At 50.2% G+C, this 113,617-nt stretch overlaps 8 protein-coding genes and 1 long non-coding RNA gene across 25 annotated transcripts; 5 read left to right on the top strand and 4 right to left on the bottom strand.

The window, feature by feature from the left end:
* Window positions 1-23,930: 23,930 nt before the first annotated feature.
* NFATC4 (nuclear factor of activated T cells 4) lies at window positions 23,931-33,297 on the bottom strand. Of its 4 annotated transcripts, XM_025296164.3 has the most exons (11): window positions 33,152-33,296; window positions 32,848-32,976; window positions 30,658-31,753; window positions 29,053-29,215; window positions 28,241-28,440; window positions 27,761-27,933; window positions 27,189-27,329; window positions 26,243-26,298; window positions 25,852-25,978; window positions 25,076-25,657; window positions 23,931-24,347 (listed from the first exon to the last, which is right to left on the bottom strand). In XM_025296164.3, exons 2-11 carry the CDS (start codon window positions 32,945-32,947, stop codon window positions 24,280-24,282), a joined length of 2,706 nt encoding a protein of 901 aa, XP_025151949.1. In that variant the 5' UTR covers window positions 32,948-32,976; window positions 33,152-33,296; the 3' UTR covers window positions 23,931-24,279. The 4 variants fall into 4 exon arrangements, with proteins under 4 accessions (XP_025151949.1, XP_044781277.1, XP_045018054.1 ...); XM_044925342.2 differs by lacking the exon at window positions 27,189-27,329 and having other exon boundaries at window positions 33,152-33,297; XM_045162119.1 differs by lacking the exon at window positions 33,152-33,296 and having other exon boundaries at window positions 32,848-33,138.
* Window positions 33,298-33,356: 59 nt separating this feature from the next.
* Window positions 33,357-35,702, top strand: LOC102404976. The gene is made up of 2 exons (XR_327800.4): window positions 33,357-34,625; window positions 34,708-35,702. It is a non-coding gene; the product is annotated as an uncharacterized LOC102404976 (long non-coding RNA).
* Window positions 35,703-57,298: 21,596 nt separating this feature from the next.
* Window positions 57,299-61,460, top strand: RIPK3 (receptor interacting serine/threonine kinase 3). Of its 3 annotated transcripts, XM_006061455.4 has the most exons (10): window positions 57,301-57,475; window positions 57,693-57,833; window positions 57,972-58,281; window positions 58,802-58,947; window positions 59,085-59,131; window positions 59,344-59,508; window positions 59,619-59,704; window positions 59,929-60,270; window positions 60,413-60,473; window positions 61,112-61,460. In XM_006061455.4, exons 1-10 carry the CDS (start codon window positions 57,456-57,458, stop codon window positions 61,306-61,308), a joined length of 1,515 nt encoding a protein of 504 aa, XP_006061517.1. In that variant the 5' UTR covers window positions 57,301-57,455; the 3' UTR covers window positions 61,309-61,460. The 3 variants fall into 3 exon arrangements, 2 of the variants coding, with proteins under 2 accessions (XP_006061519.1, XP_006061517.1); XM_006061457.4 differs by lacking the exon at window positions 59,929-60,270 and having other exon boundaries at window positions 57,300-57,475; XR_003112426.2 differs by lacking the exons at window positions 59,929-60,270; window positions 60,413-60,473; window positions 61,112-61,460 and having other exon boundaries at window positions 57,299-57,475; window positions 59,085-59,162.
* Window positions 61,461-61,577: 117 nt separating this feature from the next.
* ADCY4 (adenylate cyclase 4) lies at window positions 61,578-77,995 on the top strand. 6 transcript variants are annotated; one of them, XM_025296142.3, is made up of 27 exons: window positions 61,601-62,551; window positions 62,849-63,055; window positions 64,272-64,469; window positions 64,575-64,736; window positions 65,276-65,425; window positions 65,869-66,017; window positions 66,092-66,203; window positions 66,926-67,053; window positions 67,193-67,351; window positions 67,605-67,737; window positions 67,940-68,113; window positions 70,576-70,619; window positions 70,753-70,839; window positions 71,031-71,100; window positions 71,375-71,515; window positions 72,191-72,280; window positions 72,382-72,519; window positions 73,408-73,518; window positions 73,715-73,899; window positions 74,079-74,163; window positions 74,619-74,777; window positions 75,702-75,848; window positions 76,140-76,247; window positions 76,367-76,481; window positions 76,784-76,908; window positions 76,992-77,169; window positions 77,860-77,995. In XM_025296142.3, the coding sequence occupies exons 2-26, from the start codon at window positions 62,897-62,899 to the stop codon at window positions 77,142-77,144; spliced, it is 3,282 nt and encodes a 1,093-aa protein (XP_025151927.2). In that variant the 5' UTR covers window positions 61,601-62,551; window positions 62,849-62,896; the 3' UTR covers window positions 77,145-77,169; window positions 77,860-77,995. The 6 variants fall into 6 exon arrangements, 4 of the variants coding, with proteins under 4 accessions (XP_025151927.2, XP_025151925.2, XP_025151929.2 ...); XR_003112424.3 differs by having other exon boundaries at window positions 76,992-77,195; XM_025296140.3 differs by having other exon boundaries at window positions 76,992-77,995.
* A 566-nt stretch (window positions 77,996-78,561) lies between these two features.
* Window positions 78,562-85,168, bottom strand: LTB4R (leukotriene B4 receptor). Of its 4 annotated transcripts, XM_025296152.3 has the most exons (4): window positions 85,124-85,168; window positions 84,677-84,763; window positions 80,478-80,610; window positions 78,562-79,861 (listed from the first exon to the last, which is right to left on the bottom strand). In XM_025296152.3, the coding sequence occupies exon 4, from the start codon at window positions 79,844-79,846 to the stop codon at window positions 78,797-78,799; it is 1,050 nt and encodes a 349-aa protein (XP_025151937.2). In that variant the 5' UTR covers window positions 79,847-79,861; window positions 80,478-80,610; window positions 84,677-84,763; window positions 85,124-85,168; the 3' UTR covers window positions 78,562-78,796. The 4 variants fall into 4 exon arrangements, with proteins under 4 accessions (XP_025151937.2, XP_025151938.2, XP_025151939.2 ...); XM_025296153.3 differs by lacking the exons at window positions 84,677-84,763; window positions 85,124-85,168 and adding an exon at window positions 81,519-81,892; XM_025296154.3 differs by lacking the exons at window positions 80,478-80,610; window positions 84,677-84,763; window positions 85,124-85,168 and adding an exon at window positions 81,899-83,631.
* On the bottom strand, window positions 83,362-84,743 carry LTB4R2 (leukotriene B4 receptor 2). Its single transcript, XM_044925341.2, has one exon. It carries the CDS (start codon window positions 84,741-84,743, stop codon window positions 83,667-83,669), a length of 1,077 nt encoding a protein of 358 aa, XP_044781276.1. The 3' UTR covers window positions 83,362-83,666.
* Window positions 85,169-87,308: 2,140 nt separating the features above from the next.
* On the top strand, window positions 87,309-90,163 carry CIDEB (cell death inducing DFFA like effector b). 3 transcript variants are annotated; one of them, XM_006061443.4, is made up of 5 exons: window positions 87,312-87,465; window positions 87,830-87,974; window positions 88,857-89,006; window positions 89,241-89,431; window positions 89,605-90,163. In XM_006061443.4, exons 1-5 carry the CDS (start codon window positions 87,425-87,427, stop codon window positions 89,735-89,737), a joined length of 660 nt encoding a protein of 219 aa, XP_006061505.2. In that variant the 5' UTR covers window positions 87,312-87,424; the 3' UTR covers window positions 89,738-90,163. The 3 variants fall into 3 exon arrangements, with proteins under 3 accessions (XP_045018053.1, XP_006061505.2, XP_006061506.2); XM_006061444.4 differs by having other exon boundaries at window positions 87,353-87,495; XM_045162118.1 differs by lacking the exon at window positions 88,857-89,006 and having other exon boundaries at window positions 87,309-87,465.
* NOP9 (NOP9 nucleolar protein) lies at window positions 90,139-96,223 on the bottom strand. Its single transcript, XM_006061442.4, has 10 exons — window positions 95,736-96,223; window positions 95,116-95,565; window positions 94,061-94,171; window positions 93,682-93,823; window positions 92,801-92,993; window positions 92,058-92,198; window positions 91,536-91,661; window positions 91,129-91,365; window positions 90,758-90,863; window positions 90,139-90,420 (listed from the first exon to the last, which is right to left on the bottom strand). The coding sequence occupies exons 1-10, from the start codon at window positions 95,980-95,982 to the stop codon at window positions 90,263-90,265; spliced, it is 1,911 nt and encodes a 636-aa protein (XP_006061504.3). The 5' UTR covers window positions 95,983-96,223; the 3' UTR covers window positions 90,139-90,262.
* A 35-nt stretch (window positions 96,224-96,258) lies between these two features.
* On the top strand, window positions 96,259-104,974 carry DHRS1 (dehydrogenase/reductase 1). Of its 2 annotated transcripts, none has more exons than XM_006061440.4 (9): window positions 96,259-96,398; window positions 96,795-96,969; window positions 98,393-98,536; window positions 98,684-98,763; window positions 102,789-102,921; window positions 103,232-103,375; window positions 103,923-103,992; window positions 104,327-104,407; window positions 104,585-104,974. In XM_006061440.4, exons 2-9 carry the CDS (start codon window positions 96,820-96,822, stop codon window positions 104,719-104,721), a joined length of 939 nt encoding a protein of 312 aa, XP_006061502.2. In that variant the 5' UTR covers window positions 96,259-96,398; window positions 96,795-96,819; the 3' UTR covers window positions 104,722-104,974. The 2 variants fall into 2 exon arrangements, with proteins under 2 accessions (XP_006061502.2, XP_006061503.2); XM_006061441.4 differs by lacking the exon at window positions 102,789-102,921 and adding an exon at window positions 99,254-99,335.
* Window positions 104,975-113,617: the final 8,643 nt, after the last annotated feature.

The raw sequence follows: 113,617 nt of genomic DNA, 5'->3' as shown, positions 1-113,617 counted from the left end.
CTCCCCCGCTTCACCGCCGCGCCAGCCCCTCCAGGATGAACTTTAGCTGCGTCTGCCCGGGAGCTTAAAGGGGCGCGGAGGGAGGCGGCGGGGCGGGGGAAGGCGGGGAGGGACGGGCGGGGGCGGGGGTCCTGAAAACCTCTGCCTTCCACTCAAGTCTTGGGCCCAGAGCCAGAATCCGGGGGTCAAAGTTAATTTCCTTCCACATTCCCCTTTCCCCAGGGGGAGGGAGAGGAAGGAAGGGCACCCCGGTGGGGGAGAGGGGGCTTGGTTTCGGGCACCCGGCCTTTCTCTCCGTTCCTCCAGCTAGCCCTGCCGCCTCCTAGGCCTCCCAAGAGAACCGAGAGCCGCGCCCCTCCTTCCCTCGCAGGAAAGGGTTAAAGGAGAGCAGGGTGGGGAGCCTGGGAGGCTGGGGCCTGAGGAAAACTCCGGGCCGGAGACCGAGCAGGAAGGAGAGGGTAAAAGCACCGCCCCCACCCCCACCCCCCCTCCAAGTCTGGGGACAGCCTGGGGCTGGCAGGCAGCCCAGACCCTCCTGAAGCCCCCAGGGCTGGAGGGGCGGGGAGAGCGCCCGAGTTTTCGGGAGTTTTCAGACTTGCGCTGTTTATGAAAGCCTTTCTGAGCAAGTTTGAGCTAAGCCGAGAGGGGAAGCTTTAGGAAGGGAGTGAGGGTCTGGTTGCTGACAACCTCTGAGGGTTCCCTCAACCCCTGACCTGCCGCCAGTCAGCTGCTAGGCCTCGGTGGTCAGGAACCAGCTCTGAACTGGGGGGCTGCCGCCAACATCCTTCTCAGGAGGCATCAGGGGCACAAAGAACACCTTATGCAGCCCTGTGGCCTGAACAGAACCCGGCTCTGTGGAGGGCAGAGTTTGCATCCTGGGCCTCTGGGAACTTCCTTTTCCAACCCCAAACCCAGAGCCTCTGTCTGATAGGCGTGAGTGTACCTATGGGGACAAAGGGCAGTGGACTTTAGGCCTGCCTTGGGACATCTGGGCTGCAGGGGCCATGGCACATTTCTGTGCAGGCAAAGAGCCAGGGGCACCCCACTGCAAGGAAGGGGCAGGGGAGAGGGGCCCACACCCAGTCCTCTGGTCTGGATTCAGCCCCTCCTGTACCACACCTCCACTCCTACTTACCCTAGGTTGGAATCCAGAAAAGGGGATCTATGTCATCTCTGGCTCCGAGGCCTTCTGCTCTGCCAGGTCTGCTGTCCCTGGGCTGCCCCTCCAGAGCGCCTTGCAGCAGAAGACCCTCCAGTGGAGCTTCCGTCTTTCTCCATTCTTCCCACTTCTAACTGCTCTCCCTTTATCAGAAGAAGCCCCTGCTTCATTGTGCCTCAGTTTCTCCTCTGAAGCAAATGACAGCCTCATACCCATGCCCCACCCCTCCTTCCTTGAATAAACACTTATTTCTTGTTGCCCTCTTTCAACTGACTGTGAACTGCAGGCACAGTGACATCCTGAAGGAAAACTTTCAGGTTTAATCTTATGTTCAAAGGGGCCATGCAGAGGGTGGGACAAGGTCAAACTTAGGCATCAGGTACTTGATAAGTGGGTAAAAAGAGGGTAATTTATTTGAACTCTTGCATCTCCATTTCCTATAAAATAAGGATAATGATACCTATTAAATATTCATTAGAAGCACTGACGCTGAAGCTAAAACTCCAAAACTTTGGTCAGTCAGTTCAGTCGCTCAGTCGTGTCCAACTCTTTGCGACCCCATGAATCACAGCACGCAGGCCTCCCTGTCCATCACCAACTCCGAGAGTTTACCCAAACTCATGTCCATTGAGTCGGTGATGCCATCCAGCCATCTCATCCTCTGTTGTCCCCTTCTCCTCCTGCCGCCAATCCCTCGCAGCATCAGGGTCTTTTCCAATAAATCAACTCTTCGCATGAGGTGGCCAAAGTATTGGAGTTTCAGCTTCAGCGTCAGTCCTTCCAAAGAAATCCCAAGACTGATCTCCTTTAGAATGGACTGGTTGGATCTCCTTGCAGTCCAAGGGACTCTCAAGAGTCTTCTCCAACACCACAGCTCAAAAGCATCAATTCTTTGGGGCTCAGCTTTCTTCACAGTCCAACTCTCACATCCATACATGACCACTGGAAAAACCATAGCCTTGACTAGACAGACCTTTGTTGGCAAAGTAATGTCTCTGCTTTTGAATATGCTATCTAGGTTGGTCATAACTTTCCTTCCAAGGAGTAAGCGTCTTTTAATTTCATGGCTGCAATTATCATCTGCAGTGATTTTGGAGCCCCCCAAAATAAAGTCTGACACTGTTCCACTGTTTCCCCGTCTATTTCCCATACTTTGGTCACCTGATGCAAAAAAACTGACTCATTGGAAAAGACCCTGATCCTGGTAAAGATGGAGGGCAGAAGGAGAAAGGGGCAGCAGAGAAAGAGATGGTTAGATAGCATCACTAACTCGGTGGACATGAGTTTGAGCAAATTCCAGGAGATAGTGAAGGACAGGAAAGCCTGGGTCACAAAGAGTTGGACACAGGTTAGCGACTGAGCAGCAACAACCATGATACCTATGCCACGGATTGTAAATTAGATCACATGGGTACTGCACCTGGTACATGGCACTGTACCTGGCACCAAGTAGACACCCAGTTCATTTTCATTTTCCCTACCTTGATCTTGTCTCTTCTTCCACCTCACTTCTGGCCAGTACATCATAATACCTTCCCAGAGATCCCCTCCTTCCCAGCCTTTTTTTTGGCCACTCTCCCCGCATGGCATATGAGACCTTAGCTCCCCAGCCAAGGGTTGAATCTGTGCCCCCTTTGGCGGAGTGCAGGGTTTTAACCACTGAACTGCCAGGGAAGTCCCGTTCTATCCTTTTACGGCTCACTGCCACCACCCCTTCGCCTAGATCGGGCTTTCCCCATCCTGTAAAGCCATCCCCCACTCCTGTCTCTCCCCTAGATGTAGCCGATTTACTTATATAGCCTGGTTCTAGTCCCAACACGATGTGCCTTTAGTAGGTAACCAAGTCCCTTGATCGCTCCAGTCTTCCTCATCTAAATTCATTCATTGGGTCAAACACATTTACTCACTCAACTAATTCAACACATATTGATTGTCTACTATGAGCCGGGCCCTGGGAGTGTAGCATTGACTAAGAAAGATAGCTCCCTGCCCTCATGGTGAAGAAAGAAGAAAACAGCTGTGATTTCAGAAAATAAGAAATGCTCTGCTGGGAATAAGACAAGGTGTGATGGTGGAGAGTTCCCAAAGGGGTCCTCTCAGGCGAGATGATATTTCAGCTAGAGGGAGCTCAAGAGCACCGACACTGAGATGACAACTCACTAAGCTCGTCCCAATGTTTGACCTACATCTTTCTCCAACACAGGTACATTTAGTGGTTTCTTGCCTAAAATATTGGGTTAAACCTTGTTGCACTGGAAACCTTCCTCCTCTAAGCCTAAATCTACCGTCTCAACCTTCTACACAAGGATCCCAGCTCAAGTGCAAGTAGAATTAGATCTGTCTAGGCATGTCTGAGAACAGGATAGCACGCCCCGCCAGGAGGCCTCAGAGGAGAAGGCTGCCTTGGCTAAAGCAGGGGCCTGCCCTGTGAGACTGGCAGAGTAATAGAATCTTTCTTATACCTGCAAGGCTCTAGTGGGAAAAGAGGCTTGTCTCTCAAATACCTCCCTGCCTAGCTCAGATCTACACCTAGCCCAGTTCCTGGAGACGGAGGGTAGGGAGCCCTGAGACCCAGTCAGCCTGCTTGGGACCTTTGTGAGGGAGTGACCAAAAGGGAAGACAGGGTTCTCTTTAACTTTGCCAGAGTGCCTGAGCGGCTTGCACTCCTGGAAGGCTTCCTTCAGAGCAGAAATGACCTCCCAAAGGCACATGGAAGATCAGCACTTAAGGTGGTTCTAAATGAGCAGGTGGAGACAAGAGCTGAGGAAACTGGGGTTAAGCAGGGGCTCCCCATGTTGGTCAGGATCTGGGTAGGAAACACATGATCCCTTCAAAAGGGGAGGCTGAAGGAAGTTTTAAGAATGGGTCTTTTATGAGGATGTGGGCAGGATTAAGGAAAACCAGTAAGAGACTGGTAAGAAAACCAGTACTACTTTAGGGCTTGTTTAGGGAAAGCAGTTAAATACCTGGAAGACTGAAAGGGAGTAGGGGAACCAAACAACAGGCCAGAGCTGGAGCTGCCAAAGGCCACAAGATGTGATCTGTGGTCTTAGGGAAAGATGCAGAGCCACTGACAAGCTGGACCCATGGAAGGGAGCTCCTTTCAACATCCTGCCAGTAGTCAAGCATTGGCCAAACTCCATAAAAAACCAAAGGCGGTGGGGTCAAACCGGCCACTGACGTCAGCCTCCAGGACATAGGGAAGGTTGGAGAACAGCAAGGAGGGAGACTGGGAGGGACAGAGAACAGTCAGCATACACCATCATCCCTTAGCAACCACAAGCTAATGAGGTCCCAGGGCACTGAATTTATACTAATCTTCCCCTCACCAGCACTCTCTTAGGAACAGGGAAGAATATCCTTGTACTACTCAGAACTCAGGACTTAAAAAGACTTGTATACAAACCCCAGCTCTCTCACTGTATCAGTTTCTGAGGAGCTGCTGTTACAAATTACCCCAACTGGGAGGCTTGTTTTGCTGAAAGTTTTACTTTCTTTTTAGTTTTGAGGGATTCATTAGAAACGTTCATCACACACAATAAAAAATTTCAATATTTAATAGAGGATTATTATTTTAATTTCAATATATAGTCATTAAAAGAAGAGAAATAGAAACAATAGAGAAAAGTAACAACACATACATCACCAAATTATGTTGACCAACATCCAGACTTGAATAACTGGTAGGTCCCTCATTAACAGCAATCTGGAGTCCCAAATGGGAAAAGGTCACGAGACTTCTTAGACCCTAGGGGTTAGCCAGACCCTCAAGGGCTCAAGAAAATTCTGAGACCCACTCCCTTTCTTATCTAAAGTGCCATCTGACTTGTGCTTGCTGGCAAGCATGGAATCCAGGCAGGTCAGAAGCAGGTCAGAGGCCTGATTTCCTGCTTCTGAAGCCTGAACAAGACTTCCTCCATTTTAATTTCCCTAACATGGCTTAAAACAACAGATGTGTAGTCTCTCAAAGTTCTGGAAGCTGAAACTCCTGAAACAAAATATATAAGCTACTATATGTAACTGGTACATGAATAGACAAATTGTTCAATGGAACAATGGACTAAAAATCTAGAAAAGAAGAATCTAGACTACATCTCGGAATTTAGTATATAGCAAACATCCGCTGGATCATTGAAAAAGCAAGAGAGTTCCAGAAAAACATCTATTTCTGCTTTATCCACTATGCCAAAGCCTTTGACTGTATAGATCACAATAAACTGTGGAAAATTCTGAAAGAGATGGGAATACCAGAACACCTAACCTGCCTCTTGAGAAACCTACATGCAGGTCAGGAAGCAACAGTTAGAACTGGACATGGAACAACAGACTGGTTCCAAATAGGAAAAGGAGTATATCAAGGCTGTATATTGTCACCCTGTTTATTTAACTTCTATGCAGAGTACATCATGAAAAACTCTGGGCTGGAAGAAGCACAAGCTGGAATCAAGATTGCTGGGAGAAATATCAATAACCTCAGATATGCAGATGACACCACCCTTATGGCAGAAAGTGAAGAGGAACTAAAAAGCCTCTTGATGAAAGTGAAAGAGGAGAGTGTAAAAGTTGGCTTAAAGCTCAACATTTAGAAAACGAAGATCATGGCATCTGGTCCCATCACTTCATGGGAAATAGATGGGGAAACAGTGGAAACAGTGTCAGACTTTATTTTTTGGGGCTCCAAAATCACTGCAGATGGTGATTGCAGCCATGAAATTAAAAGATGCTTACTCCTTGGAAGGAAAGTTATGACCAACCTAGACAGCATATTGAAAAGCAGAGACATTACTTTGCCAACAAAGGTCTATCTAGTCAAGGCTATGGTTTTTCCAGTGGTCATGTATGGATGTGAGAGTTGGACTGTGAAGAAAGTTGAGCACTGAAGAACTGATGCTTTTGAGCTGTGGTGTTGGAGAAGACTCTTGAGAGTCCCTTGGACTGCAAGGAGATCCAACCAGTCCATCCTGAAGGAGATCAGCCCTGGGATTTCTTTGGAAGGAATGATGCTAAAGCTGAAACTCCAGTACTTTGGCCACCTCATGCGAACAGTTGACTCATTGGAAAAGACTCTGATGCTGGGAGGGATTGGGGGCAGGAGGAAGGGGATGACAGAGGATGAGATGGCTGGATGGCATCACCGACTCAATGGACGTGAGTTTGAGTGAACTCCAGGAGTTGGTAATGGACAGGGAGGCCTGGAGTGCTGCAATTCATGGGGTCGCAAAGAGTTGGACACGACTGAGCGACTGAACTGAACTGAACTGAACTGCAAGACAGCCTCTGAGTCAGTGGAGATACCGTGGATTTTTTAATAAATAATCTTGAGACAATGAGATAGCCTTCTGAGATAAAACAAAACCACACTTCATACAACAAAACAAATTCCTGAAGAATCAAATATTTAAATATCAAAATGACACTGACTTCCCCAGTGGTCCACTGGTTAAGAATCTGCCTGCCAATGCAGGGAACACGGTTTAATCCCTAGTCCAGGAGGATTTCACATGTCACGGGGTAACTAAGCCCATGGGCAATGACTACTAAGGCCCGCATGCCCAGAGCCTGCATATCACAACACGAGAACCACTGCAATGAGAAGCCAGAGCACTGCAACCAGAGAGTGGCCCCTGCTTGCCGCAACTAGAGAAAGCCCTCATGCAGCAGCAAAGTGCCATGCAGCCAAAAATAAAGAAAGAAATAAAACTTTAAAAAAACATCATGAAAATATTACAACAAACTATGGGAGAATTTTTGTTGTTGTTGTTATATTTGGGAGAAGCATGACTTTCTAAGAATGACACCACAGCAGAAGCCATTAAAAATTGTTTAATGCATTCAGTTACATAAATATAGAATTTTTTCCCATAGGAAAGTAAATACCCTAAGCAGAGTCAACAGACAACATGAAAAGCTGGAAAAACATATTTGCCAATTATGTCGCAGACCAAGACCTAGTTTCTTTGGTATTTAAACAGATCTTACAAATCAATAAGAATAAGTCTAACTCAACAGAAAAATGAACAAAGACTATAAAAAGTCCACAAAAGAGGAAATATAAATTGGTTCTTAAACATATTAAAAAGATGCTCCTCTTCACTCCAAATAAGAGAGGTGCAAATTAAAACCACAGCCAGACAGCATTTTTTCGTCTACTAAGTGGCAAGGATCAGCAATGTTTGTTAATACATGGGGTCAGCCACTTTTGTATCCTGCTGGTATGCCCTCACAGACTTCAAAGACAGCAATTGGTAATATCCATCAACTGACGGTGTTTTAACTGCATATAGTCTGTGTTCCACCAACTGCACTCTAAGATAGTATTTTACAAATATATTCTCACATGTGCTTTAAAAATATATATGACCAAAGATATTCTTTGCAGCATCGTTTGTTATGGCAGATTGGAAAAAATCTAAATGTGGACTCACACAATGAAATATTATCATTCAAAAAAAAGTGGAGAGTAGAATTAAGGTCAAAATGCAAAAGTAGGAAGTCAAGAGATACCTGGAGTAACATGCAAATTTGGCATTGGAATACAAAACAAAGCAGGTCAAAGGCTAACATGGTTTTGCCAAGAGAATGCACCGGTCATAGCAAACACCCTCTTCCAATAGCACAAGAGAAGACTCTACAAATTGACATCACCAGATGGTCAATCTGAAATCAGATTGATTATATTCTTTGCAGCCAAAGATGGAGAAGCTCTATACAGTCAGCAAAAACAAGACCGGGAGCTGACTGTAGCTCAGATCATGAACTCCTTATTGCCAAATTCAGACTTAAATTGAAGAAAGTAGGGAAAACCACTAGACCATTCAGGTATGACTTAAATCAAATACCTTATGATTACACAGTGGAAGTGACAGATTCAAGGGATTAGCTCTGATAGACAGAATGCCTGAAGAACTATGGACAGAGGTTCCTGACGTACAGGAGGCAGTGATCAAGACCATTCCCAGGAAAAAGAAATGCAAAAAGGCAAAATGGACGTTTGAGGAGACCTTACAAATAGCTGAGAAAAGAAAAGATGCAAAAGGCAAAGGAGAAAAGGAAGGATATACCCATTTGAATGCAGAGTTCCAAAGAATAGCAAGGAGAGATAAGAAAGCCTTCCTCAGTGATCAATGCAAAGAAATAGAGGAAAACAATAGAATGGGAAAGACTAGAGATCTCTTCAAGAAAATTAGAGATACCAAGGGAACATTCCATGCAAAGATGGGCTCAATAAAGGACAGAAATGGTATGGACCTAACAGAAGCAGAAGATATTAAGAAGAGGTGGCAAGAATACACAGAGGAACTATACAGAAAAGATCTTCATGACCCAGATAACCACGATGGTGTGATCACTGACCTAGAGCCACACATCCTGGAATGTGAAATCAAGTGGGCCTTAGGAAGCATCACTACGAACAAAGCTAGTGGAGGTGATGGAATTCCAGTTGAGCTATTTCAAATCCTGAAAGATGATGCTGTGAAAGCACTGCACTCAATATGCCAGCAAATTTGGAAAACTCAGCAGTGGCCACAGGACTGGAAAAGGTCAGTTTTCATTCCAATCCCAAAGAAAGGCAATGCCAAAGAATGCTCAAACTACCACACAATTGCACTCATCTCACACGCTAGTAAAGTAATGCTCAAAATTCTCCAAGCCAGGCTTCAACAATATGTGAAAAGTGAACTTCCAGATGTTCAAACTGGATTTAGAAAAGGCAGAGGAACCAGAGTTCAAATTGCCAACATCCATTGGATCAAGAGAGTTCCAGAAAAACATGTACTTCTGTTTTATTGACGATGCCAAAGCCTTTGACTGTGTGGATCACAACAAACTGTGGAAAATTCTTCAAGAAATGGGAATACCAGGCCACCTGACCTGCCTCCGGAGAAATCTGTATGCAGGTCAAGAAGTAACAGAACTAGACATGGAACAACAAACTGGTTCCAATTAGGAAAGGAGTACGTCAAGGCTGTATATTGTCACCCTGCTTATTTAACTTATATGCAGAATACATCATGAGAAATGCTGGGCTGGATGAAACACAAGCTGGAATCAAGATTGCTGGGAGAAATATCAATAAGTTCAGATATGCAGATGACACCACCCTTATGGCAGAAAGTGAAGAAGAACTAAAGAGCCTCTTGATGAAAGTGAAAGAGGAGAATGAAAAAGTTGGCTTAAAACTCAACATTCAGAAAACTAAGATCATGGCATCTGTTCCCATCACTTCATGGCAAATAGATTAGGAAACCGTGGAAACAGTGGCAGACTTTATTTTTGGGGCTCCAAAATCACTGCAGATGGTGATTGCAGCCATGAAATTAAAAGATGCTTGCTCCTTGGAAGAAAAGCTATGACCAACCTAGACAGCATATTCAAAAGCAGAGACATTACTTTGCCAACAAAGTCCAACTAGTCAAAGCTATGGTTTTTCTAGTAATCATGTATGGATGTGAGAGTTGGACTATAAATAAAGCTGAGCACTGAAGAATTGATGCTTTTGAACCGTGGTGTTGGAGAAGACTCTTGAGAGTCTCTTGGACTGCAAGGAGATCCAACCAGTCCATCCTAAAGGAAATCAGTCCTGAATATCCATTGGAAGGCCTGATGCTGAAGCTAAAACCCCAATACTTTGGCCACCTGATGCGAAGAACTGACTCACTGGAAAAGACCCTGATGCTGAGAAAGATTGAAGGCAAGAGGAGCAGGGGACGACAGAGGATGAGACGGTTGGATGGCATCACTGACACTATGGACATGGGTTTGAGTAAACTCCAGGAGTTGGTGATGGACAAGGAAGCCTGGCCTCCTGCAGCCCATGGGGTCACAAAGAGTTGGACCCGACTGAGCTACTGAACTGAACTGAACTGAGAATTAAGGTCCTCTATTTGTCCTAATACGGAACTATGTCCAAGACATCTGAGGATGAACTTTATAAAGCCAAGTTCAAGGGAAGGAGGGCTGAGGGTACCTTCAGATGCTGGCTGCCCCAATCCATCCGCCAACTACCCACACTCAAAGCTTCATTCACTGTGTCCCTAAGGGAACTGAGGCTTCTGGGCTCTTCCCTCACATAGGCCACTGCTAAGGCCCTGGGAAAGGCCCTGGCCAGGTGTGCTTAGGTCTTGTTTTTTTGTAAAATCTGCAAAAGATATTTAAACCCCAACTGATAAGACCACTGTGTCTTTCCTTTCAAACTTCCCTCCGTCACACCTTGTGACACCTTGTGTCAGGTGGCATCAGGGCAGCCAAATGCATTTGGGGTTCCTGGCCAGGTGGAAGGTGGGTTGGAGACACATTAATTACAGGTTGGTGGTATGGGTTTATATGGCCTTGAGTAACTTCCCCCACAGAACCAAGTTATTGCTTGGGGTCCCTGTGTCGAAATGGCTTCCAGAAATATTCCTGTTGCCCACCGTATCACCACATCCAGGCTGGTTACCCCAAGGTGTAGGTCACATGAACTGCACAGCAGTCAGTAAGAATTTTTAAATACCATGGTATTTTTCTGGATGTTACAGTGTTCGTGACATTTATGCTTTTCTTAACGTGTAATTTAGTTTGATTTTTCTATGCTTTATACCAAAAATAATAAACAAAATGCCAAATCCCTTGCTATCCTCTGTCTTTGGGGGAAAAAAATTGTCTACTGTCTGAAATGTCCCTTCTATTGGCTTAGACCTCAGGAGTCCAGCTAGCCTGATACTATCTGTTTGGACTCCCCCAAAAGGAAACTTTTATTAGTAGGAAACCCCTGTCCTCTATCTGATAATGGCCCTTTGTCTCTTCTACGGAGTTACCAAAGCCAAGTTTCTCATACCTAAAGCATTTGCTCCCTGTCTCTCCCCAGTTGTAAGACAAATTAACAAACTGTTTCCCGTGTTTCACTGCTGGCAAACATTCACGTAATACAGCCTTTCAGCGGGTGTTGGCATTTCTGTAGGACAGATTCCTAGAAATAGAATTGCTGTGTTAAAGGCTGTGCATGCTTAGGTTGTTCTCCAGAATTATGGTGCTCTCAGACCATGGAAAATTATATGGCCAATAAAAATAATGAGGGAGATGATTGACCAGTTCCCAAAGTTGGGGGAGCAGGGGACAGGCTGCAAAACAAGACATAGAACTTGATTTTAAAATGAGGGCAGTGGGGGTGGGTAGGCAGTGTTGGAAGAGAGTTCCACTTTCTGCTTGAGTCCTCTACATTTTAAAAATATTTTTTCATGAACAAGTATAGGCTCCCCAGGTGGCTCAGTGGTAAAGAATCTTCCTGCAATGTGGGAGTGTTGCAAGCGAAAGTGTTAGTTGCTCAGTCGTGTCCAACTCTTTTCCACCCCTTAAACTGTCGCCCTCCAGGCTCCTCTGTCCCTGAAACTCTCCAGGCAAGAAGACTGGAGTGGGCTGCCATTCCGTTCTCCAGGGGATCTTCCTGACTCAGGGATCAAACCCAAGTCTCCTGCATTGCAGGCAGATTCTTTACCATCTGAGCCACCAGGGAAGCCCTGGGTTTAATCCCTGGATTGGGAAGATCCCCTGGAGAAAGAAATGGCAACCCACTCCAGTATTCTTGCCTGGGAAATCCCACAGACAGAGGAGCCTGGTGGACTACATACAGTCCATGGGGTTGCAAAGAGTTAGACACGACTGAGCATGCACACACTGCCTTTAGAGTTTTTAATACTAACAGGAAGGAGGCATAGCTGATATTATACAAATACATCACTACTTAAAGAATAGATTCCATCTGTTATTGAGAATTTTCTCAGTGACATCTCTCTTGAACTCATTCCTGAAACAAAGACCAGCTTTAGGGTTTTAGGACTATTGTTTATCTTGGCTCAAGCTGGCAAAGAGAGTCTCTGTCCCCGACATCATTCCAGATAGGGCCATTTCTGCCTGCCTCAGTCCTGGCAGATTTCCAGCCCTCCCTAGAACAAGCCTGGGGCGGGGCTGACGAGGATCCGCTCCCTGGTTTCCCAGGGCCACCCGTGGACCCCTCCCACGTTTTCCTTGTATTTATGGCCATGAAACACTGGTGCACTTTGGGTAATTGTTGCAAAACACCAAGACCAGCAATATTTCAGAGCTCTGTGGGTGTGGGGCTGGGGCTTTGAGGCTGGGTGGAAGGATTTTTAGGGTGAGTAGCTATGGAGAGGCTGGAGGTCTGGTGAGGGAAACAGCACACTGGGTCCTGGGGCAAATGCGGACTTCCTGAAGGCCACTGATGGTGGGGGGCCCAGCTGCCCAAGCGGGGCTCCCGAGGTCAGAGGGCAGCACAAGTCAAACAAAGCAGGACAGGCTGTGGGGAGCTTTGGAGCAGGATCTCTAACAAGGCTATGACTAATTAAGGCTACTCCAAAGCTATGTCTACCTCCTGCTCCCTGGCCTCTCCCATCCAGCCTGTCATCAAGTCTGGTAGATGGATTTCTCTTCAACCAGTAAGTAGTGAGTGCCCACTGTGTGCCAAACGGTGGTCTAAGTACGAGAGGTGCATCAGTGATCATAGTCCCTGCTCTCATGGAGCCTATCTCTAGCACTGAACAAAAAGGACGACTTAAGTATTTCATTGTAATTGTATTAAGCGTTATGAAAGAAAGGAATGCTGTAAGTCCTGCAATTTCTTTAAGACATTAACTTTATTTGCCTGTGTTTCCTAAACTGACCTCAAAAATTAACACTCCCCCTTATTTTGAACATAGAGACTTTATTTTTAGAGTAGTTTTAGGTTCTTAGCAAAGTTGAGTGGAAAGTGCTGTAGAGTTCCCATTTGCCTCCTCCACTCACATATGTGCCACTATCAACATCCCACATCCGTGTGGTGCTTTTGTAACAATAGATGAATCAACACGGACACTTCAGTGCCAACCAAAGTCCACAGTTTACATTAGGGCCACATTAGGGCCCTATTTAAAATTGTATGTATACAATAATGTGATAACACTGAGACTCAGAGCTGCAGGCAGTAGGGAGCCTACAAGCTTTCTAAAAAGGAAGTGGCATGCTTACATTAGTGTTCTGCAAACAATTCATTCACTGCTTCTTCTTATCTGACCCATGAATGTGCCCTTATCTTCTGATATTTATTTGGTTTAGATGCCACAGACACCATTTGCCCAGGCTATGGAAGTGACCTTTACACTCGTCTGCCGGTCACCAGATGGTCCCACCACCTTCACCCCTGATTTGACTCGGAATCCAGATCTGTAGGTTACAGAAGAATGCCACTTTCTCTGTGGCATGAGTTTGCTCAGACATTTACAGTAACTCCTACCAATGGTTTTCCAATATTCTTATCCTTGGAACCCATTTGGTGATGGCAGCAGAATATAATGATTAAAAGCATAGGCTCTGATATTTGTAGTCCAGAGATGACATCCTAGCTCTAAGAATCCCAAATTCATCTTTAAAGAGACGATGATAATACTACTTGTCAAGGAGATGGGAGATTATGGGGCTTTAAAGGAGATAAAACACATAAGGTGCTTGCATGCATGCTGAGTCCCTTGAGTCGTGTCTGACTCTTTGTGACCCTATGGACTTGTGGCTCACTAGGCTCTTCTGTCCACAGGATTCTCCAAGCAAGAAAACTGGAGTGGATTCCCACACGCCTTTCCAGGGGCTCTTCCCCACCCAAGGACTGAACCTGTGTCTCTAACATCTTTTGCATTGGCAGGCAGTTTCTTTACCGCTAGTGCCACCTGGGAAGTCCAAAGTGCTTACTAGCATGTATAGTAAATATTTGACAATCATTAGCTCTTAGTGGTTTTGTTAATACTACTTCTCATAGTAAATCTTAAAGGAAGTCGAAAATATGAGATATAAAAATCAGTGCATATTATCTGAACATCATGATTCTACCCAGCTTACAGGACTAATCACTCAGCCCAATCTGATGTCCTTCCACTCCCAAATGCACTGTTCACCTTCACAACATTCAGACCATACTGATCATCCACTTTGCACAAAGATAACACAGACTCTGAATTTTTGTCCATGCTATTCTTTCACTTCCTCTACCTGTCAAAACCCTATCTGAAGTCTGAGGTCCCAATCAAATACAACTTCCCACTTCCTTCTGAAGGCTTCCCTGGTGGCTCAGATGGTAAAGAATCTGCTTGCAATATGGGAGACCTAGGTTCGATCCCTGGGTCGGGAAGATTCCCTGGAGGAGGGCGTGACAACCCACTCCAGTATTCTTGCCTGGAGAATCCCCATGGACAGAGGAGACTGGCAGGCTAAAGTCCATCGGGTCTCAAAAGAGTCAGGCATGACTGAGTGACTAAGCACAGCAGAGCAATGAACAATGAAGCCAGAGCAAATTTTTGTGACAGTGTCACATTTCGGAGAACAAGAGATCACCCTTTTGTTCTACTCTCTTGTACTACAACTTCAGGGAAACAATGCGGAGTCTTGATGGAGGCAGGAAATGGAGCATAGCCAGAGCCACTCAAAATTGAGTGACCCCCCCAAATCAGGTGAGGCAGTAGCCAGTGTGGTGCTAAGATGGAAGTGCTAACATTTTCAAAATGGAGAAAATAATACCAAAACAACCTAAAATGGCATTGGAGTTTAGCCTCTTTTGCCTTGGAAAAACCTTTCACGCTCTGTATCTTCACTCGTGTTAGGGGTGATAAGATGCTTCAGCACCTGGTTGAATCTAAGTGGTATGGCTTTGTAGCTTTCTTCCTCTGCCTGTCGCCACCATGAGGGATAAGGGATGAAGAAGACTTCTCTGAGACTGAGCAACATCCTTAAAGGACCTAAGAATGGATGCGGAGGGGGCACAGTGAAGGTTCAAAGCAAGTTCTGCCCCTTGTCTCTACAAACACCCAGCCTGTTTACCCATCCCCCCTCCACCCAATCAGGGAAGGACTGGGGGGTTGGGGGCAGGGCTTGGACACCCTGTATTTTATCTAGCAACCTTGAGAAGGAAGGTCACCTTCTGTAGCCTCCTCTGCACTCTGCCATTTGTTACATAAAGCTCTTCTTGTTGTTGCTGTTCAGTTGCTCAGTCGTGTCCAACTCTTTGTGACCCCATGGACTGCAGCACGCCAGGCTTCCCTGTCCTTCACCATCTCCCAGAGCTTGCTCCAACTCATGTCCATTGAGTTGGTGATGCCATCCAACCATCTCATCCTCTGTCATCCCCTTGTCCTCCTGCCTTCAATCTTTCCCAGCATCAGGGTCTTTTCTAATGAGTCAACTCTTCACATCACGTGGTCGAAGTATTGGAGTTTCAGCTTCAGCATCAGGCCTTCCAATGAATATTCAGGGTTGATTTCCTTTAAGATTGACTGGTTTGGTCTCCTTGCAGTCCACAGGACTCTAAAGAGTCTTCTCCAATACCACAGTTCAAAGCATCAATTCTTTGGTGCTCAGCCTTCTATATGGTCCAACTCTCACATCCATACATGACTACTGGAAAAACCATAGCTTCGACTATACAGACATTTTTAGGCAAGGTAGTATCTCTGTTTTTTAATATGCTGTCTAGGTTGGTCATAGTTTTTCTTCCAAGGAGCAAGCATCTTTTAATTTCATGGCTGTAGTCACCATCTGCAGTGATTTTTGAGCCCAAGAAAATAAAGGCTGTGACTGTTTCCACTGTTTCCCCATCTATATGCCAAGAAGTGATGGGACCAGATGCCATGATCTTTGTTTTTTGAATGTTGTTTTAAGCCAGCTTTTTCACTCTCCTCTTTCACTTTCATCAAGAGGCTCTTTAGTTCTTCTTCTCTTTCTGCCATAAGGGTGGTGTCATCTGCATATCTAAAGTTATTGATATTTCTCCTGGCAATCTTGATTCCAGCTTGTGTTTCATCCAGCCCAGCATTTCCCATGATAAACTCTACATATAAGTTAAATAAGCAGGGTGACAATATACAGCCTTGTCATACTCCTTTCTCAGTTTGGAACCAGTCAGTTGTTCCATGTCCAGTTCTAACTGTTGCTTCTTGACCTGCATACAGGTTTCTCAGGAGGCAGGTGAGATGGTCTGGTACTTCCATCATACCATAAAACTCTAGCACATTGGAACTGGAAGCAATCTCAGATACAGTTTGGACCAGCCCAACCTCTGCATTTCACTACTTAAAAAATGAGTGATATCCAAATGGGAGCATGAATCCCAGGGCCTTTGATTCCAAGTCTGAAGTTCAGTATCTGGACTGTCTGTCTGCCTCATGTGAAGGCAACCCCGCATGTTTACTTTTCATGTGATTTCACCCATGTGATAAGGAACCGGCTGCAGTATCGTGGAAAACTTTGCTGGACCTGGAGTTACAAGCTAACCTGCGAACCCCAGCTCTGTCCCTGGGGAGCTGTGTGACTCTCGACATTACTTAAGCCTCCTGTGTCTCGGTTTCCTCATCTATGAAATGGGAAATAGTAATAGAACAACTTCCCAGAATTGTTGGGAGAGGATTAAATGAGGTGGGCTTTTTGAGGGCTTGGTGAGATGCTTGGAGCAGAGTGAGCCATCCCCAGATGTTATCTACTTCTGTTGCTGCTGTTCTTGGTACATATTTCTGAACCTTGGTTGCAGCAAGCATGGAGTTAAAACACATAATGTATGCTCCTAACACGCATCACAAAAATGGCAGCTTTTATTATTCACTGTGCAAGGAGAGACGGAGTTATAAACACTGACCCTGCTCTTTAGGACCTTACAATCTAGTAGGAGAAAACAGGGAAAGCTCTCTTAAAAGAATACAATTAACAGGCAAATCTATGATTCCTAGGGGCCACATGACTGTAAATTCTTAGAAAGGGGACTTGATCTTCAAGGGATGGTCTGAGAAACCGAAGAAAATGATATAGCATGGGACGTTCGTAGGAACAGGAACAAGGTCTTGCTTTTTCTAACCTTCCTCCTCCCATCTGCCCACCCCACCCTCCCCCTTGTTACTGCTGCCCCCTGGTGTCTATCCCCTTCCTAGCGCTCCTGGACGCTGTTCCCTGGATCACTAGGAGGAAGGGGCCACCACCTGCCCCAGGGCACAGCCAAGCGGAACCGAAGATCGGCTAGGTCCTGCTGGGAAGGAAATGAAAAAAGTCAAAGTATTAGTTGCTCAGTCGTGTCCGACTCTTTGCGACCCTATGAACTGTAGCCTTGTCCATGGAATTCCCCAAGCAAGAATACTAGAGTGGGTAGCCATTCCTTTCCCCAGGGGATCTTTCCTACCCAGGGATCAAACCTGGGTCTCAACTCTTCACCATCTGAGCCACCAGGGAAACCCACTGGGAAGGAAGGGATCTCTTTTCTTCAGGTTCTCCAGCCTGGACCAGGACACAAATAGCAACTGCCTAGATGGAGGGGAGGGAAGAAACCAGGCATTTATGGTTCACTGGAGAGTGCATCCAAAGTGCCCGTGACACATCCAGTGGCTGCGAGACCTGGGAGCAGCAGACAAAGGGGCCGAGTCTCCAAAAGGGAGAAAATTGTGACACGTGAGAACAGGTTGCCCTCCCGCTACTAGAGCTTCAGCTTCCCTCCCTCACTGGCGTCAGTGTGTAAACATGCTTTTATTTTTCCTTATAACAAAGATAAACATCTCAACCCTTTTCAAGATTCATGGTTATATATTTTGTAGAATGCTTGCCAACTTGGGCTTGTTTGGTGCTTTCTTATGAATAGACTGAGGTTATGGGTTTGGAGAAAGAATATCACAGAGGTTATATGAGATTCTTAATGTATCATATCAGGGACCCCCTGATATCAGATGACTTATTGCTGGTGATGTTAACCTTGATTGCTTGGTTAGGGTGGTATTTGGCTGGTTTCTCTACCGTGAAGTTTTTAATTTTTCCCTTTCCATACTCTATTTGTTAGAAGCAAGTCACTAAGTCCAGACCATGTTCAAGGCAAGAGGTATTAAGCTCCATCTTCTAGAGCAAGGGGTATCAAAGAATTTGGGACAGTACATTAAAACCCTCACAGTAATTAGTAGGGCTAATTTTGGAGCAGATACTTTGAGGCTTTACAAATATCCTGGTCTCCCTGAAAGTTTTACCTACTGATTTTAGCACTCATCAATGGATCTTGCCTATAGCAATCATTACTATCATGGTCTAATGGTGATTTCCTATTTCCCTTATTCCTTCTACACATATTAAGAGAAATTTTTTCTGAAAAGATTGTCCCTTCTCTCAATTATTTATTCAGTCATTTATTTATAGCAGTGTGGACTTACAGAGATTTATTATTTGAATTATAATCTAATATTATCATTACTTTTTACATTGCTCAAATCTTTTCGGCTCCGGACACTGGAACATCATTTGAGTTGGCTCTTGTGTCTTTTGAATAGGTGCCTTGCCTTTTTGGCACTTACTTTCTGGCAATGTACATTGCTCCAGAGTTACGTTGTATTTTCCCTGTCCCAGTTCTAGAATTAGCCATTTTTCCAAAGAACCCTGGTTCCTTTTATTGGAGAATGGTATTTAGAAGCCAAAAGCTAGATGCTAGGTGTCTCCATTGCTAATGGAGTGCCACTCATTTTAGGCTTTCCTAGCAGACAAAGCTTCTGGAGAAGGCAATGGCACCCCACTCCAGTACTCTTGCCTGGAAAATCCTATGGATGGAGGAGCCTGGTGGGCTGCAGTCCATGGGGTCGCTAGAGTCGGACACGACTGAGTGACTTCACTTTCACTTTTCACTTTCATGCATTGGAGAAGGAAATGGCAACCCACTCCAGTGTTCTTGCCTGGAGAGTCCCAGGGACGGGGGAGCCTGGTGGGCTGCTGTCTATGGGGTCGCACAGAGTCGGACACGACTGAAGTGACTTAGCAGCAGCAGCAGCAGACAAAGCTAGCAAATATATGTATGTATATTAACCCCTATATACACACAATATCTATATTTATCTCTGCATCTATTTGTGTGTTTATGTGTGTGTACTATGTACACATATATCATAGAACTACCTATAGATTATTGGTCTATGTAGATATTTATATAGCTCTATTATATATATTCTATAACATGTATAATATTATGTTGATAGACATAGACATAGATATCTGTAAAGTGAGAATGAGTTCATTCTGATATCTCCAACTTGAATCCAGCACCACAAAGTTTATTCTGACCTTCCACCCCCCACATCAAACTAACCACCCCCTTCTTTCCCTGACAGTGAAAACCCTATCTCACTACAATTTATTTACTTACTGTTCAACACTAGTATACAGGTTAAGCAGTATCAGAATTGTTAACCTGTGACGCATTTACCAGCTATAACCTTTATGTATGATTCCTTTTGTCTTACAGTATCCAGTCCAAACACTGTTTTCCAAAACTACCTGTTTTAGCTCTTCCCCCACATTTTCCGTTTATATTCATAATACAGTTAGATTCATATATTACATTTTGCATTCTATTTAGGATTGAATGACTTTTAAAAGTTTTGATTACAATTAAGTTCTGTCTTTGTAGAGTTCTATAGATCTCGACATAGAAAAGTGGCATAGAGTCATGTATTCACCATCATGATAATCACCCAAAACAGTTCCATCACACTGAAAATTCCCATGTGCGATCCCTTTGCAGTCAACAACACTTTGTTCTCTAAGTATTCCCCCTGCAACCACTGATCTGTTTTCTCTCTATCATTTTGCTTCTTCCCGAGTGTCACATAAATAGAATCACACAAAATGTAGCCACTTGAGTCTGGCTCCTTTCACTTAGCAAAGTGCGTTTAATGGTTATGTATATCGTTGCATGAATCAGTTGTTCACTGATTTTTATTGCCGAGTAGTATTCCACTATATGGGGCTTCCCAGGCGGTGCTAGTGATAAAGAACCCACCTCAATGCAGGAGATGTAAGAGACACAGTTTCAGTCCCTGGGTTGGGAAGATCCCCTGGAGGAGGGCATGGCGACCCACTCCAGTATTCTTGCCTGGAGAATCCCATGGATGGAGGAGCCTGGCAGGCTGCAGTCCACAGAGTCACACAGAGTTGGCCACGACTGAAGCGACTTAGCACATATGCACGCATTCTGCCACATGGACATACTACACTTCATCTGTTTACCCACTGAAGAACATCTTGGTTGTTTCCAGTTTGGGTTGTTAATGAATAAAGCTGCTATACACATTTGGGAACAGACTTTTGTATGGACATATTTTTTTTGTTTACCAGGGTCAATATGTAGGGAAGAGATTGCTGGTGGTATTGCATGGAAAGTCTATGCTTAATCTTATAAGGAATACCCACACTGTTATGGCTTTAAGTCTTGTACAGTCAAGAGGTTCCTTCCCCATCTCCTTTTTTTCCCTTTTCTTTTCTTGAAATGTTTTGTGGAATCCACCAGACAATGATGCCATTAAAACCATCTTCCAAAAATACACCAAACCCCTGCACATTTCCCAAACTGCGTCTGGAGTTTCCCGGAGGTATGTGAGATGTTACTCCTCTGCAGCTTTCTTCCCGACACTTACCAGGTCTGGCAAGGGGTGCTCCAAGCAGAGCCCAAACCCACCTGGAAGCCTGCCCAGGGTGCCCTGCCCAGGTTGCCCTCCCCACGTGCCTTAGAGGCCCAGACATCCAGCCAGAGAAGGAGACTCGAAAGTTCTAGGGCAGCTCGTCCCGCACCAAAGCTCCAGGCTGCCTGGAGACCATCTCAGATTGTCCAGGGAGCAGGACAGAGCCGGGTGAGGGGAGTGGTGAGCTGCAACGGCAAGAATGTGTGTGCCTTTCCCCTCCCCCAGCACACCTTTCCGGGTGACCTTCCACCCAGAGTAGGCCAGACTAGATCTGTGAGAAGGGGGCAGGGAGCTGTTTTAGAGCCTGAAGTGGGAAGGAATGACCCTTAATTGACAAGCAACTCTAGTTCTCAAGCTTCCTTGTCCTGGAGAATCACCTAGGGTACTGTTTAAAATGCTGAAACTCAGGCCTGCCCCCAGAGAATACAACAGAGTAGGTCAGGGGTTGCCTAGGAATCTGTATGAAGAACAAAAATGAAAAAATAAATAAATAAAGCCAAAAACCCTCCCTAATGACTCAAACACAAGTGATCCTCAGACCACACTTGGAGAAACCCTGGCCAAGAAAATGTTTTCTGGCACCAACCGAAGATCCACCCTCCTTCTCCTCTCTCCCCCAACTCCAGCCTCAGGGAGTTGGATGTCTGTAGGAACCTGGGAAGAGACAATGACCCTGGGAGCTGACCTACTTTAGGATTCTAATGGGAAGAGGGGTTAGGCCTTTAAACTGTGGGCCCAGAGGGCAAAAGGGTGCCCTGGCAGAGCAGTCAAAAGGAAGCAGATGGAAGAACTGTAAGGCAAATCTACTGTACCAATCCCAACCTGTTGCTGTCGTGGTTTAGTCACTAAGTCGTGTCTCTTTGCAACCCCATGAACTGCAGCACACCAGACTTCCCTGTCCTTCACCATCTCCTGGAATTTGCTCAGATTCATGTCTATTGAGTCAGTGATGCTATCTAACCATCTCATCCTCTGCCACCCTCTTCTCCTTTTTGCCTTCAATCTTTCCCAGCATCAGGGTTTTTTCCAACTCATTGGAAAAGTATTGAAGTTTCAGCTTCAGCATCAGCCCTTCCAATGAGTATTCAGGGTTGATTTCCTTTAGGATTGACTGCTTTGATCTCCTTGCTGTCCAAGGGACTCTCAAGAGTGTTCTCCAGCACCACAGTTCGAAAGCATCAGTTCTTCAGTGCTCAGCCTTCTTTATGGTGCAACTTGCACATCCATACATGACTACTGGAAAAACCTAAGCCCAACCATCTAGTGGGAAAGAGCCCTTTACCTTTGGATAGGTTTCCCACTGTGGCTACAAAGCCCCTCAGAATCCAGCTGCTGCTTCCCCCTAGTCCTTACTCATGGCACCCCATTTCTAGAACTTCACCAGTTCTATGAGTGTGCCAAGGCCCTGATTTGTGGGCCCTCCCTCCAGATATAGTCCATTTGGGGGTACTGCCTGGGCCTGCCCTTGCCCCACTCTCAGCCCAGTCAACCCCCAGGTCATGCATGCTTCAGATCTCGGTCTAGAAGTCAACCCCAAAGTTCCCTCTGACCCCCACAGCTGGATGGAGCATCCCTACTCTCTGTATCCCATATTAAAATTATTTATCCCCCCCCCCACCCATCTGACATACTGTCTGTATAAAAAACCTTTACTGAGTTGAATTGTTGAGTTATAATGCACTGTTTTTAATCTGTCACCCCATGAGGCCACGGGGTCCTCCAGGACCCACTAGCTGGCATTTAGTAGCTGCTCAATAAATGCCTGGCAGTGAATGAATGGCAGTGCCCTGGCAGAGAGTAAAACAGTCTGCCTGGGGAGGCAATGAGCCCTCATCACTAAAGCCTTTCATTCACACAGGCTGATGCGTCCCCCGTCAGATCTCGCAGGGGGAGGTGAAGAGTGCTGGCTAGGACATGTGTGCCCTGGGTCCCTCCTGCTGTGGGAGCACAGGGTGACCACACTAGCCCTGCTGGAGGATACCTTTGAGGAGAGGCCACGCCCCAGCGAGCCAATCACCTGATGTCAGTCTGGTTCGCAGCAGTTTGTGTTCAGGAAGATAAAGCAAATTCATTGCAAATCAGCAATGACCAGACCAGAGGTCACCCTGGTTCTCTTGTCCTCCATTCCAGAGCCAGCTGCTGTCACACCCACCCCTGAACACATGGGGACTTGCAAAGCCTGTCTGGACACACTGGACACAGAGAGGCCCCACCAGCCTTGGGGCAAGGCAAGTTCCTAATACCTGAATATCTCTGGGGCGTGGCCCCTGCTGTGTGCCAGGCTCTCCCCAGCCCACTGGGACTTGGGCCCCCTAGGCTGTGAAGACAGGGGGCCATCCAGCTTTCCCAGGCTGGGCTTGTCAGTGGTGATAGCTGCACATATACAGCGGGCCGGAGTTCAGGCAAGGCCAGGGCTCCCAGGGAGCCGCTTAGCTTCCTTCAATCTACCTCTGAAGCATAGATCTTTCCCAAATGTCTTCACAGTCCCCAAAGAGGGCAGAATCCAGAGCATGGATGGGCCCAGGCCATTCCTCCCTCAGCCCCTACTCTGCTCCAGAGAAATAAGCTTCGGGGGCCTGACCCCCATGGGTTAGGACATCTGAGGGTGGGCTGGGGGCAGGAGCCCAGGAGTGTAGCGTTCAACCTGCTATTAATTAGCTGTGTTATAAAGGGCAAGTCCATTTCCCTCTCTGAACCTTTGAGTCCTGCTTGATAAATGAGGGAGAGGGACAGGTGTTTCCTGACCCTGGCTATGAATCAGAATCATCTCAGTGATAGTAAGAGAAAGTAACTTGAAAATACACAGATTTTCCCAGAGCTCCTAAAGGAATCTGAATCCCTAGGGAGGAGAGGTTTACAAGTTCTTGCTCCCAACCTTGCCCTGGTTGGTTAGGGGGAGGCTCTGTTGTTGGTATTGTTTAGTCCCTAAGCTGTGTCTGATGCTTTGCGACCCTATGGACTAGAGCCCGCCATGCTCCTCTGTCCATGGCATTTCCCAGGCAAGAAGATGGAAGTGGGTTGCCATTTCCTTCTCCAGGGGATCTTCTCAACCCAGGGATAGACCAGTGTCTCTTGTATTGACAGGCAGATTCTTTACCACTGCACCACCAAGGAAACCCCCTAAGGAGCCTCTGGGACCCTTCAAACCCTCCCCAGCCCCCTGCACCATGACTCTGGGATGCGGTCTTCCCAGCCACAGCCCACCCCTTACCAGGTTCTAAGCTTCCTCCAGCCAGGGCTAGAGTAAGCTGCCCCATATCTCTCTCTCCAACGAGTTCTGGAGCCGGAAGCACTAGTCAGCGAGCAGTTTATTAGCCATCAGCCTGTCCGGGCCTCCCCACGCCGAGGCCTGTACACAGTCTAGACATGGCCTTCACTCCCGGCAACTCTCCAGTCCTCGTGTGCAGGCCCCACCCAGAGTCCACCCCCACCCCAGTCCTCCACACTCTCCTGCTCCCACCCCTTCAAGGCAGCACCAGACCGGGGGCCACACCTCTGCTAGAGGAGGGGAGGGAGGGCAAGGGAGAGGAGGCGAGAGCTAGGGAAAATGGAACCAGATTGGCCCCCAAGCCTCTGGAACCACCACCCCAGGACAAGGGAAAATGGGTAGGGCTTGGGGGCAGGGTGCCAGGCGATGGTTCAGGCGGGAGGCTCTTCTCCAGGAGGTGCAGGGAAGCCACTCAGGTCTCGGCCAATGATCTCACTCACTGTAAAGGAGGGGCAGTTGAGAGACTGGGAGCAGGGCAGGTCGTCTCCTTTTCCAGAGACCCCCAATCCATTCCAGGCAGGCCTCCCTCTAGGATGCCTCTAGATTCCTCCTGCACTGGCTGGCTTCTCTTCCACAGGGCCTCAGTTTCCCCACTGTGTCCTAACACCTGCTCTCAATCAAATCTTGCTCAACTCTGTCCACGTGGGCTCTAGGGCCCTCATGCCAGCCCCTTCCTGCTGGCTCAGCCCGCACTGTCAGCAGGGCCGGAAGTGGGTGTAGCCGATGGGAAGAAGAAGAGTAGAAATAAGTGTCCTCATCGCCACTCAAGACCACAGTCACCATGTTTGGGGGCAGGTGAGACAAGGGAAAACTTGACTGAACACCAGCAAACCACTGCCCCTCTCTGAAACTCAGTGTCTGAATCTGCAAATTGAGGGAGCTAGATTGAATGGTCTTGCAAGTACTTCTAGCCCTGTGTCTTTGTGATCTGGGGTCGAGGGCCTAGGCAGGAGAAGGGTGGGGCAGGTACTCCCTGCCCCCTTCAGAATTAAGTTAACCGGAATCAGCTGGCCACACGCACCAGGCACTTGCCTCCTGAGGCCCTCCAACTGGCCCTGAGGGGCCATCGGGGCCCAGTCTCTGGAAAGCCAAATTCCAGCCCTCAGTAAACATGCAGAGCAATCTCTTGCACACACTCACACTCGCAGCCCCGGGTCCCACACCCACCTTCCTCCAGCGTGATACCCTGGATAGGGACACTGTCTCGGAAGCCGCTGCCGTAGCCACCCCTGGATTTCTCCTGCTCCGGAGCCCCCTCCCCAGGGCCGTAGCTTGGCCCTACCTCATTGTATCCCTCAGCAGGTGGGGGGTGAACACTGCCCTGGGGAGGGAACGGGCCTTCAAGTGGTGGGGAGGAAGGCATCGGGGGCCGGAAGGGGGAGGGAGGAGGGAACTGCAGCCCCAGGGGAAAGGGGGAGCCCCGTCCTCCATAGGGGTCACTAGGGAAGGGCCGGGGAAGGAGAGAGACTGGAGGTTGGCGGGCACAACCTGTGGCACCCCCAGTCTCAGGGAACATCCGCAGGCCGGGTCTGTAGGATGGTGGGGGCCCCGTCTGGGGGTACAGAGGGGGCGTGCCATAGCTGAAGCCTTCTGACAGGTAAGGAGTTTCATAAGCAGGGTCTTCATGGGGATAGGAGGGGTAGGGGGGCCTGGGTGGTGAGAAGTCCATGTCAGAGCCAAAGGGGGGGCCCGATGCTGAGGGGAAGCCCCGGAGAGATGCATCCGGCAGAGGCTCCTCCTTGAAGATCACTGGATGGAGGGGAAGCAGGAGGACATGCTGGTGAGAGGGCTGGCAGTCTCCCCACCACACACCCGCTGACCCCACCTCTCCAGCCCAGGTTTCATCCAGCCCTTAGCCCCTCCCCATGGGGCACTGCATTCCTCTGCCCCTGCCTTAGCCCCCACATCCCCACCCTGCCACCACAGGCTGAGCCAGAACGCACCAGGCAGGAACTTGAAACTCTGGGTAGGACTGCGCTTCCTCCGCCCATTGGAGACGTAAAAGTAGACCTGGACCGGCCGGGACACACGCTTGTTGCTGTACTCGGGGACGGTCAGGGTCAGAGTCACCTGGGGAGGAGCAGAGGATGAGGCAGGGAGCCCTCTGGGATCTAGGCTCAGCTCAAACGCCACCTCCTGGCTTTTTCCATTTGCAAAGGAGCAAAATTCATCCCCCAGAGGTGTCTCTGCTTCCAGAACGGCCAGGATGTCTCCTCTAGCAAAGAACAGGTCGCTTCTGGAGTCCACTCCCAAGGCAAGGGAGTCAGCTGAGAATTTCCTGACTTCTCCCACCCCATCCCAACCCCAGGGTGGAGACCCTAGGAACACGGGTACCTCATTGCTCTGCAACCGGTTCACTGTGGCCTCCTCCTCCCATTGCAACTTTCCATCTGTGCAGAAAGAACAGGGAGCTCCAGCCCAGCCCCACAGTCCCTGCCCACTGCCCAGGCCTCTGCCATTTCCCCTCTTGCTGAGCTAAGGCCACACTCGGAAGGTCCCAACAAAGCCTGGCTCACAGAGGAGCCCATTGCCTGTTTACTCAATCGAATGGAACAGGCTGGGTTTACAACTGTCTCCAAGATCTCAAGCCATCAGTTGAGCCAAGAGAAATGGCAGGACCAATCCAGGGACCAGAAAAAACTCCTGAGCCCTCCCACCCAACTCCAAACATCATCCCCTCGCATGATAGAGCTGGAAGGAAGTTCAAGGGTAGGAAAGGGTCTCAGCTTGAAGGGAGTCAATAAGACTCCAAGTCTCAGGACCCAGAACCTCTGACTCTGCTCTGATATGGTCCTAGGGTGCTAAACTTGAAGGCAGGGGCTGGGGCTCTGGGCAGGCAGGGTCAGGGGCGAGCTGAGCCTCAGGCTGGGGGGTGTACCTGGGCCCCTCAGTCTTCCCTTCTCACCCCTGCAGCTCTATGCTGGGTGCCTCACAGGCTCTTGTCATCATAGCTGTGCTGCCAGTCCTGAAACTCAGGAGGGGCTCAGGGTCTGGCAGTGAGGGCATAGTCCCCTCTTCCTTTCTCATCTTCCCTGTCCACATGAGGGTAAATTAGCTCACAGCTGACTCATCTTTAATAAAAAGAATGTGTATTTCTTACATTTATTCACCATCTTGAGCATTTCAGATGGCTGTCATATGCATGGGAAGCATACAGTGTAAGAGGAAGGGCAGTCTTTCCGTTCCATTTTACAGATAAGGAAATTGAGGCTCCACTTGCTAGTTCAGAGAGTGTTCATCCTCCCCGTTCCAAGCTCTTCCTCCCAGAATGGGTACTCACCAGGGCCCCTCTCGATGAACACCACCTTGGAGTCTGGCAGGAAATTGGAGCCAGTCAGCACGAGCTCCTCCCCTCCCCTGACAGAGCAGGCACTGGGGCTGTAGGCCTCCACCTGGGGCAGCTCCTGAGCTGATCGCTGGGCTGCAGAGCAGTGCAGGAAAGGCCTGGCTGGGCTGCTATGGAGAGGACAGGCTCCTGCGCCCCCACCCTGCCTAGGATAACTGCCACAGAGCCTGGAGGAGCCCTCCTCAGCGGCAGACACACAAGAAAAACAACAGTCTTCCTGGGGTCACACAGGCCAGGTAAGGAACCCCTCCTGGGAGGAGAGAGAGGCCAACAAGGGGCTGCCCAGGGGCAGATGGAGGCTAGGGTTGCTCTGGTCCAGCCTAGGGGCCGAATCTGCAGCCGGGGGAAAATAGAATACTTCCCCCAGCCCACCTACAATAGAAATAAAGACTGGGTCCCTTAGGGGACCAGCCAGTCACGGCACACTGCGGAGGCGATGGACAGACAGACACACAGACAAGAAGTTAGCCAGAGACAGAAGGATGGCACAGGGCCTCTTTGCTCACAGCACTCGATGGGTACCGATGCTGTCTGCACCGAGACAACCTTCCCGCTGCCTTGGGGCACGTGTACTCGGAACACCAGCCGCACGCGTGTGTTCTTGCGCCCGATGTCCGTCTCTCCCTTCCGCAGTTCAATATCTGAATTCCGCAGCTTCAGGATTCCGGCACAGTCAATGCTGAAGCCAAAGAACGGAAGGCAAGCCCTCCCATCTGAGGCCAGAAGGGGATGCCTCCCAAGAAGGGAGTCCCCATCCTCCATCCAAAGCCCTAAATGACCTTCTCTGGGAGATTATGGGGGTGGCTGTTTTAACCCAGAGTGCTCCCCACCCCCAAAGTCCTCCTCTAGATAGTGAGAGGGCCTGACACCTCCTAGGGATGATGTCTAACTCCTCTGGGGAGAGGAAGAGTTGGCCTAGCTTAGGCCCCATGGAAAAGGCTAGTCCTAAAGCCCGAAGACCAGAAGGAGGTGGGGTGAGAACCTACTTGGCTGCCATGTTGTTCTCAGGGAGCAGGGTCATCTCCAGCACCTTGGTGCCGCTGACTACGGCTTCGTAGCTGGCCGTGGCCACCATCTTGCCAGTGATGCGGTGCACCTGATAGAAAGCGTGGGGCCGCAGGTTCCTCTCGTCCGCCGTGCCGATGAACATCTGCAGGGTCAGGGGCTTCTCGCTGTAGCCCAGGAGCTGGTAGAGGGAGACGGAGGCCACCCAGCTGAAATCTCCCCTGTCTCATCCTTCACCCACCCCCAAGTTTTCAGTCCCCCCCACCCCTCCGCCTCCACCACTCCAGAGGAGTGAAAGATAAAGGACATCCTGGAAGGGATTCCCAGGGGAGATTGGGCACCAACTCTCCACCAGCTAGGGAGAAAACATGGCCTGGAGTTCACATGTTATTCTTGGAATGAGGCCCAAACTGGGCTGGGTGAAGGGGAAAATCTTCCAAGAGAGACTGGCCCAACTCGACAGAGACAACCTAACTCCCAGTGAACTTTGGCCTCAGCCTAACCCCTCCCCCACATCTGGCAGCCCACCATTTTCCAGAGTAGACAGGAGGCTGGTGTCCCATGGGATGAATGGAGTGGGGGTGGAGGGACAGAAGAGTAGAAAGTACATCCGGGTCCTTGAAGTGCACCCTTCCTCCCCAGCACTAGTCCCTCCCCCAGGCCGCCTGCAGGGTCATTGCTGAGAGGGAGTGTGGGAAAGGGCAGTGCCATGGGTCTGCACAGCTGCGGCCCATCTGCAGGGATCTGGGACTGGAGAAGAGACAGGCTATCAGGCCTGGCTTCTACCACTTACCTTGACTACAGGGTGACCACCAGGGGCTGCTTTGACAGCTCCCCGGCTGCCCTCTGTCTCATAGTGGGCCCGGTGGTGGGCTCTGGGCTGTACCTCGATCCTCAGCTCCAGCTGCTCATACTGGCTGGGCAAAGGCCAGTCGAGCGGGGGGAGGGCAGAGGTCCTGGAGAGAGACACAGAGAAGCACTGATCACCTGCAGCCTCAGACCTGAGTCAGGGCAACCCTGGGTCCCAACTCCCAGGGGTGTGAGGGAGGAAGGGGCAGGGTGGGTTTGAGAGAAAGGAAGTCGGAGCGGAAGTAAAACGGTCCACAAGCCTATAATCAGGGGCGCTATGGGACAGGCCTCTCAGAGGCCCTCGAGATAGGGGGGTGGGGGACACCAGGACTGAGACTCCCTTCTTCCCAGCTCTGAACACTGGGTCTGGTGGGGGTGGGGCAAGGGTTCCCCTGGATACAGAGGAACCCCAAGCCCGGTCTAACCCTCCCAGGCCTAGATGGGAAGAGTCAACTAAAGAAGCACAAATTCAGGGAATTCCCTGGTGGTCCAGTGGTTAGGACTCTAAGCTTTCACTGCAGGAGGCACAGGTTCCATTCCTGGTCTAGTGATCAGGAGCTAAGATCTCGCATTTCAAGTAGAACATAGGGGGTTAGTTGCTGCAAGCCAGCAACTAACAGAGCAGGGCCTGATCGCATCCCTTCCCAGGCCAGCGCACTTTCCACTAGTTGGAGCTGGACGGGTGGGTTCCAGAGAGCTGGGGATAAAGATGTGCAACTTCCCTGTAGTGAGCACCCAGATACTCTGCGCCAGGGGATCTCAACTGGTAAGTGCCCCCAGGTGATACTCGGCAATGTCTGGAAACAACTAAAAAGTTGTTACAACTAGGAGAGTGGATAGAGGCCAGGATGCTGCTAAACATTCTACAATGTCCAGCTCAACCGAAACAACAAAGAATTATTCTGCTCAAAGTATCAGGAGTGCTGAGGCTGAGAAACCCTGCCCTACAGGAACCCAGAGGAATGGGTGTAAAGGTTTCTTTCCCCCAGGAAATTTTTCTGGATGAAACCAGCTCAATCTGACATCCAAGACTTAGGATTATAGAAATAGACATGGTTCTTTGAGGGTGAGAGGTGTAGAAGGGCAGTAAGAACTGCTTGTTTGAACGTGAATTCTTTGACTTGCAAACACATGCTACTTCATCTAAATTTTGCAGATATACTTTTAAGCCACAAGTCAGGCCCAAGAAATTGAGTTAGAGAAAGGGGACTTCCTGCTGCCCATTGCAGGGCAGAATTCCAGCCCAGGATCCAGCACAGAGCTGAGAGTGGAGGACGCCTAGAGGAATTCCTCCTTTACCTAGGTGGTCCTTCTAGGGCTCCAGGGGCTTTTTCTAATATACAGGGAGTGACTGACCTTCGGCAAATCATCTGTCCAAAGGAGATGCCTGTTAAAAAATTCTTCCTAAAACTGAGTGAATGGCAGCAGTCAAGCTGGTAGTAGATTCTCTTTTCTGTGCCCTAGGACCTTTTCCAAATTCATCCCTTGACCCTCCTACTCCCTGGATGGGATGGCTGGAGACAGTGGTGATTTCAGGCACAACCCTCACCTGAAGATGGGGCTGTGTCCCCCGATCCGGGCCTTGGACCACGCCAGTGGAGAAGGCACCGCCAGGTAGTCCATGCCAGCCGCCTCCTTCCGAGGACCCCCAGGAGGAGCCCCGGCCTCCTCTGCTCCCGAGGGCAGCTTCCCATTGCATGGGGCAGGCTCCTCAGACCGAGGCAGGGCCACTGCCTGCTCGCTGGAAGTCCTCCGGGTCTTCTGGGGGATGCTTTCGGCTGATGGGGCTCCCACATAGTCAAAGGGGCCAGGGGAGCCAGGGTCCCGGACCAGAGGCAAGGGGGGTGGTGGAGGTGGTTCAGGCCCCTCCTCCCCTAGGCTGCCTCGGCGGGACAGAGCTGGGGAGGCTGAAGATGGGGTTCCCGAGCTGGAATAGCGCCTCTTGCCACATGGAGAGGCAGGTCGTGGGGAGGCTGGGGTGGGCCCAGGAGCGCTGAGGAGTAGCCAGCTATCCTCTGGCCCCCGGCCTCCAGGACTCGGACCATACAGGCTCCAGGGATCATCGGGGGTCCACGGCCTCGGGGAGGCCCGGGGTGAGGGCAGTGGGGAGCCCAGGCCAAAGCGGGAGGCTGCCTCATTTAGCTCAGACTCCACCTCGTCACAGGCCGCATACAAGGCTGCCTCGTCCGAGGCATCCGAGAAGAAGCTCCAGGAGGACAGGCTGCTGCTGCCCGGGCTCGGACTGAAGAACGGGCCCCCACCCTGCCCCCCTGCCTCTCGGTAGCCTCCAAAGCCTTCTGGTGGGGGGTAGTCCCTGGGGGAGCCTTCCCCCCAAGGATCTGGGTTGTCCTCCAGCGCAGCTGGTGGGTCGGGAGTGGGAGAGATAGAGGTGATGCGGATGCTGGGGCACTCAAGAACACGGCCTCCCCCAGCCCCCCCGGAGCTCCCTCCTGGCCCCCCCAGCCTCACTGACCGGGCTGGCTGGCTCTCCCAAGTGCCAGGTGAGGGGGCCGGGCGGGGTGGTGGGGAGTGCATGCCAGGCCGAGGGGGTGGAGGCCGGGGAATGCCAATGGGAGCAGCGCCATAGGGAGGGGGCTCCCCCAGGGCCAGGCGGCAGCATGGTGGGGTGTCCTCTGAGTCCAGTTCTGTGGAAAGGGAAGGAGACAGAGACAGGGATGACACAAAAGGCGGGGAGAGAAAGAGGCAGGTGAGATGTCTAGGTTCCTGGAGTGGGCAACCACCCCTGGCCAGTATGCTACCCCCGCCTCAGCAAAGAGAGGTCTCTGTAATGCCCTTCAGAGCCACAGAGACAAAAGCAGAGTTGGACTTGGGAAGGTGGAGAAGATAGATCCAGAAGTGCCGGACCTTTTCCTACTCAGAGAACCTCAGGGCTCTGGCCCTGGGACCTGGGGTACCAGACAGGGGGCGGGTCTCAAGGCGGGTCGAGAGGGGCTGGAGCTGGGTTTGGAGGCGTGTTTAAGGAAGCATTGGGCTGGGCTGGGGGCGACTCACACATGAACCCAATTAGCAGCGGTTCCCAAACCCCCAAACGGCGCTGGCAGGAGCCCCAGTTGCCATCGCAACGGTGGCCAGGGGAAGGGGGGCTCCAGGGCTGTGATGACGAGGGAAGGTGGCTCCTCCCTCACTCCCCCCAATCCGGGGGCGGGGGTGCAGCGAAGGGGGTGCTGCGCGCCGGCCCGGCGAGGCGCGGGGGGGGGGGGGGCGGGGGCGCGGGCTGCGCGGATTCCGTGCGAGCGGCGGCCGCCGCCCCCGGCTCAATCCCAGCCATCTGCCTCTCATTGCGGCCAGACGAGGGAGGGGGAGGGGCGCCCTGGCGGGGCCTGAGAGCGCCCCCAGCCCTCGGCGTCCCGTCTGCAGGCCCAGAGCTCCATCCCCGAGGGGCAAGCTCCAGAGCGCAATGTCCCCTTTCCCTGGCGGCGCCCTGGGCTCTCGGGACCGTGTTCCCGCCCGCCCCGCATCCCAGTGACAGTCGGCCCTGCCGAGAGGCGGCGCGCAGCCAACGGCACCCCCACCCCCACCCCAGTCACGACCTAAAAAGGAGAAAGTGGTGCCGGGCCCCCAGCCTCACGTCCGCAGATCCCCCCGAGCCCCGCGACTCCCCGCAACCTCTGACCCCCTCATCTCTCACCCCAGGCTCTCTCCCCTGAAGCCCCCAGACTCAGGACACCCGCCCCCTTCCCTCACGGAGCCCCAGACCCCTTCCCAGCCCCGCACTGACCTTCCCCCGCCCCACCCGCGCCCAGCGGGGGGGCCTCCTTTTCCTCCCCGAACACCAGCTTAAACTCCAGCTCCTCATCCTCGCAGCTCGCTGCCCCCATGGGTCCGGCCGGAGCCCCCAGGTCCCGGTCTGGGCGGGAGGGGGGATCTCAGGAGGCTGCAGTGTCTTGACCGGCGACTCCCTCCCTCCCTTCTCTGAGACGCCCCCTCCTCCGCCGCTGACGCCTCCCTCCGGACGCCCCCTCGTTATTATAGAAACTTTTCCAAACTTTTTTCCCCAAACTTCTTCAAAGTGCCCCCCCAACCTGTCTCTGATTGGCTGCCCGGGATGCTCCAGCCCCTCCTCCAGGGATGAGATGGGAAAACCACGCGCCCCTTGTGCCCCCTCCCTCCCGCAAGCCTCCCCGTCTCCCTCCTTCGGTCCTCTCTCCAGTCCCTCCCCCTCAAAAAAAAAAAAAAGAACAAAACTGAATTGGAAAACGGTCTCTCCAGCGTTGGTAGGACCATAATGATGCCTATTGGCCCTCAGTGGTGACAATCATTTCCCGCAGGGCGCAGTCCCACCGCAATCCCCAACTTAGTCTGAGTTCGAGGGCTCTGGGTCCGAATGCCTTAAAGGGGCCACATCCTGGGCCCACAGTGTAGAGGGCCCACAGAAGACCCTTTCTGAAGAGTTGTGCAGCCAGCAACTAGCAAGGAAGCACCACCTTTTCTCCCCTTTCCCTCGTCTAAGGGCAACCAGGCTCTGGGGTGCAGAATGGCTCCAGGCTGCTCTGAAGTGGAGAAGGCCATTCCTTTGAAGTCCCTAGCCTGAGGCCGCCCCGCCTAAGCCTTCTGGAAGGAAGCCTTTGCCTGGCCGAACCAGCCCCTCCACCGGTCCATCTCTCCCCGTCCCCCAAAAGTGAAGAAGAGTTATTGGTCTTGAGGCACTGTTCAAAGGTCCATGACTCCTGATGGGCGACAGTCCAGGCCGGACTTTACTGCTGTCCTAGTCCCAGCCACCCAGAGGGGCCATTAACTAGCCTCCAAGGGAAGCCGGCTCTCTCCTCCCTAGAATCTTAGTCGGGAATGAATCTCGGTTCCGCAGGCATCCCGCTCCAGCTCTCCTGATAATCCTGGCCAGGTTTACCGGCGCCCAGCAGTCCCGAGACCGGGTGGGCCCCTGGGTTGGACACCTGTCACCTGGGCGGGAGAAGGAAGAAAGACTCGGACTGGAGTTCCTAGAAAGGACAGGCATAGTGGGGGTCCTGCTGTGCGAGAGGGATTTAAGTCGAAATTAGTTATTCAGATGCCGGTCGGTTAGGGTGGGGACATGGGTGTTGGTACCATTACCCCTACGCAGACCTTAAGCTACAAACCTATCAGCAGGCCGCAGCTACCTTTAATCTAAAGACCTCCAGCTGAGGGCCCAGCCCGCAGCTGTGCTCGGGCCCCGCACCGAAGGGGTTAAGCGACGGCCCTCGGCTCAGACGTTTACAAACACTCGGGAGCCGGGCGGGGACCGCGCCCGCTACTCTAATGAGAAACAGGCTCGGCGGGGCCAGGGCGCAGGGGAGGGCTGGCCCGGCCGGCCCGAACTCCGCCGCGGCCGAGGCGACTGCCCGCCCCCCTCTCCTCCCGCCCTCCCTCCGGCCCGCCCTGGGGACCCCCCAGCCCCGGGGGACCCCAGTGACGTGCGGAGCTGCCCCGGCGGCGAGCCCAGGACCGCGACGCCGGAGGGGCGGGGAGAAGAAGCCAGGCCGGCGGGGAGAGAAGAATGTTCCGAGGCCTAGCGGGGAGGTGGCCTGGTTTGATTTTTTTTTTTCCCTTTCTTTTTTCCCCCCGCTTTGGTTTGTCGCCTCAGGTTACATTTCCCTTCCAGCTTCATCATGGAAATAAAGAAAGGAGAGACTCAAGGAGAGAGAGAGTGAGGAGCATCCTGAGACGGACTGCCAACCCGCACCTAAGAGGCTGACCGAGGGCCGTGGGAAGCCGAGGCAAGGCGGGAAGGGGTAGAGACCCTGCTCCTGCTCCAGCTCACCATCCCCGACACGCCGCCTACGCACCCCGCGGCCCCCCCGCCCCCTGCTCCGCAGCACTAGCAGACGTGCGCATTCTTTTCAAATGTCATATTTCCTTTGATCCTGGGCAGCGTTTCTCCATGTGTCTGGCTCAGCTTCTGCCCAGCCAGCCGCTCCCCCCGCCCTCACCCCACTCTGTGTATTTTCCTGAGGTCCCTCCCCCTCCTCCCAGCATCTGGAAGGCCCTGAGGACTGGCGTTGGCGCACATTCCCCTGGAGACTCTGGCCTCGCCTTCCAGTGACTCAATTTCCCCTCTGCGGTTGGGGGCCGGGAGGTGTGGTGCGGGCGGAGAAAAGAGTTGTTGCGCGTAAATGTGGTATGAACGAGCCTGCAGACTGCTCAGAGCGCCAAGCTTTCCTCGTGGGGCAGAGGAGGGGGGCTCCCCTCGACTCTGAAAACCCTCGGATCTGTCTGAACTGCAGCTAAGGGATGGAATTTATAATTTCTGCGAAGTCCTGCCCGGGTAAAAGTGGGTAGTTGTAGGTTTGGGTTGCTCCGCACATCTGCCCCCTGGCGACCACAAAGACCCAGCCGCCCTCCCTCCCGCGAGTCCGGTTTCTCGACCGCCCGGCCTTGGTCCCCGATCCCCTAGCGCGCGCATCTGAGCACAGCTCCTCTTTCTCACCTTGTGACCGTGGAGCGTTGACTTCCGCTCTCCACTTTCACAAGCGTGACTCAACGGCCTTGGAAGCGGACTTTTGTTGTTGTTGTTGTTGTTTCTAAATTACACAAAATACAGTCTCCTTGTAAAGGATTCAAGCCATACAAAAATATATAGTAAGCTGTGATACCCCACCATTTTGTCTAAGTTTATTAACCTGTATATGGTACATATGGCTGGGCTTCTCAGGTGGCTCAGTGATAAAGAATCCTCCTGTCAATGCAGGGAGCACAGGAGACCCCGGTTGTATCCCGAGGTTGGGAAGGAGGAGGAAATGACAACTCGCTCCAGTATTCTTGCCTGGAAAATCCCATGGACAGAGTTGCTTGGAGGGCTACAGACCCTGGGGTTCCAAAGAGTCAGACACAGCTTAGCGACTGAGCTTGCACATACGCATGCCTGCCCTTTTTGTGTATGTCAGACCATGTTGCAAGCATTTTTCTTGACTTGCCTTTTTTTCCCCCCCTCAGTTAACAAATGACTTGGAGATCTTTTCCTGTCAGTACATGTACATCTGAAAATAGTAATAAAAACACTCCTTTTCATGTGAGATTGGTGAGAAAGCTAGGTCTGGAACCTAGGTTTTCTGGGTCCTTGTCTGGCGCTAATTCTACTATACCACATTCTATGTAGTAATCTGTCTTAGAGTGGCCTCCCCCCGCACCCCCCCCCCCCCGGAAATCAAACCCTTAAAAAAGAATGAGATGATGCAGGTAGGTTATTGTGGAGAGCAACCACAGGGGACAAAAATGGGAAACTGGGAAGAGTGAAATGGGAAAGCGGAAAAGCCATCCAAACAAGTGATGTGGAGCTGGTGGCCACCTCAAACAACTGGAACATTGTCCCACTGAGCACTTTCTGTGGAGCCATACAGAATGTGATTCCAGAGACAGGATATTCATCTACTCACCCTCACCCCCAGTGGTCAGAAGTTCCCCTTTGACTGTTAATTCCCTCACTCTTCCAGCTTTACACAAGTGTCAGAAAATGGTAGGTATTCCACGGTGCTGCAGCAAAGAAGCCCCCGAGCAAGAGGCATGAAAGATAGGAGCTATACCTGCAAGCTGGTACTCTCAGGTGACAGGGGCAAGCCGGTGGTTGCCATAGTAATAGCTGGAGTAAAAAGATGGATGGAAGATGTGTCCTATCCTTTCATTCAAACAAAAAATATGTATTGAGGAACTTCTATTTAGAGGCATTTCTAGGCATTGGGTGCCTATATTTATAGACCAAGCCTCCAAGAATTGTTGGTTATTATCAGGTTAGAGATACATTTCATACTTGACATCTCCTTCTTCCTTGCCCCCTAACTGTACAGAACTATCTGTTTTATTCACAGAGTATCTATCTATCTGTACTTACTTATCTATCTCCTTCCTTTGCATTCCCTTCATTGCCATTCCAGTGTAGACCTTGATTTTTTCTTAGACTCTCAATAACAGTATTTACATCAATGACATACTTTACACATTTGATAACTGAAGCATATAATTTTTAAACCCTATCTATATGATTTTCAGTATTAATCATGTATGAAACAATAATAGCCAGAAAAAATGGAAAATAATAATTTTCTTTTATTGACTTCATATGCTCATATGTTTAACAAGGCAAGTAAATATATCTATATATATGTCATATAGATATAGATATACATGCCATATAGTTACAGATTATCTACATATATATATGGCAGTACAAGACAGAAAAAAGCAACAGATTAATAATTGTAATTTTATGCATATAATTTTTATTTTAAATATAAAGGAAAAACATACACTTACATATTGGTCTGTCATAAGAATGAATTATAACATTACAACTTCTGTCTTAATTTTTGCAAATTTGTCAATGATTTTGTCAAAATTGATCTTCACATATAGACAGTATAGCCAGATTTGTTGATCTCACTTATGGCTGATCAAAGAAAACTTTAATAGTCTTAATTTTTTTAGATATAATCCATATACCATAAAATCCACTCTTTTGGAATGTACAACTCAGTAGGTTTTAATATATTTACAGGCTGTGCAACCTTCACCATATCTAAGTCCAGGCTATTTTCATAACCCCCCAAAAGAAGTGCCATATCCACTAGCTGTTACTCCCGATTTCCCCCTTCCCTTTCTCCCTGGAAACCACTAATTCACTTTATGTCCCTATAAATTTGCCTCCACTTAGCCTAATGTTTTCAAAGTTCATCCACTGGTAGTACATATTCATTCCTTTTTATGACTAAATATTTTCATTTAAAAATATTTTTCAGACACCAATAGATAGAAAAAAATCTAAGGAAAAGATTGGCACAATTCATTAACAATCCCATTTCACAGTAAGTTCCAAAAATTGCAATATGGTTTTGTTTCTCCTTGAAGCTAACAGCTTTCAGGTGCCTCCTTCACTGAAAAGTTTAAATACAAACACTTCACATTTTTACTGTAATAGTTTCTATTACTGTATAACAAATCACTTTCGAAACTGGGTGCCTTCAAACCACAATGATCATTTGTTATCTCACATAGTTTCCATGAGTAAGAAATTCACAAGTGATGAAGGCTCCTTATCTGCTCCACAACATCTGGTGAGAGACTTGAAGGCTAGGAGCTGTAGCGGTCACATGTCTAGCTACTGACATTGACCGCTGCATGAAACTAGCCAGAACAACTGGTTGCACCACATACATATGACTGTTCTGTGTGGCTTGGGCTTCCTTACCAAACAGCAGCTTTGAGAGCACACTTCAGGTAGACGCTACATTCTTTTCATGACCTAGTCTTTTTTTGTATACATAATTTTTTTCATTTATTTATTTATTGTTGGCTGTGCTTAGTCTTCACTGCCATGCAGGCTTTTCTCTAGTTGTAGTGCACAGGTTTCTCATTGCAGTGGCTTCTCTTATCGCAGAGCAAGGGTTCTTAGGTGCTCTAGCTTCAGTAGGTTTTTTTTTTTTTTTTAATTTTTAAACTTTACATAATTGTATTAGTTTTGCCATATATCAAAATGAATCCGCCACAGGTATACATGTGTTCCCCATCCTGAACCCTCCTCCCTCCTCCCTCCCCATTCCATCCCTCTGGGTCATCCCAGTGCACCAGCCCCAAGCATCCAGTATCATGCATCGAACCTGGACTGGCAACTCATTTCATACATGATATTTACATGTTTCAATGCCATTCTCCCAAATCTTCCCACCCTCTCCCTCTCCCACAGGGTCCATAAGACTGTTCTATACCTCAGTTTTGACATGTGGGCTCAGTAGTTGAGGCTCCCACGCTCTAGAGCACAGGCTTAACAGTTGTGGCACATGGGCTTAGTCGCTTTGTGGCATGTGGGATCTTCCCAGATCAGGGATTAGGACTGAACCCATGTCTCCTGCATTGGCAAGTAGATTCTTTACCACTGAGCCACTAGGGAAGCCCACGTCCTAGTCTTGAGTCACAAGCCCCTGGCCAGAATCAAGGGATGAGAACATAAACCCCCCACCTCTGGGTAGAAGAAGTATCAGTTATATTGGAAGAAGAGCATGTAGAATGCAGTAAAAACATATACATGGTCTTCTTTACAAAATTAAATCTGTCACCATCTGGTCATAACAATCCACATTCCTCCCACATTCATTCTCTCCCCATAAGATCTTAAAGTCTCATCCCATTACAGCACCAAGCTCAGGCACAAGGGCCTAGATCTCATCACCTAGATCCTAGACCTCAAGCCTGAGCAAATGCTGTGTAACAAACCACCCTGATACTTAGTGGTTCCTTCCAGTTACATATTATGTAATTGGGAGATAAAATATAAAGGTGAAAGTTATAAACTAATAAAAAAGTTTAACAACAACCAATAATTCAGGCAATGTAACAAAACAATTCTATCCATAAGAGATGGTTGGTTGGAAGCAACAGAACATGGCTCCCTATAACTTAAGCAAAAGAGGAACATTTTAACAGGAGAGACAGCAGAACTAAGAGAAAAGGAGAATACTTATGAACTTGGGGCTTCCCGGGTGGCTCAGCTGGTAAAGAATCTGCCTGCAATGTGGGAGACCTGGGTTTGATCCCTGGGTTAGGAAGATACCCTGGAGAAGGGAATGGCTACCCACTCCAGTATTCTGGCCTGGAGAATTCCATGGACTGTATAGTCCTTGGGGTCACAGAGTTGGACACAACTGAGCGACTTTCACTTTTGCTTTCTTCACTTATAAACTTGAGTTGAATCTCTCTTGGTCGTAGTATATGATCTTTTTTATGTATTGTTGGAGTCTGGTAATATTTTGTTAAGAATTTTTGCATCTGTATTTGTCAAAGATATAGGCCTGCAATTTTCTGTTTTGATAGTATCTGATTTTGGTTATCAGTGTGAGAGTGGCTTCATAGAATGTCTTTGGAAGTATTCCCAACTCTTCAATCTTTTGGGAGAGTTTGAGAAGAATCAGTATAAGGTCTTCTTTGTATGTTTGGTAGAATTCACCTGTGAAGTCATCTGGTCCTGGACTTTTGTTTGTAATTGTATGTATGTTTTTTGTTTTTTGGCTGTGCCAGATGGCATATAGGATCTTAGTACCCCCACCAGGGATCACACTCACAGCCCCTGCATTGGAAGCATGGACTCAACCAATGGACCATCAGGGAAGTCCCTGTAGGGAGTTTTTAAGTTCCAGATTCTACTTCTCTTCTAGTGATTAGTCTGTTCAAATTATCTGTTTCTCCTTGATTCAGTTTTGGTTGGACTGTATGTTTCTAGAAAGCTGTCCATTTCTTCTAGGTTGTCAAATTTGTTGGCATATAATTGTTCTTTTTTGTTTGTTTGTTTTAATTTCTGTCGTACCAGTTGCAATTTCTCCTTTTTCATTTCTTATTTTATTTATTTTGGTTCTCTCTCCTTTATCCTTGTTGAGTCTGGCCAGAGGTTTGTCAGTTTTGTTTACCCTTTCAAAGAACCAGCTCTTGATTTTATTCATTTTTTCTATTGTTTTTTTATCTCTATTTTATTTATTTCCTCCCTGATTTTTATTATTTCCTTCCTTCTGCTGACTTTAGGTCTTGTTTTTTCTTCTTTTTATAATTCTTTTAGGTGGTAGGTTAGGTTGTTTACTTGAGATTTTTCTTGTTGTTTTTTTTTTTTTAAGGAAGGCCTGTATCACTACGAATTTCCCTCTAAGAACTGCTTTTGCTACATCTCATATATTTTGTATGCATTTTGATTGTCATTTGTCTCAAGGTATTTTTAAATTTCCTTGTTAATCCTTTGGTTTTTTAGTAGCATGTTGTTTAGTCTTCATGTAATTGGGCTTTTTGTCCTTTCTCTTCTTGTGGTTGATTTCTAGTTTTAGTCCATTGTGGTCAGAGAAGATGCTTGAAATAGTTTCTATGCTCTTAAATTTATTGACGTTAGTTTTGTGCCCTAGTATGTGGTCAGTCCTAGAGAATGTTCCATGTGGACTTGAGAAGAACGTGATTTCGGGGGTGGGCATGGGGGTGTAATGTCCTGAAAACATCAATTAAGTCTAACTGTTCTATTGTATCATTTAGGATCTCTGTTGCCTGATTGATTTTCTGTTTAGAAAATGTGTCCTTTAATGTTAAAATCTTCTACTACTGTATTCCCATCAATTTCTCCCTTTATGTCTGTTAGCATTTGTGTGTGTACTTGGGTGCTCCTATTTCGATGAGTGTATTAATAAAATCCTCTTCTTGATTGGTCCTTTTATCATTATATATTGTCCTTCTTTATCTTTCTTTATAGCTTTTGCTTTAAAGTCTATTTTGTCTCGTGTGAGTATTATAACTACCACTTTCCTGTCACTTTCATTTGCATGAAATATCTTTTCCCATTCCCCCACTTCATCTTATGTGTGTCCTTTGCCCAAAGGTGTGCCTCCTGTAGACAGCATATGGTAGGTTCGTGTTTTTTTAATTTTAATCCAGTCTGCCACTCCATGTCTTTTGATTGGAGCATTCCGTCCATTGAATTTAAGATAATTGTTGATACATCTGTATTTATTGTCATTTTAAACTTTGTTTTCCAGTTGATTCTTTGTTTCGTCTTTTGCTTCTTTTTCTTTTTGTGGTTTGATAATTTCCTTTTATTTCATGCTTATTTTCTCTTCTTTTTGGCATTTGTGAATCTATTGTATGTTTTTTATTTGTGGCTGCCCTGTTTTTCAAGTATGTTAACCCCTTCCTATATGTGTTTGCTTTAGGCTGATACAGCCTTTAGTATTGCTATAGTCTTTTAGTTTTTGCTTGTTTGAGGCTCAAACACATTCTGAAAAAAAAAAGAAGAATCTGCATGTTCTTACTCTCCCACATTTTATGATTTTGCTGTCCTTTTTTTTTTTCACATTTTCCTGTTTAACCTTTTGCTGTTCCTTTTTTAATCACTTTCACAAATAGGTGTTTTTCCCATTTGATCTCTATACTGGCTAATTTAAATGATTTACTTTCCAATTATGATTTATTTCTTCCTATATCTTCTTGCCTCTTTTCTATATAGAAAAGACCTTTTGATATTTCTTTTAGGATAAGTTTAGTATTGCTGTATTCTTTAGTTTTTGCTCATCTGAGAAATTACTTATTTCTCCTATTATAAATGATAATCTTACTGGGTAGAGTATTCTAGGGTGTAGATTTTCTTTGTTTCGTCTTTTGTTTCTTTTTCTTTTTGTGGTTTGATAATTTCCTTTTATTTCATGCTTGTTTTCTCTTCTTTTTGGCATTTGTGAATCTATTGTATGTTTTTTATTTGTGGCTGCCCTGTTTTTCAAGTATGTTAACCCTTTCCTATATGTGTTTGCTTTAGGCTGATACAGCCTTTAGTATTGCTATAGTCTTTTAGTTTTTGCTTGTTTGAGGCTCAAACACATTCTGAAAAAAAAAAAAAAGAAGAATCTGCATGTTCTTATTCTCTTTCCCCACATTTTATGATTTTGATGTCCTTTTTTTTTTTCACATTTTCCTGTTTAACCTTTTGCTGTTCCTTTTTTTAATCATCACTTTCACAAATAGGTGTTTATCCCCTTTGATCTCTATACTGGCTAATTTAAGTGATTTACTTTCCAATTATGATTTATTTCTTCCTATATCTTCTTGCTTCTTTTCTATATAGAAAAGACCTTTTGATATTTCTTTTAGGATAAGTTTAGTATTGCTGTATTCTTTAGTTTTTGCTCATCTGTGAAATTACTTATTTCTCCTATTATAAATGATAATCTTACTGGGTAGAGTATTCTAGGGTGTAGATTTTTCCCTTTTAAGACTTTTGAATATATTTTGCCACTCCCTTCTGCCCTGCAGTGTTTCTGTAGAGAAATCAGCTGACAGTATGAGGGTTACCTTGCTATTAAACCTTTTTCTTTTCCTTGCTGCCTTTAGGATCTTCTCTTTACTTTTAATTTTTGCAACTTTTATTGTAATATGTCTTGGTGTAGGTCTGTTTGGGACTCTCTGTGGTGGACAATCCCCTGTGAGCGCAGGCTCACGCATCACTGGTAGGAGTGTAAAGTGATACAACCACACTGACAAGATGTTTAGAAGTTTCTTCAAAAGTTAAATATACCTATCATGTGACTGAACATTCCACTCCTAGATATTCACCTGAGAGAACTGAAAACATAGGCCTATACAAAGACTTGTACATGACATGTACATTTGTAAGAGCCAAAAAGCATTGTCCATGAACAGATGAACTGATGAAGAAATTGTGGCACAACAGAATGCTACTCAGCAATAAAAAGGAATAAACTATGCATGCATGCTTCACTTCAGTCATGCCCAATCCGTTGTGACCCTTTGGACTGTAGCCTACCAGGCTCCTCAATCCATGGGATTCTCCAGGCAAGAAAACTGGAGTGGGTTACCATGCCCACCTCTAGGGGAATCTTCCCAGTGTAGGGATCAAACCTGTGTCTCTTAGGTCTCCTGCATTGGCAGGTGAGTTCTTTCCCACTAGTGCCACCTGGGAAGCCCGAAACTGTTTATACACATAACAGCATAGGTGAATCTCAAAATAATCACATTAAGTGAAAGAGATCAGATAAAAAAAGAACACATGCTCTGTGATCCCATTTATATTAATGTAAAATAGAAAAGGCAAACCAATCTAAAGTGACAGAAAGCAGATTAGTGGTTGCCAAGAAAGGGAAAATAGCATAGAAAGGCAGAGGGAAAGATTAAAAGGGGGTACAGGGAAGTTTCAGATGTGATACATATGTTCACTATCTTAATTGTGCTGATGGTTTCACTGGCACATAAATATGTCAAAACTCATTACATTGTACACCTTAAATATGGGCAATGTATTGAATGTCAACTCTACTTAAATAATGCTGTTAAAATATTTAACTTAAAAAAGTTGATAGGAACTTCCCTGATGGTCCAGTGGTTAAGACTCTGAGCTTCCAGGGCAGGAGACATGGGTTCAATCCTTGGTCAGGAAACTAAGATCCCACATGCCACAGGATGAAATAAAAAAGAAAGAAAAACTAATAAACTCACTTGATTGATTCAAAGTCCAGCTTCCAGAGGACTCTTTCAGAGGATCTCATCCATAAAAGACAGCAGCTGAAAGAGCATCAGTTCAGTTCAGTTGCTCAGTGTCTGATTCTTTTCGACCCCATGGATGAAAGAGCATAGACCTGGTTTTTTAAAGTTTTTGTATGACCTTAGACTGGTTACTTAAACGCTCACAGCTTCTCATTTTCTTCATCCATAAAATGGGGCTAATAATAATCTGCCTCACAGGTTTGTTGCTAAAATTTGAGTGAGATAACAGATGAGAAAGCTGTAGGTACATAAATACATGATTTCCCATCTCTGAAGGAGTTAGATTCATTTCTGTTCCCACTTTTGCCCTCTTTCCTTCCAGACAGGGAGGGATCCTAGACACAAAGACATCCAGAGGATAAACAATGAGGAGGAAACATGGCAGAGGGCTTGGATTGTGTTCCCCTGAAAACACAGTCTGAGACCAGAACATGAGACTTCCGGAGGGTGGTCCCAAGGGTCAGAGGGATGGAGCAGAAAATGTGAGTCAGGGAAGGAGATGATGCCCCCAAAAGGCATCTGTTGAGCTAGCTACTGTTGTGGAACTCAGTCCTGTCAGAGGCCCTCTGAAGAGTAATAGGGCATAACTCAGAATTGACCCTTTGGGGCTTTCCTGGTGACTCAGTGGTGGAGGGTCTGCCTGCCAATGCAGGAGACACAGGTCTATCCATGATTCAGGAAGATCCCACATGCCACAGAGCAACTAAGCCCTGAGCCACAACTATTGGGCCTATGCTTGAGAGCCTGAAGCCTCACCTACATAGCCCTCGTGCCTGGAACTACTGAGCATGCGCACCCAGAGCCCATGCTCCGCAACAAGAGAAGCCACCACATTGAGAAGCCCACAGACCGCAACTAGAGAGAAGCCGGAGCAGTAACAAAGACCCAGCACAGCAAAACAATAAGTTTATTTATTTATTAATTTTTTAGATGATAAGGGCCTTCCCCAATGGCTCCGCGGTAAAAGATTCTGCCTGCAATGCAGGAGACACATGAGACATGGGTTCAATCCCTGGGTCGGGAAGATCCTCTGGAGAAGGAAATGGCCACCCATTCCAGTATTCTTGCCTGGGAATTTCCATGGACAGAGGAGTGTGGTGGGCTACAGTCAATGGATCCATAAACAGAAAAGAAAAAAGAGAATTGACCCTTTGAAAGACAGGAGACCAGGGCACTGACCCATGTCCTCCACCATGAGGGTTGTCCCCAAGGGATTAACTCTCCTCTCCTCTCACCACAATTCTGTCAACTGAGAAAGAAAAATTGAGACAGGCCTTTTGGATGGGGCCCTGGCAAGATGGAGGCCGTTTGAAGGGGGTGGGGGGCAGATCCACCGTGGGTGCAGCTCAGATCAAAGGGGGCCTGAGACTGTGTGGTGGGGGGCACCAAAAGCAGCTGCTTGGGGCCCAAAGCCCATCTTTGGGTCAACCACGTGAGCTCCTCAACCTTAGGCAACCTGACAGTTGAGAAGCTTGCGACCCGGGATTCAAGTCCTCCTCTAGATCACAGGCAGGGTCACAACTGACTTCCTCAACTGCTCCCTCTGGACACTTGTCTGGGAGAGAGGAGTGAGAATACCTGAGGGGTGAGTCATTAAAGGGGCCCTGGGAGGAAAGGGCGGGGCTGGGAATTTACCAGAAGTAAAAGCTAGCTATTTCACTGAGCAGCGGTGAAATCATTTTTCTCTGCTCTACAAATAGTGAATTAGCAATGTTCCTCAGATTGAAAACACAATGATACTGATTGTATTAGTGTCTATCACTTATTAAGCACACAACATGGACCTGGAAATGGGCTGTATTCTTTCCTGTGTTATTTCATTTCATCCTCTCAGTCACCCAGTCCAGTCGATAGTATAATTAATTGAAGTGCAGAGAAACTGAGTAACTTGTTAAATATTAAACAGCTAGTAACTTGCAGAGGCAGAATTAAGTTCCAGGTAGCCTAACCTCAGAGCCTGGACCTTTGACCACTAGATTATAGTTAACTCTCTATAAGAGAGAGATAGCAGAACATTCAGCTGGGAAAGCTGCCTTACTGGGATGACAGAGGCTAGGAGAGCACAGAAATTAAATCATCAACATTAATTAGACACAGAAAGCAAACAGAGAAGGACTCCACACTGATATTAGAAGGTGAATCATGATTGTCTGTGTATGGACAGGCTCCCCTGGTGGCTCGGTGGTGAAGAATCCACCTGCCAATGCAGGAGATGCAGGTTCAATCCCTGGGTTGGGAAGATCCCCTGGAGAAGGAAATGGCAACTCACTCCAGTCTTCTTGCCCGGGAAATCCTATGGACAGAGGAGCCATGGGGTCCATGGTGTCACAAAAGAGTCGCACATGACTTAGCAACTAAGGAACAGCATATATGGACACTTGTCATTGATGGTTGTTCAAAATCTTTTTAGTCCCTTCATGCTAAGGTAGAATAGAAAGAAGCTACCCTTCCAATTTCCCTTGCCTTGAAGGTGCAGACAGCTTAGGTTCTGCCAAACCCACTCTGTGACGAGCCAATGGTGAGCAGAGATTCCATTTGCTGAGGCAGGTGGCCCTAGACAGAGTAGCTCTTTGTGAAAGCATCGGTCTCTCCACTTTGCTGAGGAAAACAAGTGAAAAGAGGCTTTTGTCCTCCTTGGAACACTAAAGGAGAAGAGCATGCCCCAGGCACTGAAAAGGTTTCCCTCCAAAATGGATCCAAAAGCAGAGAGAAGCAGGGGCCACCTCAGTAGGGATCCTAAAGGTTCTGGACCCAATTCCAATGTGTGTCAGGAAGGGGCAGGTGTCCCACAGCACCAAGGAATTCTGGGACACCAGCAGGGTGTCCTACAATTCAACTCAACCCTGACACTACCTGGAGAGAGCATCAGATCCCACAAGGTAGTGAAGGGCTGTCCTACAAGTCTGCCCCTCCCCCAACTTCAGATAGAAGTCTCAACTCCAGGTTATCACCTGGGTTTCTAGCCAACAGGCAATAGATCGAAGTTTCCATCAAACCTTGTCTTGGTGTCAATTAATTGACTAGAGCAATGCAGAACACAAAGAAAGATTGTGCTTACTAGATCTCTGGTTTATTAGAAAAGGATTTAACTCAGGAACAGACCGATGGAAGAGATGCATATGGTGCGGTACAGGGGAAAGGGCACAAAGCTTCCGTGCCCTCTCCAGGTGCCACTCTCCCAGAAAATCAATGTGTTTGCCAACCTGGAAGCTCTCCAAATTCATCCTTTCAGGGTTTGTGGAGGCTTCATTACATAGGCATGATTGATGAACTCATTGCCACTGATTTAATCTCCAGCCCCTCTCTCTGATCCAGAGTTTGAAGATGGATCAGGTACCAAAGGTTCCAGCCCTCTAATCACAAGGTTGGTCCCTCTGGCAACCAGCCCGCATCCCTTTGGTACCTAAGGGTTTTCCAAAAGTCACTTCATCAATGTAGCAACATTCCTCTCTCAACACTGGAAATTCCCAGTGTCTTAGGAGCTCTGTGCCAAGAATGGGGCCAAAGAGCAACTATTTCTTGTTAGATCACAATACCATAGATTCCCCTCCAAGCAGAACGTTTTCTCCATAACTCTTCTATGCTCCCTGGATGGGGGGTGGGGGTGGGTTGGTTTGTGACTTTTCTAAGTAGAATGCGGCCCAGTCTCCCAAAGTGACAGTTACTTTGCCCATAGTTGTACCCTTTTCCTCGCTGGGGAGGGTATTTTTCAGCAGCTGGGAGCAGAGATGAGATTTCCCCTGAGAAGCAGAAGCAGCCGTGTGCCAGCGAGGGGAGGACCTCCCCTGCCACAGTAACAGAGGTTCTTGTTTTATGTTTGCTCTTCACATCCAGACCAAAAAAAAAAAAAGAGAGAGAGAGATAAAAAATTTCTTCATCTACAAAATTTGACAATAGATCTGACCTCTCAGAATCGTGATGACATTCTGTGAAAGGACTTTGTAAACCATTAAATGTAAAAAAGACTAGCTTTTTATCATTGTTGATGATAATGATGATAATAATGACTTATGGTGGGGAAAGGCGACTTAACCAGTCTGGACCCCTTGTCTTTCCCAAAGTTCACACTGTAAAGTTTGCACTTTTGCTCATGACATCCTCTCTGCTGGAATCACTTCTCCCAGGTTTTGTCTGTCGAAAATTCCTCACTGGAACACCAAGGGTCAACTTCAATCAGGTATTAAATGTGACACGAGCAGATGGATAGCTGCAAAAGTTAAGAGGAAGCAGCAGAATAGATTTCCAGGTCAGGGTAGTGATAGGTGGGAGAGGGAAGCTGCTGCACCTCCAGTCCTGGGGGGAAAGGGAGGCTGAGATGTAGCCCTACCAAGTAACTTTCATAAATTGACTTTAGTGTTGTTGTTCAGTCACTCAGTTTGCAACCCCATGAACTGCAGCACACCAGGCTTCCCTGTCCTTTACTATCCCCCAGGGCTTGCTCAAATTCATGCCCAATGAGTCAGTGAGGCCATCCAACTATCTCGTCCTCTGTCGTCCCCTTTTCCTCCTGCCTTCATTCTTTCCCAACATCAGGGTCTTTTCTAATGAGTTGGCTCTTCACATCAGGTGGCCAAAGTATTGGAGCTTCAGTCTCAGCATCAGTCTTTCCAATGAATATTCAGGGTTGATTTCAATATTAGGATTCAATATTAGGATTGACTGGTTTGATCTCCTTGCAGTCCATCAAATTCACTTTAGGAGAGTTAGAAAATACAGATAAGCGGGACTTTTCTGGTGGTCCAGTGGTTAAGAATCTGCCTTGCAATGCAAGGAATAAAGGTTCAATACCTGGTCAGAGAACTAAGATCCCACATGTCTTGGAGATCTAAGCCCACAGGCTATAACTATTGAGCCTGCATGACTCAGTGAAGATCCTGTGTGCCACCAACTAAGACCCTGGACAGCCAAGTAAAGAAATAAAAATTTAAAAATACATAGAAAAACATGAATATAAAATATAAGAACATAAAAGCACCTGAAAACCTACCATCCATCACTTTAAACATTTTTCTATTTGTACATTTAAATATTTATATATATCTATAGTTTAATGTTTCTTCCCAGTAAAATTTAATGTGTGAATTTAACTCAGATGACCATTATATCTACTACTGTGGGCAAGAATCTCTTAGAAGAAATGGAGTAGCCATCATGGTCAACAAAAGAGTCCAAAATGCAGTACTTGGATGCAATCTCAAAAACGACCAAATGATCTCTGTTCATTTCCAAGGCAAACCATTCAATATCACGGTGATCCAAGCCTATGCCCTAACCAGTAACGCTGAAGAAGCTGAAGTTGAATGGTTCTATGAAGACCTACAAGACTTTTTAGAACTAACACCCCAAAAAGATGTCCTTTTCATTATAGGGGACTGGAATGCAAAAGTAGGAAGTCAAGAAACACCTGGAGTAACAGGCAAATTTGGTCTTGGAATACGGAATGAAGCAGGGCAAAGGCGAATAGAGTTTTGCCAAGGGAACGCACTGGTCATAGCAAACACCCTCTTCCAACAACACAAGAGAAGACTCTACACATGGACATCACCAAATGGTCAACACTGAAATCAGATTGATTATATTCTTTGCAGCCAAGACGGAGAAGCTCTATACACTCAGCAAAAACAAGACCGGGCGCTGACTGTGGCTCAGATCATGAACTCCTTATTGCCAAATTCAGACTTAAATTGAAGAAAGTAGGAAAATCCACTAGACCATTCAGGTATGACCTAAATCAAATCCCTTATGATTATACAGAGGAAGTGAGGAACAGATTTAAGGGCCTAGATCTGATAGATAGAGTGCCTGATGAACTATGGAATGAGGTTCGTGACATTGTACAGGAGACAGGGATCAAGACCATCCCCATGGAAAAGAAATGCAAAAAAGCAAAATGGCTGTCTGGGGATGCCTTACAAATAGCTGTGAAAAGAAGAGAAGCGAAAAGCAAAGGAAAAAAGGAAAGATATAAGCATCTGAATGCAGAGTTCCAAAAAATAGCAAGAAGAGATAAGAAAGCCTTCCTCAGCGATCAATGCAAAGAAATAGAGGAAAACAGAATGGGAAAGACTAGAGATCTCTTCAAGAAAATTAGAGATACCAAGGGAATATTTCATGCAAAGATGGGCTTGATAAAGGACAGAAATGGTATGGACCTAACAGAAGCAGAAGATATTAAGAAGAGGTGGCAAGAATACACAGAAGAACTGTACAAAAAAGAGCTTCACGACCCAGATAATCACGATGGTGTGATCACTTACCCAGAGCCAGACATCCTGGAATGTGAAGTCAAGTGGGCCTTAGAAAGCATCACTATGAACAAAGCTAGTGGAGGTGATAGAATTCCAGTTGAGCTATTCCAAATCCTGAAAGATGATGCTGTGAAAGTGCTGCACTCAATATGCCAGCAAATTTGGAAAACTCAGCAGTGGCCACAGGACTGGAAAAGGTCAGTGTTCATTCCAATCCCAAAGAAAGGCAATGCCAAAGAATGCTCAAACTACCACACAATTGCACTCATCTCACACGCTAGTAAAGTAATCCTCAAAATTCTCCAAGCCAGGCTTCAACAATACGTAAACCGTGAACTTCCAGACGTTCAAGCTGGTTTTAGAAAAGGCAGAGGAACCAGAGATCAAATTGCCACCATCTGCTGGATCATCGAAAAAGCAAGAGAGCTCCAGAAAAATATCTATTTCTGCTTTATTGACTATGCCAAAGCCTTTGACTGTATAGATCACAATAAACTATGGAAAATTCTGAAAGAGATGGGAATACCAGACCACCTGACCTGCCTCTTGAGAAACCTACATGCAGGTCAGGAAGCAACAGTTAGAACTAGACATGGAACAACAGACTGGTTCCAAATGGGAAAAGGTGTACGTCAAGGCTGTATATTGTCACCCTGCTTATTTAACTTATATGCAGAGTACATTATGAGAAACGCTGGGCTGGAAGAAGCACAGGCTGGAATCAAGATTGCCGGGAGAAATATCAATAACCTCAGATATGCAGATGACCCCACCCTTATGGCAGAAAGTGAAGAGGAACTAAATTATGACCAACCTAGATAGCATATTAAAAAGCAGAGATATTACTTTGCCAACAAAGGTCCGTCTAATCAAGGCCATGGTTTTTCCAGTGGTCCTGTATGGATGTGAGAGTTGGACTGTGAAGAAGGCTGAGCGCTGAAGAATTGATGCTTTTGAACTGTGGTGTTGGAGAAGACTCTTGCGAGTCCCTTGGACTGCAAGGAGATCCAACCAGTCCATCCTAAAGGAGACCAGTCCTGGGTATTCATTGGAAGGACTGATGCTGAGGCTGAAACTCCAGTACTTTGGCCACCTCATGCAAAGAGTTGACTCATTGGAAAAGACCCTGATGCTGGGAGGGATTGGGGCCAGTAGGAGAAGGGGACGATAGAGGATGAGATGGCTGGCTGACATCACCGACTCGATGGACGTGAGTTTGAGTGAACTCTGGGAGATGGTGATGGACAGGGAGGCCTGGTGTGCTGCGATTCATGGGGTCACAAAGAGTCGGACATGACTGAGCGACTGAACTGAACTGAAAGTTTAATGTTTCTCCCTAGTAAAATTTAACGTTCAAACCAAATAACAAAATGTTAATAGAAATCTTCATATCTCCGTAGCTAATATATGGAATCACATTTTTAGCAGGTCTTTTTGTGGTGTAATATACATAACATAAAATCTACCACTTCAATCATTTTTAAATGTACAGTTCAGTGGCATTAAGTACATTCACGTTGTTGTATAACCACCACCACTATCCTTCAGAAATTTTCATCTTCCTAAACTAAAACTCTGTACCAATCGAACAGTAACTCCTCATGGCCTTCTCCCCTTAGCCCCTGGCAGCCACCATTCTCCTTTCTGTCTCTATGAACTGATTATTCTAGGTAGGTCATAACAGTATAATCATACAATATTTGTCTTTTTTGTGGCTGGCTTATTTCACTTAGCATAATAGCTTCCAGGTTCATCCACATTATAGCATGTGTCAGAATTTTATTCCTTCCTAAGGATGAATAGTAGTCCATTGTATGGCATAGACCACATTTTGTATTCATTCACTGATGAACATTTGGGTTGTTTCCAGGTTTTGGCTATTACAAATAATGCTGCATTTACAAATAATATTGTAAATAATGCTTGCATTTCACCAATAAATACACTGGTGTATAAATATCACTTTGAGTCACTGCTTTCAATTCCTTTGAGTGGAATTTCAATTCCGGAAGTGGAATTGCTGGTAACAGATCCTTTTTGCTATTTTCTTTTCTTCTTGGCCATGTGGCATGTGAGGTCTTTGTTTCCCAACCAAGGATCAAACCCATGACCCCTAAATTGGAAACTTGGTTTTTAATCACTAGACAGACAGGAAAGTCCCAGCAGATCCTTTTTAAAATCAGTGAACCACATCTTCTCATTTCTGTGAGTCTGATATGATGCTAAATGATTTTGTGGTTGAACTTATGAGAAAACTGATATTCCTTCTTGCATTTCACATGTTCCATCTGGGGTAGGTTTTCTTCATATTCCTGGTGCACATCCACTGGAAATTTCTTTAGGCAACTCTTTAGAAATTTCTTTAGAGGACCCTGTAGGTGTTAAACTCAGTTTTCACTTATTTGAAAGTGTCTTTAAAAAAATAAACTTTGTCCCCAAAATAACTTTATTGAGGATACAATTCAATGTTTATAGATTTCCCCCCCTTTATTTTAGCACTTTGAATCATCCCAATTCTTCCGATTTCTAGTGGCTGTCGAGAATTGTGCCACTGGTTTAGCTGTATTTTTTGTAGATGATCTATGTTTTTTCTCTAGCCTTTAGTTTGTTGTTCTTAGCAGTTTTACTGAATTGTGTCTAGATGTGGATTTCTTCAAATTTATCCTTCTTGGCATAAATCGTGCTTCCTGTATTTGTGAATTCCTGTCTTTCATCAATTCTGGAAATTTTTCAGTCATTTGCTCCTCAGATATTGCCTTGCCCCATTTTTTCTTTCTCTTCTCCTCACGGAGAAGCCAATTTGATGACTGAAAGATCACCTCGCTTCTTTTTGCCTCAACTTTTTTTATCAACTTGTCTCTGTTGCTGCATTCTGATTAATTTTTTCAGGTTCATCTTTTAGTGCACTTTCTTCAGCTATGTCTTCTGTATGGCAGTTTTAATTTTAATGGTTACATACAATTTTTTATTTCTTGATAATTTATTTTTTCTGACATCTCTCCGGGCATTTTTATAATCTCTTATTTCTGGTTTATGTTTTCTATTCCATCTTCTGTTTCTTTAAACACTTCCCAACAGCTTCAGATTCTTCATCTGATTGTTCCAAATTCTGGATCCCTTAAAGATTTAAGCCTGTTGATTATCATTCCTGCTGATACTCATTTGTGATGATTTGAATCCTTACATATTTATATTCAGTAATTTTTTGATGAGTTTATATTTGGCTGAATTTAATCCAGAAGTTTGGATTTAAGATGCTTTTCTCTAGGGAGAATTCCATTTGCTTCTGTTGGACTTCAGGGAGCATTAATAACATGGGGCCATTTAACGTTTTAAGCTGATGGTTTACTTAAAAAAAGGGAAAGTTAAAATTCCAACCGCAAATCCCTATGTTAGCAGATCTCACATGGAAGCTAACATTTTTATTAATGTTAACATCTAGTGCTGCAGTCTGGATAGGTTTGCTTGTAGGTTCCCTCTGCAAGCAGGTGGACTTCTTCCTTTCTGTTAAGAATGTAGCCCCTTGAGGATCCAAGCTTTGGGGAGAATAGAGTTGTCTCACATGTAGCTCTTTACTCTCTGGTTCTCCCCCAAACTCTCTTACCCCTACCCAGTTCCCAAAGCTCTAAGTTTCTACTTAGTTAACCTCTCTGTTTACTTACGATTTCCTTTTTGCTTTGTATTATTTTGTTTGTTTCAGAGGGATGCACTTGGGAAATTATCCTTATTTCCGCGGGACCTCACCAGGTTACTTTAAAAATATGTTTGTGGTGCTTTATATAGCATTTAGGTATTCTGCCATGGGAGGCTTCTATGAACTCTGTCACACTACTGGAAGAGAATTTTTGAAGCAAACCAAAAAAAAAAATGTGATGATATGGTATATATTGTTTTATAACCTGCTTTTTTTCCTTTGATATATGATAAACCCCTGTTGTACTAATAAATACAGGCCTAGAGCACCATTTTAATGGCTGCATAGTCTTCCACTGTGTAACTTAGTCAATCTTTTTCCTATTATTGGGTATTTAAGTTTCTATTTTTTCACTATTTTAAACAACATTTCAGTGAATATCCTGAATCTTTGGCTAAATCTTTGCATACATCATAACCTTTTTCTTTCTTTATCTGTTTATCAAAGTGATACCTGTTAATATAAAATATTCAAATACTAAGGAAAACAACGGAGAAGGCAATGGCACCCCACTCCAGTACTCTTGCCTGGAAAATCCCATGGATGGAGGAACCTGAAAGGCTGCAGTCCATGGGGTCGCTGAGGGTCAGACACGACTGAGCAACTTCCCTTTCACTTTTCACTTTCATGCATTGGAGAAAGAAATGGCAACCCATTCCAGTGTTCTTGCCTGGAGAATCCCAGGGACAGGGGAGCCTGGTGGGCTGCCGTCTATGGGGTCGCACAGAGTCGGACACAACTGAAGCGACTTAGCAGCAGCAGCAGCAAGGAAAACAAAAATTCTCCATAATCTTTTTTGCTGTCACCTCAATTAATACAATTTGGTCTATAATTGAAGTCTCTTAATCAAACAACAGAGGAGAATTAGGGCTAGAATATGCAAGAAGAGAGACCACAGTCTCTGCCCCTCACTTGCATCCCAGCAACTAGAAATAGGGAATCAGAGCAGGTACAAAAGATGGGCTGAAGGTCACTGAAGACAATCAGCTATAGAGAACTGAAGGGATGAGAGACACCCAGATAGACTCCAAAGGCCTGGGACAACCAGGGTCGGGTGTCCCCGGCCTCAGAAAAGGCCAGAGCTTCAAAATCCAGGAATCAACTCTGCCTTGCCAGTTCCCCACTGCTGGAAGAAGAAAGCAGAGGTCTTCTCAGGCACTCACTCCAGGCTCCTCTTCCTACCCCTCCTTCTCTTAAAGACGCTTGGTTTGTTTTTTATATTTTTTTGAAATTTCTTGATGATGTGCCTGAATATGGACTTTTTTTTCTTCATACATTTGCTGGAAACTAGTGGGCACTTTTGTTTATTTTTGGCTGAGCTAGGTCTTTGTAGCTGTGTGGGCTTTTTCTCTAGTGGCGGCGAGCAGGGAAGACTCGAGTTGCAATGCGAGGGCTCCTCGTTGCAGCGGCTTTTCTTATGGTGGAGCATGGGCTCAAATGTGCACAAGCTCCAGCAGCTGCAGCTCATGGGCTCTAGAGCACAGCCTCAGTAGCTGTGGCACACGGGCTTGGTAGCCCCACAGCATGTGGGATCTTCCTGGACAAGGAATCGAATCTGTGTCTTCTATATGGACAGGCAGATTCTTTACCACTGAGCCATCAGGGAAGCCCAAGTTGGTTTATTTTGAGTCAAAAACTATTATAGGTTCTGACACCATCCCCAATCTTACACTTTACAGTAACTTCTTCCGATTCTCAGGCTCGTAGGTGAATCTAAAGAAATCTAGCTGTAAAAGGTTTTTAAATGCACCTCTAACTCCTTTCTGACTACTCTCCTCAAACGGAGGCCAGGTGTTGAGACCACGAGCTCAAAAAGAATCATGAAAGGAATGACTGTCCTCTCTGATGGCTCTTAGCTCCTGAACTAGACTTTTTTGAGGAACTGCCAGACTTGCATTTATATTCTGTGAGATACCACCATATCACCATAAGACTCCAGATGAATTCTGTCAATTCTGCAGGTACATGAAGAGACCCCAAACCATAAAGAAACCCAACCTTCTAGCTCCTTTCGGTTGAGTATGGAGCACCACGTGGGATGATTAGCATCTCAGTGAAGCCTCAAAAAGTTAGGGTTGTTCATTTATTAATCCAATTCAACAAATATTTATTGGGTACCTACCTTGTACCAGCTTTTAAGCAGACTACAGTTTAAGAATTCCCTAAATAGGTCAAAAATAGCATGCACTGACTCCATCAGAATTCCAGATGTGTATCCTGGAGCTCCGGTTTCTGGAGAAACCACAGTTAACTGCTGGCTGCTTTTGCTCTGCCTAGAGGAGTCCATGGACCACTGGACAGGATGGAAAGTACCACAAGGTGAGCACCTTCCAGTGAGTCTTGCCCCACGATCCACAGGGTTGAGTCTCCCCATGAAGGACTGAGTGCCTAAGGCAGGTCGTATCTAATTCCATAATCTTCAGCTATGGTCAGGCCTTGGGCAGGTAAAGTATGAACACCTTCTGTCAACCCTGAATCCTTAAGTCTCCCCAAGCTCCTGAGTTCTCCAAGACCCTTGTCCAGAGCATGTTTGTCAGGAAGATTTATTAATATTAACCAGAGAATTTGCAATGGAGGAGTGGCTGTGGGGAGAGAGGGCAAAAAGGCTCTGCGGTGTCTCCACTGCCGTGTACACCATAGTATCAGCAACTCTGGTGGGCTAATTCACCTAGCTGACCACAGCACCCTGGGAGAGGTCTGTATTCGGAAGGAATAGAGCCCAGTGGACACGCCACACTTTCCCTAGTCACCTTCCCCACCAGCTGACCCCTTTGCGAAAATGGCAAAGCTTCACGGTTCAGAGCCAGCTTGACCAGGTGCTTAAACGCTGAGTGCTTTCTCACCTATAAAGAAGTAACAAAAGCAGTACCTATCCCCTTGGGGTCGATGTGAGGATTAAATGAGCTAATGGCATGTGGTGAGCTTTAGAAAAGTGTTAGCTATGATCTTAGGGCAGCTGTGGGAGAACAGAGTCCTAGGACCATGACATCCTACTCAGCGCCACCCCCCACCCAACCCTCCACTCCCCCCAACCCCGCCGCGGAATCCCAGGCTTGGCGCTGGAGCTGGGAATCCTGTGGAAGAAGGGAGAGAGACCAGCGGTAGGAGGTGGTTGTGGGTTCCTGGAGGGTGAGGATACCCAGCGACAACTGGACCTGACCTGACACCTTAGGAACAGCACTAGTTTCTGTTCTGCACCCTGCTCTGTGCCCTTCCACGCCCCCGGGGCGGGACTATAGAGGCATCAATTAAAGAAGGAAGTGGTTCGGGCAGAGAGAGCAACCCGGCGAAGCGGGAAGCGGAACCGTGAAGGAGCCTGGAGATTGACCCCTCTCCCAGCCCCCAACTCCTCTTTCATCCGTGGGGGCTCGCAACTTCCAGAAGCTTCTCTCATCTTCCAGCCTGATGTCTGGCTCTACGTTATGGTGAGTGGAGAGTGAGATATGGATGCGCCTCGTGCCAAGACCAGGGCACAGGGGGTCTCACGGGAGGGGCTGGGGCTCGAACTGACAGCGCTGAGCCGAGTCACGGAGGTGGCGGTGGCGGGGGGGTGGGGGGGCGCGGTTAGAGGGGTGGGGATGGGAGGGGAGCAGGGAGACCTTGGGCCCACGGCCGGCTGGTTACGTGGCCCCCCTCTCTCAGGCCCAGCGGTGCCTCAGCCCCGCTGGTGCCCATCGAGGAACTGGAGAACCCGGAGTTAATAGGCAAGGGCGGATTTGGCTCTGTCTTCCGGGCACATCACAGGAGTTGGGGCGTAGAAGTGGCGGTCAAGATCGTGAACTCGTGAGTGACCCGAGGTGGGGGTCTGGTCCGGGAGGCTGGGCCGGGGAGGAGGGGCCGCTGTGCCGCGGAGCGGGGCCTGAGGGCGGCGGGAAGGATCTCTCAGGCGCAGAGCTGACGGCACCCCTCTCCTGAGCGCAGGAGGGCCATATCCAGGGAGGTGAAGGCCATGTCCAGTCTGCGTAACATGAATGTGCTGCCCCTGCTGGGGGTCACGGAGAAGCTGGCGTGGGAGTATGTGTCTGGGCCGGCTCTGGTGACTCCATTCATGGAGAACGGCTCCCTGGCGGAGCTGCTACAGCCCCGTTGCCCTCGGCCCTGGCCGCTCCTCTGCCAGCTGCTGCAGGAGCTGGTGCTCGGGATGTGCTACCTGCACAGCCAGAACCCAGTGCTTCTCCACCGGGACCTCAAGCCCTCCAACGTCCTACTGGACTCAGAGCTGCACGCCAAGGTCAGCCCATCCCTCACCCAGCCCATCTTCTGGACCAAGTCCTGCCCCCAGAGCTGCTCAACCCCATCCGCGGGACATAGGACCCGCATCTGCTGCAGCCCTGTCTCCTGAATACCCTCAGCATCTCCCCCTGGACACAGGGCTGCCCAAGTGTCAAGGCCCAGCCTGGAGCTCTGGCCCCTGCCACACCAGGTGATAGAGGCCTTGACCAACATGGTCAGTTCCACAGGTCCACCCCACCAGGCCCTCCAAAGATCCATGGCTGATCTAGCCCAGGAGACTCAGACCTCAATCCAGTGCCGTGGAGAGTGGACCCAGACCTCCAACCAGAGGCCCCACTGGTCCTACCTTTCCGCTAACCCTCCATACTGTCTTTACAAGGCTGGGCCTGCACTTTTGGGGGGAGGGGGGTAAGAAAATGGTTCTAGGAGTTTCTTGGACCTGCCCATTCCTTATCTCCCCCTATTTATCTCCCTTTTCTTCCATCCCCTATCTCCTCGTTCTTATCTCCCTTTTGCAGGTGGCAGATTTTGGCCTGTCCACATTTCAGGGAGGCTCACAGTCAGGGGCAGGATCTGGGGAGTCAGGGTGCACCCCAGCCTACTTGGCCCCAGAACTGTTGGCTAATATAAACCAGAAGGCCTCCAGGGCCAGTGATGTCTACAGGTAAGGCACCCACTCCAAACATATATCCAAACATATATCCCCCATTTCTACACCTGTCTGGATCCTTCGAAGGGATGCTGTATGGAAAGGGATCTTGCCAGCAGTTGGGTCAGGCCTCAGCTTTGTGTCTACTGCAGCTTTGGGATCCTAACGTGGGCAGTGCTAGCCGGAAGAGAAGCTGAGAGTAAGACAGACTCTGGGATCCTTCACCTCAGGTGCCCCCCTCCCCTAAGCCCCCAATCTCCCAATCTCCAAGCCTTCCTCCTCCTCCAGTTTACCTGCTCAGACTGCCCGACTCCCTCCTCACATCTCCTGCACTCCCGACCCCTTTCCATGATGGGGTAGCCTTCATACTCTGAATGCCTTCTCTTCACACCCCCACCCCCACCCTATTAGTGCCCCAGACATCATTGGTGCGGGAAGCAGTGTGTGAGAGGCAGATCCGGCCCCCACTGACTGAGCTGCCCCCGTCTGGGCCTGAGACTCCTGGCTTGGAAGAACTGACAGATTTGATGCAGAAGTGCTGGAGCCATGAGCCCCAGAAGAGGCCTTCCTTCCAAGGTGTGCTGGCCATCCAGCTGGCAGTTGAGATAGGCCTGAATTTGTCAGCAGGGGCTTTCCCCCGGAAAAGAAATTTTGTTCACCTGCCACCCACTCTTCCTTCTCTCTAGAATGCCGAATAAATACCAAGAAAGCCCTTGATCTGGTAAATAAAGGAGATGTGTCTGGTAGAAAGATGAATGCTGCAGTCTCCATGGTGAGTGCTCAACACCCCCACCCAGGAGCTGGGCAGGATGGCACAACGTGGCTCCCTTGGCCACTCAATGACCCCCCACTGACCACCATTCTCTAAGCTTTGACTATGGTCCCCCCTCTCTTCACCCCACCCCTGAGTTCCCAGGCAACAGATATGGACCCAACTCCCTTGGGTTTACTCCAGGTCTCCCACCTCCATGCCCAGCCGGCTCCCCATCCTTACAGGTGAAGGAGTTCCTTTCTGAGCACAGGGGCAGCAACAGCCCAGGCCTGGAAAGGACAGAAATAGACAGTCCTAGGGAAACCACAGGAAGCCATGACTCCTTGGTCTCTGAAATGATGAACCTGAATCTCGAGGGGTGCCCCAGCTCTGTTCCTGAAAAATGTACAAACCTTCTTGAGAGCATCGGGGTCCAGAGAGAGCAGGTTCCACCTGCCTGGACAGCAGAGACATCTTCAGATTCAACAGCCCGACCTCCTCAGACTCCAGAGACTTTAGCTTTCAGAACCCAGAATCCCTGCCCCACCTCTGCTTGGACCCCAGGTCCTGGACCCCAAGGGAGTCAGGTGAGACATTGGCAGGACTACAGGATGCGCTGGGACTCCTGTGAATCCTGTCTGCTTGCCAGGGGACACTTGGGGCTGAGGGTGTCTGCCATAAGGGAACAGGCCCCAAGACAGGGAGCCTGAGAGCCTGTGTTGTTTGTAGGGGGCTGAGAGATGTGACACCAACTGGCCTCCCAGAGGGCTGGCACCAAATCTGGTACCAGGTACCCACTCTCCACTCCTTCCTTTCCCTGCTTAATTCTTCTACTAGCTTCTTCCTCAAGACCAAATACAGATCCCAGGTACTTGGGGAGGGGGAATGAGAAAGGGCTAGAGCCCACCTACCCCAGCCTTCTCATTTTGTAAATGAAGAAACTGACAGCCACGGAGGTCACACAGCAAAGCCAACCTGGCTCCTGAGCATTTGGACTTGCCCCAACACCAGCTCTGTGAACCTCTAAATTCCATTCCACTGTCGTTGTGTCGGTCCAGAGGGTCACCCATCAGAAAAGACCCAAATATCATCAGTCCAATGGACTTGAGTTTGAGCAGACTCCCAGAGATAGTGAAAGACAGGGAAGCCTGGCGTAATGCAGTCCATGGGGTCACAAAGAGTCGGCCACGACTGAGTGATTGAACAACATCAGAGTCTCAGATGTTAGTTGCCACTCCTCTTTAGCTTCTGCAAACCCAATTCTGAAGGTGCAGCGTGAAGGGAAAGGCTGAAGGCAGTCCGAGACCCCACACTTGCATTTCCCCAGGGTGAACACGAGGTGTCGCTGCCCCTCCATCCTGCTGCTCCTCCTGACTATAAATCTCCAGCCACTTAATCCTCCCAACATCCTCACTCTTTCTCTTAAAGGGCCATGGTTTCCTACCATCTTTAACTGCCAAGGAGTACAGATTGGAAACAACAACCGCCTGATTATACAAGGAGGAACTGCCTTATCCACGAAGGGCGTGGCGCCTGGGGGTGTGGATAGGGGCCCTCAGTGCACCCCTCAAGGAAGAAGTTCAAAAGAAGGACCGCAAGAACCTGAAGCCTGGAGTGGGCCATAGGACTGGTATCATAATAGCAAGAATTGAAGCAGCTTCTCAACTGCCTCCTGGACTTGAGGCTGCTAGCCTAGACTTTCTCTGAGGGCCATCAAGCCTTCACCTGAATTGTCTTTGTGGCCCCAAGAGACAATAAATGTGGAATTTTAACCAAAGCACCATGAAGGAGGCTAAAGCTTCAGCCAGGGGCAGGAAGAGACATGGATGAGAGATGGGGGAGCTGACATCGAGGGAATGGGAGGCACTGTGGTTTCTCTGTGTGGCCAGAGTGGGATGCTGAGGGTTGTGGGTGGGCAATGTTGTGGCACACAAGGTCAGGGCCCTGCTGGCGGTGGGGGCAGGAAGGAATCCTGGCTCCTGGGGCAGCTCTAATCTCAGGGCAGAGCACTTCCTGTAGAGCAGGCAAGACCCCACCCTAAACCAAACCCTGAGGATACAGGCTAAGGTCCTGCCACCACCTTTTCTTCTGAGCTGTAGACACTTGGCAGTGGAGTCCTGGGGAGGGCGCTCTCCCTGGCAATTCTCAGACCCCAGCACATCTTTGCCCTGCATGATGCCCCTAGGCTTTCTCGTAGGTCAGCCTCCATACTACCACCTTCCTCCCCCACATATATTCACACACACATTGCTTCCATGGACACACTGGAAACCTTTGATTCTCAGCTGGTATTTGGGAGTGGGCAGCAATGGCTTCATGAAGCTACACGCAGATGTGCCCCTCCCATGGAGCTGGACACCACTGGAGTATAGACCGCTCAGACGTGGCCACAGCACTGCCATCCAGGCTGGAGGGGCAGGGAAGGATTGCCTCTCATCTGGACCTAGACCCTGGTCCCCCTGTGCCACCATGCTTTTCTGCCCCACATCCTTGCCAGCCTTTGCTCCAGCCCACCCTCAGTCTCCCCACACCCAAGGTTTGGGGCCCATTTTGACATTTAACACTTGGTGCAGCCCACACCACCCCTTGCATCTCTCCCGTGGTCTGCTTTCCCCTTCCTTGAGGGGAACAGATGTGAGGAGGCTGTGGTGTCAGGAGAGACAATCAGAGTGGGGGAGGAAGCGGGAGTGCCGAGCATGGCTAGGGCACAGGAAGGGCCGGGCCATCCCATCGGGGAAGTAGGAGGGGGCTGAGGTGCCTGGAGGGAAGCGCCTGCTGCCCTGGGCTCAGAGCTACTAACCTAGCAGCAGGCTGACTCCATAACGGTGCCCCAGAGTTACTCGGTTCAGCTGCAGCAGCATCGCGGCCGTGAGTTGGGGGGAAAAGGAGGGGGGGCTGGGGCTCCTTTGCTTTAACCCTAAATCCTGTGCTCCCAGCTTTTGCCTGAGCCCCTCTGCAGTCTGGGTTTGAGGGTCGACATCAAACGAGTGGGGAGTCCCCTCACTGCCAGCTGGAAGAAGGCTGGGAGGCCCAGAGAGTACCTGGAAGGAGATGGGATTGCCGTGAGCTTGGGAGGTCTGGGAGCAAGTGGCGTGGTCCTGGTGAGAAGGGCACAGTTGGGGCTGGTCTGGGCCTCAGACAGGAACTCACCCTGGCCCTCCTCAGCCCCAGGGATCCACCCCCAGGCAGTGTGGCGCAGGGCCTGGCGAGACCATGGCCCGCCTCTTCAGTCCCCGGCAGCCCCCCAGCGAAGACCTCTTCTACGAGACCTACTACAGCCTGAGCCAACAGTACCCACTGCTGCTGCTGCTGCTGCTGATCGTGCTCTTGGGGCTCCTGGCGCTGCTCCCTGTGGCCTGGGCAAGTGGCAGGGTGAGCAGGGGAGCAGAGGAGGGCTCTGGTGCAGGCGTCCTTGAGGACTGCAGGACAGGCACTGCCTCCAGGGCATTTTCAGGGTTGGGGTTAGTGGGTCTTCTTTTCGATGCGTTTTCTTTGCTGGGACCCAGGAAACAAGTGCTGGACCTTGTTAAGAGCTGCAGTGACCCTGCACAAGTCACTGCCTCTCAGGGCACAGTTCTGGTCTATGCAAGGAGGCAGCTGGCCCCTCGATGCTTCTAATTTTTCTGTGGGTCTGACCAATCTTACCAGCGCCTGTGATCTGCTGGTCCTAGGATTAATCCAACGCCGGGTTTTCTGATTTTCCAGGGGGGAAATTACACTGGGCCCCGTGGGAACCTGTTTCCTGGTTTTCTTTCCCTCTTCGGGGGCTGTGCCACAGTGTTCCCATAGACTCCCAGAAAGCACTTTCCATCCTGCTCTCATTTAGTCCCCAGATAACCTATTTCCAGTTTCTTTTGTGGGGGAAAAGGGCTCTTCAGTTCCATTTCTGGAAATATCCTGCTACATGTTTTCTTTCCACATTTCGGAGGCAAGGTGGGAAAACCACTGGATGAGACCAATGGTCCTCCTCCAAGTCCAGGAAGAGGTGGGGACAAACGGTGGAGCCTGGGAACGGGGTGGTGCTTCTGCGCCTTGAGGAATGGGGAGATCCAGCTCCTAAGCAGGCAAGGGAGTTTCTCGGTGTCCCCCTGCCAAAGCACTGGGAGGTGGGGACAGGGCCTGAAACTCCAAGCCTCGGGCCCCTGGCAGGGAATTTCCCAAGCCAGTTGGCCTGATTGGATACACTCATGCTGTCCCTCTGTGAGCTAGAATTTTTCACTTCCTTTGGGATTCCAGGGGTGGGGTGGGGGTGGGAGGGGTGCTACAGTTCCTATCTGACAGGTGAAAAACCTGAGGCTCAGAAATAACATAGATTCACAAGCAGCCAATATGAGGTTGGAGCAAGGTCTTCTGGGTACATGGTCCAGGTTCCGTCGCCCTGCGGTATGCAAGTGAGATAGTGAGTTGAATCACAGGAGACTGCTGGCTCTGTTGATTAAAAACAGATTATTTGCATTTTCGTGTACTTCAATCTAATGTGAAAGACAAGTGGAGGCGTTTTGCTCACTGCTGTCTGCTCCTCCTCTTCTTGGATAAGCTCCCCAAACCCCACATTCCAATCTTACCGCATGTTCCCCCTCCCCACCAGGAGCTGGCCGCAGACCCAGCCTTCCTGACCACTGTGCTGTGCGCTCTGGGCGGCTTCTCACTGCTGCTGGTCCTGGCTTCCCGGGAGCAGCGACTGCAGCGCTGGACGCGCCCCCTGTCGGGCCTCGTGTGGGCAGCACTGCTCGCACTAGGCCACAGCTTCCTGTTCACTGGGGGCGTGGTGAGCGCCTGGGACCAGGTGAGGCAGGTGGAGCAGGGGAATGGGGATTCCTAGGCCTCAAACATGCACCCAGGCCTGGAGGAACAGCATAAGCTTGCAACTTCCAGGGCCTCTCTCCCCTAGGTGTCCTTTTTCCTTTTTGTCATCTTCACTGTGTATGCCATGTTGCCCTTGGACATGCGGGACGCCATCACCGCGGGTGTCACCTCCTCACTCTCACACTTGCTGATCCTTGGGCTGTATCTTGGGCCTCAGCCTGACTCTCGGCCGGCGCTGCTGCCACAGGTGAGCACACAGGAAGCACAGGCTGCGTCCCGGGCTGGCTCTGCTGGGCGCTGCTTGCTTCCTCGGCGTTCATCAGCTGTTTTGTTGAGCTGACTCCATGGCAGGGCTCAGGGTTGAAACAGACCTGGTGGAGCTGGTCCACAGTGCCAGCGCGATGCCTGCAAACGCCAGAAGAGGGCTCTGGCCCCCAGGGAAGGGAGTTCGCCAGGGCACCAGGGTGATGGGGACAGATGTGGATAACAGAATCTTCACAGAGAATGTAAAAATTAGAGCTTGAGTAGTTTCCTGCTGCCGCGTGGGCGGGGATGGTGGAGAGGTATTCCGGCAGAAGGGTTCTAGACCTAAGAGGCTATGTTGGTGCAGCAATCAAGGGTCTGGATGGGGTGGCGGGATGAGGGAGAAGAGCCCCCTACAGACTCCACTATGCGGCACCCGTTGCCTCGAAATACTCTTAACTGTAGAGTCCTCCCTGCCATCTCGGTTAGCCCCGCGCCCCCACCCCGGGGTGCCGCGTTGCCTGAGACTGACGCTCCCCGCAGCTGGCTGCAAACGCGGTGCTGTTCCTGTGCGGGAACGCGGCCGGAGCCTATCACAAGGCGCTGATGGAGCGCGCGCTGCGCGCCACGTTCCGGGAGGCGCTTAGTTCCCTGCATTCGCGGCGGAGACTGGACACCGAGAAGAAGCATCAGGTCCTCCGGGCTAGGAGGCCGAGCGGGGCTGGGGCTCGGAGAGGGGAGTTGTTTGGGTCACACAACCGAGCTCCGGAGACTGAATGACTTTAGGCGGGTCACTTGACCTGTTTCTTCCTTTATAAAATACAGCTATTGTCTACCTTGGAAGGCTGCTGTGAGGTTCAAAAAACTTGAATCTTGTGAAAGCACTTTAGAGCCTTATGATATTAAACGAAGGGCTCTAATTCCTGTGTCGGTGCTGGAAGTTTAATCCCTAACATTGATCAGTGCAGGGCAGAGCTGGAGCCGGGCTGTGGGCTGTGGGAAGGACCTGGGCCATCGCTCTGGTGAACACCTCTGGGGCTGGGGGAGTCTGTGGGCTCCTAGGGGTTTGAGGGGGGTGGGGCTCCCGGCTTTAGGGAGTGGGGGTGAAGGTTGGTGCTCATAGTTGCCTCCCTCAGGAACACCTTCTCTTGTCCATCCTTCCTGCCTACCTGGCCCGAGAGATGAAGGAGGAGATCATGGCACGACTGCAGGCTGGACAGGGGTCACGGCCAGAGAGCACCAACAACTTCCACAGCCTCTATGTCAAGAGGCACCAGGGAGTCAGGTATGAAGGATGGCCAGAGGGGAGGGGGTGTGGGCTGAGACCCCAGCTGCACTGATGCCGTCTCCCCTGCCCAGCGTGCTGTATGCTGACATCGTGGGCTTCACGCGACTGGCCAGTGAGTGCTCCCCTAAGGAGTTGGTGCTTATGCTCAACGAGCTCTTTGGCAAGTTCGACCAAATCGCCAAGGTCAGAAGCGGCTTGCTTCCCCACCTTCAAACTCCCCACCCTGGAGACACCCTGCCAGGGAAAGTCCTGCCTTATAAGATCCCTGTCCCACTTCCAAGCTCACGTGGGCTCCCAGATACTCCACTGCGGTAGGAAACCCTCTCAAACATCCCCAGGTATGGAACTACTCACGGCACACCTCAGACTTGGAGGGATCTTTCAACATCCTCGCAGATGCCCCAACCACAACACCCCCAAACAGGCTCTGAGTCCCAGCACAGGTGTCTCTGGACACCACAACCAAATCGAGATGGATTTTTCTGATGCACTAATGTTAGGAGGCCCTTCCAAGGGAAATCTCTGCCCTCTGCATCCTCAGCTTAACTACCTTGTCAGTCCCCAGGGATGCCCCCAAGGAATTTAATCTTGGGTGTCCTCCCAAAAAAACCCTCAATCCTGAGATGTCTTTCATATGCTCAAATCTGGATACACCCTACATGTGCCAAAGCTGGAGAGATTCACAAACATCCCAACCTTTCAGATGCCCTTCTGAGAAAGACAGCCACATACAAAACCTCAGCCAGCCCCATATCAAGCTGAGGGAGGCCCTAGATCTGATCTCGACACTCCCAACCTCAGAAGTTCTTCAGGGATACCACATTTGCTCCCACTTGTCCCAGCTCCTTCCTGCCTCCTCTGGCTGCTAACCAGCTGCCGCCACCCCCTGCACACCCTTCCCCTAGGAGCACGAATGCATGCGGATCAAGATCCTAGGAGACTGTTACTACTGTGTCTCCGGGCTGCCGCTCTCACTGCCTGACCACGCCATCAACTGCGTGCGCATGGGGCTGGACATGTGCCGGGCCATCAGGTCAGCTGGGGTGGGCAGGATGGATGTGCGGAGGAGCAGACAGGATGGTGGAAGTCCTCCTGGAAAGAGGGAGGGGTACAGTACAGCATGGGTAGGGCTGAAGTCAGCACTCAGACTGTTCTCTACACATCTCGCTCAGGAAACTTCGGGCAGCCACAGGCGTGGATATCAACATGCGTGTGGGCGTGCACTCAGGCAGCGTGCTCTGCGGGGTCATCGGGCTACAGAAATGGCAGTATGATGTCTGGTCCCATGATGTCACTCTGGCCAACCACATGGAGGCGAGTGGCGTGCCAGGGTGAGAGCTGGGGCTCCAGGAGGCTATAGCAAAAGACCCATCAGGCCTCCCACATGCCTGGTTTTCATAGTTCTTTAAAATGAGCATGTTCTCAAGTGGGGCTCAGGGAGATCCTGGGGACAGGAAGGGGAGCCGGGAGACACCTCCTGTAGCGCAGGATCTTGCTGGAAGTCAGACCTCCAGGAATGATCCTCGAAAGAAATGAGAAATTTGGAATCCCTCCCTCCTGACTCCCCCTGCCCTCTTCTTCCAGACGAGTACATATCACAGGGGCTACGCTGGCCCTGCTGGCCGGGGCTTATGCTGTGGAGGATGCAGCCATGGAACACCGGGACCCATACCTTCGGGAGCTAGGGGAGCCGACCTACCTGGTCATCGACCCCTGGGTAAGAACCCAGCCTGGACCCCATGACCTGGCCCACCCCAACATCCACAGCCAATGAGCCTGATCTTGTCCATGCCAGAGACTGAGCTCCTGGGTCCTGATGTGTGTATCACGAGGGAGGGGACACAAGCCTTAAAGGAGTGTGGGGAGAATGGGGAAGTCAAGTCAACGTGATCTTGACTCTCAGCCCTCATATGGCCCAGGCTGCAGAGGAGGACGAGAAGGGCACTGCAGGAGGGTTGCTGTCCTCTCTTGAGGGCTCCAAGATGCGTCCATCACTGCTGATGACCCGCTACCTGGAGTCCTGGGGTGCAGCCAAGCCTTTCGCCCACCTGAGCCACGTAGAGAGCCCTGTGTCCACATCTACCCCTCTCCCGGTACGTGCACCTCCTTCATGAGCCCAGCACTTAACATCAACCCACCCCCGTGGCCCACTTCCAGCCCTTCCTGCCCCCTCCACCAGTGAGTCACTTGATGACATCCCAAGGTCCTGAACTGTCTGGTCACCCCAGTCACTGGTTCAGGACCTTCCTTGCCCTTCTTTCCAGAGAAAGGACAAAGATGACTTCCCTCTGAGCTCAGTTCAGAGAAGACTCAAGACCCCATAGACTCCGTGTCCATTGCTCCCCAGCCTCCATTCAGGAAGCCCCTTCCCCGGAACCATGCTCCCTCCTAACTCTGAGGCCCATGCTACACACCCCTTCTCACCAGGAAATGGGTCTGTTTAGCTCAGACCGCACGCTCTCTTCTTCAGTCCCTACTGGGACCAGGACAGTGGGGGCCAATCACTCGTTGCCCCCACTCTCCAGCACTTGTACACAGATAAGATGAAGTGAAAGTGAAAATCTCTCATGGCCTTGAAGAAGGAAGTAACCATGAGTGGGCAGAATCGGGGAGAGGGCAGGGAGGCCGGCCTGCCCCTTGTCTGGAGAAAGCTAGGGCAGGATGTTACTGGCTGATCTATGCAAAACACTTCAAAGTAATGAGTGATTCATCATCTGCCGGGACAGCCTGCATCTCCCCCACAGGCTCTTGGTACTTGATGACGAGTGGCCTGAACCCCCTCATGCAGGGACCCAGGCCATGTCCCTAAAGGCTTGCCCTGGGATTCGATTCCTCAGCCTGTTCTCCTCATTGTACCCCATCTTCCCGAAAACTGTTCAGCATTCCTAGCCACTTGTCCACAGATCTCCCCAGAACCTTCTCAGCAAGGTAGCCCTGCTTGGATTTATGGGGCAACTCCAGAGTACCCTTTCTGTGTCCCATCCCCCCTCCTCTCCCATCCAACGGGAAAGCAGGCCAGAGATCAGTGAGCAGCGGGGTGCGGGGAGGGGTGGAGGGCCTTGGCAGCAGCGGCTCAGTGGCTGAGTGCCTCAGTGTGGGGAAGGGGAGAGGTCAGAATGCTATGCTGGCAGGATGGAGAGGAAGGAAGGACCCCAGACCCAGTGATTATTGCAGGATGAGGCCGCCTGGTGGGGGTAGGAGAGAAGGGGGCTTGCCCAGGGGCTGTAAGACGGTGTTGAGTGCAGTCCTCATCCATCATGATGGGGATGCCTTCTCAGAACCCTGCCAGATCTCCCTAAATCCTTCACTGTCATGCAGGCTGATAAGTGTTAGGGCAACCCCTTATTCTAAGGTATCTTTCAATGAGGGACCACACCAGCCCAGATCCTCCCTTCTCAGTCCCTGACGTTCCAGGGTCTCACTTAAATGTTAGGGATCCTGAGAATCACACTTGGATTACTATTAAACAATGTGGAACTGTGGGGTGACTGGGCAGTGTTTGTGTGGTGGCTACCATCCATCCATATCTATTCCTTCTACAATCTTTCATTACCTACTATGTGGCATGCACTAGGGTAGTTCTTGAAAAGACAGAAATGAATGAGATAGTTCCCTGCCTTTAAATAATTTATAGGCATAGGGGAGGGCAGGAGGTAGTTTGATAAAAGTTAGACTCAGGTGTAGATGTATAGATGGTTCCATGCCTAAAACGTATCTCTCAATCACTCTGTGTCTCCCTCTCTGCTCCTCTCATGTACACAGGGCTTTGGTTTGTGGGCCAAACCCACAGGGTGGCCCCGCTGTGACCTGTTTTCTTCACATGAGCCAGGGGAATGGGGAAGAATGGTCACTCTACATCTTGCCATAGATAGGAGCCGTGGCACTTCACCTCCTTCCTTGGCACTCATCCTCAGTTGCATGCTGATTCTCACATCTCTGCACACATTGCATATTCCTTTTGGTGCAGAAGAGAATGACTTCAACCAGGTTTCTCTTCCTCTTCCCCATTCTTTTCCATTTTTGGTTCTCTCCCCTATGACCTCCCAGCTCAGCCTGATCATCATGAAAGGGCAGAGGAGATTCAAAGTGTCCTGCATTGCCATCCCAGTTTCAACCAACAGGGATTTTTTTGGCATGGGGTGATGGGCAAGTCACTGCTTTTGGAATCTGTTGCAGCCCTTAGGGAAGATGAGAAACAAGAAATCACAGCCGTCAAGCCTACAGAAGATCCAGGGTTGCCTCTTAAGTGATAGAAACTATGAGGAAATCAGAGGGCATAGAGATTCTTGGAGTCTGAAAGGCCAGAAAGAAGCTTGAAGAAATAAATGTGGTTTGTGGGCAGGTGGGATTTGGTAGAGATGGAAATGGAGAGAGAAATGGTGATGTGTATATAGAGAGATAAAGATAAAGATAGAAAGGGAGAGAGAGAGAGTTGAGTCAGATGCTCAAGTCAAGGCCCGTGCAAATTTGAAATGCCTCGCTGCAGAGAGGCTTCACCATGGTGGAGGATGCTCACTGTCTTTCATCTTCCTCCATCCCTGTGTTCTCCTTGCAGGAGAAGGCCCTGTCTTCCTTCAGCCCCCAGTGGAGCCTGGACCGGTGAGGTGGTCTGAGCAAATTTGAGTGGGATTGTCCCTGTGACCTACTTCCATCCTCCCTCGGGGGCTGCTCCTGCTTTGCCCAGATGCTTTTGAGGGTCTTCCTGGTGACAGTCTGGGCTCTCACTGTGCAGGAGCCGTACCATGCGGGGACCTGATGAGGAACTAGACACTGGGGATGCCAAGTTCTTCCAGGTCATCGAACAGCTCAATTCTCAGAAGTATGGAGATCTGAAGAGGGCTGGGAGGGCTGGAGGCCAGGGCTCGGGTGGTAGAGGAAGGACAGTGCTTCCTCTGCCCAGAAAGGAAGGGAAAACCTTCCCAGCTCTAGCCTTTCCACTCACCTGACCACGTCCACCCCCCCCCCCCGCCCCTTCCTCTTCCGGGCTTACTGCCCCCCACCTCCCATCAGACAGTGGAAACAGTCAAAGGACTTCAATCCACTGACACTGTACTTCAGAGAGAAGGAGATGGAGAAAGAGGTAGGCTGGGAGATGGCACCGGAGGACTTCCCAACCTCAGTTTCTCTGCCTTGGGGAGGAGCAGGCCCTGTGGTCCCACCTCCCTTTCCCAGTTCTGGGCAGTTTGTGACCTTGGAGGGGTGAAGGGCTCGTAATAGTCCTTTGGATTTCTGGGTGATGATGAGAGGAAGGAGGACAGCTCCTTGGAGAACCGGTAGGGGCTTCCTGGGTCAGAACTGGAGGGTGGGACAGTGAGGCTGGGGCCCACTCCTTGCTCGGGATTGACACCTTCAAGGTGATGAGCAGCACTGGCGCCGACCCCTCCCCATCCCTCGCAGTATCGGCTCTCTGCACTCCCCGCCTTCAAATACTATGCAGCCTGCACCTTCCTGGTTTTTCTCTCCAACTTCATTATCCAGATGCTGGTGACATACAGGTGAGCGACCCCTACACAGAGGAAGCCCTGAGTCTCCAAAGAGAGCCCCGGGCTCTTCCAGAACCCTAGCCCACACTTTCTTCCCTTACTCACTTCCCCCCAGCTCAGGGCACTGAACCACGGAGGAAATGGAAATACTTGTTGTGGGGAACCAGTAATCGTAGCCCTCATCTCACTGTCTTACGTCCTGTGCACTTTCTGCATACCCCCGAGCATTTTCACGTGTCTATCTCCCTGTTCTAACAACAGTCCCACAAGATTTGGATTTCTTTTGTTTCCATTAAGAAATCCAAATCTCACAGCATATGAGCTTAGAGAGTAGGTCCCCACTCCTAGTTCACTGCTAGGAAGGGTGAGGACTCATTCAGAACTCAGCCAGGTGAAAGAACTTTGGCCCAAAAGTCCAGAGACCAGTCTGATGCAGCCTCGGCCACTCTCATGAGCCCCCATCCCTTCAGAAATTGTCCCTGGGTTATCCCAGTACTGTCCAAGACCCTGCAGCTTTCCCAGGTCATCAGTATGTAATGTCTTTCATCTGCCCAGGCTTCAGCAGCAGCCAGTTCAGATCCCCAGGACCACTTTTCCCTGTGTCCCCCACCCAGACTGCAGGATGTCTTCCCAGCACACAGAAAGCCTCTTCTGGCTCTTCAAGGCCTCATTCTTGTCTCTCTGTAGGCCTCCAGCTCTGACCATCACCTATGGCATCACCTTCCTCCTCTTCTTCCTCCTCCTCTTCATCTGCTTCTCAGAGTACCTGATGGTGAGGTGGGCTTAGGGGCAGAGTGGTGAGCTGGGGCCCCGACCACGACCTGGCCCGTAGTGGGTGCTCCAGCTGCATGGCTAAGACTCCCATGCTCCTTCCACAGAAGTGTGTCTTGAAAGGCCCCAAGATGCTGCACTGGCTACCTACCCTGTCTGTCCTGGTGGCCACACGGCCAGGACTGCGAGTGGCTCTGGGCACCGCTACCATCCTGCTCGTCTTCGTCATGGCCATTACCAGTCTGGTGAGAGAGAAGGGGTCCTATACACCCCCATCAGGCCATGCTGGACCTTCCAGAGGCTGAAAGAGGACCCTTGGATTTGGGAGAACAACTGGACTAAGGCCAGGGGATACTGGAAATGTTGGACAAGTATAAATGAAAATTACAGTCATGCACAGCCTACCACCTGGGCATAATCATCATTAATAACACTTTGGTGGACATCCTTCCTATCTTTTTTTCTATGTAGGCAGCTTTCCTTACTTACCTTGAAAATGAAAGTAGTATTAGTCGCTTAGTAGAAATTAGTATGTGTCCGACTCTCTGTGACCCCATGGACTATAGCCTGCTAGGCTCCTCTATCCATGGGATTCTCCAGGCAAGAATACTGAAGTGGGTTGCCATTCCTTTCTCTAGGGGATCTTCCCAACCCAGGGATTGAACCTGGGTCTCCCAAATTGCAGGCAGTCTCTTTACTGTCTGAGCCACCAGGGAAGCCCTACCTTACACAATTATGATTTTGAAAGCTGAGTTTGGCAGGTTTTTTAGAACTTAGAATCATTCCTAGAATTCTATCCCTGAAAAACACTTTAGGAATCATCCCCCAACCAAGTTACAAAAGCGGAAGCTGAGGCCCAGAGAGATTATGTGGTTGGCAAAAGATCACACAGTGATCTTGGATCATGGATCTTTTGATCCATGATGGTGCTCATGACACCCACTCCCCCAGTCCCTGCTCACTCCCAGCAAGGACCCCAGCACCGAGACTCCCTCACTAACCAGGGAGGACAGCAAGATCTGCCACTTTGGCAGAGTCTGGCCCCGACTCACCCCTGGGTCAGCTGAAACCCAGCTCAAGTCACCATCGTGCCCAAGCAGCTGCCTGCCACCTCAGCTCCTTGTCTCCCTCAGGTCTTCTTACCAGCAACATCAGCCTGCCCTTTCCAGGCTCCCAATGTGTCCTCCATGGCTTCCAACCTCTCCTGGGAGCTCCCTGGGTCCCTGCCTCTCATCAGCATCCCAGTGAGTGTCCCCCACAGCCCTGAACGTCCCTCCCCCACTCCATCCTGCGGAAAGGGACAGACACAAGTCCCACTCGGTGTGTGTTTGTGTGGCTGTCACCTCTGCCCCCCCTTGATGGTACAGGAGCCTTGGGGTGTCCCTCGCCCCTGCCCGTGGGACAGTCCTCACCTCCTGACCGCCCTGCCTGGCCCCACAGTACTCCATGCACTGCTGCGTGTTGGGCTTCCTCTCCTGCTCCCTCTTCCTGCACATGAGCTTTGAGCTGAAGCTGCTGCTGCTCTTGCTGTGGTTGACGGCCTCCTGCTCCGTCTTCCTGCACTCCCACGCCTGGTTGTCCGACTGCCTCATCGCCCGCCTCTACCTGGGCACCTTGGACTCCAGGTGCGCACGGCCGCTGCACAGAGGGGCCCAGGCTGGGATGGGACAGAGCAGAACTGTCCGCATCTCCCTGCCTGAACCACCCACAGGGCAAAGAGAGAGGGAGGCAGAGGGCTACATGGGAGCCGGTGCAGGAAGTGATGGGGAGGCCATGGGACAACACTTATCTGTGGTCTCCTCAGGCCAGGGGTACTGAAGGAGCCCAAACTGATGGGAGCAGTCTCCTTCTTCATCTTCTTCTTCACCCTCCTAGTCCTGGCTCGGCAGGTAAGTCTCCCAGCTCACCACTCCAGGGCCTCCCTAGGAAGGGTGAGGCAGGGTCCCCATATATGTGACTTAGTCCCTCTCACCCTTTCCCTTAATCTCACATGTCCAGGGGCAAACCCAAATGGTCTGTCCATTGGCAGCTTCTAAGTGAAATTTCCTGCTCCCTTTCTTCTTCTTTGCTCCCTAAGGGGTGTGCCCTTAAATCCTCCCCTCCACCCCTCTCTCCCACCCCAATCTAGGAAAATCATGTTTAAGAAAAAAATCCTCCACCCTTACTGCCCTCCCTCATTTGAATCTAGATTCGAGGCAGTCTCCCTGGGCAGAGTTGCACCTTAAGCTTTTCTCTAAACTGGGGGTATGGTGTGGTTTTAAGCATCATGGAGTGAGGGGTGAATGCTCAGAAGCTGGGCCCCCCTGTACCGTGTCTCCCCACGGCCCCCTGTGACCCTCCACAGAACGAATATTACTGCCGCCTGGACTTTCTGTGGAAGAAGAAGCTGAGGCAAGAGCAGGAGGAGACGGAGACGATGGAGAACCTGACTCGGCTGCTCTTGGAGAACGTGCTCCCTGCACACGTGGCCCCCCAGTTCATTGGTCAGAATCGGCGCAATGAGGTGACTCCCCACCCCCAGCTCCTGAGCCCCAGAGGACGAAAGCCTTGGCTTGGCCCATCTTGTCTGGACTCCTGCCTGACGGGTTGGGCGGCTGCCCAAGCCCCCATGCCTGTCAGGGGCCTCCGTTTTCACGAGTTCTTAGGCCCTGTCTTTGGTGAGCACAGCCTCTGCCTCTCAAGGTCTTACTGGGAAGGAGTGTCCTCTCCGATGGCTGCTCCCTACCCTTCAAAAGCCTCATGGAGTGTCAGTGGAACTGTGTGAAGGACACAGTCCTCCCATCTCTCTACCCCTTCACTGTCCACTTTGGTAGCCATTAGCCCCAGTGTGGCCATTCTTTAAAATAGAAGATTCAGTTCCTCGGTCACGCTGGCCCCATTTCAAGTGTTCCACAGCCGCTTTGGCTAGTGGCCACCATATAGAGCAGTGCAGCCAACAGAACATTTCCATCACCACAGAAACTTCTGCTGGGTGATGCTGCTCTAGACTCTTCTTTTCCCTACTATTGCTTTTTTTTTTTTTTTTAGTTTGAATAGCAAAATTTATTTCTCAGAGTTCTGGAGGCTATTAGTGCTTCATTTTATCTTCCAAAGTTTAGCTATCTTTGTAAGCTGACTTAACACTTTTCAGCAATAAGATATAAAGATAATTCCCATGGATATGATCCTAGTTCCAAAAGAGACTCCCTTCACGTTGCTGTGAGGTGATCTTGACTCCAAACCTCTCTCTTTCCTGGAATCACAGTGAGACCCAGTCTTTAACTCCTGCGTCACATCCCTGGAGCAACCTGACCCTACCCCTCTGCTTCCTTCCTGATCTTTCTTAAACTGAGGGGGAGGAGTGTGGACACAGGGAGAAGGAGCCATACAGACCCAGAAGGGGGAAGAACAGGGCATAGCCCCTCATGGCGGCCCCCTGCCCTCCCAGGACCTCTACCACCAGTCCTATGAGTGTGTGTGTGTCCTCTTCGCCTCGGTCCCAGACTTCAAGGAGTTCTACTCTGAATCCAGCATCAATCATGAGGGGCTAGAGTGTCTGCGGCTGCTCAATGAGATAATCGCTGATTTTGATGAGGTGACAGCTCCAAGGGTCACCCCCAGACCCTATGTCCTGGATTCTAGAATTTCCCACCAGGCCCTCCTTCCACTTCAGTCTCCTGCCCAGGAGGACCATCCTCCCCTCCCCAGCCCTCCGGCTCCTCCTCTGATCCCCCAGCTCTGCCCTCCCCAACAACTCTGCTCATTGCAACTCTCACCCTGCCACCATCCCTGACCCCACAACTGGTCCTTCAGCTTCCAAAAGCCTGGGGCTGGGCTTCTGGGAGAGAGCCAGAGAGACTGGGGACACAGCCTCCTTTCTGTACAGCTGCTCTCCAAGCCCAAGTTCAGTGGGGTGGAGAAGATCAAAACTATCTGCAGCACCTACATGGCAGCTACCGGCTTGAACGCCACCTCTGGACAGGATGCACAGCAGGTACCACGTATCCCTTCCTTACCTGCTGACCCTCTTCTGGGCTCTCCTTGGTGGGCCCCTAAGTGGGCCTTATCCCTGTGCCTTCATTGACCCATCCTGGTGGGCTGGCCCTTTGCCAGGATGCTGAGCAAAGCTGCAGCCACCTTGGCACCATGGTAGAGTTTGCTGTGGCCCTTGGGTCTAAGCTGGATGTCATCAACAAGCACTCATTCAACAACTTCCGCTTGCGTGTAGGTGAGGACCCTCCCTTCCTGGGGCAGTTTGGGACTTCCTTCTCAGCTTCCCAAGCTCTCCCTCCCCCAGGTCCTTTGTTAGCTGCTCCCCAGCTCATCCCGGGAAACCCCTGCAGACTCACCCCTTGGGATGGAGCATGAAGCTAGGAGGCCCATCCACTTCCTTCCCTAAGCAGCACTCCTCTGGCCTGTCCTTTCCTCCAAGGCCCCAAGCCCCTTCAGTCTAGTTCCCTGAGCTTTCTTCCCCACTCTCCTTCTTCAAAATTCCCCCTCAGGGCCCCTCTTTACCACACCTCTTGTCAGGGTTAAACCACGGACCTGTAGTGGCTGGAGTGATTGGGGCCCAGAAACCACAATATGACATCTGGGGCAACACGGTGAACGTGGCCAGCCGCATGGAGAGCACAGGTGTCCTGGGCAAGATTCAGGTGAGGGAGCCACTCAGAGGCATGGGGGCAGGGGGACAGGGTTAAGGACACCCCCACATTCCCTCACCCCTTTCCAATTGCAGGTAACAGAAGAGACAGCCTGGGCCCTGCAGTCCTTAGGCTACACCTGCTACAGCCGGGGCATCATCAAGGTCAAAGGCAAAGGGCAGCTCTGCACCTACTTCTTGAATACAGATTTGACACGAACTGGACCTCCCTCAGCCACCCTAGGCTGAGAACCCATCCCCGTCCTCTCCATCTGTAAGCTCCTCAGTAAAGAGACTCTGGTATGTCTGGGTTAGAACTGATGTCAGGAGCTGCTAGTTTAGCTGAGGAGCATCTTCTCCTAGCCTCTCAGTAGGACTGCTTCTTCCCAGGCCACACTGAATGTATGTGTGCAAGTGTGAGCATGAGTGTGTTAAAAAGGAGTGATTTTTTCTCACAAGCTCAGCAAAAGGACTGCCTCTGCCTCCCTGCCTGCCAACCTGATTCCAGTATTGGATACCCTTGGAAGTAGAAAGAATTTTATCCACATGACTCAAAACAAAGACTTGTCCTCTCCTGCTTCCCACCCACAAATACTGGAAAGAATCTCCAGGAAAATGTCATTTGATTTTTATTTACACAACAAACACTAAATAAGCACCTGTTATGTGCTCACTATGTAGCATGGGTGGGAGGCCTGGGATATAATCTATTAGGTCCCTCCTCATTTCAGCTGCTGTTCTCAAGCTGACCCACCATGCTTTCTAGCAAGGACATGTATACAGTTGGGGGTCTCCAATTCTCAGGTCTCTCAGATTCTCCATTGCTTCCTTTTGCCTCCTGCCCAGATGCTGATATTACATAGGTCCTAAAGCATCCATGGCTCATTCCTGCTCACATTTTGGGGTCCATGAGAGGTATCTTGATGTGCAGAAGTTACACAAGGATTTTTGACTTTTCTCCTAGGTGTCTTTCTCTTTTTATGCAAGAGATTCAAAAAGTAAACTGCTGCTACCATCTTCTTAAAATGCTGTCAGAACACAGCCAGTCCAAGGCTCTCCAAGACAACAGTCTTCCCAAGTAAAGAATGACCCAACCCTCTTGCTCTTGCAAATCTTCATTTCCTATGGATGACCACATCACAGAGGGCCTTCAGCTTCAGCCTGTGCCACAGCGTTTTAGGGGCTGGCAAGATGCTGATGAGCAGAGTTCTAAGGAATAAATCTGACGACTTGGCTCGCTGGTGAGACTGCCTCCAGAGAGAGAGGGAAAAGAGGCAATCCCCCAAGACATCTCCCATTGACAGGACAAAGCGTACTGGCAGGAGGTTGGAGTCCCGTTAACAAAGATCCCCACCCCAGCCCTCTGGGCAGACACCTCCTAGCAGGTCTAAATGTTCTTCCTGTGCTGAGTCAGGGAGTCTGGAGTGATGGGCATGCCTGGGTGGTCCTCCTTGCCCAGCTCCTTCAGGGGTCTGCAGACCTGTGTTGTTCCAAGTATGATCTGCAGATCGCCTTCCTCAGAATCGGGGTGGGAAGGTCTGATTTCTCTGTGTCCCAGAACTGAAAAGCACAGGGAACTAAAGGATGTGCCACTCTGCTACTGAGAAGGAGTAACCAGGAGCACCCCAGTCTCCCGTCATGAACGCATCACACACACCCGGGTGGACCCAGTTTCAGACTTCAGTTTTAATTGTAAAGCTGCCTGTGGGGACCCGGTTCCCATTCAGCCCTGAGTTGTGCCCCTCCCCGCCTTCCGCTCCACTCTCCCACCAGCGTTCTCTTCCTGGGGTTAGGAGGGGGCTGGTCAAAAATTGGGTCAGGCCAGCGGGGAGGGCATTCCCCCAGAAGGAAAGCTACGGTTCTTGCACCGCGGCCACCCAGCAGGCCTAGTTGAGTTGGCTTTACTCGAGAGGGTTGGTGGAGGCAGTGAGGCTCTCGGCGGGGTCAGGCTCGGGAGAGGCGGGGGTGCCCCTCACCGTCTGGGCCAGGGTGCCCTTGCGACGGCTGCTGGACGTCTCGGAGCCGGTGCCCTCTAACAGCTTGGCGATGAAGCCCACGCCGGCTGAGCGCAACAGGCCGCCCCCGGCGCACGCGTACAGCAGGGGGTTCACGCTGCTGCTCAGGAAGGCCAGCGTGATGAGCACATGGCGGGCCAGGAGCAGCCTCCGACCCACCGGTCCGGAACCCAGGGCCTTGCCCGCTGCCGCGCGGAACCCCTCGGCCAGGTTCACCAAGTGGTAGGGCAGCCAGAAGGCGGCGAAGGCCAGGATGATGAGCGCCACCAGGCGGCCGGTGCGGCGGCTGCGGCGGAAGCGCCGGGCCCGCAACCTGCGCCCGATGTCGCAGTAGCTGGCCACCACGACCAGGAAGGGCAGCAGGAAGCCGGTGATCACCTCGAAGAACAGATGGAAGGCCCGATGTCTTTCGCTGGGGTACTTCAGGAAGCAGGTCAGGCTCCTATTGTTCAATCCCAAGTGCACCGTGCGGTACAAGAGGACGGGAGTGGCCAGCAGAACAGACATCACCCAGATGCCGGCCAGCACCCGCCAGGCGATTGCCTTGGTGCGCAGCTTCTGGGACACAAAGGGGAGGGCCACCGCCAGCGAGCGGTCCAGACTCATGGTCATGATAAGTAGGACGCTGGCATACATGCTGACTCCACAGACATAGTGGAACAGGCGGCAGCTGGACAATCCAAAAGTCCAGGTGCCTTGGGCCACAGAGTAGAGGAAAAAGGGGGCAGTGAACAACACAACCAAGTCGGCCAGGGCCAAGTGCAGCACCATCAGGGCAGTGACAGAGCGCTTCCGCAGCTTTGCCAGGATGCTCCACACCACAAAGCTGTTGCCAGGAAGCCCTAGAGCCAGCGCCACTGACAGTACGATGATGACCAGCAGAGAGATGAAACTGACTCCTGATGAGGAGGGTGCTGCAGGAGATGTAGTGTTCATGGCTATAGCGAGGACCTGAAGAGTGAGGGTGACACGCACATGAAGGAAGGGTTTCCTGACACTCTGGATACACCTAGTCCGGGTACTCTCATCCGTCTTCAAGGTCAGCACCATCAGATGCTGCTCACCAGGGTATACTACCCTCATCATCACCCACTGACCTGTCTTAAGGGGATCTGGCTGAGTAGAAAGATTAATTTCCTAACTGGGCCACAGACCCCCTTCCTGCCCATAGACCCAATTGCAAAATACACAGCAACAGCAGAAGCAGTATTTCCGGACCTGTCAGCCTCCATATTTTAGGAGACCCTAAAACCCAGAACCAAAGTGGAGGCTTTTCTTAACAATGCTGCACCTCTCAAAAGGCTAGCTCCTTTCCCCTACCACCACCCCACCCCTGCCAGTCCCTCAGCCCACTCAAGTGCCACTGCCCTCTTCCAATCACCTACCCACTCACCCCAGAGGTGCCCAGGGTCCACCAAGAATAACAGGGATGGGGAAGATTTCATGGACAGGAGACAAGACCAAGTCCTCTCAAGTTCCTTTACCACTGGTCAGCTTTCTTTGGAAGTCCTTTGGACCTTACAGCTGTGCTCCCTCCCCCCACCTCCCCTACTCCCAGGGTACTTACTTAAGGCTTTGCCGGGCACTGGTTGGAAGCTGGTGCCAATCCCAGGGTGAGGGCAGAATGGCGTAGCCTATCCCCAGATCTGTGCTGGTGCCAGGGGCCTGGCCTGGGGTCTGGGTGCTATCAGTTAAGTCAGCTAGAGAGGAAGTACCACAGAGCAGGGGAGGGAAGATGCATCTTCCTGAGGGTGGGGCCGAAACTCCTACCCGCTCCCTTCCCTAGGTGGGGTGGAATAGTCTTTGTGTTCCAGAGTCCAGTGGGGAGGAGGACTCCTCAGGGGTGGGGCCAGAAGAGCCCCGAAGGGGTAGTGAGAGAGGAAAGAGTGAGGGGGCAGGTAGGCTGCACTGTGGCCTCAGATGCAGGTCTAGATTGAAGAATCGAACAGAATGATGAATTGTGTCATGCAGGAGAAGGGGGGAAGGAAGCCAGAGAGGGGAAATGGACTCAGACTGAGAGGTCAGAATGTTGAGTATCTTTATATCTTCTGTGACGATGTAGATTTTCAGATTAATAGGAAATGTGGGCTGGGGCTGTGGCTCAGTTTTGGGTTTGGGTCAGGTGACATCACGACTTAAAGAGGACAGCACTCTGTCTTTGCCTTGGTTTCAAGCCATGACTGGGATTTGGTGGAGAGGACCCCCTTCCAGCACCCTCCATCCCTCCCCTCATTTAAAAGAACTAGTTCCATTCTAGGTCCATCTCCTTTTTCTTTCGTAGAAGCCAAATGGTCTCTCTAGTATCACAGAGAATGACAATTTCTTCCCCTTCCTGAACCACTTGTCTTGCACTTGCCAATGTGGCTAAGCTGCCACATGAATTTGGACTTAAGATGTGGGCGCTGGGCAAGTAAGTCAGCACCACCTCTTTCCTACCTTCCCACAGCTGACTTCTGTCCCACCTTAGACACAGAGGGAAAGCAGAGATGAGCACAAGAAGCAGACATGAGAGAGGGGGGAAACCAGGAATGTGGAAAGCGAAACAGCCCCCAAAAGGATCACTCTTCCCCCTCCCTGGAAGGAGGGCAGTCTCCTCTTCTTGACTCACCTGCAGAAGCTAAGAACCAAGAAGTCTAATCTTCAATCCAATAACTAGCCTTCCTGCTTCCCTTCCAGCTCCACCCCTTCTTGGGAAATATGCGTAGTGGTGGTAATGGGTACGAGTGGAATGGTGGTCATTGAGGTCCCTTAACCTTTGTCGTGGCCCCAGCTTTCCTGCTTTGAGAAAAGCCAGAGCAGGACTTCCCTGTGGTTAAGAATCTGCCTGCCAATGCAGGGGACATGGATTCAATCCCTGCTCCAGGAAGATTCCACATGCCAAGGGGCAACTAAGCCCGTGTGCCACAATTCCTGAATCCGAGCTCTAGAGCCTTTGAGCCACAACGAGAGAAACTCACACACCATAACTAGAGAGTAGCCCCCACTCACCACGACTTGAGAAAGCCCGTGCACAGCTACGAAGACCCAGCACAGCAAAAAATAAGTAAATTAAAATTTTTTAAGAAATAAAAAAAGAGACGAGCCAGAGCAGAGTTGACCCAGCAGCTATCAGCTAGAGGATATGATAAAAACAAATGGGCTGAAACCGCAGCAGAAACTGGAGGCAGAGTTGAGGAAGAGCTTTCTGACCACAGCCGGCCTGTGGGATGGGGAATGTGTAACAGAAGTTAGGAAGCCTCTGCTTTGGTGCACGAGGACAGGAAGAAAGCCATGAAGTCAGTGTTTGAGGATAGAACCTTCTGGCTCAGAGCTCTGGGGTCACCCAGAGGCCCCTTCTGACAGGAACTAGGTTGTCTTTGCCTCCTCTTCCACGTTGCTCCCCACCTCCATCTCTCTCTGATCTTTCTCCCTCTGCCCCAGACTAGACGCTCTAACCACACTTTCTGCCCGCCCAAGTCCAGAGCTCTGTCCAACCCCAGTTTTGGTGGCCCTGGCCTGACCCTGAGAACTGGATTTCCTCTAACTTGACTTCTGCCTGGGTGGTGTGAACAGTCACAAAAGCAGAACCTAGGGTGATGGTCGGTGTGACCACTCAGGTAATCCAGCATCTAAGTTTGTTAGAGACTCAGGGGGCTGGGACAAGAGACTTGTAGTGCTAAAACTGAAAAAGTCCTAGGCAAATGGGGATGAGCTGGTTACCCTAGTGACCACACATGTGTGCACATGGACATCCCCTAAAAAGGACTCCATCCTACATTCCCAAACTCAAAAGTGTCAGGATCCAGAACAATTTTGAGACCTAGAGAGATTCCAAAAGATGGGAACCAAGAAGTATTGGGGGTGGTGAGGAACAGCTAGCAGTCTTGGGAGAAGCCAAGATTTGGCAGAGAGGACAAAGAGAGAAAGGAGAAGTGGCATCTCCCTGAAAAATTATTTTGTCTTCCAGATATCCACACCGTTCCTCATACCCCTCAACTCCAACCCCCAGAAGCCTTCTGGGTGAATGAGTGTCTGCTCCTGAGCTCCTTTTTTTGAGTCAGGTGACCTTTTCAGGGAGAGTTACATTCAGAGAAGGTAAGTCTCCGACTTCAAGGTCCCTCCCCCGCTGTTCCAACCACAAGACAGACAAGAAAACTTTCCTTTCAAACCCTACAGACTGACTTTCCCCTCCCAGAGCCAGTTTCCCATCCACTTAGCTCTAACAGACCCAGAGAGCAGATCTTATCACCATCCCTCTGCCAAGCACTCACACTTCTCCTTCCTCCGTCTCCTATCATTTCCTGAGCGGTTCTATGGGTTGGCTTGGGGGAACCAGGCCATCTGGGCTGGGGAGGACAGGTTAAGATGCCACGGAGGGCTTGCATTGCCCAGACTTGGCCTGACCCAGCAGTGAGCTAGGTGAACACGGGGTAGTTTCGCTCAAGTAGGATGAACCACTGGAGGGAGCACTCTTAAGCCACCCTGTAATGTATTTCACACAATTTCACAGTGTCTTTCACAATAGCTATTGGCAACAAGTTATCAGCTCTGGCACCGGGCACAAGCCAGCCTGCAGGTACATGATATTCTTTAATACGGGCCATCACCACTCCCAGTCCTGGGAGGAACCTGGGCCTGCCCCAGATGTATAATAATTCTGCCCAGAGAGATCTCAACGCTAGCTGAAGAAGGATCCCCAAACCATCCAGAGTGGTTCCCTGAGTTCCAAGGGGGCGCTGGAAGGGAACAGGGAAGAGCCTGGTGATAGGGTTTGACGTCAAGGGTCCCAACCCTGACTATCCTTCTGCGCCCCGCCCCCAGGGTCTCCATTGCCGCCGCCCCGCCCCACCACTTTGAGCCGAGGGGTAGCTCGGAGCTCCAAGGTCCCCTCCCTAGAGCGGCCGCCCCCTCGGGCCTCTCCGGAGCCCTCAAAGAGCCGCATGAGGAAGCGGGGACCCGCCCGGGGCAGGAGATCCCCGGCGGTGAAGAGGTAGAGCACCGGGTTGACGCTGGAGCTGAAGAAGGCCAGAGCCGTGGTTCCGGCTCGCGCCGCCTGGCCCGCGCCGCCCAGCCTGGCGAAGGCCCCTTCGGGCGGAGCCAGCGCGGCGAGCGCCTGCAGCACGTTGACGGCGTGGTAGGGGGCCCAGAGCAGGCCGAAGGCCAGCACGATGGCGCCCACCAGCCGGCCCACCCGCGTCACGCGCCGCCCGGCGCCCCAGCGGACGCCCCGCAGCCGCGCCAGCGTCACGCCGTAGCAACCGAGCACCAGCCCGAAGGGCAGCACGAAGGCGGTCAGGGTCTCCAGGCTCAGGTGGGCAGCGGCGTGGGCGGCCGACGGGTGGCACAGCTGGCACACATGGTCCGCCCCGAGGTGACGGTAGACGGCCGCCGGGGTGGCGAGCACCAGGGCGGCCAGCCAGACGGCCAGCAGCAGGCGGCGGGCCAGGGCCGGGCTGCGTAGCCGGGGCGCCAGGAAGGGGCGCGTGACGGCGAGGCAGCGCTGCAGGCTGAGCAGGCCGGTGAGCAGCACGCTGGCATACATGCTGAGCGCGCACACGTAGTACACGGCCTTGCAGCCGGCCTGGCCCAGGGGCCAGGCCTGCCGGGTCAGGAAGGCCACGAAGAGCGGCGTGAGCAGCAGCACCGCGCCGTCGGCCAGCGCCAGGTGCAGCACGAGCGTGGCCGCCAGGGGGCGCCCTCGCGCGGACCGCCAGCCGGCCAGGCTCCACACCACAAAGCCATTGCCCGGCAGTCCCAGCAGCGCTGCCAGCAGCAGGAAGGCCGTACCCGTGGCCCGCGAGGTCTTCCAGCTCAGCAGCGTCTCGTTCCCCGGAGGACGGTAGCAGACCGACATTCTTCTGTCCTTCCGGGAGGCTGGAAAGAGTCGTGGGGCGCATTCAGGTGGGGCAGAAGCCCACGTTCCGCCTGATGCCAGTGAGAAGGGACTGAGCGTCCCTCACTCCTCTGTAGCCTGCCTCTGTTCTGTCTGGGGGCCTCTGTCTCTCCCCCCCCACCCCCAGGACCCCAGCCCCAGCTCAAACACTACTTCTTGGAACCCATATCCCCTGCTCTCTGTCAGGCCACCTCCCCAGTCCTGACTCCCAGGCTGTCCCTGCCTCCACCCCCACCCTTCTCACCTGGCCTCTCCTTGGTCCGGCCCCATTCCCTATATGTATATACCGCAGGGCAAAAGTGAGTGGAGGGGAGTAAGGTCTAGTGGGCAGATCTACTTACCCAGCTGGGCGGGAGCAGGGTTGGGGGCTCTCCAGGGGCCTGGGGAGGCCCAAAGGCAAAGCGGCAGTGGGCAAGTTGCCTAAGTCTGTCTTGTGCCTGTCAGGTTGGCAGAGGGTGAGGCAGAAACAGGGAGGGACAAGGTGGGGCTCCTCTTGGGCCTTTCCAGGAGCCCTCCCTCACCCTGCTGCTTCCCATCACTAACTCGTCCAGGCATGTGAGAGCCCGCCTCCCACATGTGGGCTCCAGGAAACAGGATAGGCTGAGGGGGTGCAGATAAGGTTCCCTGGGTGTGTGGGTGAGTAGGGACACTGCCGGATCCTGCCCCTGGGTCCTGCCTCTGTGCTCATTCCCCCCCTGCAACACACACACACCCCCAGTTCTCAGCCCTCCCACCCTGCAGCTCTTACACTGTCAGGCATCCCTTGCCAGCTCTCAGCAGAGAAGGCAACCCAACTCCTCATTCCCATAGCTGCTGTATCTTTGCCTGTTTTCTGACTCCTGACACTGCTAAGCCCCACTTTTCCTCAGCTTCCTACCTACCCCCTCTCACCTCCTGCCTTGGGCCCTGCCCCCATCACTCCAGCCTCATGGCTCTCAGAGGGCTATCAGTGACAGCTTTCAGTGTAAAGCATGGGGCTAAGTTCCCGGGGGGAGTGGGAGAGGCACGGAGGTGTGACGGGCTTATAGGCTGCGTGAAGACTTGTGACACACACCCATGAAGAGGCCACACTGCTGGGCTGCACCGGGATACAAGGTGAGGAAAAAGGAGAGGCTGCGGTGAGAGACACACTGGAAGGAAGCCATCTCTGGATGGCGAGGTCAGGCAAAACTTAGGAATGACATTTGGCAGATTGATAACATTGAGGGAAGAGGGAACAGGGCTTCTGCCTGTCAAAAGCCAGAAAGGGGCTCCCTGGGAGCCAGGACACCAGTATTGTCTCAGTTTGGTTTTCCTCCCAGCAGAGCTTGAGTTGAGGGTGTGGATACAGGTAATCCTGTCTTTAGGCGGTCAGCTCAGGAAGCCAGAGTGAGAGCAAGGGAAGGGGAAGAGGGGTGCCAATAAGAGGGCGTTATTAAGTTCCTTCAGTGGGCTCCAGGAACCTCTGAGCACACAGAATACCTTCCGTAAAGACAGAAGGCAGATGTTTATGTCCAGCTCACCTTCCCCATTGTTTGAGGGTTGTCCTAGAGGCTTTAATGCCCTGATGCACACTTGCAGCCTGTCCTGTACATCTTCAGACAAGGCTCCTGGACAGTGTGTGTGTGTGATGTGTTCACTGACTGAGAGTCTGAGCTTCCACACAACTGTTATCACAACCACAGCTGAAGTGAGAGATGGGACACGGAATACCTCATTAAAGGAGGCATTTTCTCTGCCAGCCATGACTGTGCATGCTGTCGCTCAGTCATGTCTGACTCTTTGCGACCCCATGGACTGTAGTCCACCAGGCTCCTCTGTCCATAGGGACCGTAAGAATACTGGAGTGGGTTGCCATGACCTCCTCCAGGGGATCTTCCTGACCCAGGGACTGAACCCGAATCTGTCTCCTGCATTGGCAGGCGGGTTCTTTACCATTAGCGCCACCTGGGAAGCCTCCATCCATGACTCCTTCATGCTAATTAAGTGGCCAGTGGAAGGGAAAAGTGAGTGACTAATCCACTGTGACTGAAGCAGGCAGTTCTATAGAAGGAAGTCAGAGAAATGTTAAGCCAGCCCCTCCCCTGGACCACAGAAGGAAGAGCAGGAAAGCAGGAAGGCCAAGGTCCCAGACAGGATCCTGATGATCCTGGATCCATAGATCACACCCTGTGGGCGCACACTGCCTCCTATCCTGTTTTCTCCAAGCCCTGCGGGTCCTCAGCACAGCCTCCCTTTTCCTAAAACTGCAGTAGATGTTTTTTTCAGTAGGTGGCAGCACGTACAAAGCAAATCACACAACGCAGCTTTGCACAGATTGGCAGCTAGAAGTTCCCTCCATATAAAGAAAAACACCAGAGATTACATTCCATAGCTCTTGTTTACTCTCACATCACACACTGCCACCAGAGACATACTCACAAAACCTCCATGGCTTCTGCCTTCCACCACCACACCCCGCCCCCACCCTCACCTTGGACTTTGCCCTGTGTACTGGCCAGGCAGAGGGGGCCAGAGTCCAGGCTTGACTCATCCTCCTACTCACTGGGGCTGAGATCCCAGCTCAGGAACAGAAAACACCACCACTTCAGCTCCAACCCAGCAGAGAAGCACCCAGCCTAGGACTCCAGGGAGAGGCCCCTCTCCGGGTCCCTCCCTCCACCATGGAGTACCTCTCTAACCTGGACCCCAGCGGCCTGCTCAGGTGACTCCTAACCCTCCACTCCAGCTCTAGGTATATGGGCAGAGCCACAACACTCCATTCAGCCTCTAGTTTTCTAGACTCTCCAATTTGTACCCCTCCCCCTCCCTGCCACCACTTTTCACAGTGGGCTTGTCTAGATTCTGACCCACACCCAGTCCCCCATTCTCCCCATTCCCCCGCCAGCCCCCCACTTCCTCCATCCCCCGCTTGGTAGTCTCTTCCTCTCCCTGGGCTACTCTCATCTGCACACCTAGATCCTCTCTCCCAACTGCCCTAACGCTGCGACTACCCCACCCACGCCCATCACCCCCAGTGCACTCAGCAGACCTCTCACCCCTTCTTGACCTTCCTTCCCACCTACCAGGTCAGTATCCAACATGAGCGCTGATTTGGGCCGAAAGGTCTGGACCTCGGCTCCACCGCCCCAGCGACCTTTCCGAGTCTGTGATAACAAGCGGACCACCCGGAAAGGCCTGACAGCCGCTACCCGTCAGGAACTGCTAGACAAGGCAAGTGAGTCAAGTCCCTGGGTTCCAAGAGTGGGGGCAGCCAAGGAGCTAGTCAAGAGGGAGAGCTTGGAATGTTGAGCAGAAAGAGCGGTGGTTATTACACGGCTGCCCCTCCTTCTGAGGGCTGAAAGCAGGGGGGCCAGCCCGATGGCTTCTACTGCATTTGAGGCGATTCCTTTTTTTTCTAAGGAGCAAGCTTGTCTTTGGGGGTGGGGAAGGAGTGGATAGGGTTGGAGCAATACATTTCAGAACTCCAATGTATGGAACGGCAATGTCTGACAGATCAAATTCAAATCCTGATTCTGCCACTTCCTACTGTCAAACCTTGGGTAGGTATTCAGCCCATCAAAACTTGTAAAAAGGAAACAATACAGCTGCCTCCTTGGGCTGTGGAAAGGTGTAGAAGATAAGGTATGAAAGTGCTACAACAGATACTTGACCCTCGTGAAGACTCAAAAGGTGAAAAGTCACCATTACTGCAAACAGCTCTGGAGAACTCTGTGAGGGTTGGGGAGAGTGAGGTGGGGCGTTGGAGATGAGACCCCATCATGGCAGGCCTTGTCAGCATAATACCTCTACCCCAGAGAACGTGGCTAGCTTTTCAATTCCAAACCGGCAGGGGTGGCTTGGAAGCTGGGAGAGGTGACAGTGCCATGGCAGGAGCAAAATAGGACAAATGGGAAACAACGGGCCCTAATGAGGGTTTCCCAACAACCAAAGAACAGCGTGAGCTGGAGCCTTCTGCAGGGACGCCCAAGAGCCGCAGAGAGCCAGGGTCATCACCCAGCACCCAGGGCCGACCGTTGGGTGCTGGGCAGCTGGGCAGGGACAGGGCACAGGATAAGCTCTGCCCCTCCCCTCCTGCTTCTTGCCACTGGGCAGGCTCTGGAGGCCCTGGTGCTGAGTGGAGCGCTCACACTGGTGCTGGAGGAAGACGGGACCACTGTGGAGAGCGAGGAGTTCTTCCAGCTGTTGGAGGATGACACATGCCTGATGGTGCTGGAGTTGGGACAGAGCTGGAGCCCCCGCAGGGTGAGAGGCCCATAGTGGGGCTGCAGTAGACCACTGATCCTTCTGTCTCTCCCAAGCCTCTTGTCTCACCTAGCCCTGATCTTGGGGACAGAGGCAATGAGAGAGGTGAGGACTTGTCAGACTCCTCATAGAGGACAAACAATCCAGGCAAGGGGCAGGGGGTCAGTGTCTGTCCCAGGGCTGACAGGGTCTAGTGGTGAAGCTTCAGTACACTGATGAAGGGTTGCCCTGCAGAGTGGGGTGCTGTCGTATGGCCTGGGCCGGGAGAAGCCCAAGCACAGCAAGGACATCGCCCGCATCACCTTCGACGTATACAAGCAGAGCCCTCGAGATCTCTTCGGCAGCCTGAATATCAAAGCCACGTTCTACGGGCTCTACTCCATGAGCTGTGACATTCAAGGACTCGGCCCAAAGAAAATACTCAGGTCAGAGGCCACACGTCACACTTTTCCACCCCTACAGTTGCAGCCCCAACAATTCCTTCTCACGCTCTCCCCCACCCTGTTAGCTCTCCCTTGTGGAAAACCCCCGGCCTCCAGCCTGTGGCCGCCTCCCAGGCTCCCCCCACCTCTGACTTCCTCTTGTCTCCGCCCTGCAGGGAGCTCCTCCGATGGGCCTCCTCACTGCTGCAAGGCCTGGGCCATATGCTGCTGGGGATTTCCTCCACCCTTCGTCGTGCAGTAGAAGGGACTGAGCGGTGGCAGCGGCAGGGTCGCCTCAAACCCTACTGAGCAGGGGGTCTGGCCCTAGCCTCATTCCAAGACACACACTGGAAAGGACTGTGACGGCGTCGAGCCTGGGGGCCTGCACAGTGCAGACTGGCCAACTCACCTCATCTCCCCACTGTCCTCTGACGTGCTGACAACAGGCCTGTCGGCACGATCCTCCCACTCCCGGCCTACACTCGTTCCTGAAGAACACTATCCCTTCCTGCCCATCGTTCCAGCCTCCCGCTTACCCTCAAAGGCCACAGCCTGTCCCCAGGTGTCTGGACCCCATTCTGATCGCCACTACATCTACAAGTCATACTCCCCTGCTGTCCCTAGGCTCCTCGGTGCCCTGAACAGAGCCCTCTCTAACCTCACCTTGCGATCTCTCTCTGTACCCTTCCCCCTGCAACATAACAAAAGTGTTTCCAATAAAAATATAAAAATGTTTATCAGTAAGACATTTGACTCCAATTTAAACTAGAACAGAGCAAGATAGATACTTCCTCTCCCAACCCCCCATCAACACCCAGTCCCAGATCCAAGCCCTCAGTCTTCAAGTATGGAGTTCAAGGCCCGCCTCCGCTTGGCCACTGCCCCCTGCTCCTGTTCCCAAGCCTCTCGACGCTTCAGGAAGGTAGTCAGGGCCACGTTTCGAGCCACATGGTGGCCAAAAGGGTCTCTTATCAGCTCCTGGTTCCGCTCCCCTGCAAAGGGAACCATTCATGTTTAGTATCACCATGCAGTCATCCCCCTAGGCTTGAAGAGACTACTTGGGGAGAAGGTCCCTGCATTTTTCTGGAATCCTGGGTCTGCCTCAGGATAGAGTTAACACCTCACTGTCCAAATAACAAAAATGGAAGCGAAGGGCTACACAGAGGGGCAGACTACATGGAGGGGCAGGGGAGAGCAGACTGCTCAAACCCACAGCCAAAACCACCCTTTAGAACTGAAGTCTCTGTTGAATTTAGGTCCACTTCCAGCCATCCAGCTTTTCAGAATAAGGAAAGGGAACGTTTGGAAAGGTCAAAGAGAGGCGCTCACCCAGCTCGGCAGCAATTTCCTTCCGGGCCCCCAAGGCTGCTCCGCTCCAGATAGCATCTAGCACACGGCTGCCATGGCGACTACAGGCCAGCATCACATAATGTCCCTGCATTGAGGTAAGTAAGGTAGAGCCATCTACTGCTACTGCTAAGTCACTTCAGTCGTGTCCAACTCTGTGTGACCCCATCTAGGGCAGTCCATAAAAGGGTGATGTTGGTGGGGGTGGGGTGGGGAGGTGAAGTTAAGAGGCCAGGTTGAAGCAGTCTAGGAACTACGCATCCTCTCTGTGACTGAAGGCCAGTCCCGGGGAAAGCACACACTCTCCAAATGGAGGGACGGCAGAGGAATCAAACAGGAGCCAAAAATCTAACCTTTAGGGTCTTTAGCACCCGGCGGCGCTGCTTGCGTGTCACGGAGGGGCTGGTGAGGACAGCATCGAGCACATGGGAGCCGGCAGGGCTTTGGGCCAGAGTCAGAAGCTGCGGTCCTGTCAAGGCACTGAGACTCTGGAGTATGAGACAGGGCCTGGAGAAGTGCAGCAGATGCTGCAGCAGGAGAGACCCAAGAACTGCCACTTCCCCCAGGCCCCTGGCGGCGGCCATTTCCACCTGAGAGGACAAAGACAGGCAGTTAGGAGGCAGCCACCAAACCGCCACCTTCACTTGGATGAAGCCAAGAGATCCCACCTCCCTCACCTTGGTGGCGAGGGGCTTCCTCCGCTCTGGGAGGCCTGGTTCCCAACTAGTCACAGGCTTGGCCTCTCCCCTGCCTCACCCACCTGGTGCTCCATGGGCACTGCCCCCTCCTCCTCCGCCAGTCCATAGTACACTTCATAAGCCATCAAAGCGGCAAAGAGGGGCACACAGGCCACTTGCCGGGAAGAGGGCTCTGCACAGTGGAATGCCTAAAAGGGAAGACAGAACGTGATGAAGCTGAGAACTACCTCATCTGACACCTCGGCTTTCCAGCCAGGGGAAAGCGTTCAGGACAGGTGCCTGACTCCACAAGAACATAACCTGCAAGCGGAGAGGATCTCATCTTCCTTGCTGTATTCACAGCCTCCGTATATATAACAGGGGCTGAATAAATTTTTTTTCCTTGAAAGTTCTTTCTTTGTCCAGGGAGACACATTTCATTCCAGGGCCATGAGATGGCTCTGGCTTCATTTCCCCCATACCTGTGAACTCTCTGGGTATCAGATCCCATGGGTTCAGAAATACAACAACTGAAGATTAGCTAAATCCTAGCAGATAGAACTTGAACTCAGGGTACAAATGGGTTGCGGGTAACCCCCACTCACCTCCAACAACAGCTGCAGGACCTGGGCTTGGTGGGTCCCAACTCTGCGGCAGGCGCCAACCAGGGCAATGACTACCCCTGGGTGACCCTGGGCCAGCACAGCTTCCAGGGCGGGGCTCAGCTCCTCAAACACAGGGGACAGCTGAGGGGAGACATGGGGTAAAGAATTTGACATTCTGGTAATGGTGGGCTAAGTTATTCGATGAAATCTTCCTGCCAAAAGCAACTAAAAATGCTAGGTAAAACATAAAAGCATTGGCAAAAGCCAAGACTTTGGTTTGGATGGATAAGGAAGGTCCAGAACAAAAGAAGTCTTAGAGGTGAGACCTCACATGGGGAGGGGGAGCAAAAGGGAGGGCTAGAGTTAAACCTGCCCTTCCATCCTAGCTCTCAACCCAGGGGATCCTGGCAAAGCATGCCTTGGCACTAAACAACAAAGAGAAAGAGAAGCTACGAAAGCAGTTCTGCTGCTCGCGTGGATTTGCAGCCAAGCACCCAGAGACTGAGCAAGCCACGGAAGCTCAGGCTGAGAACTTGGATTAAGCCAATCTCCTACTGGCATTGGCACCTGAGAAAAGCTAAAGCACATCCTTTCTGGGAAGAAGGCACCTTCACCCTAAGCTCTGGGAAGCCTCCAGGGGAATGGCCAGCACACTGTTGGAAATACAGAGGCATGTACACAATAAAGCAAAGCCCAGTGAACAAGAACTAACAGAAACAGACTCGACCAAGTTCCCAACTCACCAGCTCAGGGGTGGTGATGGCATCCAGGAAACGCTGCAAAGGGAAGTTGGCAATAGAGTGTGCAGCCAAGGCCTGCAGCTGTCCTTGGAGGTGATCTTCAAAGAGGCTCTGGAGCCTTGCGGGCTCTGACACTAGCAGCACCTGCTCCAGGAGCCTAGAGCTTGTCTGATCTCGCAGAAACAGCAATAGGGGGCTGAGGACAAGGAGAAGGTGATCAGGTAGTCTTGACTTTATTCAAAATGCTCACATCACTGGACTTATCATGGCAATCACCATGGACTTATCATGGTGAAGTGTACTGAAATAGCTAATCACTATACTGTCTAACAGGAACTAACATAATGTCGTAGGTCAATTATACTTTAAGAACAAACAAACGAGGAAAAAAGATCAGATTTTTGGTTACCAGAAACAGGGGGTCTGGGGGGATGGGAAACTGGCTGGAGACAATCAAAAGTTACAAAATTCCATTTATAAGGTAAATATATACTAAGGATGTAATGCATAACATAATAAATACAACAACACTACCATATGTTATATACGAAAGTTGTTAAGAAATTAAATCCTAAGAATTCCCATCACTGGGAAAAAAAAATTTTTTTTTCTCATTTCTTTAATTTTGTGTATAAATGAGATGATGGATGTTCACTAAACTTATTGTGGTAACTGTTTCATGAGGTAAACCAGTCAAATCATGCTGTATACCTTAAAATTATGTAGTGCTGTATGTCAATTATATCTCAATAAAACTAGAAAAAAAAGTAAAATTAAAAAAGAAACACACACATACAGAGAATGGAAACAAACAAAATACCCACATCATGTCATTCATTTCACATGGCCCACCACCTTGATCAATCCTGAGGCCCTGTCCATACCTGCCATCTGCTGAGGAATTTCGGCTACTCAGATAGCCAATCACAGCACTGCAGAGGTGGGCACAAAACTGGGGCAGCTTGCGGTGTAAGATCTGTAAGGCCACTTGAAGGCAGAAGCTGGATATCTTATCAGTGATAAATACTGTGGGGGAGGGCAGAAATAATAAAAGTGGCTTTCCCAAAATCCAGACAACCTACACAACCTCAGGCAACAGGGTATAAGGGACTATGGACACAAATGGTCTAAACAGAGCCTTTACAACAAACCAGGCAAGATTTGAAAAAAAGATGAATAAGACCAATGGAAATAAGAGCCTTGTTTGATGATAATCCTCTCCTAAAAAGAAGATCCGAGATCTTCCTCTATTTCCCTCCTTACCAGCAATGTCCTTTAGAAAGCAGGAGCTCAGTTTCTGAAGGCAATTCAAGAAGGTTTCAGGGACCTCAAAATCAGTTGGCTTACATTCCCGAGATGGGGCCTTTTGTGCTTCTGAAGGAAGATCAAGAACATATAGAGTGGTGAGACCACAGACTGCCATCCCGAAGGGAGAAGAACTGCACAGCTGAACAAGGATTTGGCCTGGAGATGCAGAATGCATACGGTACAACTCAATGTCTCATCTCATCTCCATGACTGAACTGAGACTACATTTCCCTTTTAATTTTCCTAAGGAACTTCAACCAGCTCCCGCATGGTCCATAGGAGATAGTCCAAACTCCTCAGTCAGGAATTCGAGGTGTTCCAAAATCAGGCCTCACCTAAACTCACTACCCTGTTTCCCAACGTTTTTCAAAATGTAGGCCCGCTGCCTATGAGTGTATTATGAAATCAATCTAGTGGGTCTCAACAAGCACTTTTTATGTAACACACAGAATAAAATGAAAAAGGAGGGAATTCCATGGTTGTCCAGTGGTTAGGGCTCTGCACTCCCACTGCAAGGGGCAAGGGTTTGATCCCTGGTTGGGGAACTAAGATCCTGCAAGCCACACATGGCACAGGAGAAAAAAATGGTCGGGGCGAGGGGGTGGGGGCGCGGCAGGTAGAAAATATCAGTGGATTGCATGTAGAAAGGTCTTGCTTCCTGACCTTTGGCTTGAATCCAATATGTGTATGTACACACACATGTATATTGAATGATGCTTGAAAATTGTTTTCTTACTGTGAGCTGTAGCTAAAAAAAGTTTGAGAGGCAATGCTCAAGTGAATCATCTCTTCCACTTACCCCCATTCTTCTAACAGCTGTCCCCTAAACACACATAGGCATCCTCACCTCTGGGTCTCCACGCGCACTAATCTTCGGCCTGCTATATCCCTGTCCTAATTTCACTGCTAATTCTTCAAGGACATGAAGAAATCTTCTGCTTACTCTCTCCTTCTGAACTTCCTAAACTCTCCTTCCCTGGAGGTCCACACCCCTTTCTTGTAATACTTACCAGGTGACTGGGAGCCACGGTGCCTGGCTCTCTCAGACTCCAGAAGAGTCCCTCCCAATACCTGCAGCAAAGTTCTGACCACGAAGCTGCCATGTGTGTCTCCACAATAGAAAAGAAAATCATCACAGACCTCAGCAGCTAGTCCCAGGACCAGCTCCTCCAGGGTCTCCACATGACCATCCTTCCCATCCTCCTCCTCCTCCTCCTCCTCCTCTTCAGGGCTCCCTAGCAATCGAGGCAGCTGTAGCAAAGCACTTTGCAAAACGTGGACCCCACATCGATGACAGGCCACAAAGCGCAAATTGGAGTGCAGAGCAGCCCATACTCGACACAACGGCTTCCGGGGACTGAACCCCAACAGCTCCTGTAGCATCTCACTGCCAGTCCGGTTTGTGGCCAAGGCTAGGGCCTGAGCCTCCACTTCCTTCAAAACATTGTGCACCATCAGCTCTGAAAAAAACAAAAAATACATTAAAGAGAATAAGAGGAGAAGGTTATGCCTTAGGGGAGATGAAACTAAGTGCTCACACCCTGGGGACCCACGAAATTGTCCTTACCTGTCCTGAATTTTATACCCAACCAGTTCCTCCTTTGATCCCTCTCCCCAAGTTGCTCCCTACCTCGTTCTTCTCCCGTCTCGGGGGCCTCTTTCAGCGCGGACAGCGCTTGGCGGAAATACCCCAGAGCTTCTGGGCTCAGGTGAGGGTGCGCATCTGGGGCCGGCTCCGAGCGCCCATCCGGAGGCGGGCAGGGATGTCGCTGGCGGCCTGGTGGGGGGCGCCCCGCGCCCTTGGCCCCGCACCCTCGTTTTCCTCCAGCTGGGAACCGACGCCCCTGTTTGTGGGGGGAACGCGGACCCAGGCCCATGGGTGCGTCGGGGCCGCTCCGCCCGGAAAAGCTGCCTTAGCCGCTGGGGGAACCTCAGTCAGCCGGTTGAGGGCCCGGGCCCGGCAGAGTTTAGACACGCCGGCGCGCTTAAGGCGCAGCATTATACGTCATAGCCTCGCGACTGCCTCTCTGGGGAAGGCGCGGCTGAGTCTCTGGATCGCCACGCCCCGCTGGTGGATACTGGCTTTCGCCCCTTGTCCAGGCTCCTGCGTGTCGTACTCTTTGACCCGATCCTCCGAGTCTCCTGCGGAAACCGGACCAGAACGTGTACTTCTACTCGACCGTCGTCCTCTTGGCTTCTTGTCCCGCCCCTGCGACCAGAATTAAAACTCCTCGACTTCGAGAACTTTGTGAGCCAGACGGCGCGAGGACTCCAGCGGCAGCACAGGTGGCAGGTATGGAGTTCGAGCTCCCTCCACATCGGGCTCAGGGTCCCTGGGCCTCGCGCCAACCCTCCACGCGGAAGCCGCACCTCTGGGCAAGGGGCCTGAACTCCATAGCTCAGGACTCTGCAAGACGTGCCGAGAGGGACTGCCCCGCCACAGTCCCACTCAGAGTCCCAGTAGATGGCCGGCCTGGACAGCCCCTCGCAACCCCCTTCTTCACTCCTTGGTCTCCCAAAAGGGACAGCCAACCTTGTCCGGGGCCTGCGCTAGTTATCCCTCTCAGAAACTTCTCTCCCCATCAAAGGATCTCAACCTTGGCTCCCCTTCCTACCTCTATCAGGATCACCCCCCTCCGACATAACGCAGTCTGCAGGCTTCCCTCAGAGCAAGTCCTTGCTTCCACAGATTTAACCCCTTTGCTTGTTGAGTCATGCCAGCTACCATGAAGGGCCAGGTGTGCGTGGTGACTGGTGCCTCCAGGGGTATTGGCAGGGGCATCGCTTTGCAGCTCTGCCAAGCAGGTGCCACAGTTTACATCACTGGCCGCCACCTGGACACACTGCAGGCCACTGCTCAGGAGGTGAGTGCGTCCTCTGGAGTCCCAGGGGGCAGAAACCATCCGAGGGAGCTCTTTCCATTAACTACTCCTCTTAATCCCTTACCTGGAACCAAAATATTCCTCAATAAACATGAACATTTATTCTAAGTGGGATAAGTAAACCCCATAAGTAACTTCAGATCAGGGCACATTTTGCCATTAAGTGAATTTTATGGGGAAAAAAAAAAACTTTATTTGAGAGCTTTAGGGATTTTGGAATTGCATTTCAAGAGTTGTGGACCTGTGCTCTTTCTCTTTTCTTGTTAAGATTTTATTGAATTGTGTTTTCATTGGATTTTTCTACTGAATTTCAGTTAAATAAATTTTGGGGTGCCTTTGATTTGCTAGGCACTGGAGTTACCAAATTTAGTAAGACATAACTTTTGCTCTGAAGTCTAAGGCAGAAATGGATCCTTTCAATGTAATGTGAATATAGGAAGTGATGAGATGAAAGTAATGAGTACGAACATGATAAGCAACAAGTGTGTCCAGAATGTTCTAGAAATGTGAGTGAGCAGTTCGGCAGGGAAGTCAGAGGCTGGGACCCAGAGCATGAATCTTCAGGATATGAAGATTGTTCTTGAATAAATTATTCTTCTTTCTCTGAAGTTATAGAGGAGGGGACACATTTGTATAGGAATAGGAAGTAGAGTTTGTTCGTGTCTGAGAGCTTTGTTTTTTCATTTACCAGGCAGCAGTGTTGGTGGAGTGAGGGTAAGAAGGCTGGGATTGAGTTGAGATTCCAGATAAGTGGTGAAGGGTGGGAGCTAAGGGCACAAGAGATGGAAATGACCAAGAATGAAGAAAAAGAACTCCTTTCTCAAGAGTTACTCCAAGCCTATTTGTCCCTCAGCCTCCACATGCAGAGTAATACAATGCCTTGAACATAGTAGACCTCAGAAAATGTCTGTAGATTTTAAACCTGGGATTCCCCATCCCCCTTGCTCCACAACAGTACCTAGCATTACTGACAGAGAAGGCAATGGCACCCCACTCTAGTACTCTTGCCTGGCAAATCCCATAGACAGGGGAGCCTGGTGGGCTGCAGTTCATGGGGTCACTAAGAATCGGACACGACTGAGCGACTTCACTTTCACTTTTCACTTTCATGCATTGGAGAAGGAAATGGCAACCCACTCCAGTGTTCTTGCCTGGAGAATCCCTGGTGAGCTGCTGTCTATGGGGTCGCACAGAGTCGGACACGACTGAAGCGGCTTAGCAGCAGCAGCAGCAGCATTACTGAAACTCCTCAAACAGACACCAGAGGGCAGTATTGCCCACCATGTTGCCTCAGCTACTGCCTGAGGCCTAGGATTGCCTCAGCTCCCACGTTGAGGCTGACGGGAGCTGAGTTCTGTCTCACGTTGTGCAACTCAGACCTCATATCCCTTCTGTCCCTTTCCAGGCGCAATCCCAGGGAGGCCGGTGTGTGCCCGTGGTATGTGATTCAAGCCAGGAGAGTGAAGTGCGAAACCTATTTGAGCAGGTGGATCGAGAACAGCAAAGACGTCTGGATGTGCTGGTCAACAATGCCTATGCTGGAGTCCAGGTGCTTTTTGAACTTTGACCCCAGCTCCACACTTCGGACCTCCCCCTCTGACCTCTGAGTCCTCATCCCCACTGGTTGTCCCTTCCATTATCCAGCCCCTTCTTGCCTCCAGAGCGTACTATTCATCACTCTCCCTGTGCCTTCCAGCCGATCCTGAACAACTCTAAGAAATCATTCTGGAAAAACCCCGCCTCCATTTGGGATGACATCAACAACGTGGGACTCAGGTAGGTGCTTCCCTGGCCACCCACTTAAGGGCCTGGGCTCCCCTCAGTCACTCAGCCAAACATTAACAAGCGCCCTCTCCTTTTCCTTCTGATCTCCTCGTCTCTTTCTTCTCCCATCTGTCCTATTTGTCCACTGCCCTCTGAAGGAGTTTCATGCAGGTGAATCTGGACCCAGGAACGTCAACTTTGGCCTTGTTTCTGTCCGTACTTTTCATCTGAACTCGCCCTTGCCTGCTCTCCTGTCTCACTCTGTCTGTCCAAATGCATGATCCATAAGGAAGACTCTTTCGCTTGGTAAAGCTTGCCACGGTATGTCCAAACATGGCTGCTGCTAAGTCGCTTCAGTTGTGTCCGACTCTGTGCGACCCCATAGACGGCAGCCCACCAGGCTCCCCCGTCCCTGGGATTCTCCAGGCAAGAACACTGGAGTGGGTTGCCATTTCCTTCTCCAAACATGGCTAGAGGAAAGACTTGTTTTGTTTTAGATCAGCAGGTCAGTGAGGAAGACTGAATGCCAGCCATCTTCGCCTTACCCTCCTCACTCCAGGCCCACAGGCAAGAGTGTTCCAGGTGTGAGTAGAGAGGGAAGGGGTTTCACATGCATCTGGAAAAGGAATGAGATGAAACACAGCATTTATAGTTCACCCAGCATGACATACATCCTTCAGGTCTGTGTTTATTGTTGGGAAGAGGGTACCCTCTCAGAAACTATACTGCATGGATATGATCAGCCACCTGTGGGAGTCACCTAGAGATTACATGCAAATCTATGTCTAAAGCATCTAAGGAAACCCTCGGCTTCTAGTGGCAATCTCAGGGAAGCAGGATTACAATCCACTTGTCATTTCCAAAGTGGAATAAATGTTGTGAGGAAAGGGAGATGGTCAACCAAGAGTCAAGAAAAACCCAAAGAGCTAGAAATTGGCAACACCCATGTCCTTAGCCCTCTAAAGAGAGGGGCCTTCCACACTCTCACCTCTTGCTGGTCAGGGTTTTGAGCCTGCAAAGCAGAGGCCCAGACCCTGGCACCAGAGCCCTGATGAATGCTCCAAAGCGAAGGTTACTCTGGGACCCTGCTGGAAGCGCACCAACACCTCCTCTCACCTCTCACACACATACTTATAGTGCCTCTCCTCTACATTGCCTGAGGTTGGCCTTCTTTTTGATACCGTAACTCACTCTACTTGTTTTCATCTGGAGAGTCCTGTCTCCTGTGCAAAAAAAAATGTTTTTCTGGTTATCAAGTATGTGTGTGTTGTTATTTTTTTTTTTTAATATACTGTGTAGACCAGTATAATCACATTCCCCTAGTCGCCACCCCTCTCTTTTGCCCGAGATATCATTGTTGTTCTTTAGTCACTAAGTCATGTCTGACTCTTTTGCGACCTCATGGACTATAGCCTGCTGGTCTCCTCTGTCCGTGGGATTTCCCAGGCAAGAATACTGGAGAGGGTTGCCATTTCCTTCTCCAGGGGATCTTCCTGACCCAGGGATCTAACTGACATCTCCTGCATTGGCAGGTGGATTCTTTACCACTGAGCCACCAGGGAAACCCCCAAATATACTGGGTAGATTAGTATAATCTTATTCCATAATCACCAACCCTTCCTCTTTTGCCTGAGATATAGCTACTGTTAATAGCCTAGTATATATTCTACCATTCATTTAAATATTCCAGTGGGAAGAGATACCATAATTTATTTATCTAAGCCCTTATCTGTTGCAGTAGTGGGAAAAAATTAGGCTAAAAAATATGTACCTCAGAGATTTTAGTAAACATTATCAAACTGTCCTCTAAAAAGACCCCACCAATTTATAATCTCAGAACGATGAAGGAGAATATCTGTTTCCCCATGTCCTCTATCATACTAGACAATATCAGGCCACGAGGTCAGGCAAGTTTGGCCGTTCTAATAAGCCAAAGATATCTGAAGATGTTTTTTAAATTCACATTTCTCTATTATTTGTGAAGTTGAGCTTTTGTTTTTTACATTTGTATCGGTTCTTTATTCTTTTCGTGAGTTGTGTTACTAAATTATTCTTTTCACATCAATTTATAAGAGACCTTTGTAGAATAGATACCTTTAATGTGTGTTTTACAAATATCTTTCCCAATTTATTACTTGCCTGCATGCTTTCTTCAGCTCTCTAAACACACTTAAATGTATATACATGTATGTATTTGTATATCTACGTATATACATGTCTTAATGTATAAGTTATTTATATCTTGGTGTGATACTGAGACAAGCTTCCCCATGGTAAAGCGTCTGCCTACAATGCGGGACACCCGGGTTCAATCCCTGGGTCAGGAAGATCTCCTGGAGAAGGGAATGGCAACCCACTCCAGTATTCTTGCCTCCTCCCCAAAAAAAGGGGCTCAAAGAGATATTGGAGAAGGAAATGGCAACCCACTCCAGTATTCTTGCCTGGAGAATCCCATGGAGGGAGGAGCCTGGTAGGCTACAGTCCATGGGGTCGCAGAGTCGGACACAACTGAGCAAATTCATTTATTTATTTATACTTTCTTTTATTGCTTTTAGGCACTCATTTTTTTATACCCAAGTATTTTGGGAATGCATTTTAAAGCAATAAATGAGGTAGAGAACCCATCCCACCTACTAAATAACTGACCGTGCATACATGCTAAGTCACTTCATTCATGTCCAACTCTGAAGTGGACTGTAGCCTGCCAGGCTCCTCTGTCCTTGGAATTCTTCAGGTAAGAACACTGGAGTGGGTTGCCATGCCCTCCTCCAGAGGGTCTTCCTGACCCAGGGATCAAATCCGTGTCTCTTATGTCTCCTGCATTGGCAGGCGGGTTCTGTACCACTAGTGCCCCTTGGGAAGCCCAAATTATTTGTTGGCCAGATGTTTGTTGTTCAGTCTCTCAGTTGTGTCTCCAAGGGTTGGACACCACTGAGCAACTGAACAACAGCCATCTTTCCCTGTTGGTTTGAAATGTTCCCTTACTACTTTGCTGAATTCTTCCTTACACTTGGATTTACTATTGAGTACTTTGTTTCATTGACGTATTTAGGTATTATAATGCCAGTCCTGAATTCTTTTTTTAAAAATATTTACTTATTTGGCTGAGCCAGGTCTTAGGTGTAGCAGGCATGATCTTTGACCTTTGTTGTGGCATGTGGGATCTACGTGGGGTCTAGTTCCCTGACCAGGGATTGAACCCTCTACATTGGAAGCTCAGAATCTTAGCCAGTGGACCACCAGGGAAGTCCTCTGCATTCTTTTAACTATTATGTCATTGTACATTTTATGGCAGCATATCCCCCTCACCCACAAGATATTATTCTTCCTTTTTCAGAATTTTCCCGGCTATTTTCACACATTTATTCTCATTGACCTTTAGATTATTATCAATTTCTCCAGAAGTCTTGAGATATCACTCAAATTGAATCTGTGGATTAATTTAAGCAGAACTCAAGTTTTACATGTTGGTTCTTTTAAACAGAATCTGTTCTTTTTTTACATATTTAGGTGAGAAGTGGATTATTTAGAGAGAAACACAGTCCATACATAAAATGTGGGCCATCTCAGAGGGAGAGAGCGGCCTGTATTCTTTTATATTAAATAGAGCTTTATAGTTTTTCCTTGTAGATCCTATGTATTTATTATCTTTTATCCCCCAGATCTATTTTAGCTTTGTCATTGCTGTCATGACAGAGCACTTTTTTTCCGTTACAGTCTTCTAAAGATTGCCATTTCTCCTCTTTCAGTGGTTAATTTTACCTGTGGGTTTCTTAGAATGTGACCTCAGGCCCTTGGTTCACCAGGTTGGCGGCCCTGTTGGAGAAGGAAATGGCAACCCACTCTAGTATTCTCGCCTGGAGAATCCCATGGGCAGAGGAGCCTGGCAGGCTACAGTCATGGGGTCACAAGAGTTGGACGTGACTTAGTGACTAAGCCACCACCACCACCTGGCTCAGAAGCCACTAGGGGGCAGAAGAAGCTTCTCGAGACAGCGCTGACATGGTTCATTTCTTCTTCTCTGCCCCACCTTCTAGAGGCCATTACTTGTGTTCAGTGTATGGGGCTCAGCTGATGGTACCAGCTGGCCGGGGGCTCATCGTGATCATCTCCTCTGTTGGGGGGCTGCAGTATCTCTTCAACGTCCCCTATGGTGTGGGCAAAGCTGCAGTGAGGACCCACTGGCGCAGGGGTTGGGGTGGACAGTCACAGTTCCCAGAGCTCAGGAGAGATGGTTCCTGGTGGTCCAGGCGGTGAGGCTGACTGGCCCTCCCCTCTTCCTCTCCCCTGTATAGACAGTTCCTTAGCCTGGGCTCCTCTCCGTTGGCCGGCCAGTACACTGGGGAAGGTGGATAGCTAAGACGGGGCTCCTGGGAAGGCCAGGTGTTGGGGGCATCCTCGGCGGAAGCAGGCAAGGCAGGAGAGGGAGGTGCCACGACCAGGTGCCTTGACTCCCACCCGGCCTTCTGTCCCTCTGCAGTGCGACAGGATGGCTGCGGACTGTGCTCAGGAGCTGCGGTGCCACGGGGTCAGCTACGTGTCTCTGTGGCCGGGGCTGGTGCAGACAGAGCTGCTGAAGGAGCACATGATGAAGGAGAATGCTTCAGATCCCCTGACTAAGCAGGTGGCCGGGGGAGGGCGAGGGTGGCAGGGAATGCAAGGAACCAGTCTTTCCCTCTCCAATGACAAGACAGTAACAGCAACAGAGAGTAGATACCAGGGCTCACTGTGGCAGGCGCAGGGCTGAGCGCTGACTCGCATTCTGTCCTTCACTCCGTAAGGGAGATGGTAGCTCCATTTTACAGATTGGGAGATTGACACTCAGGGAGGTTAAGAAACTTGCTCAAGTCACATATCCTGTAAGTGGAAAGACTATCCGCCTCCAGAGCCCATAGTCTTGACCTCCACTCTGAACTAATCTAGAAGGCCCAGATGCGGTTGGCATCCCCATATTCTTCCACTTAGGAAAGGCAGAAAGGCAGTGGGTACCAGAACACGGTTACAGGGCTCGCGGATGTGGGAAGGAGTGATTCCCATACCTTCCCAGATGCTGAATCCTGCAGGCGCGGTGACAAGCGCCTCCCTCTCCTGTAACAAAAGCTGAAAGCAAGAAAGGGACTTGGGCAGTGCTCTTGGAAATTAACCCTTCAATCTCTGCCCCTGTATTTCAGTTCAAATTTTGTTTCTCATCCGCGGAGACCACAGAAATGAGTGGCAAATGTGTGGTGGCGTTGGCAACAGGTGAAAAGGTTGGGGGCGGCTGGTAACGAGAAAGGGCGTGGAGGATCTGCAGGGTGGTGGCCGCTGGTTCTGGGTCCTGAGCCAGGAATACGCCCTTCTTTTCTATGGCTTCTGGACACCCAAAGGGTCCGATGCCCAGTTTGAGGTGTGGGAGCCTCAGCAATTGGATCCTGGGAACAGTGGCCAGGAGCCAGAGGCCCAGAAACCTTCCTAGAAACAGAAAGAAACAAATATGGGCTCTTAAGTCTATCTTGGTGATGCCCTGTGCCATTGGGCCCAGGCCTGGTCACCCTGGGCCATTCGCAGGCTGTCTCAGCTGTCTGTGTGCCCACAGATCCCAATATCCTGAGCCTGAGCGGGAAGGTGCTGCCGTCCTGTGACCTCGCACGGCGCTACGGCCTGCAGGATGTTGATGGTAAGAGCTCTGGCCCAGCAGCCAGCCTGAACCTCTCTTCCTTCCGTTTCCAGCTCACTCCTTCTCCCCTTCTCTCCCTTCCTTCCTCACATTCCACTCGGTCTCTGCAGCCACGTGGGGGTGTCTGAGAAATGGGAAACAAGGATCTAATCCTTCTCCTTTTCCTTTGGTCCACAGGCCGCCCTGTCCAGGATTATTTGTCTTTGAGCTCCGCCCTCTCCCATGTCTCCAACCTGGGCTGGCTGGCCTCCTACTTGCCTGGGTTTCTCTGGGTGCCCAAATGGGTCCTGACCCTCTATGCTAGCAAGTTCTAACCCCGCTGGCCTCACACAATTCTGCTTCCCTTTGGGCTGAGTGGTTGGTCTATCTCAGTTGGAACACAGCCTCCTTCCCCGCCTACCTACTGCACACCGTTGATCTGAAGAGAAGCCTCTGCTGTGTCCTGGTTGAGCCCTGGGGGCCTTTATAGGTCCTTCTTCAGGCCTTCCTTACCCCTGCATTTTACTTTTTGCCTTAACACTGAAAAATGTTCTAGGGGCTAATAATAAAGCTCTCATTTCTCCTTCAGCTCATTTTCAAGTGCTTATCCTTTGCTCAGCAAGGTGGTAGGTACTTTAGAGGAAGACCTAACGATATGCAACATGTTGAGGCTCTCAAGGAGCTGCATCCACAGGACAAGGCCCCTTTCCTCCACATCTGCTCCTGCTCTTCCCTGCAGAGCTGCCTGTCCCTTGCCCCAGCCAGGGAGCGGGGTACCTCCCCAGCCAGAAGCAGGCACACCCCTTTTCCTCACTGCTTTCCCATGCCCTCATTCTGCCATCTCTTCAGGGATGCCCACTGCCTTCTAGCTGGGCCTGATCCCAGGGTGAGGCCCAGTCCAGGGAAGGCAGAGTCCATGATATTCAGGATTTCCTGGAACTGGGGAGGAAAATCCCAAGGGGGAGGCAGAGGAATAGTTGACGACACCGACGCACTCGCGTTCTCCCTCTTGGGATGACACCCCAGGAACTGTTTCCTGAAGAACTGATCATAAGAACCTTTCAGAGCTGCTTTCCCTGCTTGGGGGTCTGTCCCAGCCTGAGGCAAGGCAACAGCGGATGTGTTCCAAGGAGCCAAGGGCCCCTTTGAGGCCACCTTCCCGCCAGCAGCTCCACGGTCATCAAGGTAATGGGAGAGCTACTATAAATCAGAGTGGCAGAGGCCATTTCTAATCTTCCAAGAAGGCAGGGGGAGAGCTTAGGCCTCCCACAGCTGCCTACAGAGCCTATGGAAGCTGCGATCTTCCCATGGCTTTCTGGGAATAGCCCCCGGTTACTGCTCCAGTGACTGCCGGGGTGGCTGTCTCACCCATGAGAGCTGATATGTGCATCTCCTCCAATCCTGCAGCCAGCCACTTCGCGGCGGTTGCTTGATTTCAGCCATGGTGAAAATATACATGCTACAGGAATCAACAACTTCTGTCAACCAGGGTTTTTTTTCTTTTTTTTTTTTCAAAAGAGCCAGCCAGCTTACAAGCATGTGACTGGAACTGCGTACCTAAACTCCACCATTTGCTGAGGCACCCCGTTTAAATCAGAGCAATCAGATTTCCTCACCACCCTCTCACCCCCTTCCACTCACCACCCTAAACCCCCTGAGATTGGTCAGGGGCAGCAGCAATTGCCTATATGCTTTAAGAAGGACAAGGGCCTCAGGATCTCCTCCAGCCTTCCACAGCCATCTTTAAAAGCCATCACTGGGACAAATCCTTTCATGAGGGCCTTGTCCCCTAAAGGTCACAAGGCATGATGGGAAGAAAATAGGCTTCAATGGTGTACAAATCTGCATACAAACCCTGACTCCACTCCTTTGAAAATTAAGTGAAATAACACATATGGGCCAAGCAATATGGAGCCAGTAAAGTCAGTTCTTTCTCTTGACAAATAGGCAAGAGTGTGCTTTGCAGCAGGCACCGTTCTTGGCTTTGGGAGAGCAGAGAACCAGACAGAGTAGGCTGCAATCCACAGAGGACTTTCATTCAGCCCTGGAAGACCTTAGAAGTCAGTATAGACCTTCCACTTACCGTAGGAAGTGAGTGAACTGGGGCCCCAAGAGTCCACACCATGCAGGGTACAGCCTTGATCCTGGTGTCTCAAGAAGCCAGAGGGAGCGGTTTTCTTCAAAAGACACCACACTGCTTCCCTCCAACAAGACTTAATTAATCTTAGAAATGTAAACAGTAGAGTAGAGGTCTGAGAGAATGAAACATGGAGCGTGAGTGTTGATTGGCAGGAGAAGAATATCAAGATCTGAGAAACCCAATGGAGAGTCTTAGGACATGTTGGGAGTATCAGTATTCATTCAGAAACATTTCTTTGACACCCGCATTCTGCCCAGCACCATGCTAGAGAAGGCTGGTTCAATTTGATGAGATGGGTGCTGTAATAAGTACACAGTACAGAGTACAGGAGGAAGCAGCTGGCTCCATTAGGGAATTGAAGGGAGTGATATTGATCAGAGACTTAAAGAATGGGGGTGGAGTAGTTTTTCCTAACTGAAAAAAAAAAATAATAAAGCAGGTATTGAAACACAGAATGTTGCAGGACAGCTAGAAGTTGCTATGACGTGACTGTAGATGTGATATGGGATAAATTTTCAGAGAAAGGAGATGAATACAGATCAGTGATTAAGATTTAAATTGTGGGTTGTAGGTTTCCACATGAGGGATTCATCTAGACGCTGAGTGACTCTTAAAGCAGAATACCCAGGGGAGGTAGGTGGTTGGAGAGAGGCCAGCTGGAGCTCCAGTTCAGCTGTGGAGGTGACTTCCCTTGGAGCCCAGCAGGACAGCCTTAGAGTGTACGGCCTCAGGGTAGCCCTGCTGGGGCGAAAAGCTGGGCTTTCATTCCCCGCCACCACTACCACTGAGCAGTTGCCAGCCACAGCGTGGCCCAGGTGGGGCTGGGCGGGGTAAACCAGGTCCAGATCAAGGGCAGCCCTCCAAGAAGAGCTGCAGGTGTCAACCCTGAAAGCACTTGAAGGGGGCGTTGGGTACAAAAATGGAAAGGGGCATCCAGGCAGAGCTGGGCAGAGCACTAATGCTGTTGGCTACAGGAGGATGTAAGCGGGAGAGGAGTGTGCAGAATTTGTATCTGAGGAAGCTGACTGGGGCTCAGGGGTGGGGAAGATGGACCGGGGGAAAACAGGCAGGCATCAGAAGAGCTGCATAGAGTCTGACCAGTGTCCCAGGATGTGATGGCAGTGGGGATGTGGGTTCAGGAGAGATTGCAGGAGGCGGAGTCAACAGACGGGGCCCGTCGGAAGGGAGGGGGCTGCTGCAGGACTGAAAGCAACAACAGGCACAGAGAAAGAAAGAGCGTGCTGGAGCTGTGAAGGAGACACCAGCCTGCTGGAGGTCAGCCCTGGCGAGACACAGGCTGCTGAGATGGAGCCCCACCCCTCCCAGAGCAAATCTAGGGACTTGGTCAGTCCCCAGGAGATGCTTAATCCCCTAAAGGAGCTCAGGGCAGGATGGAAAAGAGACTTTTGATTAGCATTTTAAAATGTACTTTTCTAATAGCATTGTTTAAGAATGTGGGTCAGAATCCAAAAGGTATACAAAGGTAACGTGAGAAGCCTTCCTTTTATCCCTACTCACCACTGCCAGTCCCAACCTAGGAGCAGCCACAGAGAGAGCCCAGGCCTGTGCAAGCAGAGAGCTAAACATACTCAGAGAAGAGATTTGACTGCATGCAAATCTGGGCCTCTCTTGTGCTAAGGGGTTGTATTTTCCAAGCTCGAAAGGCCTGTTCTGGCCCCTGTGTCCTACACTTCTAAGCAAGGGGCAGCCCTGGGTCCAGAGGCACCACCACTTCCCATGTTCTTATGCAGCTGCTCCCATCGCCAAAATCTTCTCTACCCTGGTAGCAGGGAGAGTAAGAGAAACAGCAACTGAAGGCCCAAGGAACGGAGAAAAATGGCTGCAAGAAGCAGCAGTGGAGCCGAGGAGCCGGGCCTCAGCAGCCTGGCCAGCCCTGGGCTCCTCAGAAGCCGACCCACACTGCTCCTGCAAGATGCATGTCACACCTGAAGTGGACTCCTCTTTCTAGAGCAACTGCCCAAGCGTTAGGGGTGCCCAGATGAGGCCACCTGTGGAGCTTCTGTCCCCAGAGAGTCCCCAAGGAGGTATCTCTGACCAACTGGCTGACGCAAAAAATGAGAAGGTGATGGAAGCAGGGCAGAACCATGGGGTATCAGATTCCAGCTTTCGGTCATTGTAATACATTCAGTTCAGTTCCGTTCGGTCACTCAGTCGTGTCTGACTCTGTGACCCCATGAATCGCAGCACGCCAGGCCTCCCTGTCCATCACCAACTCCTGGAGTTCACTCAGACTCACGTCCATCGAGTCAGTGATGCCATCCAGCCATCTAATCCTCTGTCGTCCCCTTCTCCTCCTGCCTCCAATCCCTCCCAGTATCAGAGTCTTTTCCAATGAGTCAACTCTTCGCATGAGGTGGCCAAAGTACTGGAGTTTCAGCTTTAGCATCATTCCTTCCAAAGAAATCCCAGGGCTGATCTCCTTCAGAATGGACTGGTTGGATCTCCTTGCAGTCCAAGGGACTCTCAAGAGTCTTCTCCAACACCACAAGCTAAATGACACACCCACCAGTGCCATGACAGTTCTAAGGCCAACCATCAAAGATCAAAACATGGGTGGAAATCTCTGTCCCTTCCCCAAAATGGTTGGAATAACTCACCCACTCATTAGCCTGTGAAATTACCCAGCCCATAAAAACTGACACCCCATATTTCCGGGCCTCCTGTCTTCCGAGACGGCCCACACTCTGTAAAGCATGTTTCTCTCAAATAAATCCACTTCTTACCTATCCCTTTGTCTCTCACTGAATTCTTTCTGCAATGAGACATCAAGAACCTGAACTTCATTAAATCCTGAGAACAGGCCTGTGATCTCAATTAAAAGACCATGAGGGGGGACTTCCCTGGTGGTCCAGTGGTTAAGAATCTGCCTGCTAATGCGGGGAACGCTGGCTTGATCCTTGGCCTGGGAAGATTCCACATGCCACCAGGCGACTAAACCTGTGCATCGCAACTACTGAAGCCTGTGCACCCAGAGCCTATGCTCTACGAGAGAAGCCACTGCAATGAGAAGCCTGAGCACTGGCAGCTAGAGAGTGGCCCCCACTTGCCCCAACTAGAGAAAGCCCACGAGCAGCAAGGAAGATCCAGCACAGCCAAAAATAAATACAAATTTAAAGTGTGATTCTCCATAAACTTAAAAAAAAAAGATGATGAGGGATTTCCCTGGTGGTCCTGTTGTTAAGAATCTGCCTTGCAATGCAGGGAACATGGGTTTGATTCCTGGTCAGGGAATTAAGATCCCACGTGCTATGGAGCAAGTAAGACCACATGCCACAACTACAGAGCCTGCAAACCACAACTAGAGAGTCCGTGTGCCTAAAGGAAAGATCTCACAGGACACGGTGAAGATCCGGAGTGCCGCAACCAAGACCCGAAACAGCCAAATACATAAATAGTAAAAAAATGTTTAGGCTTTGACATTTAAAATAAATACACAAATAAAAAACTGTGGGTTCAAGTCCCATTCTGGGTTTAGGCTGGACTCGAGTCACAGTCAGAGTTACACGGTTTCAGCAGTGTAAACAGGGGGCTGGCTGTAAATGTCTAACCTAGAGCCCATCTATTTCCTGCCTCAACCTCAGCTCCCTGCCCCCTGCTCAGGGGTCTGGGGCCTGGGAGAGGACTGCACAGGACAGCTGCCAGCTGTGGGGGGACCGGGGGCCTCTGTGGGAACAAGCCCTGGGGAGGCTGGCCAAGCCTGCAAGCTTCCTGAACCTCAGCTCCAGGTCCTCCCTGCCCCACCCTTCCACTCCCCTCGGAACTCAAGCCTGAGTCATGATGGGTGCAAAGGGGATACAGAGACACAGTGTTGCTTTAGTCAGCAATTCCAGCCGTTCTGCTTCTTTGCACTGAATTCAGAGGTTCCACACCACTCCCCGTCCACTTCCTCCCCACCTCACATGAGGCCTAGGGTGCAGACACCTCTGACCACCCTTCCCCACCTCACCCTAAGCTCCCAGCTCTGGTATCTAAAGGATCTAAGTCCCAGCTCGGCCTCCTCTTCCCCACCCAGATGGGTGCAGCATATCTTGCTCTGACTGCCATGGCTCGTCATTCATTCACTCACTCATTCATTCTTTCCCAGGACCCTTACCACCACCACTAGCTTTATCTGAATGCCCTAGGGGTATTTAATTTTCCTAGGGGCACTTACGACTAGATGAAACCATCTTTTGTATGTATTTGCTTCTATAGAGTGGGTCTCCCCAGCTTGAGAATAAGCTTTATGAGAGCAGGCACCTTGGCAGTCTTCATCATGGTGTGGGGTGAGCTGTATTGGTACTCAGGGATTACTACTCAAGGATTGACTGGCTGAATTATGTAAATGGTTGTTGAGTGGCTACCATGGTGCAGACACTGGACTAGGTGAGGGGACATGCAATCAAAGCAGCCTTCTTAAGAGAGCATGGCCAGAGAGAAAGCAGGGATGTGCACCCCTGCAGGATGACCTGACTGCAGGCACCATAGGGTCTGCTGCTGGGGAGGCACAGAGGAGATGCGTGTTTGAGCCCCAAGCCAGGATTCCTCCCCGGCACCTGCAGCCCCAACTCCAAGCTCACTTCCCTGGGAACCTCACCCACTAGCATAAGAGCTCCTCCAGAGTCACACATGTCTCTCTAAGGGCAGAGCCGTAAGTTTACATTTGCCTATGACATTACTTGACTGCCTCCCTATACTGTTTCCAAAGGTTCTATGGGACGGGCCTGCTCAGGACCATAACTCCATGCATCCATATGGCCTCCATGCCTACCATGACGTCCAGTTCTGGGGCACCCAGTCACTCTCTGTTGAACAAAGGAATGGACAGGGAAGAGGTAAGGGCTGGGTCCTTCCCAAAGCAAGCAGCTCCTCCTTCCTGGGACTATCCTCTGTCCCTTGTTCTCATCTACCAGCCAGAGCACCCCACAGTCTCTCCTTGTTCCAAGGATTCTGTTTCTCATGCAGGCGTGGAATCCAGGGCTACTACTTCTTGGCACCACTCGCATTGTATATGCCCCAAACCCAAGGCATACCCCCGACTTGTGCGCTGGTGGTTGTCATCCAGGCCGTCAGGCAGTGAGTTTCTTGGCCATGTTCCCAGCCTCACCACACTCTGGGCAATTTTAAGGCAAGGTTGTCATCTTCACCAGCCACCATGCAGTACCTGGCTTTTGTAACAGAGACTAGTTCTGGCTCAAGAAGTTTTTCCAGCTTTTCAATTGCATTTCCTGGTTGCTTTCCCTTCATCTCTTCCCCTAGATTTGCCAACCTGAGTCAGCACCCGCCACACCCTGGGGGAAATAGGATGCTCTAGCATGGGGACTTTCCCTCTGGGGCCCTTCTGTCTTTGGGGCCCAGCCCTGGCACCCTGCCCTTCCCTCTCACTGGCCAATCTATTCCCTCTTCTTCTCCAGTTATGGGTATCTGGTGGCACCACTGGTCATCAAGGAATTTCCCCAACCTGGCAGAGCAAACTGAGGAGCAGAGAGGAGAGAAAAAAATTGTAGCACTCAGATCAAGTACGAAGGACCCCAGAACCTTGGGGAGGTGGTGAATATAAAGGATCTTCTTGGAGTCATTCTAGCCCTCTGGGCCATCCCAAGAGTCAGATTCCTTCATAACTTTGGAGAACATTCTAGTCCTCGAATATTCTCTACCCCATTTTCACAAAGTTGTTGACCAGTACACATTTGGTTATCCCCCTCTCTCATGATGGTGAATTCACCACCACTTATTTAGGCCCATTCTATCTTTGGACAGCTTTAATGGTAAGAAAGTCTTCCTCCATAGCAAGTGTATATACATTCACTGGTCTTTGTTCTTTGCTCTCAAGATTAACAGAATCAATATGGCTTCTGTTCCAACTAGAAGCCCTTAGAATCTGAAGATCCTCTGCCCCTTGAGTCTTCTCCCCCAGTTTGACATTCCCATGTCCTCTTTCTGGTCATGGCCTGTTCTCACCATCTTCATTTCTCCCTCCTGACCTTGCTGATTGTCTCTGTCCCTCTTAAAATGGACCACACACTCCCAACAGGGTCTGACCATCACAGATCTGGGGCCTCTGCACCCCCTCATTCTGGGTCCTAAAGTTCTCTTCATACTGCTTAAAGTCAGGCCACTACTTCTGGCAAGGTGCTAGCTCTTACCAACCCTGTCCCAACCAGAATCACCCTGTCTGCCCACTGGTGTCATTCCATTGCCCACACATCATGCCCTTGTGCAGAGGATGGTTTGAGGACCAAAGAACCAGACTGTGCCTCTGTCCCCGTTCGATGCCATCTGGTCAAATCTGGGCCTCAAATTAAGTTTAGATCTGGATTCCTTCATCCAGCATTGCTCCCAACTGATTCCGTCATCCAGCATTGCTCTGAACTATGTGTTAGCAGCCTTCAGTTCTTGAGAATGGCAGTGTGCTCAGCCAGCATGCCACTGAAAAGTGCCACCACCAGCAAAGACTTCCCTCTAAGTTGACAAACACACATTAACCACTGTTATTTGGAGATGAAATTCCTACCAGTTATATCTACTATCCTATCATCCTACCCACAGTTAACCATTTTGTCCCTAAACATGTCCCAGGATGGAGCTGATGGCTGCAGAACCTCTGTGATAATCACTGGGAAACCTGGTTTCCAGCCCTGGCTGCCACCAACGTGTATGTGATTTCATGTTACCAAGTGTGTAAGGGTTGCTGGGAAATAAGCAGGAGCCAGATGATCCATCGAGCCCTCTCCAGCTCTGACGTCCTGTTCTGGTGGTGGTCAAGGTTAGAGAGAAAGTCAAGAAGCTGAGGGAGAGGAGCTTCCATGTTGCAAGAGACAGGAAATGGGCACTTCTGCTCCTGTGTAGAGAAGCTTCATCTCCGCCCTTCCTTCAGGGTGGCAGGTGGCAGGCTCAGATATTCCCCCTTGCAACTCCTTTACTGCCACTTAAGCTGATCTCTGGGCTTCCCAAAAGCCCAGGATGGTAAAAAAAAAAAAAAAAAAAAAAAGTGCTGATGGTAAAAAAAAGACAACAACAACAACCCTACCTGACAATGCAGGAGATGTAAGAGATGCCAGTTCAATCCCTGGGTCAGAAAGATCCCTTGG

Source organism: Bubalus bubalis, chromosome 11, assembly GCF_019923935.1.
Source record: "Bubalus bubalis isolate 160015118507 breed Murrah chromosome 11, NDDB_SH_1, whole genome shotgun sequence".
NCBI lineage: Eukaryota > Metazoa > Chordata > Mammalia > Artiodactyla > Bovidae > Bubalus > Bubalus bubalis.
Note: the sequence above shows the minus strand (reverse complement) of the source record. Positions and strands in the feature narration are given on the sequence as shown.

Bases quoted from the DNA above. Each gene is read 5' to 3' on its own strand.
- NOP9 (XM_006061442.4), bottom strand. From the start codon at position 95,982: ATGGGCCTGGGTCCGCGTTCCCCCCACAAACAGGGGCGTCGGTTCCCA. The intron at 94,172-95,115 runs GTAAGTATTACA...ATCTTCCTTCAG, and splicing joins CCGTGGCTCCCAGTCACCTG to AAGCACAAAAGGCCCCATCT. The intron at 91,662-92,057 runs GTGAGTGGGGGT...CTTCCCTTTTAG, and splicing joins TCCTGCAGCTGTTGTTGGAG to GCATTCCACTGTGCAGAGCC.
- CIDEB (XM_006061443.4), top strand. From the start codon at position 87,425: ATGGAGTACCTCTCTAACCTGGACCCCAGCGGCCTGCTCAG. The intron at 87,466-87,829 runs GTGACTCCTAAC...CCCACCTACCAG, and splicing joins GACCCCAGCGGCCTGCTCAG to GTCAGTATCCAACATGAGCG. The intron at 87,975-88,856 runs GCAAGTGAGTCA...GCCACTGGGCAG, and splicing joins GTCAGGAACTGCTAGACAAG to GCTCTGGAGGCCCTGGTGCT.
- ADCY4 (XM_025296142.3), top strand. From the start codon at position 62,897: ATGGCCCGCCTCTTCAGTCCCCGGCAGCCCCCCAGCGAAGACCTCTTC. The intron at 64,470-64,574 runs GTGAGGCAGGTG...TCTCTCCCCTAG, and splicing joins TGGTGAGCGCCTGGGACCAG to GTGTCCTTTTTCCTTTTTGT. The intron at 64,737-65,275 runs GTGAGCACACAG...CGCTCCCCGCAG, and splicing joins GGCCGGCGCTGCTGCCACAG to CTGGCTGCAAACGCGGTGCT.
- LTB4R (XM_025296151.3), bottom strand. From the start codon at position 79,996: ATGATGAGGGTAGTATACCCTGGTGAGCAGCATCTGATGGTGCTGACC.
- LTB4R2 (XM_044925341.2), bottom strand. From the start codon at position 84,743: ATGTCGGTCTGCTACCGTCCTCCGGGGAACGAGACGCTGCTGAGCTGG.
- NFATC4 (XM_025296164.3), bottom strand. From the start codon at position 32,947: ATGGGGGCAGCGAGCTGCGAGGATGAGGAGCTGGAGTTTAAGCTGGTG. The intron at 31,754-32,847 runs GTCAGTGCGGGG...CCCTTTCCACAG, and splicing joins CGCGGGTGGGGCGGGGGAAG to AACTGGACTCAGAGGACACC. The intron at 25,979-26,242 runs GTACCCGTGTTC...GCTCCTCCCCAG, and splicing joins ACCGGTTGCAGAGCAATGAG to GTGACTCTGACCCTGACCGT.
- RIPK3 (XM_006061455.4), top strand. From the start codon at position 57,456: ATGTCTGGCTCTACGTTATG. The intron at 57,834-57,971 runs GTGAGTGACCCG...TCCTGAGCGCAG, and splicing joins GCGGTCAAGATCGTGAACTC to GAGGGCCATATCCAGGGAGG. The intron at 58,282-58,801 runs GTCAGCCCATCC...TCCCTTTTGCAG, and splicing joins ACTCAGAGCTGCACGCCAAG to GTGGCAGATTTTGGCCTGTC.
- DHRS1 (XM_006061440.4), top strand. From the start codon at position 96,820: ATGCCAGCTACCATGAAGGGCCAGGTGTGCGTGGTGACTGGTGCCTCC. The intron at 103,376-103,922 runs GTGGCCGGGGGA...CCTGTATTTCAG, and splicing joins CAGATCCCCTGACTAAGCAG to TTCAAATTTTGTTTCTCATC. The intron at 104,408-104,584 runs GTAAGAGCTCTG...TTTGGTCCACAG, and splicing joins CGGCCTGCAGGATGTTGATG to GCCGCCCTGTCCAGGATTAT.